The sequence below is a fragment of the Neoarius graeffei genome, chromosome 18, assembly GCF_027579695.1.
Source record: "Neoarius graeffei isolate fNeoGra1 chromosome 18, fNeoGra1.pri, whole genome shotgun sequence".
NCBI classification, from domain to species: domain Eukaryota; kingdom Metazoa; phylum Chordata; class Actinopteri; order Siluriformes; family Ariidae; genus Neoarius; species Neoarius graeffei.
In genome coordinates, this window is record NC_083586.1 from 30,823,359 (window position 1) to 30,939,527 (window position 116,169).

Below are 116,169 nucleotides of genomic sequence, written 5' to 3' on the forward strand. Positions count from 1 at the left end.
ACTGAACTTTACAACGGCTGCATGCGTGTGAAATGGAAATAAATCAACTAAGGCAGGAAAAACTGTTTTGGATAAAATTGTTATTGTCCGTTACAAGTAAAAAGTAACCAGTAACCAAACTTAATAATAAACTTAACCAATAACCAAACTTCAGCTCAATGTGTGATCTTCATTTTATGTTGCAATTCACAACTATTCTATGGTTTTCCTAAAAAAAAAAAAGTAGCACTCGCAAAATAAGGGGAAAGTGATAATACTGGGGGGCAAGTGGAAATTTAACCTCACTTAAAAGTTTAAAAGTTAATGTCGAGTCCTGAATATGTACAATAACAGAACAAAGGCTTGCAGGTAATCAATGCACACCTCCATCTTGCGATTACTCTTCGCTCCCGTTGTGAAATTGTGCAACGCCCTTGGTTCATGACGCATCCTTGATTATTTGAAGGAGGAGGAAGCCTTTATTTTGGTCACATGTACACTCCTGAACAGTGAAATTCTTCCTCTGTATTTAACTCATCTGAAGCACACACAAGTGAGCAATGAGCACATACACAGTGGACAGCTATGCTACAGCACCCAGGGAGCAGTTGGGGGTTCGATGCCTTGCTCAAGAGCACTTCAGCCATGATAGCAGAAAGGGCAGTCCGTTCACTCAACTCCCCTCACATTTTTCCTGCTGGTCATGAGAATCGAACCGGTGACCCTTTAAGCCCGAAGCTGCTTCTTTAACCTTCGGGCCATGGCTTCCTCCTGGCAGCCATGTCCCTTCTCTAACCGTTGATTCCAATGGTTTTGCTCAAAATTAGTGAAAACATGGGCCTGTTTGCAATCTGGCACAAAGGTTCAAAGAATCCTGAAGGGAACCGGTTCAAGAACCCATTCCCTGTTGGTCGAAAAGGGGTATCTGAGACCACATTCACAGCTGTCCTATGAGGATATATACTGTATATATACACACACACACCATTACTAATTTTAGATTTCATATTACAGAAAATAAAAACACACTAAGTGGCTATTATTATTATTATTGTTTATTATAAAATTAGTAGAGACTGTTAAAAGGGACATGCCATACACTTCAATTATTTTATAGTATTTCCCGAGATGCTTTTGTACAGTACGTGAGGTTTTTTAAACAAAAATAAACACCTTCCTTGGTTCTTCGTTTTTTACGCATTTTAGCACAACCAACCAAACAGGCTGATTTTGAGGGTGTACCTTTAATTTTAAATATGTAAATAGCTTCATGCTGATTGGCTATCATCTAACTGTCTCATATACACCCACAGATTCTCTTAGCCAATCAGAGCAAATCTATTTATATATTTAAATTTGAAGGCAAACCGACAAAATCCGCCTGTTTTTATTCTGAAGGGTTTTTACACCATGGAAAGGCACAAGGGGGAAAAAAAAAGAACCAAGGTGTTTTTTCAATTTAAAAAAAAAAATCACAAACTTTACAAAAGCATCTCAGGGAATAATATAAAATAATTGAAAAGTGGTACATGATGTCTCCTTTAATATTTTTATTTTATATCAGAATCAAGTTTATTGCTGAGTATGTTCTCACATACAAGGAATTTGCTTTGGTGCTTGAACAGTTGAAATAGAGCGGCAGCTACAGTTAGTTATCGACAGTCCATAATTAGACACCTTTTCAGATTTACCAATAAAAAAACAATTTTACAAAGGTGAGTTTCAGCTACAACAGTTATTATTGGTTAATTAATCAACCAGAAGACCCACCTCGCCCTTTGAGCTTGTCGTCTGATGACACAGCTCATTGCCTGAGATGGACGTTATCATCGCAGGTAAGCACGGTGGAAAGATCATGGACATGTTTTTACTGATCAAATTCACCGATATTTCATGATCTCCTTGTCAAAACCTACTTTGTTTCTCACGCTTTCATTTGACAGTCGCCATTTTGTATCTAAACGCGTGTTTGAGAAGTCACGTGAGGTGTTGATAATAGTGATCACTTTCACCGGTGTCCATCATTATCGACACCCTGTGGAATTAAGTGACATTTACAACTGTTATGGATCGAGCTTTGTGTAACATTGCTGAAGTAGATGAAGTATTTTAAAAAAATAAAAGTGCTGTGATTTATAATCATTTTTTTTTCTGATCCATAACAGAATGGAATGCTTATAGAGTATTTGGAATCCTATTGCAATAAATAGAATTAGACCAGAATTAAATTCCAAGCATATACAAAATTACAAGCTTGAAATATTCAGATTTTTCTATTCCATTCAGATTTTTTTTTCTTTTGCAGTTAGTTGTAAATATCCACCACATATTACAATATCAGTAGACATTTTATATTTTGGTTCGAGGAATGAGACGTGACCTTTGACCTGGGTTCCCATGTGGTTACAACGTCAATTCCCTGTTGACATTTTTTGGTAAAACTACAAAACGAGAAATTAATACAAACAACCAATGATTAACAAAATGTGATCTATGAAAATACTTAGAAAGCGGGTAGAAAGTGGAACAAAAAGATTTTCTGACGCAGGTTAAACATTATCAGTTCATTTGTTTACAAGCATTAGAATTACTTCCTCATTTACGTCAGCACCGACATCCATATATTTATATAAAAGATATTTTGTACGAAATATAAGACTATGTAAAACAAATTTTAAATAAAAACTATATTTTGTTAATTTAATACCACATACCAATTTTTTTTAAATAAATAATCATCTGGATGTCGATAACCGCGGACAAAGGCATCGATAACTGGACAAAAGGCGTCGAGACGGTCACCGTGGACAGAGGCGTCGATACGGTCACCGCGGACAGAGGCGTCGATACGATAACTGAACAAAAGGCGTCGATACGATAACTGAACAAAAGGCGTCGATACGATAACTGAACAAAAGGCGTCGATACGATAACTGCAGACAAAGGCGTCGATACGATAACTGAACAAAAGGCGTCGATACGATAACTGCAGACAAAGGCGTCGATACGATACCTAGACAAAAGGCGTCGATACGATACCTAGACAAAAGGCGTCGATACGATACCTAGACAAAAGGCGTCGATACGATACCTAGACAAAAGGCGTCGATACGATACCTAGACAAAAGGCGTCGATACGATACCTAGACAAAAGGCGTCGATACGATACCTAGACAAAAGGCGTCGATACGATACCTAGACAAAAGGCGTCGATACGATACCTAGACAAAAGGCGTCGATACGATACCTAGACAAAAGGCGTCGATACGATACCTAGACAAAAGGCGTCGATACGATACCTAGACAAAAGGCGTCGATACGATACCTAGACAAAAGGCGTCGATACGATACCTAGACAAAAGGCGTCGATACGATACCTAGACAAAAGGCGTCGATACGATACCTAGACAAAAGGCGTCGATACGATACCTAGACAAAAGGCGTCGATACGATACCTAGACAAAAGGCGTCGATACGATAACTAGACAAAAGGCGTCGATACGATAACTAGACAAAAGGCGTCGATACGATAACTGTAGACAAAGGCGCCGATACGATAACTGCAGACAAAGGTGTTGATACGATACCTAGACAAAAGGCGTCGATAGGATAACTGCAGACAAAGGCGTCGATACGATACCTAGACAAAAGGCGTCGATAGGATAACTGCAGACAAAGGCGTCGATACGATACCTAGACAAAAGGCGTCGATGCGATAACTGCAGACAAAGGTGTCGATACGATACCTAGACAAAAGGTGTCGATACAATACCTAGACAAAAGGCGTCGATACGATAACTGCAGACAAAGGCATCGATACGATAACTGAACAAAAAGCATCGATACGATAACTGCAGACAAAAGGCGTCAATACGGTAACTAGACAAAAGGTGTCGATACGATAACTGCAGACAAAGGCATCGATACGATAACTGAACAAAAAGCATCGATACGATAACTGCAGACAAAAGGCGTCAATACGGTAACTAGACAAAAGGTGTCGATACGATAACTGCAAACAAAAGGTGTCGATACGATAACTAGACAAAAGGTGTCGATAATCGTGGACAACGGTGTCCTGTGATCCAATACGCCAAGTAACCGTGAACTAATTTTTTCCAGTGGAAGTTTGAGTGATTATTCCGGCACAGTTTGCGAACTGAAAGTCTTGCAATATCCAAAAGATGGTCAAGGAGAATTTAGCAAAGACAAAAGTAGCTACACACATCGAATACAAAAAATAGAACCATCTGAAAAATGCAAACTTGAAAAGTGGAGATATTTTGTGCATGAGTTGTCACACTGATAAGCTGCTGAGGTAATCATTTGTAAGCAAACAAAGAAACAAACAAGTGACCTGAGTAGCTTCTCTAACTGACTGCTGAGAGTAGAAAGACTCTGAGTGTCATTCGGATGGGATGAGATGAGATGAGATGAGATGAGATATTCCATTACATAACTGTTGTCTTGGCTAATGCTGCTAACAAGTTAGCTTAGCATAGGCAGCTAGCAGGACACATGAAGTGTTTACCTTTGAAGTTTTTAATGACCAGTTTCTTGGAGGTTCCGGATTTTGAGCTCGGACCTTTAGTCACTCCGTTGCTGTGCTCCACCAGAGCGGAGAAATTCACGCTCCGGTTCTGTCGGGACTCTTCTGCCATCATTTACAGCCAACTTTGTGTGGTGTTCGCCGGGGGGCTGAGCGGCCGCTCGCTGCCTGCCTGCCTGCTGCCTGCCTGCCGCCTCACCGCGGCCTCTCTGCACTGCCTCACCTGCGCGGCGCGGCTCGGCTCGGCTCGGCTCGGTTCGGCTCGCCACACGCTGACTGACAGCTGCCGCGTTCAGGCTCGCGCTGCTGCTGGCAAACTTGAAGGCGAGCAGAGGAACTCCGGCTGAAGTTAGCCAGCTAGCTCAGTTAGCACACGGGCTCGCTAAGTGCGGGAAAACAAACCTGTAAACAGCGTAAATAACTACAAACAATCAGCGTCGCAAACACCCGAAGCTGATGTACCGGACTGGCTCAGTATGTGACAGAAAGCCCACACGGTGTCGAGGGAAACGCACACAATGTTCATAGCTAACGGCTAATTTTCCTCCAAACACCACAACAAAATGGCCGTGTATCAGGGTTGCCAGGTCTGCATAAAATATCCCTCTTAATCCAAACCCTGCGAAAGAAAGAAGTCAAGTCAACTTTATTGTCAAACATGCCCGGCATACAGCACAGATGAAATTTCAGTCCTCTCTGACCCACGGTGCAAACAGGCAACGCAATAAATAAAAATAGAATAATTGAAATAAACAAACAACAATATAAGCACTCTAGATAAGAACTACACACAGACTAAACACTCAGACAATAAATTTCCTCTCTGCATTTAACCCATCTGGGGCGGCACGGTGGTGTAGTGGTTAGCACTGTCGCATCACAGCAAAAAGGTTCTGGGTTCGAGCCCCGTGGCTGGCGAGGGCCTTTCTGTGCGGAGTTTGCATGTTCTCTCCGTGTCCGCGTGGGTTTCCTCCGGGTGCTCCGGTTTCCCCCACAGTCCAAAGACATGCAGGTTAGGTTAACTGGTGACTCTAAATTGAGCGTAGGTGTGAATGCGAGTGTGAATGGTTGTCTGTGTCTATGTGTCAGCCCTGTGATGACCTGGCGACTTGTCCAGGGTGTACCCCGCCTTTCACCCGTAGTCAGCTGGGATAGGCTCCAGCTTGCCTGCGACCCTGTAGAACAGGATAAAGCGGCTACAGATAATGAGATGAGACATGCGTTTTGTGAAGTATGTTGGTCCGATTTCCCGATCAATTTTCTTCAAATATGGATTCAGAATTCATAAGACTGCACCATTTTACATCAATTTTTTCTTTTAAAAATTTTCCGGGGGAACCTGCTAGAATAGCACGACTGTGTCACGCAATCTGATCGACCACTTTTCATTCTCTGGGAACTGGGGAACAATTTTAAAATAAATTTGGAAATTAAATCTGGACTAAGAAAGTACAACCTGTGCCGTTTTCTATATTTATTAATTGAGAAATAGAGGAGAGAAAATGTGGAGCAAATGAACAAAAAAAAAAATCAACTTTAAAGCTGGGGCGGCACGGTGGTGTAGTGGTTAGCACTGTTGCCTCACAGCAAGAAGGTCCTGGGTTCGAGCCCCGTGGCCGGCGAGGGCCCTTCTGTGCGGAGTTTGCATGTTCTCCCCGTGTCCGCGTGGGTTTCCTCCGGGTGCTCCGGTTTCCCCCACAGTCCAAAGACATGCAGGTTAGGTTAACTGGTGACTCTAAATTGAGCGTAGGTGTGAATGTGAGTGTGAATGTTTGTCTGTGTCTATGTGTCAGCCCTGTGATGACCTGGCGACTTGTCCAGGGTGTACCCCGCCTTTCGCCCGTAGTCAGCTGGGATAGGCTCCAGCTTGCCTGCGACCCTGTAGGACAGGATAAAGCGGCTAGAGATAATGAGATGAGATGAACTTTAAAGCTAGCCTGCTAAGATAAACCTGTTCCCTAAATAGACTTCTGAGGGGAAACAGTGGACCTGGCAACCTGGTGCCTTCTCCTCTGATGCTAGTGCATGCTGGGAAAAGTCCTCGCCGTGCTTTGTGTGCTGAGGGACACAGCAATCAGCTGATTATTAACTACTCAGGACATAAATATCACTGAAAACTATTTATTAGTCATCCAGAAGTTTTTGAAAGTGTTAATGTATCTAAAGTAACAACAACAACAACTTTAGAACTAGAAACTGACACAAAACATATTTTATACCACATTCAGAAAGGAAAATACAAACATTTCAACTGATATCAGATATTTATTATACTGTATATTAATGTCTTCACATACAATATTTGACCTTTTTTCTTAATAGTAATGATGAATATAATTTGTGAAACCCAACTCACTGTCTTGCTGCTATAAATTTATTCTTTTTCTTTTTTTAAAATGCAGACTTTTGCACTGTCCGACTGTATATACACAACTGAGCCGTGTGTCTCCAGGTTTAAAAACACTATCAGGTTATTTGTTTAATTTAAACACTGACGATAACTCTCTCTGACCTCAGTGCTTTAAATATTTCAGTGTTTATCATCATCTCTAGCCGCTTTATCCTGTTCTACAGGGTCGCAGACAAGCTGGAGCCTATCCCAGCTGACTACGGGCGAAAGGCGGGGTACACCCTGGACAAGTCGCCAGGTCATCACAGGGCTGACACATAGACACAGACAACCATTCACACTCACATTCACACCTACGGTCAATTTAGAGTCACCAGTTAACCTAACCTGCATGTCTTTGGACTGTGGGGGAAACCGGAGCACCCGGAGGAAACCCACACGGACACGGGGAGAACATGCAAACTCCATACAGAAAGGCCCTTGCCGGCCACGGGGCTCGAACCCGGACCTTCTTGCTGTGAGGCGACAGTGCTAACCACTGTGGCTAGAGATAATGAGATGAGATCGTAATTATTATTGAATCAGGAAAGAATGTGTAGATTAACCACTTAACTCCAGAAAATATGAACAATCGATAGTTGCATTTATTTATTTATTTATTTATCTGTTTATCTATCTATCTTTGGTGGCACGGTGGTGTAGTGGTTAGCACGGTCGCCTCACAGCAAGAAGGTTCTGGGTTCGAGTCCAGCGTCCAGCGGGGGCCTTTCTTGTGGAGGTGTCTGCATGGGTTTCCTCCGGGTGCTCTGGTTTCCCCCACAGTCCAAAGACATGCGGTTAGGTTAATATGGCGTGTGATGAATAAAGTTGTGCTTTCTATCTATCTATTATTTGTTTAACTTTATTTCTCCACAGTGGTTAAGTAAATAGACAAGACAATAGGACCATAAGTAACCCCCCCCAAAAAAAAAATAAAAAATAAATAAAAATAAGATTTTAGTGAAATAAAACCTGATGTATAAGGCCAATAAATGTCAGTAGCCGGGTTGAATTAAATAAAACATTTTATGTATAATGTGCAATACAGAGCGTTAAAAATGTTGCGAATCTGCGTGAGTTGAATTTTCAGCTAGCGATGGTAAACAGGAAGTGCTTCTCTGATGGTATCCGGGTGAATTTAAACGCTCGTGCACGCTTAGCTTCTCAGAACCTGATGTGACCGTGTACAGGTGTTTATTATTATTATTATCATTATTATTAAATACAGTTTATATCTAGTCCTGGTCATGACCCAAAGTTAGCTTTAGCGTAGTTAGCATGTAGGCTAATGCTGCGTTCATGTGCTATGGGACGATGATATTTTCCAGTTGGGAAGTGGTATTTATCAGTGTGTTGTGTTCACATGCTTTTGTTGTTGTTGACAAATTAAAGATGGTGGACCAGATTCAGAATCAGGCCTGTTATTTGGCTAAAACAAGTATAGATTGCCTTGTTCATCAGCTGCAGCAGGAATATGAGTTATCAAAAGTCAAAAAATGCTGAATATTTCCTCATCATGACAAGTAGAGATTTTCTTAACACATTGAATGCCACGCAGTTTTTGGAAATTTGGCTGTAGCCAGTATCTAGATCATTGTTGGCGTTCTTTGGACAGCCACAGAATATTTTGTATTAGGCTATAATATACGTATTATAATAATATAATATCCATAACATGACTCGTTTAAAAGGTGAGAGTCAGCTTTCCGTAGTCTTGTACTGCTCGCCGCCATGTTGAAAAGGTTAAAGTTCATCTCATCTCGGCAACTCGTGTATCAAAATTTTCTCCGAGTTGCCCAGTGGAAAACACCACAAGAGGAGGCGTTCATGTGTGCTTTCCATGTCGACGTTTGGTATTTACCATAATTCCCATAACACATGAACGCACCATAAGTCTGGTAGCTCGGCTATGTTGGACCAGTGATGCTGTTTATATACATTGAGCTTCCGGTTTATGAAGTGCAGTGCACTGTAGAGGTGTACAGGTAGAGGCTGCGGTTCAGCTGCTGTGTGCAGGGGGTCGGTTCTGGTCCATCACTGCTCATTTACTGTAACTGGGTAATATACGGTAGGGTGGCCAGATTTCCCGAGTCTACAACCGTGATACTCGTGCACGCCCACGCGGTTTGATGTAAACATGCGTCGGCTCAGACAGGTGCTTTTATCATTTTGTAGAAGCTCACTTTTATCAACACTTCAGAGAATGATCAAGTATTTTCTTGTTCTCTACATGCACTTCTATCACAATTCAGTTAAAGTAAGAAAATCAGACAGCAGATGTGATGATAGGGAATAGGCCAATAGAGGGATTTCACTGACGTCACCCGAAACCGGAAGTAAACAGACCCTGCGCCATATTGGAAGACCAACAAACTCGTGATTAGGGGGAAATAACGGCAGCGGTATGTGAACCCACGAGAATAAAGTGGAGTGGCAAACGACTTAAACAAACAAATCTGAGCTGTTTTATTTATGATTTATTGGCCCAACAGTAGACTTGAAAGAAACCTGTGTGAGACTTGGCAAAAAACTGTGGATATAATGGATAATGTGCATGATCTGCGGACACTTTGAGGTAAGCAAACGCAAGAAATTCAGATTTAAAACATGCTAAATTGGCCCCAAGTTGATAACTGGATGAGGAGCAAGCCTCCCAGACTTCTACAATTTAATAATAATAATAATTTAGGATGGTTTGGGGCTTGCTCTCCTTCCTATTATATAAATAAAGCATAGTTGTTGTGTAGGCATATATCGTAAATACATATGTATAATTTGGATAAATTAACCTAAATTATGGATACCTTAATAGTAACAAGAAGTATTAATTTTTCAACTGAAAAGATCTCATCTCATTATCTCTAGCCACTTTATCCTGTTCTACAGGGTCGCAGGCAAGCTGGAGCCTATCCCAGCTGACTACGGGCGAAAGGCGGGGTACACCCTGGACAAGTCGCCAGGTCATCACAGGGCTGACACATAGACACAGACAACCATTCACACTCACATTCACACCTACAGTCAATTTAGAGTCACCAGTTAACCTAACCTGCATGTCTTTGGACTGTGGGGGAAACCGGAGCACCCGGAGGAAACCCACGCGGACACGGGGAGAACATGCAAACTCCGCACAGAAAGGCCCTCGCCGGCCACGGGGCTCGAACCCGGACCTTCTTGCTGTGAGGCGACAGCGCTAACCACTACACCACCGTGCCGCCCCAACTGAAAAGATATATTATTAAAAGATAAATATCAACAAGATTACCTTGGCCATAACTATGTGTAGGTTATTCTTAATAACAGCTGTAATATCACGAACCAAGCCACTAACAACATAATTGTAAGCCTGTAGCCCTTTGTAGGCCTTCAAGTCATCAGCAGTGTAGGCACTGGGTGTAAACAACAAATAGTTTACAATGTCTGGGTAGCAAACAGATGGCAGAATTGGTGTCCGGTCCTCCTTATGTTTCCATTCTCCCTTGCCGCGAGTCTTATCATATGGGTCAAACCCATCAATCACAGCCAGTTTCTCCACATACCGTGCCCTTTCTGCAGCTGGTAATGTACTCACATAACCAGAATTATCAGCCATCGTGTCACTTTACTCTCGCTCGTACTTTGTTTTATATTGTGAGTGCATGTACTTGGTCTTCCAATATGGCGCCTAACAAAATCTCGCGGCGCGTGACGTCACCGTACCGCGAGATTTTGTTAGGGCGCCATTTTGGAAGACCTCAAGTACATACATACATACTCACAATATAAAACAAACTTCGAGCGAGAGTGAAGTGACACGATGGCTGATAATTCTGGTTATGTGAGTACATTACCAGCTGCAGAAAGGGCACGGTATGTGGAGAAACTGGCTGTGATTGATGGGTTTGACCCATATGATAAGACTCGGGGCAAGGGAGAATGGAAACATAAGGAGGACCGGACACCAATTCTGCCATCTGTTTGCTACCCAGACATTGTAAACTATTTGTTGTTTACACCCAGTGCCTACACTGCTGATGACTTGAAAGCCTACAAAGGGCTACAGGCTTACAATTATGTTGTTAGTGGCTTGGTTCGTGATATTACAGCTGTTATTAAGAATAACCTACGCATAGTTATGGCCAAGGTAATCTTGTTGATATTTATCTTTTAATAATATATCTTTTCAGTTGAAAAATGAATACTTCTTGTTACTATTAAGGTATCCATAATTTAGGTTAATTTATCCAAATTATACATGTATTTATGATATATGCCTACACAACAACTATGCTTTATTTATATAATAGGAGGGAGAGCAAGCCCCAAACCATCCTTTATTATTATTATTATTATTATTATTATTATTAAGTTGTAGAAGTCTGAGAGGCTTGCTCCTCATACAGTTATCAACTTGGGGCCAATTTAGCATGTTTTAAATCTGAATTTCTTGTGTTTGCTTACCTCAGTGTCCGCAGATCATGCACAGACTTATCCATTATATCCACAGTTTTTTGCCAAGTCTCACACAGGTTTCTTTCAAGTCTACTGTTGGGCCAATAAATAAAACAGCTCAGATTTGTTTGTTTAAGTTGTTTGCCACTCCACTTTATTCTCGTGGGTTCACATACCGCTGCCGTTATTTCCCCCTAATCACGAGTTTGTTGGTCTTCCAAAATGGTGCAGGGTCTGTTTACTTCCGGTTTCGGGTGACGTCAGTGAAATCCCTCTATAGCCTAAATTTTCAACTGATTTATTTCACCTTTGTGAAAACGCCAAGAAAATGCATTGCTTGCATATTAACATCAACATTTTATGCGATGAACTTTTTTAAACAATAGGCTATGCATTGTAACAGGAATGAGCGCATGAGCCTAACCGTTGTCACCTCTGAACCTTTACCCAAAATGCCTCTGTTTAATCTTAACCAGTGTAGGCCATACATGTCAACCTGTACGGAATGTCCGTATTTTATACAGATTTGATTCAATAAATGTAGTATACGGGTGTACAAATAAAGTTATATGGATTCTTTAAAAAAACTTCAATATTTATTTAGAGCTATAATCAATTCCCACGATGATAACAGAGCGCATAACATTTTCAAACGTACTGCACACCACAGAAAGCACAGAGAGCCAGTAAAGAGTCTTATGAAATCGCGTGTTATCTTGTGGTAGCGAGACTTCGTTCCACTTTTGATCATGCGCACACCGCATTGCGAGAATCCCGCCAACCAGGAAGTAACATTTTGTTTGAAAAGTGTATTTCCACCTGAACGACTTTCACTAGCGACTGAAAAGATTCTGAATGGGCACTCCGGCAAGATCAACACAGACACTTGCTGTGACATGCAGCCTCGTGAGGTATTGGTGCAGAGTGCTAAAAAAGCTGTCATGGAGTACAATTCAGAACATTAGAGTGACACTTTGTGTTTTTGTCAAACATTGGAGCTTTGTATTCATTCTGAAGGTTTATTGTTATTAATATTGAATAAAAAGTAACTTGGACATATTGTTAATTATCATTCAAATTTTAGGTAAATTATTTTAATTTGCATCTTATAAGGGTTTTATAAGGGAAATACGGATTTTGGAGGTTGGCTATACAGGTTTGATTGACCAAAGGTTGACGTATGGTAGGCTATTAACTATTTTGAAAACGTGAACCCTGAGTTGACAACGGCATCAAACAAGTCAAGACAATCTGTGATACAGATTAAAGACAGATGAAAGACAACAAAAAATGCTTCAGAAACACAGCCACCCAACCCAACCACCCTAAAGAAGATGACATTTTATTGCATATATTTACATGATGAGTGAATTTGCTCCAGTAGCGCTTTATTGCCCGAGAGCCTGCTGGGAAACTGCGAGCAAGTATCGTTGAAATTGGCCTGGGTAATGAGCAAGGCTTTGAGAGCAGGTACGGTCATGCGATTCCTCTCGTCAGTCCAGGTGTTACTCATGAGTGAAAATATTCACTCAACTGGAGCATTGGTGCCAGGTAGGCACATGGCAAACTGGCAAAGCTGGCTGACATTGCTGTAAGGAATCTCCCTACTCTTGAAGTGCACGAACATCTCCGCCCAGCGCTCATCTGTTTGGCATTGTTGCGTAGTAGTTGACAGCCGCTAGCGAAAAAAATGTTATAACGCGGCCTCTATATTGCAACATTGTAAGGTTGACTGCGCACACACACATTGATGCTGAATTGCTAGAAGCTTTATTGACATCTCGTTGGCTATATATGATTGCTGTAACCGGGACATTTCAGCATCCCGACGGACCTTTGTCGGGACTGGGGACACGCAACTCAAAATCAGGACTGTCCCGGTCAAACCGGGACGTCTGGTCATGTTAGGTTAATAGCTTTAGTGATGTGGTTGAGATATAAAAACAGTACACTGAGTGGCTTCATGTAAATTTAAATATTTCATTCATTCATTCATTCATTCATTCATATTATTTCAGATTGAATCCCAAGATCAGAATGGCTCACATCACGATCAATCAATATCTCCAGCAGGTGGGTTTGGTTTGTACTGAGTAACACTGGCTGAAATAAATCACTTATCCAGTATAAAATACTGTATACTCTAACAGCAGTCTATCCTGTAGATCCAGGAGGCCATTGACAACAGAGAAGGCATTTTCTCTGCAGAGCTGCTGTCTTTCAAACACCCACATGTAGCCAATCCTCGACTACAGGTAAGGCAGGATTCCTTTTGTTTTATATCACAACACTAACTATTTAAAGGGCATATCCTGGATCAAATTCTGGAAAATCCCAAGAGAGTCTGGAGCCAGATTCGTGACGTTACCTGCGGAAGCGCCAGCAGGCTGCAAGAGCTTTGCACGGTTTCAGTGCACAGCCTGTGTAGACCAAGTTTAGCAGCTAGTGATTTTTGCAATGAAATATGGAATTGTCATCTGAGCGCAATGTTATTTCACCTTTGGATGAAGAGTGTAATGTTGCTACACCCCTCTACGATACATCTGTTAACCATTTTACTAATTACGTGATAACGTTGAAGAAATTTGCAGAAAACCACCAGGTCGTTTTCTCATAAACAAACCAGCGCTGGCGTAGGATTCAGAGGGAGGCGTCCCGCACGCGACGTCACGAAAATCAATGTTTGCCGGGAAATCCAAACGCCAAGTTTTTTCAGAGGCGAACCAATTCGCCTCAAATGGCTTGATTTCAACTGAATTTTTCTGGTATTGCGCAAGGTAAAAAAAATTGCACAAAATGTGGGAACTTACCAATATTGAATGCTGATTCTGATCGAATGTAAATCAATGTCTGTCGATCCAATGTACAAAGTCAAAGTTCTAACAATAAAAATGGTACAAGTCCAAAAAGCCTGAGCAACAACCCAACTTATATACAGGCTATATACAGGTTGACGGTTCAAGTTCACTTACTTTTGGTTGTAGTTAATTATTACATTGCAGTTGTTCAAAACAAAAGGGCTTTGCTGAGTGAAGTCTATAATACCCCTTTTCCACCAAATCAGTTCCAGGGCTGGTTCAGGGCCGGTGCTGGTTCACAACTCGTTCAACTTGCAAGCTAGCTGAGAACCAGTTTGCTTTTCCATAGCTCGCGGTGCTAAGAGAAGCCACGTCATTACGTCGCTGTATACGTCAGTTACGTCGTTGTATACGTCATTACGTTGCTACGTTTGCATAAACCTTGGCGCGAGTATCAAAGCAAAAACAACACGGAAGAAGCAGCAGCAGCAACAATAATAATAATGGATGACTTCGCGTTTGTACAGCTGCTGCTTCTCGTCGCTTAAAAATGGCGATCTTTCACGGTCTTGTTATTGTTGTTGGTCTTAACAACTCCGCCCCCCGCTGACGTAAGCGGTTCTTTCCTCTGGCCCAGCAGAGAGTTGGTGCTAGCCTGGAACCGGTTTTTCTGGCCCCAGAGCCAGTTCTTTGTCAGTGGAAACAGAAAACCCGGTTCCAAACTAAGCACTGGCCCCGAACCAGCCCTGGAACTGCTTTGGTGGAAAAGGGGCATAAGTGAGGTCCTCTTGTAAAAGTCTCCGTCGCTTTACATTTCCGTTATTGCTCTCTTTTCCAGCTTTTTGATGTCCGTTGGTCTGTTTTTCTCTTGTAAATATGCATGAAGAATATATAATGAAGTTTTTGTAGCATTTCAGGTTTTCAGCGTGTCTTTAGTTTCAGTTTATTTATTTAGTGCTTAAACCGAGCACTGAATTAACCCCGTTTTCTCTCTCTCCCGGCCAACAAAGAAATGATTGTGCGCATGCGCAACAGAAAAGTTTTGTCGTTGAATCTTTGTGTGTGACGTTGTGTTTTCTTGACAACATGCAATATTGTATCAATATTGCACGCTCATTCTCCATTGGGGAGAGTGGTGTAATACATGGAGGATAAGCGAGATGATAACAATATCGCATGCCATCAATAAACCCACTACAAGGGAATAGAATACATGTTTTTATTCCATAGAAAAAGTGGCCCGTATGGATAATAATTTTATTTATTGAGCAATAAGATATTGTCCATTTTATTTGTTTAGAATTCACAGCTCTAAAACAAGGGGGTCAGTCCACCTCAAATCGCCAGATTTCAGAAAGTGTTCCCGCCTGGCCAGTCCAGATTCACTTCCGAATATTAATGTCATTAGTCCCAATAAATAGTGTGCAAACTTTCAGCCTTACATCTTTGTTAGTTTTAGAGATACAGGGGCATGAATAAGGGGCGTGGCTTGAATTTTACCCTAAAAATGAGTGATATAGAAAAAAATCTCTGAAGTTCCATAAGCCATAACTTTTGAACTATATAAACTCGATGTATGAAGAGTTCAGGAATTGTTCCTAGGTATATTTTTAAATACTGCAACTGAAGATCTTCAATTGCATATTTACCACTTTTGTTGAAATCTGTGTTTTAAAAAAAAAAAAGTGTTTTGGAGCATTTTTGTAGCCCTCTGTATCTCCACATTTAAACATGTCAGAGTTTTCAAATTCTGGTATTTATTTCTCATGTTGTAGTACCATTTTGGTAAGAGATCAAACTTTCTGAGTTATGAGAAATTAAATACATAAAGGAAAAAATAATTTTGCACCCATATTTCAAACGCATATTCATTCATGACGCAATCTGCAATAAATAGAGGATATTACATAGTTGCATGAAGATATGAAGTTTATCTTCGAGTGGTGAGTATATTTTTCAATACAAGAACCTAAACTTCATATTTTCATGCCACTGTGTAATGGTCTTTCTATTATATGGACATGTCTACAAAAAAAAGGCAACTTAATCAAAATCATTTTAATTTTAAATCGGTTTGCCATTTTGACAACGCACGTCTAGTCAGTGGGAAAACACTGGGAGTGACGTCATTGGAATGAAATCTCATCTCATTATCTCTAGCCGCTTTATCCTTCTACAGGGTCGCAGGCGAGCTGGAGCCTATCCCAGCTGACTACGGGCGAAAGGCGGGGTACACCCTGGACAAGTCGCCAGGTCATCACAGGGCTGACACATAGACACAGACAACCATTCACACTCGCATTCATACCTACGGTCAATTTTAGAGTCACCAGTTAACCTAACCTGCATGTCTTTGGACTGTGGGGGAAACCGGAGCACCCGGAGGAAACCCACGCGGACACGGGGAGAACATGCAAACTCCACACAGAAAGGCCCTCGCCGGCCCCGGGGCTCGAACCCAGGACCTTCTTGCTGTGAGGCGACAGCGCTAACCACTACACCACCGTGCCGCCCTGGAATGAAATATTGGGAATTATTATACATGCAGGACACGTTTTGATTGAATAAAAAATGTACAGTGGGGCAAAAAAGTATTTAGTCAGCCACCAACTGTGCAAGTTCTCCCACTTAAAAAGATGAGAGAGGCCTGTAATTTTCATCATAGGTACACTTCAACTATGAGAGACAGAATAGGGGGAAAGAATCCAGGAAATCACATTGTAGGATTTTTAATGAATTAATTGGTAAATTCCTCGGTAAAATAAGTATTTGGTCACCTACAAACAAGCAAGATTTCTGGCTCTCACAGACCTGTAACTTCTTCTTTAAGAGGCTCCTCTGTCCTCCACTCGTTACCTGTATTAATGGCACCTGTTTGAACTCGTTATCAGTATAAAAGACACCTGTCCACAACCTCAAACAGTCACACTCCAAACTCCACTATGGCCAAGACCAAAGAGCTGTCAAAGGACACCAAAAGCAAAATTGTAGACCTGCACCAGGCTGGGAAGACTGAATCTGCAATAGGTAAGCAGCTTGGTGTGAAGAAATCAACTGTGGGAGCAATTATTAGAAAATGGAAGACATACAAGACCACTGATAATCTCCCTCGATCTGGGGCTCCAAGCAAGATCTCACCCTGTGGGGTCAAAATGATCACAAGAACGGTGAGCAAAAATCCCAGAACCACACGGGGGGACCTAGTGAATGACCTGCAGAGAGCTGGGACCAAAGTAACAAAGGCTACCATCAGTAACACACTACGCCGCCACGGACTCAAATCCTGCAGTGCCAGATGTGTCCCCCTGCTTAAGCCAGTACATGTCCAGGCCCGTCTGAAGTTTGCTAGAGAGCATTTGGATGATCCAGAAGAGGACTGGGAGAATGTCATATGGTCAGATGAAACCAAAATAGAACTTTTTGGTAAAAACTCAACTTGTCGTGTTTGGAGGAGAAAGAATGCCGAGTTGCATCCAAAGAACACCATACCTACTGTGAAGCATGGGGGTGGAAACATCATGCTTTGGGGCTGTTTTTCTGCAAAGGGACCAGGACGACTGATCCGTGTAAAGGAAAGAATGAATGGGGCCATGTATCGTGAGATTTTGAGTGAAAACCTCCTTCCATCAGCAAGGGCATTGAAGATGAAACGTGGCTGGGTCTTTCAGCATGACAATGATCCGAAACACACCACCCGGGCAACGAAGGAAGGAGTGGCTTCGTAAGAAGCATTTCAAGGTCCTGGAGTGGCCTAGCTAGTCTCCAGATCTCAACCCCACAGAAAATCTTTGGAGGGAGTTGAAAGTCCGTGTTGCCCAGCGACAGCCCCAAAACATCACTGCTCTAGAGGAGATCTGCATGGAGGAATGGGCCAAAATACCAGCAACAGTGTGTGGAAACCTTGTGAAGACTTACAGAAAACGTTTGACCTCTGTCATTGCCAACAAAGGGTATATAACAAAGTATTGCGATGAACTTTTGTTATTGACCAAATACTTATTTTCCACCATAATTTGCAAATAAATTCTTTAAAAATCAGACAATGTGATTTTCTGGATTTTTTTTCTCATTCTGTCTCTCATAGTTGAAGTATACCTATGATAATTACAGGCCTCTCTCATCTTTTTAAGTGGGAGAACTTGCACAATTGGTGACTGACTAAATACTTTTTTGCCCCACTGTATTTTATTCCCTTCTAGTGGGTTTATTGATGGCATGCAATATTATCACTTATCCTCCATGTATTACGCCACTCTCCCAATGCAGAATGAGCGTGCAATATTGTTATAATATTGCACGTTGTCAAGACAACATGACGTCACATCGGCACTCGTGAAGATCCAATGACACAACTTTTCTGCTGCGCATGCGCACAATCATTTCTTTGTCGGCCGGGTAAGAGAGAAGATGAGGCTAATCCAATGCTAGGTTTAAGCACTAAATAAATAAACTGAAATTAAAGACGCACTGAACACCTGAAAGGCTACCAAAACTTCATTATATGTTCATGCATATTTACAGGAGAAAAACAGACCAACGGACATCAAAAAACTGGAAAAGAGACACATCAGAGATGTAAAACTTCAGCGCTAGCGAATGACTGTGACTGTTTGTAAACAAACACAGCTGTGAGGTTTACTTCATTAAAAGTGGAAGATTTTGAGAGAATTTTGGCTGCCAGGTCGCTCCATTGTGTGTAGCTGTCAATGTTTGATTTTAAAAGTAACTAAGTAAATTACACAGGGGAAAAAAATTATAATATTTGGCTTGGCTGCGCTAGCACTGGCCTGTGCTAACACTACACCAGTGAGAAGGGAACTGGGTTGCCGCGCTAACAGCACCGAGGCGTGGGTAAGCTGGCATCGGCCTTTGAGAATACTGATATGAAGAGTGTATGTATAAAAATAATATTGGCTGGCTTTTTTTCATGGTTTATCAGATATATTCCATTCGGCTAGCATGATACCAAGCTTGTAGTACTCGAGTCCGACTCATGACTTGACTTAAACTTGAGTACTGATGACTTGGACTCGGACTCGGATTTTTTCTTTGTTTTTTGTAACATGCTATAATAATTTGGCATAAGATATATTTATATCTACATTAATTTTTGTACTAATTTCATGCAAGAATGTCACACCTGCGCGCCTTGGCGCGTGCATAAGATAGGCTCTCGGGTGCGCTCCGGACCGTGCACATGCCAAGCGTGCTCTCTCTTGCACCTGCACAGGATTAAGGCGCAATCAGCACGCTTGTATAAAAACTGTGAAAACACACTTACTTTGCGAAGTATTGAGTTGCGTTGCTGACACATTACCAAGCCTTATTTCCTTGTTTGGTTTCCTGATTTCCTGTTTCTCGTCTTGGATTCTACCGAGTCTACGATGGCCTGTTTGTGCCTCGCTCGACCTGTTGCCCGTTTTACAATTTTGCCTGCCGTTCTGGATTGTTTACCCTTTTCACTCGTCTTAATAAACACACCTTCTGCACTTACACCCGTCTCCCAACCATCTCTGACAGAATACTTCACACTCCCTGATAAAAGAGAATGCACAGGGACTCAAGTATGACAAGCCTGAAGAAATGAAGGCTTGACCTATTGTCTCATTCATCTTTTGATCTCGAACCCGAATGTCTTCAGTGTATCATGAAAACAAAAGGACTGGCCCTGTCGTTCCAATACTTTTGGACGAGACTGCGACTATAAACCTGTTATTTACCTCGCAGCTGGAACTACTATTAGAGCTGCTGTTGTAGAAAATTAATCACCAGTTTCTAACTAGCGCTGTGGTATAAACAAACTTCAGAGCTGAAGTAGCAAAAGTCTTTGAAGAATTCATTCAAATATTCTACAAAATTCTAAGATCAATTTTAAATAAATGTTGACTCAGAAACAGCTGCGCTTAGACTTGTATTGTAACGATTATAGTTTAAAGTACGCCTGAGTCTGTTCTTCACGGATTCAGTCCAGAAAGATGTTGACATTCTAGTCTTATTTGTGTTGAGAACGTTGGCGTATTCCTTTAAACCACGCTGATTAAAACGCATACATTTGATAATTGATTAAGGGCGCATGTTAATTAGCTTTATGTCAAGGGATATATGACGTATTGGATTTAAGGGCGTGATCTTTATCAAGAAACCTTTAGAAAAACTGTCCTATTGAAAATGGTTCAGCCTGCATCTAGTTGTGTGAAATCTGCGACGAAGGCTTGTTTTGTGTCGATAGTTATCCAGTCCGGAGGATAAATGTCAGCAGGTGCTGGAGCCTCCTTACGATGAGATGGTTGCTGCACATCTGAGGTAGGTATGCTTAGTCACAGGGTATTTCTGGCACTAAAACCTAAATTATATAAACTCCTCAAAGATGGGTTTCTGTGTTTTTTTTTTTTCTTTTATCTCTTTCAGATGCACTTATGCTGTGGCAAACCATGACTTTGTGGAGGCATACAAATGTCAGACAGTGGTGGTGCAATATCCTTTCCTGGAAGTATAAATAAGATCTTGTGTGTAGTAGAACAGGGGTTCCCAAACTTTTCCATGCCAAGGCCCCCCAAACAGCATTAGCTTCTGGCCGGGGACCCCCTTTGCAAACCCACAGACAATGCTACAAAATATGTAAAGAAACATCAACTTTTAGAATGTTTTCTCTTACTTTTATTCAATAATTGTTACATTTGTTTAGCATAAGAATATTATTAACTAACATGTTTTCAACACACATATTTTCGCACTGAACAATAAACTGTATAACCTCCTGCAGTACCTGATTCAACTCGTTATCCATCCTTTTTGCGACCAGTGCCTCGCGATGGAGCATGCAGTGTGTGGCCACTACATGCGGGGCCTTCTGCTTAATGAGCGCGGTCACTCCACTGATCTTCCCAGTCATTGCGGCGGCTCCGTCCAAACACGCCCCCACACAACGGGTCCAGTCCAATCCGTTAGACTCGATGTAATCGTCCAAAACTTGAAAAATGTCTTTCCCAGTAGTTCTTCTTTCAAGTGCTTTACAAAATAGTATTTCCTCCACAAATCTTTCCTGTGAAATAAATCTGATGTACACAAGCAGTTGGGCCTCATTGGATAAATCTGTGCTCTCATCCAGCTGAAGTGCGAAGTATTCGCTGGCTCTCACCTGCTCCGACAGCTGAGCAGATACGTCTTGAGCCATGTCACCAATCCGTCGGCTCACGGTGTGATCAGAGAGTGGGACAGCATCGATTTTTTTGGCAGCATCCTCACCAAGCAATTCTCGGACAATGTCTTTGGTGGCTGGTAAAATCAAATCATCTCCAGCTGAGTGAGGTTTTTTAGCACGAGCAATGTGGTACGAGGCTAAAAATGATGCCTTCAGGGCCCGCTCGGGGACAGTAGCTTGCTGGGTGAATGCAGCAGATTGCCTGACCAAATGCTCTTCTTTGCGTCTGAAGAAATCTACTGTTTTTTCGGCATCTGTTGGATGTTTTTGTACCAAGTGACGCTGAAGTTTCGAAGGTTTTTAAGCACTCATTTGACAGGGTCTCCAGACAGAGGACGCATTTCGGGCAATCATGGCCATTTTTCTGTATGGCTGTAAAGCCATACTTAATGTATGCTGCCTCATATTTTCGGATTTTAGTTGGCCAGGACTTCTTAGTTTTTTTCGCAGCAGTGTCCTCCACAGCAGGGCTGTTGGTTTGTTCCTTCGGTCTCTTCTTCAAAAACCTGTCCATTTTGCGCTAGCAATACGCTAGCTTGAGGAGCAAAGCAGCTTGATAAATGGCGCAAACCGCAACGTCACAGGCAATCGGAGAGATGAGCATGGCAAACAACGTTTCGATATGATGTATTATTATTAATAATTATATTTTATAATAATGATTAAAGGTCCCATGGCATGAAATTTTCACTTTCTGAGGTTTTTTAACGTTAAAATGAGTTCCTCTGACCTTCTTAAGTCACCCCAGTGGCTAGAAATTTCATAATGTGTAAACCAAACTATGCCCAACATTTGAGAATGGCGCGTCAAAACGGTGCGTTGATAAACTCTTCCCTTGCCTACGTCAGCAAGGGAGATGATCCCCACGCCCCCCCTCTGGATTCCCAACCCAGCTCAAAAGTTGCCACCAAACATGGAAATTGCGCTGTACATGGATGTGACAACACAGAAAGGAGTCTGTTTTTACTGCCGACGGGAGAGCCCCTGAAGATGCAGTGGCTTAATTTTATTTACTCCAATAATACGCCGTCGAGTCTACCTAAGACGGTGTATGTTTGTCGGAAGCATTTTCCTGAGGAATGTTTCCACAACTTGGGACAGTACAGGGCAGGTTTTGCACATCAACTGTCACTGAAGCCTGGGTCTGTACCAAGCATCCCTGCCGCATCAGCAACAAACACTGAACAAGTAAGTGTATAACTGTTAAGTCGTTTTGCCGTGTTTTAAAATCGGTGCGTTAGCCTTGCAATGGCTACATTAGCTGTGCAGCTAACCGCTTCCTGCAGTTAGCCAGGTACTCTGCGCTACAAAACCAAAAAGCATGCAGCATGCTCTGTTATAATAGCCAATCAAAACAGTTTTTACAAAGACACCCACATTCTTTTTTTTAAGTCACTCGTTCATTTTATTTGTTTGTTTGTTCAGGAAAAACCCAAACATTTGTTGAATTTATTTTATTTCCTTGTGTCGCACCTTAATGATGTCAGCGCGCGGTATTTTTCCCTTCGCGATTTGTTCCTTCTCTCTCGCCATAGTAAGACACCCACATCCGCTTGTTCTGACCCACTGGAGGTAGCGTCACAGTGCTGTTAGCCAATCAGAGGTAACACGTTTACATGTCATGAATATTAATGATAAGACCCGCCCCCACCCTCTACCCTTCCCCGCCTCCTGCTTCTCATTAGCAAAACGATGCACTGGGAAAAGCGCTGAAATGGGGCTTTCTCCCAGGAGGCTATATTTACGTGCCGAGGGTTCATTTCGAGAAAGGCTGCGGATATAACATCCGGAAACCTCCACGAGCCCGTTTAAAGCATCAACAAACCACCATGCCATGGGACCTTTAAAAAACTAATTACAATATATTTAATAATAATTATTTTAAAAAAGTAAATTTTTTTCCGCAATTTTTTTATCGTCCCTCCAACTTTCTGAGGCCTCCTAGCGCCCCCTGGTGGCCCCCAGGGGGCCGCGGCCCCCACTTTGAAAACCACTGTAGTAGGAAGTAAGAGGATGTGTGAAACGTTCAGAGGTCGTGTCGATGCTTCTGTAATCACAAGCACCATTGTTCACCTTAACATCATACATCGTTCCTGAAAGCTTTTCAAGCTCATAAAGAAGAAAACTGGTAAGATCTCACTGGCGTTTGTTCACGTGTGCATTGAAACGGGATTATCTAGGTGTTGATCAGTGTCTGAATGAATGAGTCTTTTTGATTATAACTGGTACCTGTTGTTCAACTCTTGGTTTGTCTTTCAGGGCTTTACCTCTGATGTTTGCTGTTACACTTGATCTGCGAATATTTGCCAACAACGTAAGTGAATTTCGCAGCAACCCTTATTTTATTCACTCACCCTATTTGAACCCGTGGGAAAGGGCTCGTTTCAAGAGAGGACTGATCTGTTTTGAACGGCTCACAAAGAAGAAAAGTTTCTCTTCGCCATACTGTGCCTCTCAATGTTGTAAAGTCTAGGGGCGTGGCTTATTCAGGGGCATGGTTATTTAAACGCTAATGGTTTCCAGACGCCACGTTTATTAACACCTGATCATTCTTGCCGTGTTATCGGTTAGATATGAACGTTTCATGAATCGCATGTGAACCCTGTCGTATGACGATTTCTACACTCGGATCTGCACTGGTTTCGATGTTGCGTTGAAGGCCAGTGACGCTAGCCAGTCTTTGGGAGTCTGTGAACTCGTGCACTGTATGTGGAAGAGGACAGATAGTGCTTTCTTCCATGTGTGTTACATTGCCTTGTATCGCTGTATAAGCAACAGTTTAAAAAGATGTGTTTGGCTTGGAAGAAACACGTTACCCTTTTTGCTCCCTGCTTGGTAGTTGTTGTATGATAGCGGGAGAGCTATGGAGCTGGTGGCTGGGAATTTTGTGTGTATGATACCAAATGTCAGTGTTTTTCTATCAATCTCTCTGTCTCACACAAAGCACCAAATCAGAAAAGGTTGAGATGGTATGTTAAAATTAAAAATTCAAGTGCATATTCTGGACCAATATTTTAATTTTTTTTTATATGGAAGTATGTCCCCTAACACACACTCATCCAGAAGGGTAATTTTGCACAAGGCCATCTGTCTAGAGCAGAAAAAAATCAAATAAAATGCGTCTGGAAAAATCCCAAGGGAGTCTGGAGCCAGATTCGTGACGTCACCTGCGGAAGCGCCAGCAGGCTGCGAGAGCTTTGCACGGTTTCAGTGCACAGCCTGTGTAGACCAAGCGCTCCCATTTCTCTCTCACTGTCCGGTCTTTTGGGAAACGATGAGTACTAATCCCATCATGATTGGTGTTGCTACACCCTCCTACGATACATCTGTTAACCATTTTAATAATTACGCGATAACGTTGAAGAAATTTGCAGAAAACCACCAGGTCGTTTTCTCATAAACAAACCAGCGCTGACGTAGGATTCAGAGGGAGGCATCCCGCACGCGACGTCACGAAAATCACTGTTTGCCGGGAAATCCAAATGCCAAGTTTTTTCAGAGGCGGACCAATTCGCCTCAAATGGCTTGATCTCAACTGAATTTTTCTGGTATTGCGCAAGGTAAAAAAATTGCAGAGAATGCAGAATGTTACAGATATTTGACCAAAGTTTAATATAAAATAGGAGAATTACATTGATCTTGCTCCTGAATTTACCCGTGATACGCACTTCAAAACAATGATTTGTAAATCATCTTTCACCTTTATTGCAGTCAAAGCAATACAACGGCACATTATTTGATGTTTTACCTCATTTAAAACAAAAAAAAAAAGTTGGGACAGTAAAGCATTTGCCATTTCTTCTCACAACACTTGACAGATGTTGAGGGACTGAAGACACCAAGTGATGAAGTGTTTCAGGTGTTATTTTGTCCCATTCTTCCTGCAAACAGGTCTTAAGGTGTGTAACAGTACGGGGCTGTCATATTTTTCATTTCAAAATTCTCCACACGTTCTCTGTTGGGGACAGAGGGGACAGGCACCCTCTTCCACAGCCATGCCTTTGTAAGATGTGCAGAATGTGGTTTTGCATTGGCTTGTTGAAATCTCCCTGGGAAAGACGGCGTTTTGAAGGCAGAATATGTTGCTCCAAAATCTGTGGACTTTTCTGCATTAATGCTCCATCACAGAAGTGTAAGTTACCTTTGCCAAGGGCACTGACACAACCCCATACCGTGACAGACCCTAGCTTTTGGACTTGTTGCTGGTAGCAGTCTGGATGGTCCTTTTTTTGTGGTTGGTCCTGAGCACACAGTGTCCATTTCTTACAAAAAACATCTGGAATACTGCTTTGTCTGACCACACTACACATTTCCACTGTGTGATGGTCCATCCCAGATGCCTCCGAGCCCAGAGGAGCCGATGGCGCTTTTGGACACAGTTAACACAAGGCTTCCTTTTTGCACAGTTAAGTTTTAACTGGGGCGGCACGGTGGTGTAGTGGTTAGCGCTGTCGCCTCACAGCAAGAAGGTCCAGGTTCGAGCCCCGTGGCCGGCGAGGGCCTTTCTGTGCGGAGTTTGCATGTTCTCGTGTCTGCGTGGGTTTCCTCCGGGTGCTCCGGTTTCCTCTACAGTCCAAAGACATGCAGGTTAGGTTAACTGGTGACTCTAAATTGAGCGTAGGTGTGAATGTGAGTGTGAATGGTTGTCTGTGTCTGTGTGTCAGCCCTGTGATGACCTGGCGACTTGTCCAGGGTGTACCCCGCCTTTCACCCGTAGTCAGCTGGGATAGGCTCCAGCTTGCCTGCGACCCTGTAGAACAGGATAAAGCAGTTAGAGATAATGAGATGAGAGAGTACACACATTATCTTTGACTTGCACTTTTTTTGATAAAAGTCCGACATATGATCTCTCTATTGTTGTTCAGGTAATTTTAATTTGGATGAAAATTGGATATCAGAAATTTAGCATATGCTCATAGAGGCCTGGATAAAACCATCCGGTGGTTAAAACAAGAAAAGTTGGTCTTGGTATCAAAATGTCAATTTTTCAGGTTATTGGAGGTTCACAGGTTGCTGTGGTTTAATTGATGTGGTTAAGAGTTGGCTCTTGCTTGTGTGTGCAGGCGGAGCAGCAGTTACAGAAGAAGGGCAAGGGAAAGGTCGGAGACATGCTGGAGAAGGCAGCAGAGCAGCTCATGGGCTGCTTCCGAGTGTGTGCCAGCGACAAGTGAGTGTATATACACACACACACACTGTACTCATGCCTCGATCCTGCTGTTTGTGTGGTTCAGACCTGTAGTGACGTCAATCAATTGCGCTCTCTGTCCAATCAGTCGTGCAGGTATTGATGACTCCAAGAAGTGGGGGATGTTGTTTCTCGTCAATCAGCTGTTCAAGATTTATTTTAAGGTAATAACATGGTCAAGCACGATAATGTTATCAGTGCAGAACACTAGTTGCATATTAAGTTTTGCTAATTTGCATAAAGGTGCCAATATTTTTGGAGAGCACACTGTTTTTATCATTCTATATATACAATTTCAAAGTGTGCAAAGTACACTGGGGATTTATTTCCAAGACCAGCAATGACGCACCACCATCTGTTCCACGGTTTCAGACAACGTTCAGGACTTGGTGTGAAAAATTCAGCAGAATTGATTAAAAGCGAAAGATTACAATTATTTACAGACTTGCAAACCGTTCTGCTGCTTTTGTTAGAAAAAAAAGCTAAAACAGTCTTCTGTTTTCCCCTCAAGAAAGCAGCAGATGAGCTGATTGACATATTACTCTGGAATGATTGACACTTGCATGTGGTTAGATTTCTCTGATATTAACTGACCCTTTGGAAGCCCCGCCCTTCTCTCATCTTATTGCTGCATTCGACTTACCTCGGAATTGGGAAGTCCAAGCTCAGAATGGCGACTTCCATGTGTTTGAGGTGCAAAGTGGGAGGGAAAAAAAAAAACATGGATGGACTCCACGTTCGTGCTTTGTTAGCAATAAACTAGCCAGTTTATACGGGGTCTTGCAAAAGTATTCGTCCCCCTTGGTGTTTGTCCTGTTTTGTCGCATTACAAGCTGGAATGGAAATGGATTTTTGGAGGGTTAGCACCATTTGATTTACACAACATGCCTACAACTTTAAAAGTGAAAATTATTGTTTGTTGTGATACAAACAATAATTAAGATGAAAAAACAGAAATCTGGAGTGTGCCCAAGTATCCCCCCCTTAAAGTCAATACTTTGTAGAGCCACCTTTTGCTGCAAGTCTCTTGGGGTATGGGTGTATTAGCTTGGCACATCTAGCCACTGGGATTTTTGCCCATTCCTCAAGGCAAAACTGCTCCAACTCCTTCAAGTTAGATGGGTTGCGTTGCTGTACAGCAATCTTCAAGTTCTGCCACAGATTCTCAATTGGATTGAGGTCTGGGCTTTGATTAGGCCATTCCAAGACATTTAAACGTTTCTTTTTAAACCACTCCAGTGTAGCTTTAGCAGTATGTTTAGGGTCATTGTCCTGCTGGAATGTGAACCTTTTGTCCCAGTGTCAAACCTCTGGCTAACTCAAACAGGTTTTCCTCCAGAATTGCCCTGTATTTCGTGCCATCCATCTTTCCTTCAGTCCTGACCAGCTTTCCTGTCCCTGCAGATGAAAAACATCCCCGCAGCATGATGCTGCCACCACCACCATGCTTCACTTTAGGAATGGTGTTCTCAGGGTGTTGGGTTTGTGCCACACGTGGCATTTCCAACGATGGCCAAAAAGATCAGTTTTAGTCTCATTTGACCAGACAATCATCTTCCATGTACTTGGGGAGTCTGCCACATGCTGTTGGGCAAACTCCAAATGTGTTTTCTTAAGCAATGGCTTTTTTCTGGCCACTCTTCCATAAAGCCTCACTCTGTAGCATGTATGGCTTAAAGTGGTCCTATGGACAGATACTCCCATCTCCGCTGTGGATCTTTGCAGGTCCTTCAGTGTTATCTTTGGTGTCTTTGTTGCATCTCTGATTAATGCCCTCCTTGCCTGGTCTGTGAGTTTTGGTGGGGGGGGCCTTCTCTTGTCAGGTTTGTAGTGGTGCCATATGCTTTCCATTTTGCTATAATGGATTTAATGGTGGGGTGGTGTAGTGGTTAGGACTGCCCAGCGGCCGACGAGGGCCTTTCTGTGTGGAGTTTGCATGTTTTCCCGTGTCTGTGTGGGTTTCCACCGAGTGCTCCAGTTTCCCCCACAGTCCAAAGACATGCAGGTTAGGCTAATTGGTGGCTGTAAGTTGACCGAAGGTGTGAATGTGAGTGTGAACGGTTGTCTGCGTCTATGTGTCAGCCCTGGTGGTGACCTGGCGACTTGTCCAGGGTGTACCCCGCCTCTCACCCATAGTCAGCTGGGATAGGCTCCAGCTTGCCTGCGACCCTGCACAGGATAAGTGGCTACAGATAATGGATTGATTTAATGGGGCTCCCTGGGATATTCAAAGTTGGGATATTTTTATAACCCAACCCTGATCTATACTTCTCCACAACTTTGTCTCTGACCTGTTTGGAGGCTCCTTGGTTTTCATGTTGCTTGCTTAGTAGTGTTGCAAAGTCAGGGTCCTTCCAGAACAGGTTGATTAATACAGACATCATGTGACAGGTCATGTGACACTTTGATTGCACACAGGTGGATCTTAATCAACTCATTATGTGACTTATGAAGTGAATTGGTTGGAGCAGCTCTTATTTATATATGAGACCAAACAATTTATATCTTATTGACATTCGGCTCCCTGAGACAGCACCGGCCTCGGTTAAGGCCGTTGCTGAGGCAACATTTCCCCCTGAAGGTTACTGCTGGGAGACGCTCTCTCATTCCTCACATTCCTTCTCCAACTTTCCGCGGTCGCCATTTTTATCCCCAGTGTGACAAGCGGGTGCGTGACCAGCACCTTCATGGCTGCAGGAGCAGATGGCTGCTTGCTTGCGCTGGGTTACCTCTACCTCCTCCCCTTTCCCCCCCTCAAGTCCCGTGTTTAAAGTGTACTTGTGTTATTGTGTGCTTATGTGCAAAGGTTTTTTAAATGTTCCCACACTGTACAGGAGCATAGTGAGGGGGGTGTTCTTTTTTTCCTTATCTCTCCTCATGTTGTGTTTCCTTTTCTTTTATCCCTGTCTTCCTGTCCTGTTCCCCCTCTGTAAGGACAGGGTGATGGTCAATTTCACTGGCAACAGTGATGATAAAGGGTTCATTCATTCATTTAGAGGTTTCATATGAAAGGGGGTGAATACCTATGCACACTCCAGATTTCTGTTTTTTCATCTTAATTATTGTTTGTGTCACAATAAAACAACAATGTGCACCTTTAAAGCTGTAGGTATGTTGTGTAAATCAAATGACGCTAACCCTCCAAAAATCCATTTTAATTCCAGCTTGTAATGCGACAAAACAGGACAAACACCAAGGGGGACGAATACTTTTGCAAGATACTGTAGTATACACACACATGCAAAAAATAAATTAATACGATGTATTAAATGTCAGGAGTAGCTTGATATTAGGAACGTGAAAGTTGTATCCCCTTTCTTGAAGATGTCTGTTCGTGATGGGTCTTGATACACTGACACCAGCCTCAGTCCACTCCTTGTGAAGCTCTCCCAAGTTCTTGAATCAACTTTTCTTGACAATCCTCTCAAGACTGCGGCCATCCCTGCTGCTTGTGCACCTTTTCCAGCCAGCCTTTTCAGCAATGACCTTTTGTGGCTTACCCTCCTTGTGGAGGGCATCAGTGATCGTCTTCTGGACAACAGTCAAGTCAGCAGTCTTCCCCATGATTGTGGTTGTGTGTACTGAACTAGACCGAGAGATGCACTGTGTTCATACTGTTTTACTCAAACTCGAAATGAAATATTCTAATATTTTGAGATTTTTTAAAAATGTTTTTGTACTGTATGCTATACTGATTAAAATTAAAATAGAAAAATGCTTGAAACATTTTAGTTTATGTGCAATGAGTCTATAATATATACTCAACAAAAATAAAAACTTTACACTCGTTTCAAAGTCAATAATTTGAACATTTTGGAAAATAGGTTTGAAATAACGATTGTATTCAATTATCTTGTCATTAAAGATGCTATAGCATACAGCTCATGTTTGTCATGGAATCGGTTCCACCGGAAATGCGACGACAATGTCCATGATCAAAAACTGTGAGTCACAACTTAATGAAATCATGTCAATATCGGGTGTGTCCTCCATGGGCGTTCACAACTGCGATACAACGTCTCCTCATGGATTGGATGATGCGTCTGAACACAGCTTGGGGAATGCGCCGCCATATTTGTCCCAACATGGCACCAAGCTCCTGCAAGTTCTGTGGAGGGTTCCTTACGGTCGGCTGTGGTGCCAGTTTGATGGAGACGTGTCTGGAGATTATGGATGGTCTGTCGACTGCATCCCATAACCCTCGCAACGTCAGTGACGGATGTTCCCGTATTCAGCATGCCGATGGCACGTTCACGCTGAATGTTTGACAGTCGTGGCATTGCAAATTAACGAATAATTAACCATAAAACCTTGTTTTTCTGAGATGACACTCTACTCTGCTACCCTGAGATCAATTGCACGTGTATCAATAGGTCACGTCACTTGTGTCACGTGGAAACGTGATTTTAGCGTGCAGTGCTCTCGCACGTGCTACGTAGGCCCGACCAGTAGAATGAATGTGTGACGTAATGCCCTTGACAATGCATTTAACCATAATCACAGCAAGAACTCTTTCAAGAAAAGTTTCTAAACACTATTTGAAAAATAATGAGTGTCAAGTTTTTATTTTTGCTGAGTATATAACACTTTCACTTTCTTAAATAACTGATGGAAAATATTGAACTTTTTCACAATATTCTAATTTTTTGAGATGCACTAGTGTGTGTGTGTATATATATATATTTTTTTATGTATTTGTTGATGTGTTTCTGTTGTCTGACATCAGATCAATAAGTTGCATCTGTGTAAGCCTCTTATCCGGGCCATTGACAGCTCCAACCTGAAGGATGATTACAGCATGGCGCAGCGAGTTACCTACAAGTACTACGTGGGCCGCAAAGCAATGTTCGACAGTGACTTTAAACTGGGTTAGAACTCGTATCTCATTCTGCTTTATTGAAGGACAACAGACTATGACGTCTCCTGGAGAAGATGAATTTAGATCCAACTGCATTTTTATGTCTCGACAGCGGAAGAATACTTGTCCTTCTCCTTCCAGCACAGCCATCGCTCCTGCCAGAGGAACAAGCGTCTCATTCTCATCTACCTGCTGCCTGTTAAGATGTTGCTAGTACGTAGAGTCCGGCTCCAAGGACTGTTTTTAAGCTGTTGATTTTATCAAAAAATATTCCACTTGTGTCCAATTACATTTCTCATGTCAGATTACACCGTTCTTCAGTGTTCACGGTCATTTACTGAAGTCAGTGTAGATATTTGTCTTTGCTAGTGAACTCACACAGTGTCCTTGTGTGTTTGCATTCCTATCTCGTTAGTATAAATACACAGGTGGTTAGAGAAAATCACGTGCGCTGATTGGTCAAGAGATTCAAACTATCCTTGACTCGCAAGTGACGCCAAAGCAAAATGGAAACCCGGATGTTGGTGGATATACTGTACAAATGCGGGGTCAAGCGACATTCCATGCAAAACAGTCACGCGTGCGCAACTCTCTTTGTTTTTCCACTGCTTTAAGCATTCTTTTAGCTACGCCATATCTTTGTGCTGTATATGGTTATGGTCACAACAGTACTCGTGACCGTGGCACCTTCTGATTTTTTTAGAATTGCGTCCTTGATTCGGAAACAGGGCGAGGAAGCTCTGAGAGGAGACGAGCCGAGCACGGCTGATCTAACCGAGGCTAAAACCAAAACAGCTCGTGTTTGCAGTAATCATTTTATCTCCGGTGAGATTCAAAAGCTTTCTCAATAATATCATGGAAGAATTTTATTTCGTGTTGCTAGAATTTTGCCGTAAAATGAGCGTTCTCTTGTCGTGGTTCACTAGGTCGTTGTTATAATTTTAACCCGTGTATTACCATTTCGCTTCTAGGAGCGCCAGCAAAATTATACGATAGAAACAATCCAGACTGGGCACCCACTCAGAAAATGGGCTATGTTTCGTCCGAGGTCGGACTTGATTCTTCGGCAGCCGAACCAGATAGAACACGATATCTGGGTACCACATGATCGGTAGAAGCATCTTCAGAAAAGTCTGACTTTTTTTTTTTAAATAATATGGCTCAAAACCACACATAGCTATTTTCTCTTTGTATCGAATCTTCGCTCGACCGTTCAAATCGTAGTAATACTGAGAAAATTCAGCATCGTTTACAGACACGCTTTCTGCCATCCTAGTTGCTTTGTATATCCACCATCATGGCGGACACTCATGACGTAGCACATTTTGATGACGTGGTTGCAAGTCATCTATTTCTCGATAAATACCTCGAGCGACTCGGCAAAATAGCAGCCAGGCACTTTGTCACCGTAAATGAGGAAGAATTAGAAATGATGAAAGAAAATGCTGTTTCTAAAAGCGCGAAAGATGCTACGAATTTTAGTCTAAAACTGTTGTGATGTATTTTATGTGACGCGGCATGGATAAGTGGCACAAGTCAGCGCCGCGTCTTTTACGTTTGCGTGCCACTTTTGAAGTTTGAAAAAATGTTTTTTTTTAAATACGATTAAAAAAAAATCACGTGTCTCTTTATATGAAAACAAGTATCCAATTATATGGTAATTATATGGTAAGTGGCTATTTCATTTCTTTCTTGGTCTCGGACTACCTGTTGTTGTGGTTTTCTTCTGTAAACGTGGTTTTGACGCAATCTTTTGACAAATTATTTTCCTTCATGTAGGATCTGATGAAGCCAGTATTGAATGCGATAGGCAAATGATTGATTCTTATATATTACGATATAATAATCATGTCCTCGTATACAAACACAGACCATGTAACATTGTTTTCCAGAGGAAAGGCTGTGTTTATTGTCTAATAGAATCTGTAGTACGTATAATTTATTCCCCCCCATACTGGTATTGAGGTCTTGAGACACTAGACTCCACAATGAACACAAGAATCTTGAATATTGAAATCTTGAGTTGCTGCTGATACTAACCTCACGACCTGGTGCCATTCTGTTTCCAGGGCCACATGCCAACAAACCAGCTCCTTAAGAAGTACGATCTCATGCAGTTTGCGGATGTCACTAAGGCCGTGAGGTCCGTTCGTCCCTCTGCTCTGTTCTTGAACATCAGTATTAAAGAACTTTTACCTCACAAATGAAGCAATGCTGTTCTACGAGATCATGATCACTGATTCTGTTTTCATCTTCTGCTAGTGAGGGCAACCTTTTGTTGTTGAACGAGGCTCTCGTCAAACACGAGACCTTCTTCATCCGCTGTGGGATCTTCCTCATCCTCGAGAAACTGAAAATCATCACCTACAGGAACCTTTTCAAGAAAGTGTGAGTTTACTCCAAAGTGTGAAAATCGTTGAAAGGACATTCCTATAACAGTGTCTGGTTTCAGTTGGTATTAGTAACGAGATCACTTATGCTGTGTTCACACTTATACAGGTACGAAAGTGGTATAACTGTATCGATACAAAGTATACCGGTACAGTTTAGTGCATCTGTCCACACTAGCAAGAAATGTTTGCGGTTTTCTTTCACGGTAGTTGAAATGCGCGTGCGCGAAATGTTTCCGTGGTTACCGAGTAACTTCCTTCCGAAAATATGGCGGATGAAGCAACGTGTGTGTGCTTTTTGTTGTCAATGTACAGTCTGTATTTCTGGTGGTCATTTATTCAGTCGAATCGTATATAAACGCGCGAGGCAGTTGAGAAAGAAACAAAGAAAACGAATCTCCCTTTCTCCCCCCTCACTTTCTCCCTCTTTCCTTCTCTTCCCCTCCCTTTCTCTCCCTTTTCCCCTCTTCCTCCTTTCTTCCTCCCTCTTTCCCCCTCCCTCTCTCCCTTTCTTTGCTCCATGTAGCTCCACGGTCGTTTTGAGCCATTTTGACGTTTTATTTACAGCTGGAAAGCGCGGGCGTATTGTATTGTATGAATAACTCGGAAGACGTAGGAATGGTTCATTGCGCTTGCGCGTTATATTTGTATCGATGCAGAGCCGCTTCATCTGTCCACACTACAGCGAAGCGCTACTGTACCGATATTGTACCGGTACGAAACCCATACATTTGTGGGTTTCGTACCGATACAGTTATACCGGTACAGTACCGGTATAGTTGCTAGTGTGGACAGGTGTTGTGGTACGAAAGTAGTTTCGTATCGGTACAAAATCCCTAGTGTGGACAGGGTAATAATTAACTTGGATCTAATTAAGATAAGTAAAAGGAAATTCCAAGCAATCTTATACTAGCTAATGTCCCTCTTAACCTCCTAAGGCCCAAGCTGTTTTTTTACATGCATTTTTTTATTTCTCTTTGCTATTTGGGCTTATAGAGATCTTGCAGTCACGTGACCGGAAAGTACACAACCCCCATCTTGTCGGTCAAAAACACAGCTGAATACTGCTGCACTCGTGTACAGAATGGATCAGTTTCAACCGACGGACTACACGGCTCATTTTTCTAATGAACAGATAACTAGATATATGTCTAAAATAAACGATCTACAGATTAGTGACCCTCATGGCTTTCTGGACGGAGTTTTCACGACCGGATTTTGAACTGCCAGCGGAATACCCGGACGTGTATATTACCTCATCAACTTTCCCTCGCTGTTCAGTGGTGAAGCACTGCGTGCCTATAAATCTCTGGATAGTTATCTTTACAGATATTCAGGATTTGTCAGCGACTCAGATGTGGCATCTTGTAAACAAGAAAATAACAATCCTCACTGGATGGGTAAGTCACTTAAGTATTGAGTATAGCACTGACCAGCCGATTATAGAATAGAATAAGGTAATTCCAGCTGTAATTCCAAATCGTCCGTCTTGTTTACATGGATCTGGCGTTGGAGAGGTAGAGGCTTGGCAGTGGAGGTTTGAGTAGCTGTTTTCTGAGCTTAGTCAACAGGCCGGCTCTGCCTGTAGCCTCGCTTCTGCTCCCGGCGCCGCCTCCTTCGCTTTGCTTCCGATAACAATCCACGGAGACCCCGCTGGTCTCGCCCAGAATGTTATTTTTTTTCTCATCCGGAATGTTGTGCATGCGATGGAAATCGCTACAAACCGTCATTTTCTGCTGGAAACCAATGTCCAGTAAGTCCATACGGTTGTAGTGGATATTGAAGTCCGGTACAGACGAACAACACGCAAAAATACACACAAAAAACATAAAAAACGTGCACAGGTAGGGAGAGCTTGTAGCCGCAGCCGTTGTAGTAGAATTGTATATAGTAGGGTTTTCCAGGAGAAAAGGTAGAAGTAAAAGCAGAAGTAGAACCAGAAGTAGAAGGCGGAATATGGCGTTTGACCGACACGATGGCGTCTGTCACAATCTGGATCGGCTGTGACGTCACATGCAAGTGCTCCATTAGAACCTGATTAGAATAAAAACTAAGCATCATCTTTTGATAAGATGTACTTTTAGAGAAAAAGTATGTCCACATATGTGGATTCTTGTTCCGAATTTCCATAAAGTGCTGTCCACGCATGTGACCACTAAGCCCTAGGAGGTTAATGTTTACAGTATCTTGCAAAAATATTCATCCCCTTGGTGTTTGTCCTGTTTTGTCACATTACAAGCTGGAATTAAAATGGATTTTTGGAGGGTTAGCACCATTTGATTTACACAACATGCCTACAGCTTTAAAGGTACAAGTTGATGTTTTATTGTGACACAAACAATAATTAAGATGAAAAAACAGAAATCTGGATGTGCATAGGTATTCATCCCCCAAAAGTCAATACTTTGTAGAGCCATCTTTTGCTGCAATTACAGCTGCAAGTCTCTTGGGGTATGTCTCTATTAGCTTGGCACATCTAGCCACTGGGATTTTTGCCCATTCCTCAAGGCAACACTGCTCCATCTCCTTCAAGTTAGATGGGTTGCGTTGGTGTACAGCAATCTTCAAGTTCTGCCACAGATTCTCAACTGGATTGAGGTCTGGGATTTGACTAGGCCATTCCAAGACATTTAAATGTTTCCCTTTAAACCACTCCAGTGTAGCTTTAGCAGTATGTTTCGGGTCATTGTCCTGCTGGAACGTGAACCTTCGTCCCAGTCTCAAACCTCTGGCCAACTCAGACAGGTTTTCCTCCAGAATTGCCTTGTATTTAGTGCCGTCTTTCCTTCCATCTTTCCTTCAGTCTTGACCAGCTTCCCTGCCCCTGAAGATGAAAAACATCCCCACAGCATGATGCTGCCACCACCATGCTTTACTGTAGGAATGGTGTTCTCAGGGTGTTGGGTTTGAAGCATGATGGCCAAAAAGATCAATTTTAGTCTCGTCTGACCAGAGAATCTTCTTCCATGTGGTTGGGGAGTCTGCCACATGCTGTTGGGCAAACTCCAAACACGTTTTCTTAAGCAGTTATTTATTTTTCTGGCCACTCTTCCATAAAGCCCCACTCTGTGGAGTGTACGGTTTAAAGTGGTCCTATGGACAGATACTCCCATCTCTGCTGTGGATCTTTGCAGCTCCTTCAGTGTTATCTTTGGTGTCTTTGTTGCATCTCTGATTAATGCCCTCCTTGCCCGGTCTGTGAGTTTTGGTGGGTGGCCTTCTCTTGTCAGGTTTGTAGTGGTGCCATATTCTTTCCATTTTGCTATAATGGATTTAATGATGCTCCCTGGGATATTAAAATTTTGGGATATTTTTTTATAACCCAACCCTGATCTATACTTCTCCACAACTTTTGTCTCTGACCTGTTTGGAGGCTCCTTGGTTTTCATGTTGCTTGCTTAGTAGTGTTGCAGAGTCAAGGTCCTTCCAGAACAGGTTGATTTATACAGAAGGTAGGCACAGTGCTGGAGGAAGTTACTGGAGAAAAGGTAGTGTCATGGGAATGGCCGATGGCTGGATGTAAGTGCAGGAAGAGTTTCTTTGAAAGCAAGCTGGCAAATGGTTCTAAAACATGAGACAAAGAGCAGAACCAGGGACAAGGCTTGGTAATGTCTGATACAAGGAACAAATTGTATAATTCGCAAAGTCTGTGTGTGTGGAGAGTCCTTAAATCCACGAGCTGTGATTGTGCTGTGATCAGGAACAGGTGCATGGCAATTAGTCCTGATGAGCTTAAGCACAGTGCTGCATGCGAGTTTCAGTCCAAAGCATGCTGCTGCGAGCTTTGAACGCCGATGCACGTGGATGTGACCGGTTGACACAAACATAATAACATCTGAAACCATTGACAGTATTCCATCACTGTTACATATAGTTTCTACATAATGTGGCTAAAATATACTGTAATATATTCTACTCAGCTACTTCATTTAAAAATTGTCCTAATATTAGAATGATGGTGAATTCTGACTATTTATTTATTTATTTATTTATTTATTTTACCAAATTTTCAGTTAATTTCAGTTTTCTAAAAGTGCTAAAATAAAATGGTCACTAATACTTTTTAAATTTACCGTTCTCACCATGACCCCTCTTTGGTCTGTCCCTGATCTCACGCTGACAGATTGAAGGGCCACCTGGAACTGGGAAGGGCCAGTAGATTTCTGACCCATTATTCCTTCTGGCCAGTGACGGAAACTGACTTATTTCTACCCCTGCACGCCTATGACTGTTACAAAGATTGCAGGACACATATATGCATACAATATTTATTAATCCAGCACAAGAAAGATGATGTGTGCAAGCCATGCCTGATGTAATGAAAAGTATGAGAGTAGGGATGAGGCAGTGAAATGTGCAAGGGATTATGAATTCGTGTGGTTGTAGTGTGAACCTGACTCACAAGCTGGCCAAAAAAAAAGTTTTATGGAAATTGAAGTGACAAACTTCCAAGTGTAGCACTGATCAGTCATGACTAGGGAGCCAAAGCTCTGTCTGACTACAAATAATGATCCACGTCGATTAGTTTTGCCGTATGTTTCTTCCAAAACTGTTGGAACTGTATCTTGGTTCTCTGTAATGAATATGTCCCAATATGCAGGATCATGAAGGTTAAAAAAACTGAACTCCACTGGAATAACACAACTATTATAAGTACTGCCTTTTAGATTTTTCAAGTGTAGGTCATAAAAAGAATTTTCCCCGACACCCAATTATTTTTGTTTAATGGACCGAAAGCTACTAAATTCGAATCACAGACTTCCAATTTTATTAGGTTTTTTCGAATTAGGACAATTAATGAATTTGGGGCCATGTGGCCCTAAATTCTCTGCTATTTTTTTCCTGCTTCACCATGACCCAATTCAAGATACTACATCATGGATGACGTGGTGGGCTTTCCCTGTTTGCACAAGGCATTGTGGGATACAAATTTGAAACAGAAGAGAAAAATGGCAGACGTGAGTGTGCGAATGAAACGTGAAAGACCGACTACAGTAACGGAAAGTAAGAAGAAATATGTTATTTACCAGCTGGGAGGTCCGTATGGTGAAATACTGTGACCGAGGTCTTGAAAGTACTGAGCGAGGCCCTCTGGGCTGAGGTCAGTATTCAAGGCCGAGGTCACGGTATTTCACCATACGGACCAACCTTAAGCTGGTAAATAATATATTTATTTTTTTCTTTACCAAATTCTAACAGGGGCGGCACGGTGGTGTAGTGGTTAGCGCTGTCGCCTCACAGCAAGAAGGTCCGGGTTAGAGTCACTCTAAACTGGTGACTCTAAACTGTGCGGAGTTTGCATGTTCTCCCCGTGTCCGCGTGGGTTTCCTCTGGGTGCTCTGGTTTCCCCCACAGTCCAAAGACATGCAGGTTAGGTTAACTGGTGACTCTAAATTGAGCGTAGGTGTGAATGTGAGTGTGAATGGTTGTCTGTGTCTATGTGTCAGCCCTGTGATGACCTGGCGACTTGTCCAGGGTGTACCCCGCCTTTCACCCGTAGTCAGCTGGGATAGGCTCCAGCTTGCCTGCGACCCTGTAGAACAGGATAAAGCGGCTAGAGATAATGAGATGAGAATGAGAAATTCTAACAGAAAATGAGAGCCCCCGAAAGGGAAAACCGAGCCGAGCCGCCATTTTGAATCCTCATTCACGGCTGTAATGCAAATTGCTTCCTCCTCGGTATACAAGTGCACTTCCATGGCAGGAAAAAAAACTACATTTTGCTGCCTATGTAGTCCCCTATTTATACAAAATTGAGTCATTCAGGATTCAGCCATGTTTTTGCTCAGCGTTAGCAACAGTTAGAGGTTTTTAGCTTTCCCCTGAAATGTTTTCTTTTATTTCGTCTTCCTCAGGGTAGTAAAACTCGCTTTCGCTGTGAACACTGTCGTTATCGCTATCCATGCTGTAAAATTAATGCTATTCTCCTGAGAAATGCTGGCAAACATTTATAAGATTTTTGATAATCTTATAAATAAATCTTATAAAAAAGATAAATGTTGACAAAAATTGCTACTATGCTTGTCGTTGTTGTGAATGAGCGAGTCGCCAGAGGTCCATAACTGGGGTCCGTACCGTAGGATACGGACCCGCTCGCCAGCCAATCAGAGCGCAGGATTTGATGGAAACCGCACCGTGAAAAAAATAAAAGACGTTATGTTGCGAAGGAAAGGAAAAACAGGACCAAACTCATAAATATTGGTGGTCAGCGAGCACCTCGGTGTGATCATCTGTTCGTTTAGCGACAGAGTGATGGAACTGTCAGTGCAGTCAAAGGTAAACCTGTAGATGGCAGTAATGCAGCACTGTGGATGTCAGCTTCCGTAAAACCCAAAAGAAGAAGGTGGTAAACCTGCGCATGCACACACGGACTTCCTCTGTCTGCTTGACTGCGCAAAGTGGGTGATTTTCAAATTAAATAACTTTCCAGCCACAGAATGGCCTGATATTTTGTGAGATATTACAGAAATAAACATGCATCACAATGACCAAACTTCAGAGGGAACTAAATTTTACCGATTTTATGAAATCGAAAGGGCATCTAGCTTTGTTAATTTAAATACGAATATCTGAAATCCACATTTTCATGATTTGAAAGATTCATTCATAAGCTTTATTTATTGTAGACTTACATGCCTGTTATGCGTAGGGAGTGTAGTAAGGTGGATAATTAAAGAGTCAGTACAACATAAGGTATAAAAATATTAGGCAAAGTTTATTCCAATAAGGAAGTGACATGTCATCAGCAAAAATGGAGGATGAGCACACGTCCAGGCAGAGATTAAAATACCACTTCGGGAATAACAACGCAAGGACATCATCCCACATGTTTGTACATAGCAAACATAGAAAGTTAAAACAGTTGATTACATTAGGCTTTTAGGAGACACTCTTATCCAGATCGACGTAGAACATACTCAGAGCAGCCTGGGAAGCAGTTAGGGGTTAGGTGCCTAATCGAACCGGTTATCTTTTGGTTCCAAAACTACTACTCTAGCCATTAGGCCATGACTTCCCCCAGGAGCAGCAAAAGCCATGGATCAGAAGAGTTACTTGAATAGTCTAATTTACATTGTCCATCCCCTAGACCTGGGCGGCATGGTGGTGTAGTGGTTAGCGCTGTCGCCTCACAGCAAGAAGGTCCGGGTTCGAGCCCCGTGTCCGGCGAGGGCCTTTCTGTGCGGAGTTTGCATGTTCTCCCCGTGTCCGTGTGGGTTTCCTCCGGGTGCTCCGGTTTCCCCCACAGTCCAAAGACATGCAGGTTAGGTTAACTGGTGACTCTAAATTGACCGTAGGTGTGAATGTGAGTGTGAATGGCTGTCTATGTGTCGCCCTGTGATGACCTGGCGACTTGTCCAGGGTGTACCCTGCCTTTCGCCCGTAGTCAGCTGGGATAGGCTCCAGCTTGCCTGCGACCCTGTAGAACAGGACAAAGCGGCTAGAGATAATGAGATGAGATCCCCTAGACCTCATCCTAAATCACAAGGTGTGGGGGCATGGAAAGCAAAAATTGGCCCTGTGAAATGAAACTGGAGCTTGAGGACTGGAAAAACCAGTTGGTTTGTCCTTTTCCATCAATACTGATGGAAAGATCAAAACATGGGGGATGTGATATGTTCATGGAGCCGTCCTGCTTGGCGTCAACAAAACAGGATGATGGCGACAGTGTGATTGTGTAGGGAATGTTTTGACTTGGATTTCAACCATAAATAGCTGAATGCTTTTCTGTAAGAGCTTGTTGTTAGAGTTCTCAGGGGTCCTTAGTATCATTTTGACTAGAACCCAACCAATAATTTGGCGTGCCGGCATGAGCTAACCACAGATAAATTGTTGTAGGTGGGTTGCATCTGACGTCACATCCGCCTTATTAGATATGCAAGACATGAAGTGGTGGTCAGCTGAGCTCACTGTTCACAAAGCGTTACGATCACTGGGACTCCTTGCTAGTCGTTAAAATGCCCAAAACAAATGCATTGTTTTGGGCTGCTCGAATGGAACAAATCGTGAAACTGATAAGTTTCTTCCGGGTTCCTCATGAAGTGATGACAAAGGGGTGAAATTATGATAACGAGAAAGGTGGCTCTTGAACCTTTCGCTGCGATGGAAGGGAGTGGAGTCGAAGAATGCTCAAGTGTGCAATAATCACTTTGTGAAAGATTTGTAAATTCCTCTGATTTATTTCATTTGGATTTGCAAGTCACTTTTTTTTCCGTTATTTCGTGGTGTTTTGAAGTTCAGGAGACGCTTAAGTCCTCAGATGTGGTTTTTTTTTTAAATATTTTTTTGGGCTTTTTTCACCTTTTATTATTGGATAGGACAGTGTAGAGACAGGAAATGAGCGGGAGAGAGAGACGGGGAGGGATCGGGAAATGACCTCGGGCCGGAATCGAACCCGAGTCCCCGGATTTATGGTATGGCGCCTTATCCACCTGAGCCATGACACCCCCCTCAGATGTGTTTTTGTTTACTGTTTGATCGTGGTCGCCATTATTGTAAACTAACACCACATGTTTTCACTTTATTTATCAGGATGTCCTAGCAATCTTTACAAGGACGATGATGTAGATTGGGCTAGTACACTGAACTAGACAGATAAGATAATTGAGACGATCCACGTAAACACAAAAGCAAAGCTGACGAGTTAAGAGCACGAAACTGCTTTCACCAATACTCAGGTGTTCAAAGGGGTTCCTGTGGATCTTTATGAATGATTTACCTGGAAGAGAAGAGCAGGGAAGATTGAGAATCGAGTGGCTGTGGTTTGTTTACACCCGATACCAAAACTTGTAACATCCTAGCAATCATCGCAGAGGCACGAACAAAAAGCCCAAAATTCCTACTTACCCAGGCAGAAATGATACAGGATTTATCTTGTGTTCTGATCCCCAGATCTTTAACCAAGCCACATATAAAAAGTTGTTTCCCTCCATGCTCTTCCAGGTTTTCATCTGTCCCCCCGTGTAAAACGATGTCTGCAGCACCAGGTAGTTTTGAGATGTCGGGGGACTCAATGGATGGATAATTTTCCAACTTGTAGGAAAAATCCTTCTTTGCTAGCGTGTAAGGATCTAATCCCATCGCAAAGAGCAACTTTCTGAAGGTGTCTTGACCATGCATTGGCCTCTAAACTGCGAAAATAATCGGAGACGGTTTCACTAGCTCTTTACAAAACGGCAGCCAAATCGGTTTGTCTGACCACCACTTCATCCACCAGAAGTAAACTCGCTAGCAAAAGACACGTGACTGAATACAACCTAGAACGATCGATAAATGATGACGAAGAACTGGGGACAACCATGTTATGAGTGTTGTCATTGTGTAGTTTGTCCACCAGAGGGCACGCTGCAACTCCACCTTTGGCAACTGCACGTATTTGGAACACGTAATGAACCTGAGATTTTTAAAAACATTTGTGTTTTTATACATTTAACTCTTTATCAGAACTTTAATATATTTTGTTGTACTTTTGTTCGAAGTATTATTTATGACAATAAGCCAAGTTTATATTTAATCTGCATTATGTCATGTTATCTTGGTGAGGACTCTTAAAGTGCGTATCACGGGTAAATTCAGGAGCAAGATCAATGTAATTCTCCTATTTTATATTAAACTTTGGTCAAATATCTGTAACATTCTGCATTCTCTGCAATTTTTTTTTACCTTGCGCAACACCGGAAAAATTCAGTTGAAATCAAGCCATTTGAGGCGAATCGGTCCGCCTCTGAAAAAACTTGCCGTTTGGATTTCCCGGGAAACACTGATTTTCGTGACGTCGCGTGCGGGACGCCTCCCTCTGAATCCTACGTCAGCGCTGGTTTGTTTATGAGAAAACGACCTGGTGGTTTTCTGCAAATTTCTTCAACGTTATCACGTAATTATTAAAATGGTTAACAGATGTATCGTAGGAGGGTGTAGCAACACCAATCTTGATGGGATTAGTACTCATTGTTTCCCAAAAGACCAGACAATGAGAGAGAAATGGGAGCGCTTGGTCTACACAGGCTGTGCACTGAAACCGTGCAAAGCTCTCACAGCCTGCTGGCGCTTCCGCAGGGGACGTCACGAATCTGGCTCCAGACTCCCTTGGGATTTTTCCAGACGCATGTTATTTTATTTTTTTCTGCTGTAGACAGATGGCCTTGTGCAAAATTACCCTTCTGGACAAGTGTGTAAAGGGACATACTTTCATATAAAAAAAACCACAAAATTGGTCCAGAATGTGCACTTTAAAGGTAGACTCAGATTTTTCAGGTGTAGGTCATAAAAAAGAATTTTCCCCGACACCCAATTATTTTTGTTTAGTGGACCGAAAGCTACTGAATTCGAATCACAGACTTCCAATTTTATTAGTTAAAAAAAAAATTAACTGCTATTTTTTCCTGCTTCACCATGATCCAATTCAAGATACTATGTCCTGCATCACGTGGTGGGCTTTCCGCAAGGCATTGTGGGATACAAATTTGAAACAGGAGAGAAAAATGGAGGACATGAGTGTGCAAATGACTGACCACAGTAACGGAAAGCGAGAAGAAAAGACGTTATGTTGCGAAGGAAAGGAAACGCAGGACCAAACTAATAAATATTGGTGGTCAGCGAGCAACTCGGTGTGATCAGCTGTTCGTTTAGCGACAGAATGATGGAACTGTCAGTGCACGGTCAAGGTAAACCTGTAGAGGGCAGTAATGCAACACTGGATGCCGCATGACAGCAAAGAAGAAGGTAAACCTGTGCATGCGCACACAGACTTCCTCTGTCTGCTTGACTGTGTGAAGCAAGCGATTTCATGCACATTATTTGCTCAGGAATCTCCTCAAATTAAATAACGTCCCAGCCATCGAATGTTTTTTTTTTTTAAAGACAATACAGAAATAAATCTCATAATGACCGAATTTCAGAGAGAACTAAATTTCACTGATTTTATGAAATCGAAAGGCCGTCTAGCTTTAAATACCTACACGTAATGTATGTTAGGGAAGATCTTTATGTTATGTGATTTTGAGGAGAAAAAGTATTTAGGCTGATACGATTTTTTTTAACTTCCTTAAATATCGAAATCGGTATCAGTCTTAAAAATCCCGTAGCGGTCACGCTCTAATCTTGCCTATTTGGAGAGTCGTACCTCACAGCTTCATGATCCCCAGTTCGATCCTGAGCTGAGATCATGCTGTGTGTGGAATTTTAGACAGTTCTCTGGTTTCCGCTCACTACCCAAAAACATGGCAGTAGTGACTCTCTAAATAGCCCCTTTGTGCAAATATCTGTTTGATGCTCTGCAACGGACTGGCATGGCATCCCAATAAGGATGGGATCCTTTGTGCCCAATATTCCTGGGGTAAGTGGGTAAAATAGTTACTGAAAATGAATGAATGAAAAGTTTATTACTTAACTCGTGTTTGGTTGAAACGTCATTCTAGAAGCATCCCCAGTGTGATTCACCATACCCCAGGTGATCTAGAAGTCCCCCCTTCTTTAGGCTGTAGGTAAATCTTTGCCATGAATGTAAGAGAGTGAGAATTCATAGAGCATAGTTTGGCCTTCAAGTCATTCTGATTTTTTTTTTTTCCTCCCTCCTTCTTTCTAGGTATCATTTGCTAAAGACTCACCAACTTCCTCTAGATGCATTCCTGGTTGCACTGAAAATGATGCAGGTGGAGGATGTGGACATTGATGAGGTTCAGTGCATCCTGGCCAATCTCATATACATGGTAAGATAGTGATGTTTGGCACAGAATTGATTGGAGTTCCAAAGTAAGAGCTTCAGCTTTTATGATAATTTTGTACAGTATCTTGCAAAAGTATTCATCCGTCTTGGTGCTTGTTCTGTTTTGTTGCATTACAACAGAGATGCCTACTAGTACGGATTGGCCGTATTTTGTACGGAAAAGTTACGTAAATACGATGTTACGGCAAACAGTGTTATTCTGTACGGAATTATTATAAAGTCTTTAAAAAATTCCAGTGAGTTGTTTTTAAATGTCTAAGCGACTTTTTCAATCCATGCGCGATTCACGGCTATTTATTTTTACGACAACCACACATGCTGTGCGTGACATGCGCAGATTCCGCACATTTGTTCGCGCTATTTTCGATACGGTAGAATGGCCGTGCATTACACCCAGTCAAAAGGGCAATGGATACGCGCACTGCAAACTGTGTAGAACTGACATTAACATCACTCATGGTGGTCGCGATGACTGCACGCGGCATGTCCACTACAAAAAAAAAAACCATATGGAGTATGCTGAAATGGCGAGTCAGGCGGAAAGTAAATCTGGGGGTTTCCAGCAGTTTTTTACGAAATCTGTGGATGAAAAGACACGGAACGTGACGTGTGCTGAAGCGGTGATGGTTGACCTGTGCTTGGAGTTGAACTTGCCAATTAGTGCCATGAAATGTGAGTTAAACTTATTCAGTTTCTTTTTACATTTCTGATTTTTATTCACTGAAATATCAAACACTGGCTGGACTTCTTTAATTCAAAGTATTTTCAGTGTTGCAAATGTACATGTAGTATGATCAAAAACAGAATTTTATGATTAGTGCTGTTGGGATTGTGGCAAAAAATTGATCATTCCACTGTTTTAAATACAATTATAAATGTCATTTTATTCAATGTCTCTTCTGAAGCATTATGCTGAAGTATTTATATATTGGGACGTTAAGATAACAATGTCGGACTCTCTCTGGCATGAAATAAGAAATTATTTTTTAAATTTTATTAGAATCCGTTAACAGGTAGAACATTTTGCCAGGCAATATAATATAATACTTTTGAGGAGTTACATTCAATACCAATGATTGGTAGTCAACCGTAATGTCTGCAAACAGGGAACACTATTGTATTTATAAAAATGTGATATATTGTACGCTCTAGAAATTTGTTGAGTGGAAATTCAGTTGAGATGGCTGCTCGTGTTTTGTTTATTCAATTCACACAAAACAGTTCTTTTTAATAATTTAAATGTTAAACATATTGGTATATACACCTCTTTATAATGGAAATGCGCATAAATTAATGTTACTGAAAGTCATTCCAAAATACTGAAAAATGTTTTCAAGAATACTGAAATTCAAAATTTGGGGTAGGCTTCTCTGATTACAATTAAAATGGATTTTTGGAGGGTTAGCACCATTTGATTTAAACAACGTGCACTTTAAAGGTGCACGTTGTTGTTTTATTGTGACACAAACAATCATTAAGATGAAAAAACAGTAATCTGGAGTGTGCATAGGTATTCACCCCCTTTCGTATGAAACCCCTAAATAAGAGCTGCTCCAACCAATTCACTTCATAACTCACATAATTAGTTGATTAAGATTCACCTGTGTGCAATCAAAGTGTCACATGATCTGTCACATGATGTCTGTATAAATCAACCTGTTCTGGAAGGACCCTGACTCTGCAACACTACTAAGCAAGCAACATGAAAACCAAGGAGCCTCCAAACAGGTCAGAGACAAAAGTTGTGGAGAAGTATAGATCAGGGTTGGATTATAAAAATATCCCAGAGAGCACCATTAAATCCATTATAGGAAAATGGAAAGCATATGCCACCACTACAAACCTGACAAGAGAAGGCCGCCCACCAAAACTCACAGACCGGGCAAGGAGGGCATTAATCAGAGATGCAACAAAGACACCAAAGATAACACTGAAGGAGCTGCAAAGATCCACAGCGGAGATGGGAGCATCTGTCCTTAGGACCACTTTAAGCCATACACTCCACAGAGCGGGGCTTTATGGAAGAGTGGCCAGAAAAACGCCAATCGCTTAAGAAAACACATTTGGAGTTTGCCCAACAGCATATGGCGGACTCCCCAACCACATGGAAGAAGATTCTCTGGTCAAATGAGACTAAAATTGATCTTTTTGGCCATCATGGGAAATGCCATGTGTGGCACAAACCCAACACCCTGAGAACACCATTCCTATAGTGAAGCATGGTGGTGGCAGCATCATGCTGGGGGGATACTTTTATGCCTCCGCAAGGTGCAGGAGGCATTATGTTGTTGGGTTGTCCGTGCATGCATGCGTGCGTGCGTCCATCCCGAAACCTTGCGAATGCGATATCTCAAAGGCTAACGAAAGGAATTTCACCAAACTTTCACCATTTGTGCGCTTTGGGACAAACATGAACTGATTAGATTTTGAGATCAAAAGGTCTAAGGTCAAGGTCTCTGTGAGGTCAAATGTCTGTCCGAAAACCTTGTGAACTCAATATCTCCAAGGCTGATACAAGTAATTTCACCAGGTCAAGATTACTGTGAGGTCAAATGTCCATCCCCAAGTCACAACTTAATAAAACGTGTAGTCTACTGGGCGGAGGCATCCCCGTCGACGCCGTTGGCGTCGAGTTCTATCTAGTTTCATCTGTAAGAACAGGAAAGCTGGTCAGGACTGAAGGAAAGATGGATGGCACTAAATACAGGGCAATTCTGGAAGAAAACCTGTTTGAGTCGGCCAGAGGTTTGAGACTGGCATGAAAGTTCACGTTCCAGCACGACAATGACCCTAAACATACTGCTAAAGCTACACTGGAGTGGTTTAACGAGTGTCTTGGAATGGCCTAATCAAAGCCCAGACCTCAATCCAGTTGAGAATCTGTGGTAGAACTTGAAGACTGCTGTACACCAACGCAACCCATCTAACTTGAAGGAGTTGGAGCAGTTTTGCCTTGAGGAATGGGCAAAAATCCCAGTGGCTAGATGTGCTAAGCTAATCGAGACATACCCCAAGAGACCTGCAGCTGTAATTGCAGCAAAAGGTGGCTCTACAAAGTATTGACTTTTGGGGGGCGGAATACTTGTTCACACTCCAGATTTCTATTTTTTCATCTTAATTATTGTTTGTGTCACAATAAAACATCAATTTGTACCTTTAAAGCTGTAGGCATGTTGTGTAAATCAAATGGTGCTAACTCTCCAAAAATCCATTTTAATTCCAGCTTGTAATGCGACAAAACAGGACAAACACCAATGGGGACGAATGCTTTACAGTTTTGACCTCTGTGCTTAAAGACAGCTCTATATTTAGAGTTATGCTGCAGGTGTTTAGACTAGTTGTTCTTTTTCAACCCTTCTATCTGCCGGGGCGGTGTACGAAACCTTAAGATCATCTTGTTCACATGCATTGTTAATTTGCGGAGACTTTTATTTCCACTAATTCCTAGTTCTTTGTTGTGGAGTGGGTATTCCCTCCACATGCACCTCAATTTTCCGACTCTTCCGTTCACTACGCTGTTAAAGCTGACAGCACTGTCGCCTCACAGCAGGAAGGCTCCAGGTTCGAGCCTCCTGGCTGACGGGGGCCTTTCTGTGTGGAGTCTGTGTGGGTTTCCTCCCACTTCAAAGACACGCAGATTAGGTAAAAATGGTTTACGTTGTTGTACATCGCTCTGGATAAAAGCGTCTACTACCGTAAACGCCTGTAACGTAAAGTACGAGTTCAAAGTGCAGACTGTCAAATCTGGTCACCACTTTGTAGATGTGGTCCTCCTTTTTAAGGGACCAAAAGTAATCGGACAAACTGTTTGTTTGCTATTCTAAATGATCATTAAGTAGTTGAAACGTAGTCCAAATAAGACATTTCCCCAAAGAATTCATGTTAATTATGCATGCCTGTGTTGGTGGGTTTTTTTTTTTAAAAAACAACACAAAGATAACTTTATCATGTGTAATTCTGTCTCACACAGGGTCACATCAAAGGCTATATTTCACACCAGCACCAGAAGTTGGTTGTCAGTAAGCAAAACCCATTCCCACCCTTATCCTCTGTATCTTAGACTACAGCTGCCATAAAGGATCTGCCAAACTACAACCTCCTCCATACTGACTCCTGCTGTAGTCCTGTGATTTACGGAATTAGTTGTACAGTAGTTCCAGATTGGAAAGTGTCTCCACAAAGTATAATTCTTGGCCAGCGATAAAGTAAGCAAAATTTTTGATTGAGTTTTAAATCCTCACATTTAATGGATTTTTCAGCAGTAGTTTATTGAAAAAATAAAATCGATAAGACGAAGAGCTGTGCTGATTAAATGTCAGAATGCACTTCCTGTTTAATCTGAACATGATGTTTTTGGTAGTGAAACATCTGGCGTTCCGTGGCGCACCTCAGCACTGTAGTTTCTCAGTTTTGTATTATATTCAATTATTGTTTTTATTTTTTGTGTAAAATAAACTGTTTTTGTACAATTTCTCATGATTGATCGTGATGTATTTAATGCTATACATGATCAGAGGAAGTCTTTTTAAAATGTACACCACCGTTCAAAAGTTTGGGGTCACCCAGACAATTTTGTGTTTTCCATGAAAAGTCACACTTTTATTTCCCACCATAAGTTGTAAAATGAATAGAAAATATAGTCAAGACATTTTTCTGGCCATTTTGAGCATTTAATCGACCCCACAAATGTGATGCTCCAGAAACTCAATCTGCTCAAAGGAAGGTCAGTTTTATAGCTTCTCTAAAGAGCTAAACTGTTTTCAGCTGTGCTAACATGATTGTACAAGGGTTTTCTAATCATCCATTAGCCTTCTGAGGCAATGAGCAAACACATTGTACCATTAGAACACTGGAGTGAGGGTTGCTGGAAATGGGCCTCTATACACCTATGGAGATATTGCACCAAAAACCACACATTTGCAGCTAGAATAGTCATTTACCACATTAGCAATGTATAGAGTGGATTTCTGATTAGTTTAAAGTGATCTTCATTGAAAAGAGCAGTGCTTTTCTTTCAGAAATAAGGACATTTCAAAGTGACCCCAAACTTTTGAACGGTAGTGTACGTTTTCAGACCGAATGAAACCTCAGGGTCATTCTAAAAGCAGGTGAATTGCTGTAATCTTGTTAAAGCGAATGTAATGCCTCTAAACCCCACTTTTTTCCGTGTACAAAGCAGCAATCATGATGTTGACTGACCATGTGTTTTCGAATCATAGCTGATCCACAAGGCCATAAATGAATGGAAAATCAATAAAATCCGCCTATTTTCACAGAATCTGCCCAGACTGATCCGGAAGATCCCGAAAGGGTTTGTGATGTCACGTGTAACAATCCGGGTATCAGTTTCGTTCCCGTGCGCAGCAGTGGTTAAACCAGTTTCGACATAGAATCACGTTTTGGAGAGAATTCTGATAGCGATTGGGATTCTTATATGTCAGATGAAGCAGCAGATGATTATCAAGGATATTCCGGAGTAAATGGTTATCTTTTCGAGCCCCCAAGATGAGAAACAGATGCCGGTTCACTGAGTTCACAACAGTCCCACTCACGGCCGATAGCGCACCACCAGCCAGAGAGAATTGGAAACAGATTGGTTTGTGGATTTTTATTCTAAGCCGGCCGCTGCAAAATATATGGAAAATGTTTACGTCTACCTTCAATAAGTGCAGAAATATAATCTTTAAAACGTACACTTATTCAGTGTAATTATTGAAAGAAAGTATGAAGAAGTGGGCGATAATCTGGGAATCGATGAACTGTCCAAATGTCAGATCAAATGTCATTTATTAAACAAATGGATTTCTTTTTTGCTCCAGTAATTCCCATGTGGTTGTTCTGGTGGTGATGAATCAGATTTATTATTAGTAAATGATGCGAAATCTGCCCACTTCGTTTGCACAAACCTCGCCCACTCTCGCTTTAAATTAGTGTCGTTTCTCGGAAATTCATGAACTGAATGTCCTGTTGTATATGGGTTTGAACATTCAAACACAACACTGCACTTTCACATTTGTTATTTTTGTACAACCCCAATTCCAAAAAAGTTGGGGCAAAGTACAAATTGTAAATAAAAATGGAATGCAATGATGTGGAAGTTTCAAAATTCCATATTTTATTCAGAATAGAACATAGATGACATATCAAATGTTTAAACTGAGAAAATGCATCATTTAAAGAGAAAAATTAGGTGATTTTTTTTTAATTTTTTTTTATTTCATGACAACACATCTCAAAAAAGTTGGGACAAGGCCATGTTTACCACTGTGAGACATCCCCTTTTCTCTTTACAACGGTCTGTAAACGTCTGGGGACTGAGGAGACAAGTTGCTCAAGTTTAGGGATAGGAATGTTAACCCATTCTTGTCTAATGTAGGATTCTAGTTGCTCAACTGTCTTAGGTCTTTTTTGTCGTATCTTCCGTTTTATGATGCGCCAAATGTTTTCTATGGGTGAAAGATCTGGACTGCAGGCTGGCCAGTTCAGTACCCGGACCCTTCTTCTACGCAGCCATGATGCTGTAATTGATGCAGTATGTGGTTTGGCATTGTCATGTTGGGAAATGCAAGGTCTTCCCTGAAAGAGACGTCGTCTGGATGAGAGCATATGTTGCTCTAGAACCTGGATATACCTTTCAGCATTGATGGTGTCTTTCCAGATGTGTAAGCTGCCCATGCCACACGCACTAATGCAACTCCATACCATCAGAGATGCAGGCTTCTGAACTGAGCGCTCATAACAACTTGGGTCGTTCTTCTCCTCTTTAGTCCGAATGACACGGCGTCCCTGATTTCCATAAAGAACTTCACATTTTGATTCATCTGACCACAGAACAGTTTTCCACTTTGCCACAGTCCATTTTAAATGAGCCTTGGCCCAGAGAAGACGTCTGCGCTTCTGGATCATGTTTAGATACGGCTTCTTCTTTGAACTATAGAGTTTTAGCTGGCAACGGTGGATGGCACGGTGAATTGTGTTCACAGATAATGTTCTCTGGAAATATTCCTGAGCCCATTTTGTGATTTCCAATACAGAAGCATGCCTGTATGTGATGCAGTGCCGTCTAAGGGCCCGAAGATCACGGGCACCCAGTATGGTTTTCCGGCCTTGACCCTTACGCACAGAGATTCTTCCAGATTCTCTGAATCTTTTGATGATATTATGCACTGTAGATGATGATATATGTTCAAACTCTTTGCAATTTTACACTGTCGAACTCCTTTCTGATATTGCTCCACTATTTGTCGGCGCAGAATTAGGGGGATTGGTGATCCTCTTCCCATCTTTACTTCTGAGAGCCGCTGCCACTCCAAGATGCTCTTTTTATACCCAGTCATGTTAATGACCTATTGCCAATTGACCTAATGAGTTGCAATTTGGTCCTCCAGCTGTTCCTTTTTTGTACCTTTAACTTTTCCAGCCTCTTATTGCCCCTGTCCCAACTTTTTTGAGATATGTTGCTGTCATGAAATTTCAAATGAGTCAGTATTTGGCATGAAATTTCAAAATGCCTCACTTTCGACATTTGATATGTTGTCTATGTTCTATTGTGAATACAATATCAGTTTTTGAGATTTGTAAATTATTGCATTCCGTTTTTATTTACAATTTGTTCTTTGTCCCAACTTTTTTGGAATCAGGGTTGTAAGATTCCAACAACAATATCCAATTTCAGCGAGTAAACAAGCACGGAGTCAGATGAACAACCCAGATAACCGGCGTTCCACGTGTGACGTCATGCGAGATTAGCCCTGAGGCAAGGCTGCCGCCTTCTGGGATCCGGAAGCCATGATTTATCGATAGTTTTATGCTTAATAATAAAATTAATATTATCCCCCCCTGCTTTATTAATTAATTTTGGTTGTTGCTAATAATATATATTCATTTTAAAGCATTACAATAAGGCATTACATACACTTTAAAACAGTTGCATTTTGGAGACTAAACCTCTTTCCCCACTGTGTCGTGTGTGTGGGTTGTCTCGGTGCTCCGTAGGAGTTTGCGGATCCACGGTAGATATCTGGAAATTTTGGTAAACACGAGTCCCTGATTGCAGTCACTTTGGGACAGGAACAGTCCAGTCAGGAAAGCTGTATTTCCTTCCACTGTAGCCACAGGAGACCCAGATGTAAGATCACACACTTTCTTTTTGTATGATGGTCTCTGTGTAGTATCTTCAGGCTTTTGTGCCTCCATACAAAACATCTTATTGGTAAAGGAGAAGCTCAGGTTGAGTTTGGAATGGCAGGCGTCCAATGAGAGGTACGAAGGCTTGTTGGTGCTACCCACTACCACTCCCTCTTTACCACTTTTCATCAAGATGTTTTCACTGAAATCCTTCTCCGGGAGGCAGAGTTGGATGGTGCCTGAATCTAAAGAAATTGGCTCCTTGAGCTCCAAGAATGCCAAGTCATCATTAAGATTGCCAGACAAATACCTTTTATGAAAAGTCTTTTTGACGACTTGAGAAGCATTTATTTTTTCATTTGAGTGTCCTGCAATGGAAAACAAAGACAAAACTATCTGCAAAAGAAGTCCTTTGGAGAAAAACCAAAAATAGTACATTGAAAAGATGGTATCTTGTTAACCAGAGCTAAGGCTGCAATGGCTACAGATTGTACAAGTGGCATAACATAGCAAAGACTGACGCTCACCAATGGTCAAGGAAAGTTCTTTGTCTGTTGTCATGCATGCAGCTGTAGTAAGTATAGACCTCCTTCCAAGGATTACACCATGGCAGATTTCATCACCACCATCATCCACAAAGGTCACCTACCCAACAGTGAGTTGTATCTCTTTATAGCTAGTCAGCATTACATTCTCTTTACTTGGGTCCATGGAAATTACATTACTGTGCTCAACTTGTGATATAACCTTGGGCATTTCTTTGCAGTTTTGTGGTCGAGTCACTAAACCTCGAGTCCGAGTCCAGTCTCGAGTCCACTATTGATCGGAGTCGAATCTGAGAACAAGACTCCAACTGCACCATGTGACGGTGGCTGTTGCTGCTGCCTTTATGTGAAAGTGTCTCCGCTACTGTGTTGGACTAACGTTCCTGCTCGACTGCCCCATTTTAGTTAACAGGCTACAGATAAAAAGCTTGTTCATCGCTCAGCAAGCCCCGCCCACTATCAACAGGGCAAATAACTTGAGAGAGGGTTAACACTCGCTAGTTCATCAGTCAGTAAGCCCTGCCCACTATCAACAGGGCAATGAACATAGCGTGTCACTTACTTCTCTAGGTGGAGTCTTACCAAATGATGGTTGAAGTTCGTGGTTGTCCCCGTTGTCTCCTCGATAGTTCTTCTACGTATGGAACACATAGCAGTGCATTTTTTTCCCACTACATGAGAAGTCTGCATAAGCAAAGCGGACAATCCTAGGGGCTTCTCTCCAGGCATTTTAGCACCACTAACGTTAGTTTGTTCCTCAGCATGACTTATGAACAGGTGAATGTGCGTTCTCTTGCACAAAATTAGTATAAAAATTAATGTAGATATAAATATCTTATGCCAAATTATGGCATGTTACAAAAAATAAATAAAAAATACGAGTCTGAGTCCAAGTCCGAGCCATCCATGCTCAAGTCAAGTCACGAGTCCTTAAAATTAGGGCATGAGTCAGATTCGAGTCCCAGTCCTGGACTCAAGTACCACAAGCCTGTTTCTTCGGTTCTTCAAGGAACATGGTCACTTGTTCGATGACAAAACATCATCAGGATTATACCACTAATTTTAGTCATCTGATTTACTACTAATAAGAATTCAACAATCATCAGGGATTACTGAAATTCTTTACAAACCTTAGTGTGCTCACCTGCCATGGACATTTTCCTTGCTGGCAGATGGTGTCATTTGGATTCATATTCCTCCTGGTAGAGTCAGCAGATAAGACCCTGACATTCCCACATGGGTCCTGAACTAAGAAAATGGAGAAAGTCGTACATGACTTTTTTTATATAGAGTTGTGGTCAGAAGTTTACATTCAGTGACATGAATGTCATAGCAATATTTAGGCTTTCAGTAATTTCTTTGAGCTGTTCTTTTTCTGTGGCAGAATGATTATACAGCATACAGCTTTAATTAAAAAAAAACCACTAGAATTTACTGCACAAGTTTTAATTTTCTTTGGGTTTTCTGAAATCAACACAGGCTCAAAATTATACATACAGAGGTGCTGAAACTTCCAAAATGTCTCTTATCTTGCCAAGGCCGAGGTTTCTTAACTTCCTGTTAGTGATCATGATTGACTACAGCTGGTAGCTTCTCTGTGCCTTCATAAAAAGGGTTTGTTTACAGCACTCATTGGATTGACCAACACACAGTAAAATGCGAAAGTCCAAGGAGCTCAGTGCAGATCTGAGAAAGAGGATCGCAGATGTACACAACTCCAGAATGTGGAGTTATTTCTAAACAACTGCAAATTCCAAGATCAGTTCAAACAATTGTATCCAAGTTATTGTGATGTGTAGTCACTATACCAAGCCACTTTGCTTCAAGAAAACCCAAACTGTCACCCTCAGCTGAAAGGAAATTGGTTTGGATGGTCAGGAACAACCTGGGAACCACCATGGCACAGCCCTGCCATGAACTGGAAGCTAATGGATCACTGTCTACAATTCAGATCACCATGGACTAACAGGTTGCTATCCAAGAAATAACCCCCTGCTCCAAAATTGACACCTTCAAGCTTAACTAAAGTTTGAAGCTGACCACATGGACAAAGAAAAAAGCCTTCTGGAGGAAAGCTGTATGGTCAGCTGAGACAAAGATTGAGTTGTTTGGCCACAATGACCACCATGTACAGAGGGACACTGTACCAGCTGGTGGTGGTGGTAGGATCATCATGCTCTGGGGCTGTCTTGCTGCTAGTGGAACTGGTTCATTGCACAAAGTGGATGGAATAATGAAGGAGGACTACCTCCGAATTTTTCAGCATAAACCATCAGAAACCTGAACGCGATTTGGGAGTTACAACAGGACAGTGAACCCAAACACGCATCAGAACTGGTTGTGGAGGATAAAGCAGGCGAACATTAAGCTTAAAACAAATCCTGACTTCAACCCTATTGAAAATATATGGACCGCTTATATTAACTTGCTTATAAGTTGAGTCCATGCCAAGAAAATTAAAACTTGTGCACCAAATTCTAGTGTTTTTTGTTTTTAATTAAAGATGTATACTGTACATTCTGCCACAGAAAAAGAACAGTTCAGAGTAGAGCCCTGCACTCCCACGGGAGTCGCGGGACCCGACGCAAAGCAGTGCGGCGCGGGACAAATTTTGAAAGCTCATTGCGGGCGCGGGCGGGAGGGGGAGTGCACAATGCGGGAGCGGGCGGGAGAGGTGATGAGCTGCAGTCCCGCTAACTAAAAACGTGTTTAAAATAAATTTTATAAATTATTAATTGATGTCTATCATATATAATTTGTGCTGGATATTTTATTTGGCATTAATAAAAACATTTTAAGATGCCTAAATTTGCGGATGTGGTCTGATCTCGCGTACGTTTCCGATTCCTTTCCGCTCTTCCGTGTTTGAGATCTCCGATCATGGCAGAAGAGCAGAGCTCCTCTCGTGAAGCTCACAGTGCTTCAGAAGCAAGTGCTGCTTTAAAAAGAGGTACATTTACTATTAAAAAGTCAAGAGTCCTGAAAGCAGACATTTGGAAGTCGTTCTCACTCGTGTACGACGCAGAGGGAAATCAGCTGCCCTTTGCTTGTTGTGATAAATGCCAAAAGGTTCTGGGTATCTCTGTAAAGCCTCAGCTGGGTATCTCTGTAAACCCTCGCTACGTGCGCTAGGTGAAGGATCGGTCAGTGGAGAGCTCAGCTAAGCTCAGCATGTTTAATTCCCCAAGTCAATGACAAGAACTTTCGTGAGAAATAACGCGAACGTCTGCATCATGCGGGATTTGCGGGCGGGAGCGGGACTGAAAATCATAATTCTTTGCGGGAGTGGGACTGAAAATTCTGTCCCGCGCAGACCTCTAAACTTCAGAGAAATGACTGAAAGCCCAAATATTGCCATAACATTCATATCCAAAGATGACCTTCATGTCACTGTACGTAAACTTCTGACCACAACTGTAAGTGACTACATCTCTGTCCCGGACCAGCCCCACAAACTATGATGTTAAGCTGTTCATACGTGAAGAAAAAAGTCCTACTAATTGATCAGTATGAAATTTTATGCCCTGAACCCCAGAAGAGAATAGGTTTTGCAAACCGTGTGGTATGCAGCTCCTGCCATCGCTGTGAAGGTCGTAGCCTCTTGCACAGAAGCATCGGTATGATTTATATAAGGGTCTGCAGTAGTGTTCACAAACCAGAGGGCCTCCAGAAGGGCATTGGGAAACATCTGCATAAAGTTGATTTGTCACTTTATGCTAAACACCAACTTAATCATGTACAGAGTATAATAATCAGGAAGGGCGTACAACATGGAAGGATTAAACAAACACTATCGAGTTGTTAAACCCTATTATTATTATTATTATTATACACACTCCTCCAGCAGTAATAAACTTTACCATTTTCACAGTTATGTCCTGTGTACATGTCCGTGCAGTTGCAGCTATAGCCTCCTATACGGTCTTTACAAGTGCCACCATGTTGACAAGGATTGGGTTTACACTGATCTCCATCTGTGTTGAAGCAAATAATGTTACTTAGATGTGGGGGGGAACAAACAAACCTCCACTGTTTATTTAATCATTCAGTCAAGACAAAGGAAAGATGCTCACCATAGTATACGGTCCAAAACGCTTCCTTTGTAGGCAAAATGCACAGACGTGTTTTAGTGGCCAAAATGTGGTCTATTAAAGTACTATATTTACTCAAACATTACAATACTCGCAATACATATAAAGTGTCATTTCTCAGATTGATTAAGAAAATCCATTTCATTCAAGCGATTTTCAAGGATCATGTCGTTGCAGAATGCGTAATAGTGTCCTTAACATGAATCATTATTCTCTCCGTGACGAATTATGTCAAATTTTCAGAAAGAGGAGTTCCTAGGTCAAAGCTTACTGTTTGCTGGTTGTCCTCAAAGACCTCCCTGGCCTCCTCCTTGCTGCATCTTTCCTCATAACACTCTCTTTCCAAATTGCCTTGTAGAATTTCCTCCACAAAGAACATATTGGCACGTTTAGGCCGTATAAAGATGTTCTTGGCTTGTGGATCAGATCGGAAAACTTAAAGATGAAAAGTAGAAAATAGGGGGTAGTTAGTAACAAGAGTACCGTAAGCCTTGAAGACGTTTCGAATACTATAAACTTCAAACATCAAAAATGATTTAAAAGAAGGTGGGGTAGCTGTTAATGCTCACAGGTGAATACATCATATTACCTTAATGTAGTATTTCTTGTCCGAAACCAGTCTCGAGATTAATGTATAGTAATTTTAGTCTAGGCTTGAAAGCGTTAATTTATTCTCATTAAAAAAAAAAGCTTCTTTACCTGTTTGGTCAGCGGTGGTCATCATGTAGGAGCTGTGCAGTGTAAAACAGAAGAAACTCCATAACTGAAACTCCATCACAATAGGATAAATGCTTTATTACTGATAGATTTTCTCTCTATGCCTTTATCTCTGCTCTGTTGGCCACATTAGCTGTGACTCACGCCTCAAAATACGGTTTCCCGTTACAAGAACACAAGGTCTATACAAGCATGTACATTTACACACACACACACACGACTGATAAGGTTTTTCAACAGTCAGTTCATGGTAACCGTTGGATTGTTTGTCGTGGATATTAGTCAGAATTTCACGAGTTGTTAATTTGGGTGATTATAAGGATTAATTCTTCAGATGTATGCTTCCAGAAATAAAACTTTGTAGAATTAGGAAACTGAAATAGTGGAGAAATATGCTGCAAACGTACAAATAGGATTGAAAATGTGCCCATTTCTAATTTTGTCCAAAATAGGAAAGCTTCACAAACAGTAAAAGGACTTTCATCTGCAAACAACTGAGCAAACAGATTGTCCCAGGATAGCTCAGTGGTTAGATTTGGACCTTAAACCTTGATTCTCTCTCTCTCGTACGGTTTTTCGCTGCAGATTTTAACAGTTTTCAAGCTCTAACACATCTACTTCACCACAGGAAGGGCTGTCAATTTGGTGAAATGTACTTCCTAATACCAACCTGAAAAGTCCCTTTACAATGAAATAATGAAGAGTAAGAAATTAGGACGGTGTATGATTCTTGTAAAACTCAGAGTTGACAAATGACAACGGCAACATGATGAGTTGACTGATATATGGAACCTTTTATTCAAATGTGGTTTTAGTTCCAGTTGCTGTTTTTGTTACATTTTGCATCTCTCTTACATATAATTTATCATAATTGATCTTAATTCACATCCGAAACACAGGCACGTGCCCGGGTGCCTGCCTTTTTTTCCTGGAATTCTTGGCGTTTTTAGACTCGGCCAAGACGTTTTCCATGACGAGCCTAATCCACTTGAGGTACTTGGACACCTGCGTGTAGATGCCATACTTGCCTTTGCGAGCGCAGCCCTCACCCCAGCTTACCACACCTGTCACAAACCATGTATTTTTGTATTTGGTGACATGAGGACCACCGCTGTCACCTTGACACGCATCCTTTTCCAGCTTGTCGTAGCCGGCACAGAACATGCGAAGGGTGATGTTGAACTCGGTGGACTCTTTACAGATGGAACGGTCTACATAGGGCACGTTGAGTCTCTGCAGGACAGTGGACTGGAGACCACCCTCAGAGAGACGACCAAATCCACTCACCATGCCGTAGTCTTCTTGCATGAGCACACGCTCTGCAAAGTCGTGCTCGGGGAGGCATGCTGGGAGGATGTACCGGGTGAAAGTAATGGGCTTCACAAGCTTGATGAGGGCAATGTCGTTGTGGAAGGTGTCGGAATGATATTTCGTATGCACCAGTACCTGTTCGACGGCATGTTCCACTTCTTGCCCGCTTCTAACCAATGTATCTGTTTCACCTGTTAGGAAAACAGTTTATTCATAGGAATCAATATTTGTGAACACTCAGATGATGGAACTCTTTAGTATGGTTGCTTTGAGAGAACCTGTTTTGATTTTATTCCAAAACCTGAAGCAATAGTGAAATTTTGTTCTACCACTGTGCGATTTGAATCAAATCCATACGTGATACATTATTGTACCTCTTTAAAAAAAAAAACCATACTGAACATATTTTTTATTTAAAAGTAAGGTCAAGTGCTTTTCTTATACCTAGAATAACTGTGATGGAGCGAGACATTTTCATGCAGTGGGCTGCTGACAAAATGAAATATTCATTTAGAATGGTTCCTCCACAGAAGCCGATTCGGTCCTCATTTATAAGCAGCGCCTAGGGAAAAAAAATAGACAGTCATACAATCTTTGAGAACTTTTCTGTGACATGTTCACTGAAATGGGTGGCACTGTTGCCTCACAGCAAGAAGGTTCTGGGTTCGAGCCCAGTGACCGTTGAGGGCCTTTCTGTGCGGAGTTTGCATGTTCTCCCCGTGTCTGCGTGGGTTTCCTCCGGGTGCTCCGGTTTCCCCCACAGTCCAAAGACATGCAGGTTAGGTTAACTGCTGACTCTAAATTGACCGTAGGTGTGAATGTGAGTGTGAATGGTTGTTTGTGTCCATGTGTCAGCCCTGCGATGACCTGGCGACTTGTCCAGGGTGTACCCCGCCTCTCGCCCATAGTCAGCTGGGATAGGCTCCAGCTTGCCTGCGACCCTGTAGAACAGGATAAGCGGCTACAGATAATGGATGGATGGATGCTCTTACTGAATAACCTTCCAACACATCTACACCGCCTGGCCAAAAAAAAGTCGCTATTTTGGATTTAAATAAGCAAATACATAAGAGCCTTTGATTGGATAATTAGTGCAGTGATGAATGTGTTTCAGCTGGCAACAATTCTTTTAAGCCAAACTGATGCAGTGAGTAGTTTCTCATTTCTTAAACAAACATGTTGGAGGACGTATCCCGTGCTCACGGAAAAGATGTGACTGTGTTTCAGAAGGGTCAAATTAATGACCTGCGTAAAGCAAAGATAACTGAAATGACTGGAATTGGGTTAAGAACTGACCAACGCATTATTAGTCTAATACCCTGAAAGATAGTGGTGACCCATCAACTTTGTGGAAAAAATATAGTTGGAAAAAGATCCTGATTGACCACGATCAGAGATCACTTAAACACTTGAAGTCGAATCGTAAACAAAATGGACAGTAGAACTCACGGCTGTGTTTAATTGTGAAAAGAAGAGCATTCCCACACTCGCAATGCTACAAGAACTCACAGGATTGAGACTAAACAGCTGTGTGGCCAGAAGAAAACCACTTGTTAGTGAGAATAATCAGGAGTAAAGGCTTCAACTTTGCTTGGGAGCATAAAGATTAGACTCTGGAGTAATGAAAGGTCATGTGGTCTGATGAGTCCAGATTGACCCGACTCCTGAGTGATGGGCGTGTCAGGGTAAGAAGGGAAGCGCATGAAGCGATGCACCCATCATGTATAGTGGCCCCTGTAAAGCCTCTGGAGGCAGCGTTATGGTCTGGGGTTGATTCAGTTGGTCAGGTCGAGGCTCAGGAACATTATGGGGCAATAAAATGGAGTCAGCTGACGACCTGAATGACCAGATTATCACATTAACAGTTTTCTCCAGAAAATAATTAAAGCCTTAAATTCTGGCATGATAATACACAGACAATTGAGCGCCAACGGCGCGAAAGCAAGCGCTGAAGGCACAAAGTGAAACTAGGGGGGTCCGGGGGCATGCTCCCCTGGAAAATTTTTTGAAAATAGATGCTCTCAGGTGCATTTTCAGGGTCTCTGTGGTTTTAGATCCATGATTTATAGGATAGATTTTACCAGTGTTTCAATGATTTCTGACCTAAATAGCATTAATGTATACACATTTGAAATTTCACCTTAATGAATGAATGAATGAATGAATGAATCCTTTATTGTCACTGTTACCAGTGAAATTGACCATCAACCTGTCCTTACAGAGGAGGAACAGGACAGGAAGACAGGGATAAAAGAAAAAGAAACACAGTAGTAACATGAGGAAAAAATACCCCCCCCCCCCCCCCCCCATGCTCCTATCAGGAGTACAGTGTGGGAGCATTTAAAAACCTCCGCACAAGCACACAATAACACAAGTACACTTTAAAACATGGGACTTGAGGGGGGGGGAAGGAGGGGGCAATCAGGGGTGGGGGGGAAGGAGGGGGCAATCAGGGGTGGGGGGAAGGGGTAAGGAGGGGAGTGGAGGAGGTAGAGGTAACCCAGAGCAAGCAAGCAGCCGTCCGCTCCTGCAGCCATGCAAGCGGCGCTGGTCACGCACCTGCTTGTCACACTGGGGGTGAAAAACGGCGACCACGGAAAATTGGGGAAGGAATGCGAAGAATGCAAGAGTGTCTCCCAGCAGTGACCTTCTGGGGGAAATGTTTCCCCAGCAATGGCCTTGATCGAGGCTGGTGCTGTTCAGGGAGCTGAATGTCGATAAGATAGAGATTGTTTGGTCTTTCGAACAGACGCAGTCTTTACACGTCCACACCACTCGTCCATATCTGTTCAATTCAATTCCATTTGGTCTCCGAAATACTTGTTCCTTGCAAAGCCGAAAGCGTCTCCAAGATGACAACCATGTTGTGGTTCAAGTTCTCCCACAGTCTGAGTGCCGACAGCTTTGCCCACCGCTCAATCATATCGGGCAGCTTTGTGGGGCTTTGAACAGCTGTCACTGTTGTCTGATTTCCTCGATATACCAGGGCAATGCCTAATCCAATCAGCAAAAGTCTGGTAATCATGGTTCCGAATAGGTAGATATCTTCAATGTCCTCCACAGACGTTCCGGTAGGACAGGTGGGTTCCCCCGAACCCAGAAACTGTCTCAATTTCGTTAGGAGACCAGTTTATCAAATCCATGCTTTTTTAGTTTAGAAATTCAATGCGGAGAGAGTCTCTCTCAAAAAAAAAAAGTATAGGCAGACGAGACGAAACAAAGAGCACAAGCAGGAAAAAAAGGAGAGGAGAGGAGAGCAGAGGAATGCGACCGCCTTCCGTGAGAGCACGGAGGAAAAAAAATGTTAAAGTTCAATGTGCAAGTTAAACTGTTTTGTTCTAGATTACTGAGGTATATGACAGATTGAAAATCTACAGGGATCCCTTAATTATCTCTGATCAAGTAGTGTTGTAACAAAAATGTGCATGAAAATATGAACAGTGGTTTGCTCTGTCTTATGCAATCCAGTGAAGAGAATTGATCATCATGACCACCTGTTGATCACAAAGGGATCCGAACCTAAGACCTGCCACCTTAAAATAAGTTGCTGTATTACTATAACTGTAATGATTTAGAATGTTTCTGATGCAATTACCGTAATACATGTATAACTAAGATACACTGAAAAGAAAAGTAAGGCAACTACATATTATAAAGTTTAAATTTTGGCACTTTATTAAATGGACTCGATTAAGATTAAAACCTATTTAAAGGAAAAGAAAACTTACTTCGTACATTTAAGTTTTGCAAAAAGATTATGTACTTATAAACACATTCATGAAGAGAATTTGTTTATAAGTGTCAAATGTAGCATAATTTCGAATAATAACGATAAGCGTATTTGGCAGTGTGATGTCACTGTGAGCCTTTTAATAACAAATGAATAATCCGGAGCCGCCTTTTGTGAAATGGACCCCAGTGACATCACACTGCCAAAACTGCTTATGATTATTATTTGAAATGATGCTGTATTTGACACATTTGAACAACTTCACTTCGTGAGTGTTTATAAGTACATAATCTTTCTGCAAACCCAAACTAATGAATTAAGTTTTCTACTCCTTTAAAGCAGATTAATTCTCCTTGGCTTTTGCTTGGCCCAATGTTGGCCAACCCTCTCATAGTCCATCTCGCTGTCATCCATGCTGGTGGGGATCAAATTGTCCAGCGAGTGCTTTTTGAGCCAGTCGCTGTGATCAAAATTGATGACGTTTTCGTTGTCGTGACAGTCGTCTGGTTTTGTGTGCCATCACTCACGTGGGTTTGTTGAAATTTAGTCAACCAATCTTTGATCGAAGCCATAATGCTAGCAGCGGTCTCAAAAGTAGCCGGTCACCGGCGGCAAATCGCCGGCTATGGCTTGTTATGCCGCCGGCTATTGTCAGTTGAGTCACAAAATTTAATATTAAATATTTCTGACAGCAAAAAAAGTTGTGAACATAAATTACATCCACTATGTCATGTATGTCTGTTGCCGCATCAACTGTGTTTACATCCTCGACATGAGTGCAGCCATTACTGCCACCTGTGTTGCCAGATTGTGTTTACATCTTCGACACGAGTGCAGCCATTACTGCCACCTGTGTTGCCAGATTGCGCGTTTTCCCGCCCAATTTGGACATTTTTAAGTGCATTTTGGCGGGTTTTGAACATATTTTGGGCTGTAAAACGTCAGCAGTATCTGGCAACATATTTTTTTACTTAATACAAGAAATTAATGGATGCCAACGTTTTTGCCAAAATGGTATTTTATTTTCCATTGTTTAGGCAGCTTCAGCATCATACTGTGAGATTCTGTTCAAATTGTTTGTTTCTTCTATGAAGCCTGAGCCATTTATTTTATTAGTTTATATTTATTGTTTAATTTAGTCTTCAGGAGAGACTGCCTGCACACAGTACTAGTATTAATAGTTTTTTTTCTTACATGAAAGCTGAGGCATTTATATTATATTTTAAGGTAACTTCATGTTGTGCTGTGAGGTTCTCTGCACTTTAACTTTTGAACCAACAGGAGCATTTGGATAAGTAAAGCCTATTTTTCTGCATTTTTGTAGTCCTGGTAATCTTTTATATTGGTAAAGTTGTTTATAGGACCATTTCTCAGTGTCTTTTTTTTAATCAATAGTTTTTCAGTAATAACTTAATATTTAACATATCACTCAATTTTAAACAACCCCCGCGCCTCCCCCATAGTCTCCAAAATTTCTGTGGGAAACACTGGCGTGCGTAACAACGCTAATCAAGCTTAAGCTAGACGACCCGCCTCAAATACCCGTCCCGGGTAAATGTTATCCCAATTTTAGATGGCCTGTTCCAAACCATCCTGCCCCATGAAAAATTCGTACTTGCATATCCATCCATCCATCCATCCATCCATCCCTGCACGCTTTGCGTGCATTATGTCTGCCGCTGGCAGACATTTTACCATTTTGCACCCTGCTGTAAATTATTTGTGCCCTGCTATTCTCCCAAACTTTGAAGCCCCTGGCTAATAGACCAGGTCAAACTTTTGTGATTAAAATCAGTCGGCTTTGTCCGTCTGGTGGGGGACAACATCGGCAGCCAATGAGATCGCTTATAATGAAACGGAAAATTCCGGGATGTCTGACGTTTTCTTTCTATATTTTTATTGGACGGTTTGAGCATGTGATCTTGACATAGCCAAAAGATTACAGTTTGTTTACATCATACCATGCAGACATCATATTTTGACAGAATCAACACAAACATTGGAAAAAAAGACGGCTTGTTTAACACAAATATCAATCAATATGTAAATGGATCTGTTATTTGCTCTCCTATGTATCGAGTTACTTGTGGGTAGGAAATTTAATGTATTGGTATAAATCTAAGCGTATCGGATTTTAACTAAAGCGACTAAGCGTATCGGCAGGCAGAGCAAGCGTATCGGGCCCGATACGCTAAAACGCTTTGGGGAAAACCATGCGTTAATGTTTGTTTGTTTTTTCCTTCCCTGATGACACACGAATAAAATTAGGGCTCAAATTGTCAGAGTGGTTCAGGGAGCAGGAGGAATCATTTTCACACATGAATTGGCCTCCACAGAGTCCCAACCTTGATCCCATTGAGAGTCTTTGGGATGTGCTGGAGAAGACTTTACGCAGAGATTCGACTCTGCCATCCTCAACACAAGATCTCGGTGAAGAATTAATGCAACTTTGGACTGAAAAACGTTGTGACGTTGCATAAGTTTATCGAAACGATGCCACAGTGAATGCATGCTGTAATCAAATCAAAGGACGGAGCAACTAAATATTAGGAGTGCACGACTTTTTTTTTTTTTGGCAGAGCAGTGTAATACCATGTGACTTAATGTGTATATATACAGTGGCATGCAAAAGTTTGGGCACCCTTACTGAAAATGTCTGTTACTGTGAATAGTTAAGTGAGCAGAAGATGAACTGATCACCAAAAGGCATAAAGGTAAAGGCGACATGTCTTTTCAGCGTTTTCTGAAAGATTTGTGTATTATTTTTGTTTTGTACAACTGGAGAGTGAAAAAGAAAAGGAGCACCATGCAAAAGTTTGGGCACCCCAATACATTTGATTTCTCAGGTAACTCTTACCAAGGTTCCAGACCTTAATTAGCTTATTGAGCTGTGGCTTGTTCAAATTCCTCGTTAGGAAAGGTCAGATGATGCAGATTTCAAAGCTGTATAAATTCTCTGACTCCTCAAACTTGTCCCTAAAACCAACAGCCATGAACTCCCTCGCATTCTGAATAATAAAATAATTGATGCTCACAAAGCAGGAGAAGGCTACAAGAACGTAGCAAAGTGTTTTCAGGTAGCTGTTTCCTCAGATCTTAATGTTATTACGAAATGGCAGTTAACAGAAACAGTGGAGATCAAGGTGAGGTCTGGAAGATGAAGAAAACTTTCTGAAAGAACTGCTTGTTGGATTGCTAGAAAGGCAAATAAAAACCCCTGTTTGACTGCAAAAGACCTTCAGAAAGATTTAGCAGACCCTGGAGTGGTGGTGCACTGTTCTACTATGCAGCGACACCTAAACAAATATGACCTTCATGGAAGAGTCATCAGAAGAAAACCGTTCCTGCGTTCTAGCCACAAAATTCAGCGTCTGAAGTTTCCAAATGAACATCTAAATAAGCCTCATGCATTTGGGAAACAAGTCCTGTGGACTGATGAAATCAAAATAGAACTTTTTGGCCACAATGTGCAAAGGTATGTTTGGAGAAAAAAAGGATGCCAAATTCCAGGAAAAGAACACCTCTCCAACTCTGAAGCATGGGTGTGGATCGATCATGCTTTGGGGTTGTGTTGCAGCCAGTGGCACAGGGCACATTTCATTGGTCGAGGGAAGCATGGATTCGAATAAATACCAGAAAATTCTGGAAGCAAACATCACACCATCTGTAAAAAAAAGTTGAAGTTAAAAAGAGGATGGGTCCTACAATAAGACGATGATCCAACACACACCTCAAAATCTACAATGGAATACCGCAAGAGGCCCAAGCTGAAGGTTTTGCCCTGGCCCTCACAGTCCCCTGACCTAAACATCATTGAAAATCTGTGGATAGATCTCAAAAGAGCAGTGCATGCAAGACAGCCCAAGAAACTTGTAGAACTGGAAGCCTTTTGCAAGGACAAATGTGTGAAAATCCCCCAGGTAAGAACTGAAAGATTATTAGCTGGCTACAAAAAGCGTTTACAAGCTGTGATACTTGCCAAAGGGGGTGTTACTAGGTACTAACCATGCAGGGTGCCCAAACTTTTGCTTTGGGCCCTTTTCCTTTTTTGTCATTTTGAAAATGTAAAAGATGAAAATAAAAAATTTTGTTTTTGCTTAGAATATAAAGGGAATGAGTCATCTTTAACTTCCTTTTGGAGATCATTTCATCTTCAGCTTGCTTAACTGTTCACAGTAACAGCAATTTTGACCAGGGGTGCCCAAACTTTTGCATACCACTGTAAGTATACATAGTAGAAGTGTAATGATTTATAATCCCACTATCTGGTGTCACCCAGAAGAGGGTGGGTTCCCTTTTGAGTCCGGTTTTTCTCAAGGATTCTTCATGTTCTCGGCATGGTTCTCTTTGCCAGAGGCTTTCCAGATGTCCTATTGTTAAAATCACTAGACAAATAAAATTGAATTTAACTGAACTGATTAACTAGTGCGCAAGCCTGGATATCAGCAGCATTTGCCCGAGGACCTCTTAAAAATGCATCCATGCACATGTATGCATGTTAGCATTTTGATCAATTTAAGGCTGATTGATTGTAGAGGTGGGTTCTTTGAAGTGAGATCGAACTTTTAACAAAAAAATATTTTTGGGCACTGAATCCAAAATCCTCGTGGTGTATTACACTTCATGTGAGTCAGTGTTTACCTGCCATGGACATTCTCCAGGAGGACAATCCTCGCCGTCCACGATCCTTTTGTGTCCGTGAGATTCTCCAGTCACCGGGTCCTCCAAGACAGTGGGACCGGGTTCCGTCAGTCCAAACAAGCTGTTGGTATCTGCATGGCTCTGAGTGGAATTTGTGGCAGCCTTTTCTGCAGTGATGTTCACTGTATTTCCTTCAGTTTCCTGTATTCCCACTGACGCAAGGGTAGGGCTAGTGCCATTGCCAGTATTAGTGATGTTTCCCGTTGGACGATGCTGTAAAATGCTTCGGGTTGGTTTCGGAAACACATAGCCACATTTGAAGGGATCTATGATTTACAAAAAACAAGGATTGAAATGAATGGAAACAAGATTCTCCTCTTTACAGTGCTGTGAAAAAGTATTTGCCCCCTTCCTGATTTGTTCTGGTTTTGTATTTATGTCACACTTAAATGTTTCATGTCGTCAAACTAATTTTAATATTAGACAAAGATAGCCCAAGTAAACACACAAAAAATGCAGTTTTCAAATGATTTCATTTATTGATGGGGGGGGTTACCCAACCCTACTTGAAAAAGTAATTACCCCCGCACCAATTAACCAAATTTAATTGATAATTGCGTTCAAGTTCACTAGCCACACCCAGGCATGATTACTGCCAGATCTGTTCAATCTAAATGTCACATAAATAGATCCAGGCTGGCAATGTGAAGTAGGCTACTAGATCTTAAAAAAAAAAAAAAAATGCTGCGAAGTACAGAGTTACAAGAACAGATGTGCAACAAAATAATTGAAATCTATCAGTCTGGAAAGGGTTACAAAGCTATTGCCAAGGTTCTAGGGCTCCAGCAAACCACAGCGAGAGCCATTATCTACAAATGGGGAAGAAAAAAAAAACTTGGAACAGTGTCAAACCTTCCCAGGAGTGGCCAGCCTTCCAAAATTCAACCAAGAGCGCTTCGATGACTGATCCAGGAGGTCACAAAAGAACCCTGATGAACATCTAAAGAACTGCAGGCCTCACTTGCTGCAGTTAAGGTCAGTGTTTGTGATTCTACAATAAGGAAGGCACTGGGCAAAAATGGCATCTGTGGGAGGGTTGCAAGGCACAAACCACTGCTGACCAAAAAGAACACAAAGGCTCGTCTCACATTTGCCAAAAAGCATCTTGATTACCCCCAAGACTTTTGAGATAATAATATTCTGTGGACTGATGAGCCAAAAATAAAACTTTTTTGAAAGACGTGGGTCCTGGTTCATCTGGTATAAAGCTAACACAGCATTCCAAAATAAGAACATCATACCAACAGTTGAACACGGTGGTGGTAGTGTGATGGCCTGGGGATGCTTTTCTGCTTCAGGACCTCGACGACTTACCATAATTGATGGAACCATGAATTCTGCTCTCTACCAGAAAATCCTGAAGGAGAATGCCCGCCCATCGGTTTGTGACCTAAAGCTCAAGCACAGCTGGGTTATGCAGCAGGACAATGATCCGAAGCACACAAGCCTCTGAATGGCTCAAAAGAAATAAAATTAAGGTTTTGGAATGGTCTAGTCAAAGTCCTGACTTGAATCCAATTGAGATGATGTGCTGCCAAGGGTGGCCCAACCTGTTATTGGGTTTAAGGGGGCAATTACTTTTTCACGTGGGTGATACAGGCTTTGATTAACCCTTTACTTTTAATAAATGGAGTGCTCATTTAAAAGCTGCATTTTGTGTTTACTTACATTGTCTTTATCTTATATTGGACTTAGTTGGATGACCTAAAACATTTAAATGTGACGTAAGCAAAAATGGAAGAAATCTGTAGGGGACAAATACTTTTTCACAGCACTGTATATACCATTCTGGAAAAAATGTTCATCCCTAAAAAAAAATTATGGCTGGTTTTAATACTTGGTTGCGTTGGAATAGTTGGATCAAGTGGGTAACTATTGGATAAATTGTCTGTAAATATATTTTTTGTCTTCCTCTTACCGTAAGATGTACAAGACTTTCCGTCATCTACGAGGTTGTAACCTTTGGCACAAGAGCAGACTGCTGTCCCCCTACTCTTGTCCACTTTGCAGAAGTGCTCACAACCGCCGTTTTTATCCTCACACAGCTGTGGTATTACTGAATCCAAAGATTTAGTTAAAACGAGGTTCTGCCAACACAAAGACTATGTATACGTCCATGTGGATGCTATGATTTCAGACAATCTTACCAATCTCACAGTTGTGTCCCTGAACCAGTTCAGGGCAGTAACAGGTATATCGTCCAATTCCATCTTTACACACACCTTTGTTTTGACAAGGCTGAGATATGCACGAATCTCCATCTACGAACCCATTTGTAAGAAATAGAAGGATGTCTTAATACTGTGGATTAAATCTTGAAAGATGATACCGATTCCAACTGCAAGTCAAAATCTGACTAGATCATTGTTGAAAAAGTTGCTCTTGATTACAGTTTCTTACCAAAGTATACGTTCCAGAACTCATCCTAGGGAAAGAAGAAAGAGTTTCAGTTACAGTTTTTAAAAATGTGATGAGGCCAAAAATTGTTTGAAGGAAAATGGCGAAAGAGAGAGGACATGCCGTCTTTTTGTTATCCTCAAAGATCTCTCGGGCTTCCTCGCGATCGCACCGCTCTTCCCTGCACTCACGCTCCACGTCGCCTTGTTTAAATTCCTCAAATATGGTGTTGGCTCGCCTGGGGCGTGTGAGGACCTGGTTGGCATCCTTGGTGTGGAGGAAGACTATGTACACAGGCACACAATTGCATGTTGCTTTGTCTGGAGTCATATTCATTTACTCATATTTCATCGACATTGCATATTCAGCATATTATATTAATATAACCACTGTGCTGGATCATTTTTTTAATATGTCTCTTGATTAATGGTACATTAAAAACATTAATATATGAGAACGGCAACCATGACAAATCTCTATAAGTCACTCGTGAGGAAATCAATGAATTGTTTGGATAAATTTGGGTACTTTGTGAATGTATCTATATAATAAAAAGAAAATCACATGTTGGCTTGAAGATGTGAAGTTTATCTTCTCGTGTTGAAAACCTCACATTTTTCATATAAAATGCATTGCGGATCTGAGTGACATATTTTCCTATATTTCACTCTGATGACATCACTCCCAGTGTTTTCCTGCTGACTAGATACGCGTTGTCAAAATGACGAACCAGTTCAAAATGAAAATTCTTTTGATTAACGTATGCATTTTTGTGTGTGTAGATGTTTCCATATAATATAAAGAACATTAGCCTGTCGTGCAAAGATATGAAGTTTATCTTCTTGTGTTGAAAATTATATCACTCGTTCTCTTCGCTCACTCATGATTTACCACTCAAGGATTAACTCCCACCACTGTGCAATATCATATATAAAATACACACTAGTGCATCTCAAACAATTTGAATATCATGGAAAAACTTCAATATCTTCCATCAGTTATTTAAGAAAGTGAAAAATTTATATATTCTAGACTCATTACATGTAAACTAAACTGTTTCAAGCATTTTCTATTTTAATTTTGATAATTATGGCCTACAGCACAAAAAAAATCCATCTCAAAATATTAGAGTATTTCATTTCAAATTTGAGTAAAACAGTATAAATACCAAGTATCTCTCGGTCTAGTTCAGTACACACAACCACAATAATGGGGAAGACTGCTGACTTGACAGTTGTCCAGAAGACGATCATCGACACCCTCCACAAGGAGGGTAAGCCACAGAAGGTCACTGCTGAAAAGGCTGGCTGGAAAAGGTGCACAAGCAACAGGGATGAGTGCAGCCTTGAGAGGATTGTCAAGAAAAGTTGATTCAAGAACTTTGGAGAGCTTCACAAGGAGTGGACTGAGGCTGGGGTCAGTGCATCAAAAGCCACCACACACAAACATCTTCAGGAAAGGGGCTACAACTGTCACATTCCTAATATCAAGCCACTCCTGAACCAGAGACAACATCAGAAGTGTCTTACCTGGACTAAGGAGAGAAAGAACTGGACTGTTGCTCAGTGATCCAAAGTCCTCTTTACAGATGAAAGTAAATTTTGCATTTCATTTGGAAATCAAGGTCTTAGAGTCTGGAGGAAGAGTGGAGAGGCACAGAATCCAAGGTGTTTGAAGTCCAGTATGAAGTTTCCACAGTCTGTGATAATTTGGGGTGCCATGTCATTTGCTGGTGTTGGTCCACTGTGTTTTATCAGGTCCAAAGTCAACACAGCCATCTACCAGGAGACTTCAGAGCACTTCATGTTTCCATCTGCTAATGAGCTTTATGGAGATGCTGATTTCCTTTTCCAGCAGGACTTCGCACCTCCCTACAGTGACAAAACTACTACCAAATGGTTTGCGGAACATGATATTACTGTGCTTGATTGGCCAATCTATGGGGTATTGTCAAGAGGAAGATGAGAAACACCCGACCCAAAAATACAGACGAGCTGAAGGCTGATATCAAAGCAGCCTGGGCTTCAGTAACACCTCAGCAGTGCCGCAGGCTGATCGCCTCCATGCCACGCCGCATTAATGCAGTAATTTCATGGTAAAGGAGCCCCAACCAAGTACTGAGTGTATAAATGAACACATTTTTCAGAAGTTGGACATTTCTGTATTGTAAATCTTTTTTTGATTGATTTTAGGAAATATTCTAATAATCTGAGATACTGGATTTCTGATTTTCATGAGTTATAGGCCATAATCATTAAAATTTAAACAAAAAAAGGCTTGAAATATTTCACTTTATATGTAATGAATATAGAATATATGAAAGTTTACCTTTTTGAATTAAATTACAAAAAAAAATGTTTCGCAATGTTCTCATTCCATGAGATGTGTGTGTGTGTGTGTTATATTGCTAAAAAAGTTAATGCTGACGCCTTTAATGTTTTAGCTAGCATTAACTTTTTCAGCAGTTTGTGCGACAGTATCTCTTCTGTGGGACTGGACCAGCCTTTGTACCCCATACAAATCAATGAGCCTTCGACACCCATGACCCTGTCGCCAGCTGTCCTTCCTTAGACCATTTTTGGTAGGTACTAAGCACTGCATACCAGGAACACCCCATAAGATGTGCCATGTTGGAGATGCTCAGACCCAGTCATCTAGCAATCACAATGTGTCCCTTGTCAAAGTCTCTCAGATCCTTACACTTGCCCATTTTTCCTGCTTCCAACACATCAACTTCAAGAACTGACTGTTCTCTTGCTGCCTAATATATCCCACCGCTTGACAGGTGCCATTGTAAGAACATAATCAATGTAATTCACTTCACCTGTCGGCGTTTTTAATTTTATGGCTAAAATTTTAATTTTATATGTTCAGTACCGTCAAAGTATTGGAACAGTAAGGCCAATTATTTTGTTTCTGTTATGCCTTTATGTTTGAAATCAAAAGATGAATGAGATGATCATCATAATTTCAGCTTTAATTTCCTGATATTTGTTCAACAACTTAGAACATGGCACCTTCTGTTTGAATCCACCCATGAACATGTGACTGACAGGTGTCATGTTGGTCAGGTGCAAGTTTGCCCTGTTTGATTGTTTAATGAGTTAATAGTTCTGAATGTCTACTCTTGGATTGGATTTTTAACAACAAATGCAGTCTTCACAGGTGAAACCTAGGATAAACCAACATGAAGACCAGAGAGCCATCTATGGCAGAAAAGCAAGCCATTTTGAAGCTGAGAAAAGAGGGAAAATTTATTGAAACCACTGCACAAGCATTGGGCATAGCCAATACACCAATTCTTGGAATGCCCTGAACAAGAAAGAAACCACTGGTGTATTAACAACCAGACATTGAACAGATCAGCAAAGCAAAACAGCAGCAGCTGATGAGAGAATCACGGTGAAGAAACCCCCCAAAACAATAATCGGTGACATTAACAGCAACCTCCACAAGGCAGGGCTGAAGGGATCACAATCCACCATTTGAAGAAGACTTCAAGAGCAGAAATATCAAGGCCATATGACAAGATGCAAACCACAGCAGTAAGAAAGCCAGATTGGAATTTGCAAAGAAATACAGAGACGAGCCGCAAAAGTCCTATAACCAAGATTAACCTCTACCAAAGGCTAAAGTGGGGAGAAAGAAATGATCCAGTCTAATTGGAAGGAACATCATCATGTTGCAAGACAATGATCCAAAACACACTGCCAACACAACAAAGGACTTTTTGGAAGCTTTTAATCTGGCCAAGTCAAGCATCAGACCTAGAGCCAATTGAGCAGAAAGCGCCTAAGGGAGAGGTAGGTCCAGTGCAGAACTGTGTGCATGTCGAGACAATCTAAGTAATAAAAGCAAGCTGAAAAGTGTTTATGAAAAGAAATGTCCGAGCAAAGTAGCTCGCCTGTCTCCATCCTTCAGTGTCCCAACCTACCTTTGAAGCATTACATTACCTTTGAAAAGGAAACCCAACAACTGAACGAAGCTGTGGCACAAGCACGAAGAAAGCACCTCAAAAGAAGAATGCAAGAGTTTGTTGCGTTTTATAATTTTAGTGAGTTGCTGGCTTGATGCGGTTACTGCAAACAAGGGATACGTGACCAAATATTAAGTGTCATTTACATTGACTATCTGTTCCTATACTTTTGCTCATCTAAAAAAATCAGTGGTGTGCTATCAAAGGTACCATGTTCTAAGTTGTTTAACACATCTAGATGTAAATATTAGGAAATTTAAAGCTGAAATTCTTCTGATCTAGCGTCTCATATTCATCTTTTGAGCTCAAACCCAAATATCTTCAGCTTTTGGAAAAAAAAATTGGCCTAGCCATTCCAATACTTTCTGAGGAAACAACATAGATATGCACGTTATATCAAGCTAACAAATATACGATCAACATAAACATTACAAACTCAACCCTGTTCTTTCAAATTAACAATATACTTACTGTCAGGAGTGACACAGTGCACAAGAAGTAGACAAAGAAAGGTCCTGAAGACCCAAAACATGTTGAGTTTTTATCGTAAGGCACTTCTCTATAAGAGAGGACTGAATTCTGAAAGACAAGTACAGGAGGTCATTAACCTGACTGATAACTGGGAGGGGGGGGGGAGACAGAGATCAAAAGAAAGAAAACAAACAGTAACAACAACAACAGCAACGAAAAAGATACGTTATTATGTGTAACCTATTAACGCAAATAAAATGTTAGTATTTGACATTTAGCTTTTAAATTTAGAAGACTCCTAGTGTCAAATCAAACCGATCATGAGTTTGTTGAGAAAGAGTGAACGTGAATGCTTTCTGGACTGTTTGCTAATATTGACACAGTGCGTCAATAGTTCCCTTGCTTTCAGTTAAGACTGCTCGTATGACAGTGAATAATTCTATGAGGGGGGAAAACCAACTCAAAACCTGGTATTCTAACCAATGTGTGAGTTATTACTTCCTGACAAAAAAGGCAGTGAATCATGTTACTTGTATAATGTAGTGTAGTTGCTCATATTATGTTATGAACAAACCCATATGAGATCTCGCATTCATAATGACCTGTACACAATGGCAGATGAGAAAAGAAACACACCAAATGAATCCTGCAAAGCTGATAATGAATTTAATGAGAAAATCAGATCAGCAACTGATTAGATATGCTCTTATCTTAGACAAGCTAAACTCAGTTCTTTGTTCTGAACTGCTCAGCAGGAGGTGCTGCCACGATTGAAGTATGTGATGCGTTGAGAGCATCTGGTTGGGCGATTGGAGTAGCTATGCCGCGCTGAATCCAATCCAGGAAGTTAGCAACCTTGGTGTAGATGCCATAGAAGCCTGGATGGGCACATCCTCTACCCCAGGACACTATCCCAGTCAGGAAATGTGTCCCCTTGTACGGAGTAGTCAGGGGACTGCCGTCATCTCCTCGACAAGACTCCTCGCTGCCCTTAAAATAACCAGCGCAGAGCGTATTATTGGTGATATTAACGCCACTCTTAGCGGAGCATTCTGCTTTAGGCAGGAATGGGACAGCAAGCATGCGGAGTACAGAGGATGTGATTTTAGAGGACTGATGGCTATGAATGTTGCCTCCTTCAGTGCGCTGGCCCCATCCGCTAACGATGTGGAAGCGAACGACATCCAGCTCCGTTTTGGCAAACTCCAGAGTTGGCAGACAGATAGGAATGGTGTAGTTTGAAAGTGTAGCTGGTTCACTGAGCCGCAAAAGAGCCAAGTCGCTGTCTCCTGATGCTGGATCATAGCTCTCATGGATAATTACATGCGATACAGAAAAGGTTTGCTCTGTGCCTTCTGCCACGTCAATATTATGGTCCCCTGGTAAAACACAGAAGTCAAAACATGATTGTGCAAAATGAATAAAACTAGTGTTCACTCAATTCAACAAGATTGCACGAGCAAGAGTTCTGTTTTACTGATTATTATACATAGTGTCTTGCAAAAGTATTCATCCCCCCCTTGGTGTTTGTCCTGTTTTGTCGCATTACAAGCTGGAATTAAAATGGATTTTTGGAGGGTTAGCAACATTTGATTTACACAACATGCCTACAGCTTTAAAGGTGCAAATTGTTGTTTTATTGTGACACAAACAATAATTCACCCCCCTAAAAGTCAATACTTTGCAGAGCCACCTTTTGCTGCAATTACAGCTGCAAGTCTCTTGGGGTATGTCCCTATTAGCTTAGCACATCCAGCCACTGGGATTTATGCCCATTCCTCAAGGCAAAACTGCTCCAACTCCTTCAAGTTAGATGGGTTGCGTTGCTGTACAGCAATTTTCAAGTTATGCCACACATTTTCAGTTGGATTGAGGTCGGGGCTTTGATTAGGCCATTCCAAGACATTTAAATGTTTCCCTTTAAACCACTCCAGTGTAGCTTTAGCAGTATGTTTAGGGTCATTGTCCTGCTGGAACGCGAACCTTCGTCCCAGTCTCAAACCTCTGGCTGATTCAAACAGGTTTTCCTCCAGAATTGCCCTGTATTTAGTGCCGTCCATCTTTCCTTCAGTCCTGACCAGCTTTCCTGTCCCTGCAGATGATAAATATCCCCACAGCATGATGCTGCCACCACCATGCTTCACTGTAGGAATGGTGTTCTCAGTGTGTTGGGTTTGTACCACACATTGCATTTCTCATAATGGCCCAAAAGATACATTTTAGTTTCATCTGACCAGAGAATCATCTTCCATGTGTTTGGGGAGTCTGCCACATGCTGTTGGACAAACTCCAAATGTGTTTTCTTAAGCAATGGCTTTTTTTTTTCTGGCCACTCTTCCATAAAGCCCCACTCTGTGGAATGTACGGCTTAAAGTGGTCCTATGGACAGATACTCCCATCTCCGCTGTGGATCTTTGCAGCTTCTTCAGTGTTCTCTTTGGTGTCTTTGTTGCATCTCTGATTAATGCCCTCCCTGCCCAGTCTGTGAGTTTTGGTGGGCGGCCTTCTCTCGTCAGGTTTGTAGTTGTGCCATATGCTTTCCATTTTGCTATAATGGATTTAATGGTGCTTTCTGGGATATTCAATGTTTGGGATATTTTTATAACCCAACCCTGATCTGTACTTCTCCACAACTTTTGTCTCTGACCTGTTTGGAGGCTCCTTGGTTTTCATGTTGCTTGCTTAGTAGTGTTGCAGAGTCAGGGTCCTTCCAGAACAGGTTGATTTATACAGACATCATGTGACAGATCATGTGACACTTTGTTTGCACACAGGTGAATCTTAATCAACTAATTATGCGAGTTATGAAGTGAACTGGTTGGACCAGCTCTTATTTACGGGTTTCAAATGAAAGGGGGTGAATACCTATGCACACTCCAGACTTCTGGTTTTTTTTTTCATCTTAATTGTTTTATTGTGACAAACAATAATGTGTACCTTTAAAGTGGTAGGCATGTTGTGTAAATCAAATGGTGCTAACCCTCCAAAAATCCATAATTCCAGCTTGTAATGCGACAAAACAGGACAAACATCAAAGGGGATGAATACTTTTGCAAGACACTGTACAGGACACTTTTTCAATGGAATAAAAGCATGTATTTTAGTCCCTTCTAGCACGTTTCATTCATTTAGTTTGATAGCATGCGATATTGTCAGCATATCACTTATCCTACGTGTATTACGTCACATTGACCCAATGGAGAAGGAGCGTTGGATATGGTTTATGATATTGCATGGTTGGCCGCGCTAGCGAGCGACTGTGACCATTTGTAAACAAACATGGCTGCCTGGTTTGCTTCATGAAATGCGTTAGATTTTGAGAGAATTTTGAAAGCGCGTCTTTGACTCGTTCAATATCATGCTAGCTGAATGGAATATATCTGATATACCACTCAACGCCAGCCAATATTATTTAAATATCAGCACGAGGCTGCACACAGAGTGCTGCAGGTAATCTCAGCCATGCCGATATTCAGTACAACAGCATGACTGTCAGTGTGAGTGAGCTGCTTTTATACAACAGCTCTATAAAACAAGATATTGATATTCACTGACATTTCAGACACAATATACCAAAACATTGTTTATTTTTGCTCCATCAGCAAAAATTCTGGATAGTGTTGCCATGCCAATGCACAGACTGACTGGCAGCCTTGGAACCCTGCTTGTCCAAGCAAATTAGAGGACCACAACTAACTGTTGTTTACTACAGCATGATGTCAACAAACAAGCGATAAGTAGTACCTGTTATAACCTTCAGATGTTTTGGATATCTCTTATCGACACAGTGGCCAGCTGTAAGAATCCAGTTCGCATCCACTAAAACTCCTCCACAGAGGTTCTTTCCATCATGCTTCAGAAGGACCTGTGTGGTGTGAGATGACAGATCACTGTGAATATCACTCATACTTCTCAAGGCAGGAGAAGTCTATTGCCCCTTTTCCACCAAAGCAGTTCCAGGGCTGGTTCGGGGCCAGTGCTTAGTTTGGAACCAGGTTTTCTGTTTCCACTGACAAAGAACTGGCTCTGGGGCCAGAAAAACCGGTTCCAGGCTAGCACCAACTCTCTGCTGGGCCAGAGGAAAGAACCGCTTACGTCAGCAGGGGGACGGAGTTGTTAAGACCAACAACAATAACGACCGCAAAAGATCGCCATTTTTAAGCGACGAGAAGCAGCAGCTGTACAAATGCGAAGTCATCCATTATTATTGTTGTTGTTGCTGCTGCTGCTTCTTCTTCCGTGTTGTTTTTGCTTCGATATTTGCGCCAAGGTTTATGCAAACGTAGCGACGTAACTGACGTATACAGCGACGTAACTGACATATACAGCGACGTAACTGACGTATACAGCGACATAATGACGTGGCTTCCCTTAGCACCGCGAGCTATGGAAAAGCAAACTGGTTCTCAGCTGGCTCGCAAGTTGAACGAGTTGTGAACCAGCAACAGCCCTGAACCAGCCCTGGAACTGATTTGGTGGAAAAAGGGTATATGACAGTTTCGGGAAATATTTTCAAGAAATTCTTATTTCATAGATTCTGATATTTTTCATTAATTTTCTGCTTCTATTCTGTGAGCTACCAGGTCCTATTTGTCGAAGTTCTGTTGGTGAACTGGACTTATTTTAACACAAATGTTTAATGGAAAAAAAAAAAGTTTTTATGATTATAATTTGCACAATACCTCTGATACTTGTGCACTGGAAAGTAAAATTGGATTTCTTGACAATAAATAGACTATCAATCCTGTCCTTGGATTCAGTTTACTCAGTAAATCAGGATGGCAAGGACAGTTTATTATAGCTTTAACAAAACAAACAAAAAAAGAGCATGTATGGTAGATGTATTAGTTACTGTACCTGCCAAGGGCAGTGGCCTTTTGGGCACTGATTTCCACCCACAGCACGTGATAAAACAGCATGTGTTATCTGAAGTGGAGCCTTACCACATGGATATTGAACTAGAAACAGTAACAGTATATTTATAGACAAAATTAAAAAATAAAAAGTATAAAGGCAAAAATTCAGATAAGATGTGAAACCAATCCCATGCAAAAATGTTCTGGAACTGTAAGGATTAAGAATGACGGCAATCATACTTTAACCACGTTTTCATACGACTCGGTTTAGGTAAATTCCGATAAACATACAGTCTCGATAGTCTCTGGATTTTAAGACATCAGTTCCTGCTTTCTGCCTCATTATTACCTGAACTGCATTTACTGGGCCTGATTTATCAAGCTAGACAAGAAAGAAAGGGTTTATCTATAAATCGTTCATAGGACTGTTTACACAAGACATTTGGTACTCTGTTGTGACTGTTCAGTGTTTTTCGATGCTTTGAGCTGGTCTGCTGTCTTTATTCTCAGGTTAATTGTGATTTTTCTGTGTCTCTGATCTGTTATGTCTTCTTTTGGTTGATTTGTCATTCTGTTTAGTCTTTTGATAGAAGAAGAAGCCTTTATTTGTCACATGCAGACTCAAGCACAGTGAAATTCATCCTCTGCATTTAACCCTTCTGAAGCAGTGAACACACACATGCGCGTGCGCACACACCCAGAGCAGTGGGCAGCCATACTACAGCACCCGGAGAGCAGTTAGGGGTTAGGTATCTTACTCAAGGGCACTTCAGCCCAAGGCCGCCCTCTGTTACCCTAACTGCATGTCTTTGGACTGTGGGTGAAACCGGAGCACCCGGAGGAAACCCACGCGGACACGGGGAGAACATGCAAACTCCGCACAGAAAGGCCTTCGCCGGCCACGGGGCTCGAACCCGGACCTTCTTGCTGTGAGGCGACAGCGCTAACCACTACACCACCGTGCCACCCCAGATAATGACATATGTAAGAAAATAAGTATTTTTAAGACCTTGGTTCGGGATTATTTTCCTTCATGTGTATCTGCAGGTGGTATACTGCAACTGTATAAAGTTTCATCGAAATCCATCAAACCGTTTAGGAGGAGTTGCGTTTAAGAGCCTGTCATCATATATTGCCATATGTAAGGGCAATTATCTCTCTTTTGAAACATTAAGTTGAATTATCTCCCTTTTGAAACATTATTATTATTATTACCACCTCGCCCGGGACGGAGTCCACCAGGGGGCGAGGTATTGTTTTCGGTCAGGTTTGTTTGTTTATTGTAAATGATATTACGGGAAAACGGCTGGATCAGTCTTCATGAAACTTTCAGGATAGATGAGCATTGGTCTCAAATAGAACCTCCAACATTTTCAGGTTCATCCGGTCAAGGTCACCAAAAAGGTCAAAATCGTTTTTGTTGTGGCTAGTGCCTCATATATAGGCGCTAGCCACTACGTCATCGTGCTGTAAGAATGTAAGAGAGTAACTGTCATTGGCTGAGCCGTGACGCTGACATAGCGCACAGGCAGCCATTTGCCGGCATTTTTACACTACCGTTCAAAAGTTTGGGGTCACCCAGACAATTTTGTGTTTTCCATGAAAAATCGCACTTTTATTTACCACCATAAGTTGTAAAATGAATAGAAAATATAGTCAAGACATTTTTCTGGCCATTCTGAGCATTTAATCGACCCCACAAATGTGATGCTCCAGAAACTCAATCTGCTCAAAGGAAGGTCAGTTTTATAGCTTCTCTAAAGAGCTCAACTGTTTTCAGCTGTGCTAACATGATTGTACAAGGGTTTTCTAATCATCCATTAGCCTTCTGAGGCAATGAGCAAACACATTGTACCATTAGAACACTGGAGTGAGAGTTGCTGGAAATGGGCCTCTATACACCTATGGAGATATTGCACCAAAAACCACACATTTGCAGCTAGAATAGTCATTTACCACATTAGCAATGTATAGAGTGGATTTCTGATTAGTTTAAAGTGAGCTTCATTGAAAAGAACAGTGCTTTTCTTTCAAAAATAAGGACGTTTCAAAGTGACCCCAAACTTTTGAACGGTAGTGTAAATCACTGCTGTCCTGTCCTGTCGCTATTCTCATTGCCACCACCGTATGTACTGTTTAAGATCTCTTTCATATTGTCATTAATCACCATTTGCCATAGATTAATTACGCAGGGCCAAGCTTAGTGTTTAGAGTGCAGGGAAAGGCCTACCGGCACTTCTAGATGGCTATTGTTTGTGCATCTGACTCGTTCAAAATATTCGCTTGAAACGTATTGTCATTTTCATTCTTCATCTGTATAATCTTTGTCTAGTCTCAAAAAGTAAAATAATTCACATTGGCTGTTAAAAACTTCATTTATTGGTTAAAACTTTTGTTATTACAACTCCGGTAGCAATTCACTCACCGGCATTCAAAACGTTCTTCCGTGTTTCGTTTGGGGAAACAGATGGACTGTTCCGCTGGGGGGGAAATAGAGGGGTTTCCCGGGTTCTTTGTGGGGCAGCCCATTGTGATGGGCGTGTTTTGGGGTAATGACTTAAAAGCCATTTGGAGGGTTCAATAAGGTATTTTTGTGCATGTCAGTTATTGTATGTATTTTTGTGTTATGTTTTCTTATTTGATTTATTATTTGGTAATAATTATGTTGTTGTTTAGTTAATTGATTATTTTTGACAGTGGGGCTATCCAGTGGGTGGGGCTACAGTTAGCAATGCTCTATATTAGGCCCAAGAGCCTCAGTAGGTGAGGGTTGGCGGTGAATTGAACGTGTCTTGTTAATTGAAGTTGCTCTTGATAGTAGTTCAGGGTCTGAGGACTTAGCCTGGCTATTTATGCCTGTTTATTTTCGTTTTGTACAGTTTTTGTATATTTTTTCATGCACGCTTGTCATTGTAAATATTTGCACATTGGTAAAAAAAAAAAAAAAAGAGAAAAAGAAAAAAATAAATGAAGCCTTTTTGTTGAAAACTATTTGGTCTCCTCCGTCTTCTCCGCTGCTGTGGCTATCCTGCCACAGTAACGATTGCGCACTGTGCATGCGCATACACATGTTCCGATTAAAATGGCCGGTGAACGTATACAATTCGGTTCACCATTCGAAATAAATGGACTAGACTAAAGAAATCGCTTTCAGACATGTTTATGCTTATTACAGAGGGAAAGTGCATTCCACTGAGCTCTAGTGCCGGGCCATTTCCAGGAAATAAGAGTGGTAAAAGTGAGTCGACATAAGTTCCACTTCTGCCTTTCAGGCTTTGACTCTGATCATTCATTTCATAAAGAAAAACAATTTCTGAAACTTTTGTAAATCTGGCAAAAATGTTTTAGCTCGTTTTGGCCTACACAAACATCTCCACACAACTTTACTAAAAGATTGATAAATGAGGCCCGATGTTTTTAATATGGAGTATGTCTAGTTGCACAATTCTGTTTACTCAGGTCCCATGAATATTTGTTTACAGTGAGGGATTTCCACACCTTGAGCAATGCAGGACTTCCTGTCCTCTCCAAGAGCGTAACCCGGGGCACATGTGCACTTCCTCCTGCGGCCTGAACCATCACAGAACTGTTCACAGCCACCGTTCAGATACAGGCACTTCAGAGTATCCTCAAACACTGAAAAGAGAGGGTATTCTTACACAAATACTGGTTTATTGGATTAGTTTTACACTGTTAAATATGATCTGTCAAAGCACAGACATGCCAGCAAACAGGAAAATCTGAAATGTTATCTCAGAACGAATGAACGTGAGTCCTGAAATAACATTAACGCAGCTGTAAATATCTTTTACTCAAGATTCATTGTACCTTCTTGACAATATTTGCCCTCAAAGCCTTCAGGACACTGGCAGATGTAGGAGTGTCCCAAATATATGCAAGTCCCATTGTTTTTGCATGGATTGGTCAAGCAAGGCTCACGAGCTGGTCCAAAAAAACAAACATATACAAGCTGAAATAAGTATGCAAGGACAAGATATTTTAATATGCTTTCATTTATTTGGTATTACTGATGCATATACACTGATCAGCCATAAAATTAAAAACACTGACCGGTGAAATGGTGGGATACAGTGCCTTGCAAAAGTATTCATACCCCTTGAACTTTTTCACATTTTTCCACCTTACAACCACGGACTTAAGTTTTTTATTGAGATTTTATGTGATAGACCAACACAGAGTAGCACATAATTGTGAAGTGAAACGAAAATGATAAATGGTCTTCAAAATTTTAAACAAATAAAAATCTGAAAAATGTGGTGTGCATTAGTATTCAGCCCCCTGTCCTCTGATACCTCTAAATACAATCCAGTGCAATCAATTGCCTTCAGAAGTCATCTAATTCGTTAATAGAGTCCCACTGTGTGTAATTTACTCTCAGCATAAATACACTTGTTCTGTGAAGGCCTCAGTGGTTTGTTAGAAAACACTGAAGAACAAACAGCATCATGAAGACCAAAGAACTCACCAGACAGGTCAGGGGGTAAAGTTCTGGAGAAGTTTAAAGCAGGGTTAGGTTATAAAAAAAATATCCCAAGCTCTGAACATCTCAAGAAGCACTGTTCAATCCATCATTCAAAAATGGAAAAAGTATGGCACAACTGCAAACCTACCAAGACATGGCCATCCACCTAAACTGACAGAGCGAGCAAGGAGAGCACTGGTCAGAGAAGCAGCCAAGAGGCCCATGATCACTCTGGAGGAGCTGCAGAAATCCACAGCTCAGGTGGGAGAATCTGTGCACAGGACAACTATAAGTCGTACACTCCACAAATCTGGCCTTTTTGGAAGAGTGGCAAGAAGAAAGCCATTGTTGAAAGACAGGCATAAGAAGTCCCGTTTGCAGTTTGCCAGAAGCCATGTAGGGGACACAGCAAACATGTGGAAGAAGGTGCTTTGGTCAGATGAGACCAAAGTTGAACTTTTTGGCCTAAATGCAAAGCGCTATGTGTGGCGGAAAACTAACACTGCTCATCGCCCTGCACACACCATCCCCACTGTGAAACATGGTGGTGGCAGCAGCATGCTATGGGGATGCTTTTCTTCAGCAGGGACAGGGAAGCTGGTCAGAGTTGATGGGAAGATGGATGGAGCTAAATACAGGGCAATCCTGGAAGAAAACCTGTTGGAGGCTGCAAAAGACTTGAGACTGGGAAGGAGATTCACCTTCCAGCAAGACAATGACCCTAAACATACAGCCAGAGCTACGATGGAATGGTTTAGATCAAAGAATATTCATGTGTTAGAATAGCCCAGTCAAAGTCCAGACCTAAATCCCATTGAGCATCTGTGGCAAGACTTGAAAATTGCTGTTCACAGACGCTATCCATCCAATCTGGCTGAGCTTGAGCTATTTTGCAAAGAAGAATGGGCAAAAATTTCAGTGTCTAGATGTGCGAAGCTGGTAGAGACATACCACAAAAGACTTGCAGCTGTAATTGCAGCAACCGGTGGCTCTACAAAGTATTGACGCAGGGGGGCTGAATACTAATGCACACCACATTTTTCAGATTTTTATTTGTTTAAAATTTTGAAGACCATTTATCATTTTCGTTTCACTTCACAATTATGTGCTACTCTGTGTTGGTCTATCACATAAAATCTCAATAAAAAACTTTTCATGGTTGTAAGGTGGAAAAATGTGAAAAAGTTCAAAGGGTATGAATACTTTTTCAAGGCACTGTATATTAGGCAGCAAGAGAACAGTCAGTTCTTGAAGTTGATGTGTTGGAAGCAGGAAAAATGGGCGAGTGTAAGGATCTGAGAGACTTTGACAAGGTACAAATTGTGATGGCGAGATGACTGGGTCTGAGCATCTCCACCATGGCACATCTTGTAAGGTGTTCCTGGTATGCAGTGGTTAGTATCTACCAAAAGTGGTCCCATCAGTGTTATGGCCTGATTGGTGTATAATATCAGCTAAGAAGTAGGATGATGTAGTATATAGTAGTATTAGATAAATATCTGTATATAGTACATATCTGCTTTGGAACAGAAAAGTGACAGGGGTGTGATCTTGGCCTCTCTGACTGGAAAATCTGAACCACGTTCACAAATCTGCTCCAGTAATATCAGTAAAACTCTGTTTAGGGAGGTCACTTGTACGGGGGACACTAGCAGATCAAAAACGTATGACAGGATGCCAAGAGTAGTTATATTTGACTTCAGCTATGATGCTGTAGTCTGATTTGTAATAGAACAAATAAGTGATACCCAGTATATGTGTTGCCAATACCAGCAAAAAAAAAAAAAGTGGATTGGATATCAGATCCTGTAACAAACAGAATTTCTGTGTGAAAGAATTAACCTGTGGAGTGCTTCAGTTAATTTTTTTAAATAGTTTTAGTAAACGTTTAGTAGTTTTTAAAGAAAACAATGGTATGGGTATCAGTATTGGAAAAGACGCTATTGTGACAGCTCTACTTTAAACATCTGTTACGGAGAGTGTGTACAATATAAAAATATTTACCCTGCTTCATAAGGATGACAGAGAAAAGATTTTTTTTTAGGAATTTTTTTTCCCCATCCACAGGGTTTGTTTGGTAAAGTAAAAAAAAAAAAAAAAGTGTCAAAACCACTCAGCCCATATTATATACACGTGGACCAATTTGTTGGTATCCTTACAGCTCGTTGAAACGATGCTTCATTCCTCCTGAAAATTAATGAAATTAAAAGCAACTTCCTAATGCAGGGGTCTTCAATCCTATCCGCAAAGGGCCAGTGTGGCTGCAGGCTTTCATTCCAACCAAGCAGGAGCTACACCTGATTTCACTTGTTCAATCATTTCACCCTCGTCTCCAATCAACAATCAAGTGAGCCTCCAATTTGGCTGTAATGAAAGCCTGCAGCTACACCGGCCCTTTGCGGATAGGATTGAAGACCCCTGTCCTAATGTATTCTTGCATGCCTTTGGTATGTCATGGAGTAAAGCAAAAGAAATGATTTATTATTTATTTTACAAAGATATTCTCAAATAGCCTGGACAGGTTTGCTGGTACCCCTAGAAAAGATTATAAATAATTGGATTATTGTGATATATTTCAAACTAATCGTTTAACCTTGATTAGTATCATGTATTTCTTCAATCTTGTAATCATTCAGTCGATTTCAATGGAGAAAAGTCGTCACTCTGCTGTTTGGTATCATCGTCGTGTGCGCCACACTGAACATGGACCAGAGAAAGCAAAGGAGAGAGTTGTTTGAAGAGATCAGAAAGAAAATTATAGACAAGCATGTTAAAGGCAAACCCTGTATCCAAAACCACTCGCCCGTTCACTACCCCCTACTCACTATATAGGGAATTTCTATATAGAGGACCTATATAGTGAGCTCATTGGCAAAACGAAAGAACGCTTTCGGACACTACTCTGCCACGCCGTTATTTACGTCATTATTGTCGCATAGTTAAAACGTGCCAGATAAGTCGGCTGGTGGGTTTTCAGAATAATAAATACATGCATGTATTTTTGTGATAAATACATATTATTATACTGAGCGTATTTCCCATATTAATAAATACAAAGTACTTTATGTCGGCTGCATCTTTCAGTTCTTTTAAATCAAGGCTGAATACTTTTTCTTCTTTGCCGCTGCCTTTTGATTTGATGTGATTTCTTTTAGTGTGACTGCAATGCATGATAGGATATATTGTTTGGTTAGTGACCATCGGTTGTACACTACTTTTCGTGATGCATTGTGGGATACTTTGAGTGCACTGTCTTCTTCGTCTTCTTTTGGCTGCTCCCGATTAGGAGTCGCCACAGCAGATCTTTCGTCTCTATTGCTCTGCTCACACCTGCCACTTTCATGTCCTCTCTCACCACATCCATGTATCTCCTCTTTGGCTTTCCTTGTTTTCGTGTGCCTGGCAGCTCCATCCTCAACATTCTCCTTCCCGCATGCTCTGCATCTCTTCTCAGGATGTGCCCACACCATCTCAGTCTCATCTCTCTTAGCTTAATTCCCAAGCTCTCCACATGTGCTGTCCCTCTGATGTGCTCGTTCCTTATCCTGTCCAACCTCGTCACTCCCATTGCAAACCTTAACATCCTCCACTCCGCCACTTCCAACTTTGCCTCCTGTCTCTTCGTTAAGGGTACGGTCTCCAATCCATACATCACAGCCGGTCTCACTACTGTCTTATAGATCTTACCTTTCACTTTTGCTGGGACTTTCCTATCACAAATGACTCCCGAAATCCTTCTCCAACTGCTCCACCCTGCCTGCACTCTCTTTCTCACCTCACTATCGCAGCCCCCATTTTCCTGCACAGTTGACCCCAAGTACTTGAATTCACCCATACTTTGAGTGCACTATATAGGGTGTAAATAATCCTAAAGGTTTCAGACAGCACTACAAAATGGCGACCTCACTATATAGTCCGCTATATAGTGAGTAGGAAGTGATTTCAGACACAGCGAAAGGCTATAAGACCATCTCTAAGCAGCTTGGTGTTCCTGTGACTACAGTTGCAAATATTAAGAAGTTTAAGTTCCATGGGACTGTAGCCAACCTTCCTGGACGTGACTGCAAGAGGAAAATCGACCACAGATTGAACAGAACGATTGTGCCAATGGTAGACAAAGAGCCAAGAAGAACTTCCAAAGAGATAAAAGTTGAACTCCAAGGTCAAGGTACATTGATGCCTATTTGTACCATCCGTCACTTCTTGAATGACGGCGGGCTCGATGGAAGGACTCCATTGCTGAAAGAAAAACCTTTAAAAAATCCAAGCTGGAATTGACTAAAATGCATATTGACAAGCCACAATGCTTCTGGGAGCATGTCCTTTGGAAAGATGAGACAAAACCCAAGCTTGTTGGCAAGTCACATCAGCTCTATGTCCACAGAAGAAAAAATGAAGCTTTCAAAGAAAAGAACACCATACCTACTGTGAAACACAGAGGAGGCTTGGTTATGATTTGCGGCTGTTTTGCTGCATTTGGCACGGGGTGCCTTGAATCTGTGTATCAATGTGTATCAATCAGAAGTGGACAGAGTACCCAACTTCATTACTTAAGTCAAAGTACAGATCCCAGTGATCAAATGTTACTCAGATACAAGTGAAAGTTGTACAGTCAATTTTTTACTTAAGTTAAAGTACTGAAGTACTTCCTTTTAAAAATACTTAAGTATTTAAAGTACATTTTTCTGTCAATGCATTGTTGTATTATTGCCACAACGCTTACAATACCTAATGCCGTTACCAAAGACAGAAATGTGAATTCACAAAATGAACGCATGCTGTGTATCATAGTGGTTTAACGTTAAGCTAGCTAGTCAGTGAAGCTCCACCTGACATGCTAACAAATTATTTTCAAACTCAAAATCATATTGGGTAGCTAATGCTACTAGAAAAGAAAGATTTCTACATTCTGTTTATTTGGCAAGATTATGCTAAAACATATTTCTGAAAGGACTTCAGATAAGTTAACGTTATTCATGTTAGTGGAACTCCGTGTTTACATGCTAACTAACAGCGTCCAAGTTCACTAGCTATGTGTTAACGTTAGCCGTGGACAAGGCTACGGCAACTTGGCGGACAAATCCATAGAAAGTAATTTGACTAACCAGACTGCATAGCTATTGCAACATTATCGCTAGCTCTAAAAGCACAGACAACTTCATGACAAGCTTTCTCTTGGAATAAAACGTTTATATCCCTCAATATGCTTCCGCAGGTTAGACGGCGAGCTTTTGTAGGGTGTGATGTGGTTCGTTTTCAGCAAACAAAGCAAACATTTAAAACAAAACGAATCTTTAATCCTTTCAGGAAACTGAAACATGGGTTCTCGGTAAAGCCATGAGTGCGTTCATTCCCCAGAAGAACCGCCTCCTTCCATTCTGTCATGAACTGATCGTGTTAAATAACGCTGTTGAGAAATCACTGAACTTGATTTTATACAGTCTATAGTGTCATGACCCGAGTGATTACTGATCGGCTGTCTCAGTGTCACCCGCGAAAAAACCATCACGTTTAAGAAAAGAAAAAAACATCCACTTTCAAAGCCACTTCATAGTAACGAGTAACGAGGACCTTGATAGAAATGTAGTGGAGTGAAAAGTACGATATTTGCCTTTCAAATGTAGTGAAGTTAAAGTCATAAGTTTCCAAAAAAAATAATACTCAAGTAAAGTACAGTGTAGACTTCCCTAGGTGTGGGTGGAGCACAGAGGACGGCAGGACAGAGATCAGGTTCAACAAACAGTTTAATTGTTTCCACTTTTCAGGGGACACAAGAGGTTTTAACCAGACACACACACACACAGGTGTCTGGTTCGGGAGAGATCTCCTCTGCTCTCGCTCTCCCTCCCTAAATAGGGCGCGGTCCCTGGGAAGACACACAAACACAGGTTAATTGCTCTCAGGTGAAGTGAATCTGCCACTTACCTTCCCCGACTCCGCCCTCCTGTCACAGACCGGTGCTTGACCACGCCCCCGCTGCCACATACCCCCACCGCCCGACTCAGGCCGGGCAGCCGTCCGGCCCGCAGCCGACTCCCCCCCCCCTTGACGGGAGAGGAAGTCCGCCACGACCATCTGCGCCCCCGGCCTGTGGACCACCTTGAAATTAAAGGGTTGGAGCGCCAGATACCAACGGGTGATCCGCGCGTTGGCATCTTTCATGCGGTGGAGCCACTGGAGGGGCGCGTGGTCCGAACAGAGGGTGAAAGAGCGCCCCAGCAGGTAGTACCGGAGGGCGAGGACCGCCCATTTGATCGCCAGGCACTCCTTCTCAATCGTGCTGTAGCGCCCCTCACGCACTGACAGCTTCCGGCTGATGTATAGGACCGGGCGATCCTCCCCCTCCACCTGCTGGGACAAAACGGCCCCCAGCCCTCTGTCCGACGCATCCGTCTGTAACATAAAAGGGAGAGAGAAGTCAGGGGAGTGTAAAAGTGGCCCCCCACACAGTGCAGCCTTTACCTCAGAGAAAGCCCGCTGGCACTGCTCCGTCCACTGGACCGGATCTGGCGCCCCCTTTTTAGTGAGGTCAGTCAGCGGGCTGGTGACGTCCGAATAATTAGGTATAAACCTACGATAGTAGCCAGCCAGCCCCAGGAACTGTCTCACCCCCTTTTTGGTCTTGGGCCTCGGGCAGGCCGCAATCGCTGCTGTCTTATTAATCTGGGGACGCACCTGCCCGTTGCCCAAGTGGAAGCCCAGATACCGTACTTCCACCCGCCCAATCGCACACTTCTTTGGGTTGGCCGTGAGTCCCGCCCGTCTCAGCGACCTAAGGACGGCCCTCAGGTGTTGCAGGTGCCGCTGCCAGTCGTTACTATAAACGATAATGTCGTCCAGGTAGGCGGCCGCATAGGTGGCGTGGGGCCGGAGGACCCGGTCCATCAGCCGCTGAAACGTAGCGGGCGCCCCAAACAGCCCAAACGGAAGTGTGACGAACTGGTGTAAGCCGAACGGTGTGGAAAAGGCCGTTTTCTCCCGGGATAATGGAGTCAAGGGGATCTGCCAATATCCCTTCGTTAAATCCAGTGTCGAGTAAAAGCGAGCCGTGCCTAGTCGATCGAGCAGCTCATCAATGCGAGGCATTGGGTACGCGTCGAATTTAGACACCGCGTTGACTTTTCTATAGTCCACACAGAACCGGACCGAGCCGTCGGCCTTGGGAACCAAGACCACCGGGCTGCTCCAGTCGCTGTGGGACTCCTCGACGATGCCCATTTCGAGCATGGCCTGAAGTTCTTCCCGAACCACCTTTTTTTTGTGTTCGGGTAGTCTATAAGGGCGGCTACGCACTACCACCCCCGGGGGTGTCTCTATGTGGTGTTCTATGAGGTTAGTGCGACCGGGCAGGGGCGAGAACACATCCGAAAACTCGGCTTGCAACTGGGCGACCTCCGTGAGTTGGGTCGGGGAGAGGTGGTCTCCACAGGGGACCGGAGAGGTACATGATGCCAAATTCCCTTTTTGAACCTCCGGCCCCAGCTCCGCCTTCTCCGGAACTACCGACACCAACGCCACGGGGACCTCCTCGTTCCAGAGTTTGAGCAGATTGAGGTGGTAAATCTGTAGCGCCCCACCCCTGTCTGTTCGCCTCACCTCATAGTCGACATCCCCGACTCGCCGTGTGACCTCAAAGGGTCCTTGCCACTTGGCGATTAATTTGGAGCTCGACGTGGGCAAGAGTACGAGTACTTTATCTCCCGGTGTGAACTCTCTAAGGCGCGTACCCTTGTTGTACAGGCGGGCTTGCCGTTCCTGGGCCTGCCGCAAATTCTCCTGAGTTAGGTGGGTGAGCGTGTGGAGTTTTGCGCGCAGGTCCATAACGTACTGAATTTCATTCTTACTCTGTGAAGGTCCCTCCTCCCAATTTTCCCGCAGCACGTCTAGGATGCCGCGCGGCTTACGCCCATATAATAATTCGAACGGGGAGAACCCCGTGGAGGCTTGAGGGACCTCTCGCACTGAGAACAGCAAGGGTTCGAGCCACTTATCCCAATTACGTGCGTCCTCACTTACGAATTTTTTAATGATATTTTTGAGGGTGCGGTTGAACCGTTCTACTAAACCGTCCGTTTGTGGGTGATATACACTGGTGCGGATCGGCTTAATCCCCAATAACCCATACAGTTCGCGTAGTGTTCGTGACATAAACGTAGTGCCTTGATCAGTCAGAATCTCTTTCGGGATTCCAACTCGGGAGATGACGCGGAAGAGTGCCTCTGCAATACTGCGTGCTGAGATATTGCGCAGAGGCACTGCTTCCGGGTATCGCGTTGCATAGTCCACTAGAACTAATATAAAGCGGTACCCTCGTGCTGACCGATCTAATGGCCCGACGAGATCCATCCCAATTCTTTCAAACGGGGTCTCGATTAACGGTAGAGGGCGCAACGGCGCTTTTGGAATGGCCGCTGGATTTACTAACTGGCATTCGCGGCATGCCGTACACCACCTACGGACATCGCCGCGAATCCCCGGCCAATAGAATCGGGCCATTATTCGGGCTAGTGTTTTATCCTGCCCTAAGTGTCCAGCCATGGGATTAAAGTGAGCCGCCTGGAATACTAATTCCCGGCGGCTCTTTGGAATCAAAAGCTGCGTGACTCGCTCTTTAGTTTGAGTGTCCTGCGTCACTCGGTATAATCTATCCTTCATAATCGCGAAGTAGGGGAAGGACGGGGTGGCGTTCGGCTGGAGCGTTTGACCATCGATTACTCTCACTTGGTCAAACGCATGCCGCAGAGTCTCGTCTCGCGACTGCTCCAATGGGAAATCCGCGAGGGATTCCCCAATAGAGAGAGGAGGAGCCGGTGGCTCCTCACCCTGACGCGGAGATGACGTAGACGGCTCCGCGACAGCTGCTCCCGCCAAAACGACACCGGGACCTCCCCCTGTCAACTGGCAGGACCCACTCTCTACTAGGCGCGTCATTAAACCCCGAAATCCCGGCCAATCAGTCCCCAAAATTAACGAGTGGGTAAGGCGAGGATTAACCGCCGCCTTCACTATAAATTTTTCCCCTCTGAAAATAATGTGGACCGACACCAAAGGGTAGCTGTGAACATCCCCGTGCACACACAAAACCTTCACCCCTTGTGCTCCCCCCAATGCCTCGTTTTGAACCAGGCTTTGGCGAATTGAGGTCTGATTACAACCAGAATCCACCAATGCCTGATATGTAGCCCCTTGGATACTCACCGGTATGCGATACGCTCCGGCCCGATCGAGGGCGGCCTCTGGCGCGTCGGGGATCCGAACCACCGCGCCCACTTCCATTGCTGTGCACTGCTGTTGAAGGTGGTCCGGTTCCCCGCAGCGCCAGCAAACCGGCCCGGGCTTCCCCTCTGCACCGGTGCTCTGGGGCTCACCCACCTGAGGTGGGGGAGAGACAGACACAGAAGGGAGACACGGGAGGGCACCGCGGGTGCGGCGGGCCGGCAGGGGTGGTGCCGGCCCCCGCCTCCGCGGTGGGGGAATGGGGCGAGGACGGGACACAGAAGGAGGGGAGAGAGAGAGAGAAAGAGAAGAGGAGAGAAGAGATGTCGACATCCGCTGTCCTGCCGCCGAGACAGCCGCCAGATGATCCTCCGCCAGCTCGACTGCCTGATCCAGCGACGCCGGGCGGTGGCACTGGACCCACTCCGCGGCTCCTGCTGGTAAGCGGGCGATGAACTGTTCCAGTACCACCTGATCGACGATTCCCTCGGCGTCGCGATCTTCGGCCCTCAGCCACCGCCAGCAGGCGTCCCGGAGCTGCTGGCCGAACGCGAACGGGCTGCCGACTTCCTCCATCCGCAGCGCGCGGAAGCGCTGGCGCTGCTGCTCCGGCGTGCGCCCCACGCGCTGAAGGACAGCCCGGCGAAGGTCGGCGTAGGCCAGCCGGCGATCGGCGGGGAGCTGTAGTGCAGCCAGCTGCGCCTCTCCCGTCAGGAGGGGGAGGAGGCGCGCCGCGCGCTGCTCCATCGGCCACCCCGAGGCTTCAGCGACCTGTTCGAATAACGTGAAGAAAGCCTCGGGGTCATCCTGCGGGCCCATCTTAGTTAAGGTGAGGGGAGACGGGCCCGCGGCCGGAGCGCTGGTGGGCCCCGCCGACGCGAGGAGACGCCGGAACGCCTTGCGATCTTCTTGCTGGGCCAGCACCAGGGCATCGAAGCGCCGCTCTTGTTCCTTTCGGAGTGTGATGAGCGCCTGGTGCTGGCTTTGCTGAGCCGTGGCGAGGGCGTGGACCAGGTCGGTGAACGGGGAGGATTCCATGGGGCTGCTGGGTTGGTGCTCCATTTCCTGGGTTTCGGCACCACTGTAGACTTCCCTAGGTGTGGGTGGAGCACAGAGGACGGCAGGACAGAGATCAGGTTCAACAAACAGTTTAATTGTTTCCACTTTTCAGGGGACACAAGAGGTTTTAACCAGACACACACACACACAGGTGTCTGGTTCGGGAGAGATCTCCTCTGCTCTCGCTCTCCCTCCCTAAATAGGGCGCGGTCCCTGGGAAGACACACAAACACAGGTTAATTGCTCTCAGGTGAAGTGAATCTGCCACTTACCTTCCCCGACTCCGCCCTCCTGTCACAGACCGGTGCTTGACCACGCCCCCGCTGCCACATACAGATACTCAAAAAGTGTACTTAAGTAAATGTACTTCGTTACTGTCCACCTCTGGTATCAATGAAATCTGAAGACTATCAAGGCATTCTGGAGGGAAATGTTCTTCCCAGTGTCGGAAAGCTCTGTCTCAGTCGCAGGTCATGGGTCCTTCAACAGGATAACGACCCAAAACACACAGCTAAAAGCACCCAAGAATGGCGAAGAACGAAACATCGGACTATTCTGAAGTGGCCTTCTATGAGCCCTGATCTGAATACTATCGAACATCTCTGGAAAGAGCTGAAAGATGCAGTGTTTTGAAGGCGCCCTTCAAACCTGAGATGGCTAGAGCAGTTTTCTCAGGAAGCATGGGCCAAACTACCTGTTGGCAGATGCAGAAGTCTTGTGAAGAGCTACAGAGATCACTTGTTAGCAGTGATTACTGCTAAAGGTTGTGCAACAAAATATTAAGGGTACCATCATTTTTGTCCATGCTGTTTTCATTTGTTTTGGTACGTAAAATAGTCAGTTGAATCAAAAATCTAAAGCAAAGTCTGATTTGTGTTAAACATGGAATAAACAATGATGAATGCCATTGACTTTTTTCAGATTCAAGTTATTTCAGAGATAGTTTTTTTGTGTGTGTGTGGAAGAGTACCAACAAATTTGTCCACATCTGTAAATATATTGTATTTATATATTTTATATAGTTGGATAATTATTTATTCCCTTAATAAACTTACCATGGTATGATATCCAAAATTGTTTCTGTAAAAGATTAAAGAAAAGGAGGAGTTATTGTCAGTCATTGTCATAAGAGATACTTGTGAGAGTGTAGCCTGAGAGATGTATATCATGTATTGTGTTTTTATGTACTTATATTTTGGAATATTAGGGGGATGTGAGGGGCATTTAGGTGGAAATTTAGTAAGTGTACAGTATTAGGGTCTCTACAAAATACACTGCAACCCGCTATAACGAACTCCTTGGGAGACGTCCAAACAGTTTTTTTTTTTTAAAGATTTCTTTTGGGCTTTTTTCACCTTTATTGGATAGGACAGTGTAGAGACAGGAAATGAGCTGGAGAGAGAGACGGAGAGGGATGGGGAAATGACCGCGGGTCGGAATCAAACCCGGGTCCCCGGATTTATGGTATGGCACCTTAGTCGACTGAGCCATGGTACCCCTAAATAGTTTGTTTTACCGAAAAGTTCATAATAGACCAAGTCCATTTCAGGACCCACTTGTCACACCAACACTCATTCTTACATAAAACAAGACCAACTGTGTTTAATTTATATTTACACTTAATTCACTTACATATTTACAATATAAAGGAAATAAGTCACACTCGCCGTCATTTGCTTGCTGCATCTTCTTTCTTTTCAGCCCATCATGTTGATTGCAGTTATGGACGAAGTCTCTGAGCTCTTTTTCTTCTGCTTTAAAAGTTGAAATTGAATTTTTCGGGACACCATATTGTTTAGACAAATCCTTTGCTTTCTCACCACACTTTAGACGGTCCAGGATATGAAGTTTGTCTTCGTCGGTGTCATGTCCGCGCGCAATGGCCTCAAACTGCTAGTCACATATACGTGCACAGCACTATTAAGACCAATTACCATGCACCTGTTCCAAATTAGAGTGTAATCACAGCGAGCTTACAAGGATTCTCACTACACACAGACTTAGCAAAGTTTATGCTTGTCCCTTGTGTTTCATGTGACCAAGCATTTTGTAGCACTGTGTTGATATTCTGGTTTCCGACTCCGATTCGTATTTGTCTTTGATATCCTGTCTCTGCTGCTCGACCATGGCCCATTTCTCGACTCTGATTTTTGATCACTGATTTGAATCTGTTTGCAGGGCTTTCCACAAGCGCCGGCTGCCGGCCATACAGCCGACTGCACAATTAAGTCCAGCCGGCTACTTGAATGACTATTATTTTTGTAGCCTACAGGCTCTAAATATTAATTTTCGATTTTAATAAAATTAAATGTTTATCTAACGGACTGACAATAACGTCAAACTGAACCGCACTCATTTAAGTTGTGATTTGCGCTGTTTGTACCGATAATAACCACAAATTCCCCGCCGACTTCAAGGGAGAGTAACTCATCCGCGGCCCTGACATGCGGTGTGTGCGCGCGCGCACTCGGCGGAGGCAGTAGTGTGTCGGGGCCGTCGGAGGGAACAGAAGCAGAGATAACGCTTATTTTGTCTCCGGTAAACCAGTCTTCTCTCGTTCAATTACGTGCTGGCATCAAAAGACACCGTTGGTTGTAAATGAAACCAAACTGAGTGGTTGGAGTGTATTTTCATACACAAATGGAGAAATGTTCGCTGAGTGTTTAATTGTGTAGCCGCCACTGCAGACCATTGTCGTTATTAATTCATAGCATGCTCAGCTGCGTGAATGTGTCATGCACCGAAAATAAGAGATTTACAAGCCAGGAACGCCTCATGATGCAATATGCAAGAAAAGAAAGAAGATTTACTGCCATTTTACTTTGTATTTGAGTAAAGTGAATAAATAAATGGTCTGTGGAAAATACATTTAATCCTGGGAACTGTGCGCACAGGAGTTTATTTTGTGTTTACTAACACCCCCCCCGCTGGTTACTTATTTGTCATGGCTGGCTAGTATGAGCCTTAGTGGAAAGCCCTGCTGTTTGCCAGTGTGTTTTTAAATAAAACTCTTCCAGCGATTACATCCATCTATCGCCTGTATTTTCTGATACACGAGTATCTTACGTTTACAAGTAGCCATGACAACAGTACTTATGGAGTAAAGGCTCGAGTAAAACTGCTTTTAACATAAAATAAAGTCCTTTTAAGGGATTTTTTGAAGTAAATGATCATTGTTCTCGATTCTCGTTAGTGATCGACACCTAAGCGAGACCTTTGTTTTATAGCGTGAACACATATTGTTAACTTGACTGTGGACTTGATTACTTAGTGTTTGTCTCTGAGGAGAAGAGGAACACATGGCTCAGTGATGTTTTTTTTTTGAAGATTCCAACTCAGTCATTAAAGGCAGGGAACACAAACAAACTGTTATATGCAAAAAGTTTGTAGTGAAAGAGTTCATTATAGCAAGGTTGCAGTGTAAAATGTTGAAAATGAATTGACTTTGAATGATGTAATGCTAATTAATTAGTCTGTGAGGGTTTTTTTTGACAATATCTACAGTATATTAACAGAATAATTACTATTTCTGTTAAAAGCCAAGCATTTCTTAATTAACTGGGATGATATAATATTCCATGTCACAAACTGTAAAATTTGCCACAGTATTTCATGACCAAGCCTTACTTTCATGGAAGCTTTGCCACACACTATGGATGTTACATAGGCTAGCCTATTTTAACTTTTTCAGTGTTTTGGAAAAAATGACATTCAAACAAAAATGGAAAAACTTTTCTTTTGGAAGTTGACTTTTTACTTGCCCTTTGAAAATAATGTGTAATAGAAAAGAAAAGTGAAAAAAAGCTTATTACTGAAACATGGTGACATGTTCCAGGTTCAACCCCAAATACATTATTGCTGATATAATGAGCTCATGTCTTTATTATTATTGTTATTATTATTAGTAGTAGTAGTGTCACGTCAGCATGTGTTCGCACTTGGTTTGTCTCAAACTCTTACTCGCGTCCGCGCGCATTTGTGCTCTGAGCACGTTGCGTGCACTGCAAGGACTAATAATTGCATACAACTGTTCCTAATCAGAGTGCAATCACAGCGCACATATAAGGACTCCACTAGGCACCAAGTTGTTGTGAAGTATATGCTCAGTACCTAACATCTGTTGATACTAAGCTTTGTATCGCTGAGCTACTCTCTGGTTTTTGACTTTGCTTTGTTTATTTAGACTCTGCCTTTCATGTTTTCTCTGATACTCTGTGTGCACCTCGTATGACCCTTGCCTGTTACACAACTCTGCTTTTACCTGATGTTTTTGTAACTTCTGTTTGTTTGCCTGCTGTCAACCTTCCTGCACTTACATCCGTCTGCAGCCACTCTTTACTGACAAGCAGTACTTTGCCATTTTTAATGATGTAAATGGGGAGAGCAGGGAGACTTGGGACAAGTTTTCAGCTTTTGTAGATTGTGTAAAATTATTTGCAGGTAGCGTCACATTCATATTGCATTAGAGAGTACTTACTATACCTTCTTACCACAACATTAGTTTCTCAGCTTGGCCTTCAGGCTTCATGATTTCTTTTATTATTTATTTATTTATTTATTTGCAGGGAGACTTGGGACAAAAATAAAATACCTAGGCTTAATCCTACATGTTTAATTTTTATTTATTATCAAAACTTGTACCATATGAACTGTATGAACACACAATGCTGGTACAGCAAGAGAAAAATGTCAGTTCACCCAAAACCTGACAAGGCAAAACAGTTCCATTCTCAAGAAGGAATGAAATAAGTTTAATCCTCATGCAGGGACCCTCCCACACTTTTAACAATTTTTGAACAAGTTTATATTTGTAAAGCACAAGAAAAAAACCTGTAACTGTTATGTCAGTTCCTGTTCTCACGCAAGATTCCAATTCCCAGAAGGCACAGCGGTCTTCCAACATGGCCGCCACGCACCGATCCGAATCTCCAGAATACCAAACGCCTGTTTCTCATAACCGCTCGTTACCACACAGCATATGAGGACTCACTTCACATTCACTCAATGCAAAGTATCAGTCTCTGTTCATACCAAGCTGTTTCTGTACTGCTGCCCCGGTTTTTGACTCCATTTTGGATTTTGCCCTTGGTCTCAGCCTTGGATAACATGTTTGTGCCTTGCATGACCCTTGCCTGTTTTTGACCCTGCTTTTGCTTAACGAATTGGATATTGTTCATCAGCCTGTCTTCACTAAACTCCCTCTTGCAGTTGCATATGACTGTCTTAAGTCCGGGGAGTAGATGAGGATGTCATCTATGTATGCAATTCCAAACTTGCCAAGCATATCCCAAAGAACATCATGAATCAAGCACTGAAACACACTTGACATGCAAGATAGCCCATATGGCATGACTAAGTATTCATAATGACCCATGTGATGCTAAAAGCAGGTTTCCATTTATTGCCCTCACGTATGCATACCAGGTGGTATGTGCTGCAGAGGTCCAACTTGGTGAAAATTTTGACTGAACGAAGTTGTTCCAAGGCAGATTGCAATACAGGCAGAGGATTTGGGTATTTCACCATGATCTGGTTTAGGCCAAAGTAGTCTATGCATGGTCTGAGACCTTCTCCTTTTGTCGCTACGAAGAAGAACCCAGTAGACGCAGATGATGTGGAGGGACGGATGTACCCTTGTTTTAAGGCCTCTTGCACATACTCTTCCAATGGTCTTTTGTTCTGAAATGGCCAAGGGGTAGATTCTGCAACAAGGAGGCGTGGTTCCAGAAAGGAGCTCAATAGCGCAGTCATAAAGGCAATGAGGGGGGAGTCCACTAGTCTTGCCCTTGCTGAAGACGTCCATGAGATCTTGGTAGCATTCGGGAATGTGGGCCGTGGTGGTTGTCTCCAGACTCTCCACCATGGTGGAAGTGACTGTGAGCATTAGGAGACAGACGAAGTGTTGTATGCAATGTGGGGACCACTTTAAAATGTCCTTGTCTTGCCAACAAATCTGAGGGTCGTGGTGTTGTAGCTATAGAAATCTGATGATGATAGTTTGGTTTTGAGATCTTGGTAGCATTTGTGAATGTGGGCCATGGTGGTTGTTTTTCAGACTCTCCACTCTGGTGAAAGCGATTGTGAGCATTGGGAGACAGACGCAGTGTAGCATGCAATGTGGGGACCACTTTAAAATGTCCTTGTCTTGCCAGGAGATGTGAGGGTTGTGTTGTTGTAGCCAGGGAAATCCTAAGGTGATAGTTTGGTTCTGGGTTTTGGTGAGTAGAAAGGAGATTGTTTCCTGGTGAATGGCACTGACTTGTCAAGTGAGGGGCTAGGTGCGTGAGGTAATGAGCCCCTCTCCGATGGGTTCACCATCGATGGCCCTGATGCTCAACGGCTGCTGGAGTTCTTGCAAGGGTATTTGCAGCCTCTGAGCAGTCTCGCTGTCCATGAAGTTGCCAGCAGCACCCGAGTTTATCAGGGCATAGAGAACATGGACCGAATCTGAGAACTTAACCATGACATCAATCTTGAATGACTTATTAGAGACCGAGTTTGGAAGACTCACCGAGGGAGAAGTAGAAGTCTTCAGAGATTGTTCAACTTTTGTGGGTACCCTGGTGCTTCCAGAATAAGCGAGACAGTGTGCCAGAAGGTGCGTTTTATCACCACAATAGAAACATAGTAGCTCCTCTCTCCATCTCCATTCATGTTTGGACTGGGTCAAACGAGTGTGTAAGATGTCCATGGGTGTTGGGGTTTCAAAGCTCAGGGTCTCAGTTACGTAGCCTTGGAGGGAAGGAGGAGTTTTGGAGGAGATGGTCCAAGCAGACAGACAGGTCTATAAGAGAATCTAATGTGGTTTGCTCATCCTGACATGCTAGGTTTGTTAAAATGTTGGGGTCAAGCCCTTGATGAAATGTCACCTTAAGAACTGGTTCATTCCACCCAATTCCCATGGCGACTGTGTGGAACTCCAGGGTGTACTCCGCCGCCTGCCTGCTCCCCGGTTGATAGTGAGTAGTTGTTCCCTTGCCTCCACACCTTTGGGACTATGGTCAAAGACCTGGCGAAACATCTTAATGAAATGCTTGTAAGACGTTGTGGGTTCTCTGGCCTTCTCCCAAATGGCAGTAGCCCATTTACGTGCCTTACCAATGAGCAGATTATTCAGTTGAGTGATTTTCTGCTAGTCAGTGGCTCCTGTTTGTGTTGTAAAGTATAGTGAGCATTGTAACAGAAATCCTTTGTAATCTGACATGTCTCCTGAAAATTTATCAGGTTGTGGAATGAGTGAGGTTGCACTTATGCATGGTGAAGGGTGTGCTAAAAATGCCTGCGAAACAGCTGCTGTCAACTTGGAGATGCGCGTTTCCATATTCCCAAGCTGCTGCTGTTGGAAGTGTCCCTGCACAGTTAGTGCAGCCTGGCTTCTCTTGTCTGCTGCATCCATGAGGTGGTGAAGTATTCTGTCAGTGAAGCAGGCGGCAGTAGGATGCAATTGCAAGAGAGAGTTTAATGAAGACCGCCTGATGAACAATATCCATTCCTTTAAGCAAAAGCAGGGTCAAAAACAGGCAAGGGTCATGCAAGGTACAAACAGGTTACCCAAGGCTGAGACAAAGGCCAAATCCAAAATTGAGTCAAAAACTAGTGCAGGAATGTACACAAACAGCTTGGTACGAATAAACACTAAGTACTGAGCGATACTTCACATTGAGTGAATGTGAAGCAAGTTTTTGCATGGTGTGTGGTAATGAGCTGTGTTTAGTATTCTGGAGATTTGGATCAGTGCACGGTGGTCATGTTGGAAGACTGCTGTGCATTCTGGGAATTGGAGTCTTGTGTGAGAATGGGAGCTGATGTGACAGTTACATGAACTGTCCCAACTTTCTCCATCTGGCCATTTTGAAAAAAATAATCCTTAAATGTTTTTTCCCTAAAATATAAGTCCCGGCTACATACTTTAATTCCTAACAAATCCCCAATTCACCAGTGTACATTACACCATAGAATGGAGGTGGAGGCGAAGGAGAAAATACAAGTTTTGGTTGATAATATTAAACTGCACAAACCTTACTGCAGTGTCCAGCTTCACTGCTCCAAAGGTAGTAGGTTACTCTCAGGGGCAACATCTAACTTCTGATGTCATCTAAAACCTGATTGGTTGAAATTAATTTATGGGAATACAAACTGTCCCAAGTCTCCCTGCTTGCCACGAATACTTTTTTACTCATTTTATTTGCACTGCTCTCTTAATGTGATGTTTATATTATTAATACATTTTGTTTTGCAATATTGTATTTTGTAATCTGGTTTTTATTTTAAAAAAAATAATGTTACTAATAGTAAACACTTCTGTTTTTTATGCCTCTGCCACCATAAGGTGCAGGAGGCATTATGTTTTCGGGTTGTGCGTCTGTCCATGCGTCCGTCTGTGCGTCCGTCCCAAAACCTTGTGAACACGATCTCAAAGGCTTTCAAACTTTCACCATTTGTACACTTTGGGACAAAGATAAACTGATTAGATTTTGAGATCAAAAGGTCTAAGGTCAAGGTCACTGTGAGGTCAAATGTCTGTCCGAGAACCTTGTGAACACAATATCTCCAAGGCTAATACAAGTAATTTCACCAGGTCAAGATTACTGTGAGGTCAAATGTCCATCCCCAAATCACGACTTAATAAGGCGTGTAGTCTACCGGGCGGAGGCATCCTCATCGACGCCGTTGGCGTCTAGTTCCACTTACATCTTTTCAGATCATATTTTGAATTTCAACAAAACTAAAACTTTGGTAAGAGAAAATATTGAACATAGTTTCTGAGGTAACTGTGTCTCCACAGAAATGTTACTGTGAATAGTCACGTGACTCAATTTAACTCAATGAAACAATCATTCTAGCATATAGTACCTCCCTACTACTGAATCACAGGACACACACAGGCACACACATCAAAACAGGTCACACACACCTATACACACACACACAAGAATATCACAACAGGAAACACATACCACAACATGACACACACAGGCACATCACAACAGGGGACACACACACACACACACACACACACACACACACATATATACACAATTCACAACAGGATACACACATCACAACAGGAGGCACATATGCACACACAAACACACACACACACACACACACACACACACACCACAACAGGGGACACACACACACACACCACAACAGGGGACACACACAGACACACACACCACAACAGGGAACACACACACACACACACACACACACACACCACCACAACAGGGGACACACACACACACACACACACACACACACACCACAACAGGGGACACACACACACACCACAACAGGGGACACACACACCACAACAGGACAGACACACACCACAACAGGGGACACACACACCACAACAGGACAGACACACACACACCACAACAGGGGACACACACCACAACAGGGGACACACACACACACACCACAACAGGGGACACACCACAACAGGACAGATACACACAACACAACAACAGGACAGACACACCACAACAGGGGACACACACACACACAGACACACCACAACAGGGGACACACACACACACACCATAACAGGGGACACACACACACACACCACAACAGGGGGGACACCACAACAGGACAGACAGACACACCACAACAGGGGACACACACACACACACCACAACAGGGGACACACACACACACACCACAACAGGGGACACACACACACACACACCACAACAGGGGACACACACCACAACAGGGGACACACACACCACAACAGGACAGACACACACCACAACAGGGGACACACACACACCACAACAGGACAGACACACACACACCACAACAGGGGACACACACACACACACACACACACCACAACAGGGGACACACCACAACAGGACAGATACACACAACACAACAACAGGACAGACACACAAAACAACAAGGGACACACACACACACACAGACACACCACAACAGGGGACACACACACACACACACACACCACAACAGGGGGGACACCACAACAGGACAGACAGACACACCACAACAGGGGACACACACACACACACCACAACAGGGGACACACACACACACACCACAACAGGGGACACACACACACACCACAACAGGGGGGACACACACACCACAACAGGGGACACACACCACAACAGGGGACACACACACCACAACAGGACAGACACACACCACAACAGGGGACACACACACACCACAACAGGGGACACACACACACCACAACAGGGGACACACACACACCACAACAGGACAGACACACACACACCACAACAGGGGACACACACACACACACACACACACCACAACAGGGGACACACCACAACAGGACAGATACACACAACACAACAACAGGACAGACACACAAAACAACAAGGGACACACACACACACACACAGACACACCACAACAGGGGACACACACACACACACACACACACACACACCACAACAGGGGACACACACACACCACAACAGGGGACACACACACACCACAACAGGGGACACACACACACACCACAACAGGGGGGACACCACAACAGGACAGACAGACAGACAGACAGACACACACACACACACACACACACACCACAACAGGGGACACACACACCACAACAGGGGACACACACACACCACAACAGGGGGGGGACACACACACACACCACAACAGGGGACACACACACACACCACAACAGGGGACACACACACACACCACAACAGGGGACACACACACACACACACACCACAACAGGGGACACACCACAACAGGGGACACACCACAACACAACAACAGGACAGACACACACACACACCACAACAGGACACACACACACACACACACACACACACACACACACCACAACAGGGACACACACACACACACACACACACACACACACACCACAACAGGGGGGGCACACACACACACACACACACACACACACACCACAACAGGGGACACACCACAACAGGGGACACACCACAACACAACAACAGGACAGACACACACACACACACACACACACCACAACAGGGACACACACACACACACACACACCACAACAGGGGACACACACACACACACACACACACACCACAACAGGGGGGGCACACACACACACACACACACACACACACACACACACCACAACAGGGACACACACACACACACACACACACCACAACAGGGGGGAGACACACACACACACACACACCACAACAGGGGACACACATACACACACCACAACAGGGGACACACCACAACAGGGGACACACCACAACACAACAACAGGACAGACACACACACACACACACACCACAACAGGGGACACACACACACACACGCCACAACAGGGGACACACACACACACACACACACACACACACACACACACACCACAACAGGGACACACACACACACACACACACACCACAACAGGGACACACACACACACACACACACACACACACACCACAACAGGGACACACACACACACACACACACACACACCACAACAGGGACACACACACACACACACACACACACCACAACAGGGACACACACACACACACACACACACACACCACAACAGGGGGGGCACACACACACACACACACACACCACAACAGGGGACACACACACACACACACCACAACAGGGGACACACACACACACACACACACCACAACAGGGGACACACACACACCACAACAGGGGACACACCACAACAGGACAGACAGACACACACACACACACACACCACAACAGGGGACACACACACACACACACACCACAACAGGGGGGACACACACCCACACCACAACAGGGGGACACACACCACAACAGGGGGGACACACCACAACAGGGGGGACACACCACAACAGGGGACACACCACAACAGGACAGACACACACACACACACACACACACCACAACAGGGGACACACACACACACCACAACAGGGGACACACACACACACACACACACACACACAACAACAGGGGACACAGACACACACCACGACAGGGGACACACACACACCACAACAGGGGGGACACACACACGCACCACAACAGGGGACACACACACACACACCACAAGAGGGGGGACACACACCCACACCACAACAGGGGGGGACACACACCGCAACAGGGGACACACACACCGCAACAGGGGACACACACCGCAACAGGACAGACACATACACACCACAACAGGACAGACACACACGCACATCACTCTACAGTATAGTATAGTGTGTGTGTGTGTGTGTGTGTGCGCGCGCGCTTTATGATGTTTCTCAGCTGTCTCTGACCGTCAGCGCGTCGTCCTCGAAAACCTCGCGCGCTTCCTCATAGTCGCAGATCTCCTCGATGCACTCGCGCTCCAGGTTTCCCGCCTTCACTTCCTCCAGGAAGCCCGAGTTGGCGCGCCTCAGGCGGCTGTGCGCGAGCAGAGAGCTGGCGTCCTCTCTCCTCAGGAACACTGCGCGGGGCCGGGGAGGGACACACCCGGACACACACATCATGACATTACAAAATACACTTCTGAAAAGTGTGATAATGTGTTGTTTGGTTGCCTTACCTGCCCCGGATACAGCGCCAGAGCAGAGAAATAACACAAGAAGAGCCGAGTGCTTCATGTCGCTTCCCTCAGAGGCTCCACACTCACAAACACACACACACAGCAGCAGCAGCAGCAGCATGTCTCAGCGGTCGATCCGCGGGTCACAAGGTCTCTCTCCCCCTGCTTTCCCCTTTTTAGATAAAGGCCCTGTCACACTTATTCGGAATGAGCAGGACTCAAGCAGAACCAGCCGCAATGAAACATTTTTCAAAATTCGTGCCACATTCAGGAGGGAATTTCAAACTGACCAACATTCTTACAGCTTTGTAAGAATGCAGTTCAAATGCAGTTCAAATGCAGTTGGAACACAGTAGGAATACCTAGAATGCTGTTAGAATGTAGTACGAATATCTCATCTCATCTCATTATCTCTAGCCGCTTTATCCTGTTCTACAGGGTCGCAGGCGAGCTGGAGCCTATCCCAGCTGACTACGGGCGAAAGGCGGGGTACACCCTGGACAAGTCGCCAGGTCATCACAGGGCTGACACATAGATACAGACAACCATTCACACTCACATTCACACCTACGCTCAATTTAGAGTCACCAGTTAACCTAACCTGCATGTCTTTGGACTGTGGGGGAAACCGGAGCACCCGGAGGAAACCCACGCGGACACGGGGAGAACATGCAAACTCCACACAGAAAGGCCCTCGCCGGCCACGGGGCTCGAACCCGGACCTTCTTGCTGTGAGGCGACGGCGCTAACCACTACACCACCGTGCCGCCTAGTAAGAATATTAAGAATGCAATTCGAATGCCGTACGAGTGCGGTTCGTTTGCTGCCCAAATACCACCCAAAGTCTGGTCGGAAGGTGCTTCGAATGCTGTATGAATTCACTTCAAATGCAGTCAGAATGCTCCTGGAATAGCTGCTGAATATGTTTCAAGCATCTAAGAATTCAAAGAGAATGCAGCTCGAATACTTAGAATGTACTTCGAATGTCCCGAGTGTACCAAGAATGCCACCGGAATGGTCCCCGATAGGGTATAAAATGCTGCCGAATCTAACATTTTCATCAGTCTCAGCCCAGACACCATGGACCCCCTGGACCATATTGATTTGCTCCAGATTGCTGTCCTCCAGCAAGATTTGCTTGAAAGAGATGTGGAGGAGGCTAGGAGAAGAAACATTAGGAGGAGAAAACCCAGACGGTATCAGACCCGACCATGGCCACGGCCAGTGGTGGAGTTCTTGACCTTGGCAGCATGACGTGAGAAAGTTGGGGAAACTTTTCAAAAAAATGGACAAAAGGTTGATGTTGAGCAGGTGACTCTTCAATGCAGACTGAAGTTCCAGCGGCAGCTAGCTCCGTTTTTATGCGATCCGGTGGTGTTCTGAATTACATTCGGACTCATTCGAGGGCCAATCGGGACATTCTGACTGCATTCGAGATGTATTTCTCTCCGTGCTTCCACGGAAGGCGGTTGCATTCTCTGCTCTCCCTCCTTTTTTCCCTGCTTGTGCTTCTTTGTCTTGTCTCGTCTGCTGTACTTTTTGAAGAGACTCTTCCTGCATTACTTTCTAAATTAAAAAAAAGCATGGAATTGATAAACTGGTCTCCTAACGAAATTGACACAGTTTTCTCGACGAGAAGCCTGGGTTTGGGGGAACCCACCTGTCCTGCCGGAACGTTTGCAGCTGGTTACACGATGGACGCGTGGGAGCGGTGGCGAGTCGTGTGCCTGGCGATTCTTTCTGTGGAGGACATTGAAGATATCTACCTATTCTGAACCATGATTACAGGACTTTTGCTGATTGGATTAGGCATTGCCCTGGTATATCGAGGAAATCAGACAATGGTGACAGCTGTTCAAAGCCCCACAAAGCTGCCCAATATGATTGGAGCGGTGGGCAAAGCTGTTGGCACTCAGACTGTGGATTTTCAGAACTTGAACCATAATATGGTTGTTATCTTGGAGAAGCTTTCGGCTTTGCAAGGAATAAATTTTTCGGAGACCAATTTGAACAGAATGGACAGAATGGACAGATATGGACGAGCAGTGTGAATGTGCAAAGACTGCGTCTGGAAAGACCAAACAATTTATATCTTATCGACATTCGGCTCCCTGAGACAGCACCGGCCTCGGTTAAGGCTGCTGCTGAGGCAACATTTCCCCCTGAAGGTCACTGCTGGGAGACGCTCTCGCATTCCTCGCATTCCTTCTCCAACTTTCCGCGGTCACCATTTTCATCCCCAGTGTGACAAGCGGGTACGTGACCAGCGCCTTCATGGCTGCAGGAGCGGACGGCTGCTTGTTTGCACAGGGTTACCTCTACCTCCTCCCCTCAAGTCCCGTGTTTAAAGTGTACTTGTGTTATTGTGTGCTTATGTGCAAAGGTTTTTTAAATGTTCCCACACTGTACTCCTGACAGGAGCATATTGGGGGGGGGGGTTCTTTTTTCCTTATCTCTCCTCATGTTGTGTTTCCTTTTCTTTTATCCCTGTCTTCCTGTCCTGTTCCCCCTCTGTAAGGACAGGTTGATGGTCAATTTCACTGGCAACAGTGATAATAAAGGGTTAATTCATTCATTCATTCATATTCGAGCGGCAATCGAAATATTCAGACAGCATTCGAAGTGCATTCCAGCTGAACTATTTTAATATCGAAATAGATTCTGGCAGCAATCGAGATGCACTCAAGGTGCATTCCGGCTCATTCGAGGCACATTCGGGACATTCTGGCAGGATTTGACATGGCTTGCCATTTCAATTTTTCCCTCAAACGTAATCAGAATGTTTTGAATGCCGTAAGAATATTTAGAATGCAGTCAGAATGCAGAATACACTTTGAATGCCGTTCGATATTTCTCCTCTTTGAATGCACCTTGAATGTTTTGAGCATGAGCAAAACATTTGGGCTGGCCACAAGAATGGGCCCGAATGTTTGGAATGCACTCAGAATGCAGTCAGAATTTTTGGAATGCACTTCGAATATCCTGGAATATACGAAGAATTTTCATTCCAATGGCATTCCGGCTCATTCCGTCTCTAGCGTGACTGCCCCCTAAACTACACTCACTAACTGATTATCTATCAAACTACAAGGCTGTATGACAGGGGAAGGCAATGAAAATTGCTTCTGGGCCAGGACGGCTTGCCATCATTGATGGAACAATGAATTCTGAATTACACCAGCAAATTCTAAAGGAAAATGTCAGGACATTTGTCCATGAACTGAATCTCAAGAGAAGGTGGGTCATGCAGCAAGACAACGACCCTAAGCACACAAGTCATTCCACCAAAGAATGGTTAAAGAAGAATAAAGTTAATGTTTTGGAATGGCCAAGTCAAAGTCCTGACCTTAATCCAATTGAAATATTGTGGAAGGACCTGACGTGAGCAGTTCAAGTGAGGAAACCCACCAACATCCCAGAGTTGAAGCTGTTCTGTACGGAGGAATGGGCTAAAATTCCCCCAAGCCGGTGTGCAGGACTGATCAACAGTTACCGGAAACATTTAGTTGCAGTTATTGCTGCACAAGGGGGTCACACCAGATACTGAAAGCAAAGGTTCACATACTTTTGCCACTCACAGATATGTAATACTGGATCATTTTCCTCAATAAATAAATGACCAAGTATAATATTTTCATCTCATTTGTTTAACTGGGTTCTCTTTATCTACTTTTAGGACTTGTGTGAAAATCTAATGATGTTTTAGGTCATATTTAGGCAGAAATGTAGAAAATTCTAAAGGGTTCACAAACTTTCAAGCACCACTGTAGGACAAGCAAGTTATTTATAATCACGCTATCCTTTATCAGGATGGCACCTCACAACAAGAAGGTTCTGGGTTTGAACCTGATGGCCAACAGGGGCCTTTCTGTATGGAGTTTGCATGTTCTCCTCGTGCCTGCGTGGGTTTCCTCGGGGTGTTCTGGTTTGCCCTCACAGTCCAAAGACATACAAATTAAGTCAGCTGGCACTGTGATGGATAAGTGACCTGTCCAGGCTGTGCCCCACCTTCCTCGTCAGAGACCAGCCGGGATTGGCTCTGGCTTCCCCCACGGCCCTGACAGTTAAGTGGCATAGATGATGGGTGGAATTTGCCATAGAAAATAAAAAGTGTTTCAAAGCATTAGCCCTGTGATAGATTGGTGACCTGTCCAGGGTGTACCCCGCCTCTCATCTGAAGTCAGCTGGGATTGGTTCCTGCAACGTTGACGGAATAAGCGATATAGATAATGGATGGATTGATTGAATTAATAGCATTTATTTGTCTCAGAGTGAAATTCTTTTCTTTACATATCCCAGCTTTTTAGGACACTGGGGTCAGAGTGCAGGGTCAGCCATGATACGATGTCCTTGAAGCAGGTAGGATTAAGGCCCTTGCTCAAGGACCCAACATTAGCCATGTTTCCATAACCAGCTTAATATGTAATTTGAAATCATAGACTAAAAAATGAGTAATGGAAATACATGAATAAAAAAAACAACAACTCTCAAATATCATGAAAGTTTTTACTCTCACATTGACATGGTTTTTCAGATGTTTTGTTAAAGCAATATTTCACAAACTTGAAATAGAAACACATTTTTCTCATTTATAGTATGTCACATGGGGTGGCATGGTGGTGTAGTGGTTAGCGCTGTCGCCTCACAGCAAGAAGGTCCTGGGTTCAAGCCCCGTGGCCGGCGAGGGCCTTTCTGTGCGGAGTTTGCATGTTCTCCCCGTGTCCGCGTGGGTTTCCTCCGGGTGCTCCGGTTTCCCCCACAGTCCAAAGACATGCAGGTTAGGTTAACTGGTGACTCTAAATTGACCGTAGGTGTGAATGTGAGTGTGAATGGTGGTCTGTGTTTATGTGTCAGCCCTGTGATGACCTGGCGACTTGTCCAGGGTGTACCCCGCCTTTTGCCCGTAGTCAGCTGGGATAGGATCCAGCTTGCCTGCGACCCTGTAGAACAGGATAAAGCGGCTAGAGATAATGAGATGAGATGAGAATGTCACATGACATGACAGGAAAAGCAAATGGAAACACTATCTTTCTGAAAAAAGAATGGTCTGTAAGAGCTATCACAAGAGGAGAAACTCTCATGAGAGGTGCAAACCCAGTTTTAATCTCATAACATCACTCAGTGGAAACAGACTATTCGAAATTGTGTTTTGTTGAAATTTTTAAAATATTGTTTCAACCAGGAAAACACCTAGGACTTTGGATTTGTTTGCACAATACCCACAGCCCCCTATATTCCTGTTAATATACCCGTGTTACCACCATCCATCCATCCATTATCTGTAGCCGCTTATCCTCTTCTACAGGGTTGCAGGCAAGCTGGAGCCTATCCCAGCTGACTATGGGTGAGAGGCGGGGTACACCGTGGACAAGTCGCCAGGTCATCACAGGGCTGACACATAGACACAGACAACCATTCACACTCACATTCACACCTACAGTCAATTTAGAGCCACCAATTAGCCTAACCTGCATGTCTTTGGACTGTGGGGGAAACCAGAGCACCCGGAGGAAACCTACGCAGACACGGGGAGAACATGCAAACTCCACACAGAAAGGCCCTCGCCAGCTGCTGGGCTCAAATCCAGGACCTTCTTGCTGTGAGGTGCTAACCACTATACCACTGTGCCTATCTATCTATCTATCTATCTATCTATCTATCTATCTATCTATCTATCTATATCAAGTCAAAGTCACCATGGCATGTGGTGCATCGGGCGGCGCTGATCTCCGTTTCTGTAGCCCTCGGCCTCTCGCCTATTACATAGTGGGGGGCTAGTCCTCTGGTAAGCACGTGAGTTTGACTCCCCACTCACATCTGTATTGTAGCATGCCTTGCCAGACGGCAGTAGGTACCATTTTTATGATGGTCTTTGGTATGACCCGACCGTGAGTAGAACTCACGATCTCCCGATCGAGAAGCGGACATGCTAACTACTAGGCCAACTCGCGGTACACACACACACACACACATATATATACTGTATACATATATATATTTTTTTCATTCCATGAAATTGAGTTGTACACGAGTTGATAGATGACAAGGTGCGTAGCACCAAGTCTACACATGGACTCGCCATGTACGATGAGATTGAGTGGAATAACTTTTATTCTATCCACATTCACTGGATTTTGAGAAACAGAGCGTATTTATTTTTGCAAATTCGATAAATAAAAACTTTCTACAAAACATCCAACAAAATAATTTCCACTTAGAATGTAAACAAACCAGTGAAATGACAGTAGCAATTTGTGAAAAATGCTATAATAATTCTTGAAAAATAAAAAAGATGCGTTCTTACCATCAAATACTTTCATTCCATATTATGTTGCTTTTTTTTTTCCCCAAGTAGAGTTTTTATTTTGTCTTCAGTTGGTTGAACATCACACCAACTGATTTTGTTTTCCTCTACTCATGGTATATGAGCTAATAGCCTAGTAGTACAGTAGCCAATCAGAGCGTGCAGTTGCTCATATCCAATGAATGTGGATAGAATACAGTACCAGTGAAGAGCCTGGATACTCCTACTCAATCATTGGTTTTTCTGTAGTTTGACTAGACTATTTTTTTTACATTGTAGAAGAATAACCTGTGCTTCAATGGGAGGGATAAGACTGAAGGAAAATGTCACCTTTTGTATAAAGAAGTTAACACTCTCAATAATCACATATTTGCTTACATTTAAAAAAAGTGATTTTAAAATAGTGGAGACTCCTGAATATTGATAATTTCCTTTCTTTGTTTTAACCTTCTAGTGAAAAATCCCAGATCTTCAGTGGTCTCAGACTTTTGGTCCCACTCTATGGTGCCATATATTCAAAATACAGTACCAGTCAAAAGTTTGGACACCCCTATTCAGGTTTTTTTGTATTTTGACTATTTTCTACAGTGTAGAATAATACTGAAGACCTCAAAACAATGAAATAACATATGGAACATGTATGGAATTATATGGTAAAGAAAAAAATGTAAAAGCAAAATATTTTTCGTAGCCACTGTTTACCTTGATGACGCTTTGCACACTATTGGCATTATCTTAACCAGCTTCGTGAGGTAGTCACCTGGAAGGCTTTTCAATTAACAGTGTGGCTCGTCAAAAGTTAATTAGTGGATGAGTTTCTTTCCTTCTTAACGCATTTGAGATCAAATAGTAAAAGTACAGTAAATAGCCCTATTCCACAACTGTAGTAATCCATATTATGTCAAGAACGGCTCAATTAAGTAAAGAGAAACGACATCCATCATTACTTTAAGATATGAAGTGACTTAATTAATAAAAACAAAGGAAAAACATTGAATTAGATGGTGTGTCCAAACTTTTGACTGGTACTGTATTTTAGCTAGTTCACTGCAACTACCTCTTCCTGATGTTGCACAGCACTGTATACTGTACATATCTATACTTTATTCCAGATGTAGTCCATACGTTTGCTGCTATCTATCTTTTATATCCTTTGTATTTTTCTTTTCGACTTGTACGCAAGTAAATTCTGTTTTTTTCTGTCACTGGACAGTTGTTAAAACCATTTCAGTGCATGTCGTACTGTGTATCTTCTACCACCCACAGTTTACGATGACCTGGATGACTGAGAATCTTCACAGACGTGTATGGTTGGTTGTTTTTCCAATAAAATTTGTATATGAAGGTATACAAATATAGAATTTAACACTCTTAAATAACACACATTTTGGTCTAATTTATCACATTATTAATATTCTGTCAAAATTATCACCAGCTACTGTATATGGATCAGCTACTACAGGTTACGCACTGAAAAATCCGCAATGTTAAATTAACACAGTGTTTCTTTAAGCCCAACTGGAAACAGGTGAACATTTAAAGCTCCTTTAGGGTTGACTCAAGACCATATTTTATTCATTTAACTCTATAAGACTGAATTAAACATTGCTATATACACTCAGGCAATATAAATCTCATACACACCTACCTGTTTGAGGCAGTCAGGGGAACAAACTGTAACGTGTTGAAGAGTAGGGCTTGGTATGTTTTACAGTGATCAAATCAGAAATATTTGTTCGTTCTCATACAACATAGAATGGCTAAGAAAACCCTCCCCTGAACATTAGTCACTGGGTAAGGAAAGGAATGTGAAAAACTGATAATATTCTCTGAACATTAGCAGCATATCAGCTGCGTCCACCTACGTAAAAAAATAATAATAAAGATCAACTTAGTTTGGTACTTTAGTTCGATTAACTCTCTTTTATTTCCAAATATTTCAAAGCTGAAAGACAGAACAGAGATGAAGGTGAAATCGTTGTCCAAAAGTGAATCGTATTATGAATAAAATAGAAAGGAGAAGATTAGGTAGTACTGAAATGCTGTGAGTTGGAATAAGTGACAGGATGAGAATGGTTGTGCAATTCACCATTTTGC

General features: G+C 42.8%; 5 protein-coding genes across 6 annotated transcripts in view; 1 reads left to right on the forward strand and 4 right to left on the reverse strand.

Annotated features, from left to right (window-relative positions):
* Positions 1-5,105, reverse strand: part of cul4a (cullin 4A) — a 114,538-nt gene extending 109,433 nt beyond the window's left edge. Inside the window, exon 1 of the mRNA XM_060898671.1 lies at positions 4,511-5,105. Within this exon, the coding sequence (XP_060754654.1) occupies positions 4,511-4,643 (133 nt within the window). The 5' untranslated portion in view covers positions 4,644-5,105. The remainder of the gene's footprint in view (positions 1-4,510) is intronic.
* A 2,895-nt stretch (positions 5,106-8,000) lies between these two features.
* Positions 8,001-49,973, forward strand: pcid2 (PCI domain containing 2). The gene is made up of 15 exons (XM_060898673.1): positions 8,001-8,107; positions 13,367-13,421; positions 13,514-13,603; positions 20,376-20,449; positions 20,555-20,620; positions 23,434-23,475; positions 23,607-23,661; positions 26,411-26,514; positions 26,621-26,696; positions 31,259-31,400; positions 31,503-31,603; positions 33,460-33,533; positions 33,653-33,778; positions 45,362-45,485; positions 49,473-49,973. The coding sequence occupies exons 2-15, from the start codon at positions 13,386-13,388 to the stop codon at positions 49,560-49,562; spliced, it is 1,200 nt and encodes a 399-aa protein (XP_060754656.1). The 5' UTR covers positions 8,001-8,107; positions 13,367-13,385; the 3' UTR covers positions 49,563-49,973.
* A 3,152-nt stretch (positions 49,974-53,125) lies between these two features.
* prozb (protein Z, vitamin K-dependent plasma glycoprotein b) lies at positions 53,126-59,049 on the reverse strand. The gene is made up of 8 exons (XM_060898677.1): positions 58,965-59,049; positions 58,537-58,700; positions 58,248-58,272; positions 58,035-58,148; positions 57,731-57,862; positions 55,319-55,422; positions 54,157-54,274; positions 53,126-53,997 (listed from the first exon to the last, which is right to left on the reverse strand). The coding sequence occupies exons 1-8, from the start codon at positions 59,038-59,040 to the stop codon at positions 53,444-53,446; spliced, it is 1,287 nt and encodes a 428-aa protein (XP_060754660.1). The 5' UTR covers positions 59,041-59,049; the 3' UTR covers positions 53,126-53,443.
* Positions 59,050-59,709: 660 nt separating this feature from the next.
* f10 (coagulation factor X) lies at positions 59,710-75,771 on the reverse strand. Of its 2 annotated transcripts, XM_060898675.1 has the most exons (9): positions 75,569-75,771; positions 71,245-71,405; positions 71,125-71,149; positions 70,872-70,985; positions 70,643-70,780; positions 68,665-68,990; positions 60,738-60,855; positions 60,429-60,484; positions 60,192-60,328 (listed from the first exon to the last, which is right to left on the reverse strand). In XM_060898675.1, exons 1-9 carry the CDS (start codon positions 75,627-75,629, stop codon positions 60,266-60,268), a joined length of 1,062 nt encoding a protein of 353 aa, XP_060754658.1. In that variant the 5' UTR covers positions 75,630-75,771; the 3' UTR covers positions 60,192-60,265. The 2 variants fall into 2 exon arrangements, with proteins under 2 accessions (XP_060754657.1, XP_060754658.1); XM_060898674.1 differs by having other exon boundaries at positions 59,710-60,484.
* A 446-nt stretch (positions 75,772-76,217) lies between these two features.
* Positions 76,218-107,871, reverse strand: f7i (coagulation factor VIIi). The gene is made up of 8 exons (XM_060898676.1): positions 107,769-107,871; positions 107,500-107,669; positions 96,238-96,262; positions 84,253-84,366; positions 83,923-84,060; positions 80,426-80,526; positions 79,313-79,433; positions 76,218-76,947 (listed from the first exon to the last, which is right to left on the reverse strand). The coding sequence occupies exons 1-8, from the start codon at positions 107,824-107,826 to the stop codon at positions 76,295-76,297; spliced, it is 1,380 nt and encodes a 459-aa protein (XP_060754659.1). The 5' UTR covers positions 107,827-107,871; the 3' UTR covers positions 76,218-76,294.
* Between the last annotated feature and the right edge of the window lie 8,298 nt (positions 107,872-116,169).

Excerpts from the sequence above, each read along its gene's own strand:
- f7i (XM_060898676.1), bottom strand. The coding sequence starts at position 107,826 with ATGAAGCACTCGGCTCTTCTTGTGTTATTTCTCTGCTCTGGCGCTGTA. Across the intron at positions 107,670-107,768 it reads TGGCGCTGTATCCGGGGCAG|TGTTCCTGAGGAGAGAGGAC; the intron begins GTAAGGCAACCA and ends GGCCCCGCGCAG. Across the intron at positions 79,434-80,425 it reads AAGGCCACTGCCCTTGGCAG|GTCCTTCTGAAGCATGATGG; the intron begins GTACAGTAACTA and ends CACACCACACAG.
- f10 (XM_060898674.1), bottom strand. The coding sequence starts at position 75,629 with ATGTTTTGGGTCTTCAGGACCTTTCTTTGTCTACTTCTTGTGCACTGT. Across the intron at positions 60,856-68,664 it reads CTGGAGAATGTCCATGGCAG|GCGCTGCTTATAAATGAGGA; the intron begins GTAAACACTGAC and ends TTTTTTCCCTAG. Across the intron at positions 60,485-60,737 it reads CTCCATCACAGTTATTCTAG|GTGAAACAGATACATTGGTT; the intron begins GTATAAGAAAAG and ends TTTTCCTAACAG.
- pcid2 (XM_060898673.1), top strand. The coding sequence starts at position 13,386 with ATGGCTCACATCACGATCAATCAATATCTCCAGCAG. Across the intron at positions 26,515-26,620 it reads CGAGTGTGTGCCAGCGACAA|TCGTGCAGGTATTGATGACT; the intron begins GTGAGTGTATAT and ends CTGTCCAATCAG. Across the intron at positions 45,486-49,472 it reads TGGCCAATCTCATATACATG|GGTCACATCAAAGGCTATAT; the intron begins GTAAGATAGTGA and ends TGTCTCACACAG.
- prozb (XM_060898677.1), bottom strand. The coding sequence starts at position 59,040 with ATGGAGTTTCAGTTATGGAGTTTCTTCTGTTTTACACTGCACAGCTCC. Across the intron at positions 58,149-58,247 it reads GTTTTGGACCGTATACTATG|ATGGAGATCAGTGTAAACCC; the intron begins GTGAGCATCTTT and ends GCTTCAACACAG. Across the intron at positions 54,275-55,318 it reads AAGGAAAATGTCCATGGCAG|GTGACCTTTGTGGATGATGG; the intron begins GTGAGCACACTA and ends ACTGTTGGGTAG.